At 39.5% G+C, this 131,036-nt stretch overlaps 2 protein-coding genes across 6 annotated transcripts in view; both read right to left on the bottom strand.

The window, feature by feature from the left end:
* LBR (lamin B receptor) overlaps positions 1-5,632 on the bottom strand; it is an 11,614-nt gene extending 5,982 nt beyond the window's left edge. The window contains exons 1-5 of the mRNA XM_014950717.1: positions 5,439-5,632; positions 3,770-3,940; positions 2,326-2,409; positions 1,469-1,592; positions 726-922 (exon numbers count right to left, since the gene is read on the bottom strand). Coding sequence (XP_014806203.1) covers positions 726-922; positions 1,469-1,592; positions 2,326-2,409; positions 3,770-3,940; positions 5,439-5,603 — 741 coding nt within the window. The 5' untranslated portion in view covers positions 5,604-5,632. The remainder of the gene's footprint in view (positions 1-725; positions 923-1,468; positions 1,593-2,325; positions 2,410-3,769; positions 3,941-5,438) is intronic.
* Positions 5,633-36,355: 30,723 nt separating this feature from the next.
* On the bottom strand, positions 36,356-110,476 carry ENAH (enabled homolog (Drosophila)). Of its 5 annotated transcripts, XM_014950770.1 has the most exons (16): positions 110,421-110,476; positions 85,494-85,659; positions 84,274-84,451; positions 71,584-71,595; positions 71,135-71,219; positions 57,058-57,377; positions 55,034-55,834; positions 53,065-53,372; positions 52,654-52,796; positions 52,202-52,256; positions 51,854-51,902; positions 49,664-49,730; positions 47,186-47,248; positions 42,920-42,998; positions 42,122-42,179; positions 36,356-41,384 (listed from the first exon to the last, which is right to left on the bottom strand). In XM_014950770.1, exons 1-16 carry the CDS (start codon positions 110,459-110,461, stop codon positions 41,347-41,349), a joined length of 2,463 nt encoding a protein of 820 aa, XP_014806256.1. In that variant the 5' UTR covers positions 110,462-110,476; the 3' UTR covers positions 36,356-41,346. The 5 variants fall into 5 exon arrangements, with proteins under 5 accessions (XP_014806256.1, XP_014806258.1, XP_014806259.1 ...); XM_014950772.1 differs by lacking the exon at positions 55,034-55,834; XM_014950773.1 differs by lacking the exons at positions 47,186-47,248; positions 55,034-55,834.
* Positions 110,477-131,036: the final 20,560 nt, after the last annotated feature.

Genomic DNA, 131,036 nt, shown 5'->3' with positions numbered 1-131,036 from the left:
GGGAGGGGGTGGGCGGGCACTGGCAGTGAAGGGAAATCAAGCACATCTCTGCCACAAAGACATTCAAAGTAACCAGCTGGACACATCCAAATCTGAAGATCAGGCACCATTCTCAAAAGCACACCTTGGATATCAGAAGGGTAACAGTTTCAAATAAAAACATTAAAGAAATATCTCTACCAAGCCAGCCCCAAGAAAAGAGAACCGCTCTGATTGTTGCAAACACATACAGCGTTAGAACACGACTGAAGGATCTACTTATTGTCCTTTCAGAATCCCTCGAGTCACAAAAAGAGGGAAACGGAGCTTTTGCCCGATAAACACATGGCTGGAATGGTTTATAGACTCCTGCAAGTGCAGATGACATTCCAAAACACTGGGTATCAGTAAGAAACTGAGTATCAAACAATTCGTTGATTTAAAAGTCAGATAGAATTAATTTCTAGAAGAATTTCAGGTATCAAGCAAATTTTGTCCACACTTTGATTTGAACTCTTATAGTCTTTTGCCTTTTCTACTGTAGGACTGTGAAACGCAGAGCCACTAAATCCTTAACAAACTGTGCTGTTTCAAGGTTACAGAAATTGCAGGAGCCATATTCCAGCTTAATATGGAAAACGAATTTATTTGCTTTCAAATTCACTGCTTTAAGAACATACCCTACCCTCCAGCCTAAGGCACAAATTAATTATCCGTAAAAAGCCAATTGCTACCGAACAGCTTACCTTTCCAATTGGCAGTAAGTAAAAGAGGGCTTGAAGGAAAAACCACAGAAGAAAAACACCAAACACTCTGGTCTCCCAAAGACTTTCAAGTGCTGGGAGAGGAGGAGGGAAGTTCATAAGACTGGGGTCCTCTTGTTTGCACATCAACAGCAGGTAGAATACAGTAGCAGGCAGGAAAAATATCAGTGTGAAGGTCCCTGTAAACAGACAACACGCCATATTAGAAGATAAACATAGAAAATAAACCACAACGAGTTTCAGTCCCCCTAATAAAGCTTGATATTATCTTTAGCAACAAAGAAGAGGTTGTCATTTTCTATTTCTGAAGCAAGACACCATCAACCCTCCCATCACGTAATGGGACACTCCTGCGTGGGGTCATATGACCCAACTAAAGGATCACACCCGCTGCGCCCCTTTAAAACTGTACACAGAATACTGTCAGGTTGAAACACTTGGGTTTTGAAAATATAAAAACTTTGCTAGTTACTTCTTCAATTTAATTTGGAAATATTTAAATATTTCAAGATCTTCACCACATTTCACAAGAGAACCAAGCGTAACAACAGCTCTTTGATCATCACCAACACCCCAACAGCCTACATGAAGCACTGTCATATCACTCTGGATTCTCCAACCATGGTCCAACCATCAGAAAAACAGTTCCTGACATCACAGCACGGTCAATAAATAAAAAACATAAAGTACTATTTTTAAACTATTATGGTAATTTGCACACGTACCGATTCTTCCACCAAACTCTAGCTCCTTTGTTTTTGATGATGGTTTTATTGTCTTAAAAATCTTCTCTTTTGTCTTTTTTTCTTCTCTTTCATGCTCTATTTCCAGGTCTGGTTCCAAATTTCGCTGTTAACGAATAAAAAGAATTTACTAAAAAAGTTTCCCGCTGATTCTACCTTATTTTACTCCAACGTTTTATATTTAAGAGGATATAATTCACTATAAAGCACCAATACACGATGTGTTCTATACAGTACTGAAGTTTACGCATTTGTATGGAGAGCCTGCTAAAACCAGTTTCCCTGTGATCACTGAAGGCCGTGACCAACCCATTCCCACCCTCCCAGACTCCTTTCTGCCACAACTCTGTGCATTAAGGACTAAAGAACTGATTTGAAACTGAAAACCAACAACAAAACCAAAACCCACACCCCCTAAAAAAATCCCTTCCTATGGCCAAAGACTGACACTGTGAAGGCATGGGAATGAGCACAAGGAACCAGCAAGGGCCTGATGGAAAAAAACCCCAAAACCAAACACAAAAAATGAATGTTACACAGCTCTAGAACTCTTCCCTTCTGACAATTTCACCTCCTTCTCCCCTGAACTTAGACGAATAATAAATTTATTTGACCACTAAGCTTTATGTTGCATTCTCTTTCTCCTTCATTACTGTATTGCCCTTTTCTAAGGATTTCTAAAAAAGCCAAGTTGAGCAACCTGGTCTAGTGGGAGGTGTCCCTGCCCAGAGCAGGGGGGTTGGAACTCAAAGATCTCTAAGGTCCCTTCCGACCCAAACCCTTCTGTGATTCTAAGGTAGAATTTGACATAAAACTAAGAGCAAATACAACGTTCATACCTCCACACTCAAGAGTGATGTGTCATTTCTTTCCGTACTTTCAGGTTCACCATTGTACCTCCTGGTGTTATTCTCACTCAGTTTCTAGTGAAAAGAAAAACCATGGGTTTAGCTTGCTGAAAATAACAGCTGCATTAAGTATATAATGAATCATTAAGAACACTAGATAGTCTTTTTGTCAACTGCAACTGCTCCAGTTTTCTCCAAAGGAAAACAAGTGGTTCAATATCCAAAGTATGGACAGTTTCAGCTCACAAAAAAGGGATAAAAACTTAATTAAGAAAAGGGAAAGGTTTTTAATAAACAGTGAAGTTAAGAGAGAATACAGCTTCCTAGTTATTTTTAACTCATAATTAGGAACTGCCAAGTACAAAACACGTATCAAGTTAGTATTCTATTAGGAAAGCAGAGGAAATTTCAGTGTCATGTATAGGACACTGCTTTGCAGGACTGAAAGTTTGGTTTTTCATTAAAAATCTTTCTAAGGAACAAATTATCTTACAAAATTTCTTTTACTGAGTCTAGCTTACACAACTCTGAGAAGACACAACTCATCTCTTTTATTTCAACTTAAGCTTTGTTGAAAAGGAGCAGGTCATTCCAGTCATACTACAAGCAATAGATCAATCCCACTCCTCAATTAGAAGCCAGGAGAAAAACACCAAAGATATTTTAACCTTTTTGTCCAAAGTAAAGTGCAGCCGCTGTTACAAACTACTTAAAACGAGTGTATGATCCACAGGCTGTGCACTGGGTCACTCAATATAACCTTCACAAAAAGGCCAAGAATAAACATGGCAAATTTCAGCTAAAAAGCAGGTATTTGATAAACTTACAAATCCTTACAGGATAGTTTTTGTAATGAAAACAGTTCTGCAATGTCATCAATCAGCAAGGCCATATATATATATATATATATATATTTGACACTTGAATTCTGCAGCAATTCTCCCACAGAAGCTTCATGTATTTTCTATTACTGTTTAGTGAACTGTATATGAAAACAGAACTCATTTTATTTCAGATTCTCATATGTACCTGCTACATACTGATTGATACATCTTAAAATTAGGCTAACTTCCTTCGCCCCCTTTCACAAGTGAGAGCGTATGAACGATTTCAGTGTTAAAATAGAATTTGTGTTTGAATTCTGAGAACTTCACAGTACTGCCACATTCAAATGGAACTTCACAACATAGGTTTACGTTTCAAGAATTTCCTCACAACTCATCAAACTGGAAGGACTATTTTCAAAGAGAAAAAGGCAGTTCTGAGATTTACTTTTGCAGATAATTATGTTTTTCAGGGAATGTGAACTCCAGCTGGCTTTTACAATAATAAACCCAGATGCATAAAAAAAGATCTTTTGCAAATAGCAAAAAATTTGTTTTAAAAAAATATTCAACAAGCCCGCATACAAAGAACAATGAGACAAAACTAATACCAGCTGAATGGTTTTCTCTTTGTCTTCTTTATGGTCTCTGCCTTGGGAAGAAGAGCGACGCCTGCCTTTTGCCGGCCGACCAGGAGATCTAGACTGAACTTTGCTGGTACGTCTTCTGGAGGGAGACCCTGAAGAGGACTGGCTCTTCCTGCGCTTGAATGATGACTGTGACTGAAAAAAAGGGGGGAAGAGAGCAAAATCTTATCTTAGGTGTCCCAAAGAACAATTTTAGAAACTCTTTTTTTTTGTGATGAGGACTCTGGTATCTAATTCTACAGAATTGTCTCTCATTTCCTTTACCGATGCTGTACGAAGGCTGTTAAGAGAGAGCAACTACTGTGTACTCATTTTGGCTGGTAACACCCAAATAATCCTGTTCTGAGTCCAGCTGCTGACAATTCCTGTCAGAGCTACAGAAATCAGGATCTGGATGTAAGCTATCAATGGGAGCGCCACACTCTTAAGCCTTTGCACAAGGAAATGAGATGACAGCCACCCCTTAAGCCTTAAGGGACAGCTATCTTTTTAATTACTTAGCTTTATTAATACATTTGGCGTATCAACATGCAATGATCTCTTTAAGGCAACAGAGCTCAGACCAACATTAAAAAACCCAAGTCAGCCGAATCATTAAAGTAGATGTGATAGCTAATTTCATAACGTTTTCCCCAAAAGCACCCAGGTTTATTTTTCTGTGACGCTACAACGCTTACTTTCCCCCATAAAATATCCACCACAACTTTTACAGGGCACAAACGCTTTATGACAAAGAAAGGTATCTGCTAACCTGCAAGCACAAAGTAAACCAGTTAGAAAGTCTTAAAGCAATGAAAATATTTGAGTAGCTCAAGGCAGAAACAATTTGTCCCAAAAGAAAAGGTCAGTTACAGGGCGTGTACACTGCCACTAAAAACTGAAACTCCAGTTCACATAAAGACACGCAATTTAGCTTCAACTTAAGCAGGTTTCAGAACAGGCCTTAAAAATCAACCACAGCAAACATTCAAATAGCTTTTTGTCTCATGCATTACCACATTTTAAGTGAAACATACACAAAGTTTTAAAGGCCTTTATTAGTAATTGACAAAACAGTAAAGATATGTAAAGAGGAAGGGATGTGCTCATATAAGTATGAGAAGACCCTTTTACAAAAGTCCACAATTGTCACAAATGAAGCAAAATACCTTATGAAACCTTTGGGGACCTAAAGCAGCACGAACTATTCACACATGTTTTTAAAGCATATGCTTAAAGGGTATGCACTATTTATATTTACATCCTTAACTATATGCTTGCATTTGTTTTCAAATTTTCTTATTTTGAAGTGGAAAAAAGTCAAATTAGTATCGCCCCCTGATAAATAGCTTTATAACCCACCTGAAAACATTTTTTCATGAACAATCATGCTATAGAGTTCCTGGAAAATCAGACATGCTTTTTCAACAGAAAGAAAACAATCACACTCCTTTAAAGACAGGGTCAGCATTCTGAACTTAAACTTGAGGTGTCATATATGAAAAAGCAATTGTTTAGCACCAATTCCTTGAAGAAACAGTTAATGAGAACTTGCAAAGCGACTACCCAATTGTAAGTTGTGTTTTTATGTACACCACAAAATCAGTATCATCTTCCATTAGAAATACTGATAATTATATAAAAGTGTACTAACCCTTATCTCACTTTCTTTCAACTCAAGTTCAGTCCCATCTTCGTACTTCAGGGTATAAACACGAGAAGCATCATTATAACCAGTCACTTGTAGCTCATAATACAGGACACCTCCTGGCCAACGGCCCATCACCACCTCGCCATCCGCAAACTTCCGGCTTGGCATTTTCCAAAAGGAATTCCTAGAAAATAAATAAATCAACACATATGTCAGCTAAACGTTAGGCTTCATTTTTTCCCTACTCTCTTTCCATATCGTTTGGGTTGGAACCGGGAAACTTTAAACACCTCTCCACCTTAAATAGGCAAAAAACTGCCTGGTAGGAAAAAAAAGCAATCATCTATTTTCCAAATTAACAGTAGACAGAAGAAAGAGGCTTAAAGTAGGGCAAAGAGTATAGTTGGATGTTATGAAAAAATGTTCAAACGTATTCAGCTATGATGTATGATCTCCAGCACCAGAGACCATCAAAACCAGGCAAAGCATGTATTTGACCAAGATTGCACAATGCAGGTGATCTTACCTAGAGGGAAAAAAGTAAATTAGATGGTATCCCGGTGTCTTCTAACCCTCTTTTCCTATGGTTCTACAAAAATTACGGAAGTGATGATTTCTAAATGTTAAAATAAAATGTCCCAAATCTCTTCAGTACACACAGCCGCATTACTTATGTTCTTCAATTTGTGACACCAAGCACTCAGAAGTTAGGAAACACCAGAATTTAGGCTCCTGTCTGGGTTGAGAATTTTTTCTTTTCTACCTATTTCGCACAAGGCATGCGATGCCTTTTGCAGGGGCCTGTAGGAAAACTAAGTACAGCACCAGAGCAATCACATCCTGAAAAACTGAATTCTATCCTGCTGTCTGCACCATAAGGTTTTTACTTCATATTAGCAAAACGGGGTTTAAGTGACCACTACCCTGGTTGCACCATTCCAGGGGAAAAAAACCCACAACTGCAACATACAGGAAGTTACGTTTTTAAATGTGAAGTCCTGTATAACTCTTTGGAAAGTGCCTTGTATGATGTCATTGCCACTTGAAAATAGGCACCCATAGCAGGAGATACTTTTGTGGCTCAGGCCTCAAGGTATAAAGTGAGGGTATCTGAAAAGTCTAAGGTGAAATACATACTAACTTATGTATTATCACCATTTGCATGATGAACATAAGAACTTAGAGTAGTGAGGGGAGAAAACGAACCAGCAATTTTTTTGTTTCAAGGCATTTTAACTTGTTCGCTATAAATAAGATGTGAAGCCACACAAAATGAGGTGAAAACAAATATTTATCTCCTTCATTACACATTAACTAACCTGCAGTGAAAAGTTAGATTCTTTGGCAAAAAAATACTGTTAATATGCAATCACAGACCTTCATAACACATTGGGGGATGGGGCTAAGTGAGACTTTTTGATCAACTTCCATCCTGACATTTCCTGAAACTGCTGCTGCTGTTGGATTTTACACCTGTGTAGCTCTTGAAGTCAAAGAAACTAAAAACTCAGCAAAATTCCCTCACGTGGATGTTACTGCTAATATTCATAATTGCTCCAGAACAGAAACATCCAGCCACCTCCTTTGCTGTGTAATATTTGAAGAAGTGAAAATATTAAAATTTTATCATTTGGTTTCATTGACACTTGCCACTTAGGAAAATGATCAGAAAAATGGTCCATGCTAGTAGAGGCATGCTCTTCCAGCTCCCCTGTCTCCTCCCTACTGGTTCTTGTCCCAGCCTCTTGTTACTTTCTTACTCCTTCTGAATTCCCACCCCTCCGACCCTGTTTTACCCCAGTCAGTTGAACCTCAAATTGATATACTTGCTCCTTATAACTCAGCGAAATACAATTTATATCTTTTCATTTGAAAGTCTTCTCCATTCTCTCCTTACCCCCCTTTTAATTCCTTGGGGGTTTGCATCCTTTTCTGCTCTAACTCACCAAACTAGTTCCAGTTCCTCATGGCCACCACTGGGCTCAAGATTTGATGATCTCAATCCTCATTTCTGTCTCTCTTTCCAGTTTCCTCACCCAAAAGACAGTTCTTTAGGAGACCCACACCTATTACTGCCCTTTCCCCAGTCTCTTGCACAGATCCAGCTTCTTCCTCCCCTTCCATAGTCTAAATTCTGGTCCTCCACCAAGTCCAGTTATGGCTTTCACCAGCTGCCATAACCTGATCTACGACTCGAACTCCTCTTTGCCAGTGCACCTCCTGCACTCCAGTCAACTGTTTCCCCCTCTTGACCTGGAACACCTCAGGCATCATCAGTAAACTCAGACAAGCTGCCAGATCCCATGACAAAGTTGTGAAAAAAAAAACCAACCCAGAATCTTTGGAGTCTACCTCCTTTTTGAAAAAAGGAAACAATTTTTCGCAAAGTTGTCACTAGCGACATGTAAACTGATTTTTTATGATTTGGAATAACCACTTCAAACCTGATGATTTAGATCTTTTTAGAGACCTTCCCCTCCTCCAACCTTGTTCTCAAAAGGAGCAGCTAGTTTTAAGAAGTTGGAAAACGTGGTTGAAGGATCTGAAGCTAAATCAATTTTATGTAATTCAGCCCAAGGCAGACATCAAAGATATGAAATTCAATAATAATAAACAATTTTAAGCAAGTAGAACTATTATCCAGTGATTCAAAAGTAATGCACAATTTTATTAATAGCAAGACCCACTTATTTCTTATCAATGGCAAGACCTACTTATTTTTCTATTTTTTCCTTAAATGTTAAAGATTAATAATGAGATCAAACATTAAACACTAAAAAAGTAAATGTTACTTCTTACTCTATAAAAAATTGTTCTACACTCCTGTGCCTCCTGTGAGGGAGGTTCATTATCCTCATTCCACGTATCCCACTTCAAAAAGCTACGCCTTTTAAAGGCAGCCTTCATCTGTTCAGATAACAAAAACCATTACTGGGATCAAAAAGAACGAAGATAGGAAATCTTTAAAAAAAAAATGCCACTTAGAAATGACATTTTTAATTTACTGCTCTTTCAAGCCCTACACACACCCCTGGTAGTTTTCATCTGGCATCAGCCTAATGGTCAGAGCAGTCCTATACAAATGTTTTAATTCACAGAGCTTCAAAATATATCACTGAGCAACCTCAAAAGACAAATTATTTCATACAATGAACCCTGTACTATACAGATACCTGGTTACAAGTATATTCACTTACTCCCAAGACAAAATTTCTGTTTTCTGTACCATTATGATTTTCCTTGAGGAACCCAGACTCTAAGGGAATGGCTCAAAAGGATTTTGTATCCTACAACAAGCCAAGACAATTAATGCAAAACTCCCTGGAGCTTTAAAGCTGGTGAAGAAGCAAAGTTGCTGCTGACTCAACCAAGAATGAAACAATTAAAGAGAAATATGGCAGAGAAACATACTGCCCCACAGATCCATTTCTTGTCCTTCTTAATGACCTTCTCACTAGGTATGTGGAAAGATAACTCACTCATATCAAGAAAATAAGAAAAAGAGTAATAGCTTGTAGTTGCTAGAAGATCATACCACATCATCAGGAGTTGGGTGCACAGTTTTAGGAAGAAATTAAAAAAAACCCCAAACATTAAACTAAGTTATCCCTCCTAGAAGAGCTGTGCAATGTTTATACATATCCAGTAGTCCTACTTATTATCCTCACACCTTGCTATTGGTAGCCAATGTTGTGTATGTCAGAGGAAGGAGCCAGTTGAATGCAAGAAAATAAGAAACGCAGGAAAATTAGAAGAAAAAAAAAACAAAACCAAACAACAACATTGACAGTCAGGGTAAGAAGCCACAGCTCCTTATAGGGAAAGTTGCTACCGAGTTCACCTAAGAGACGGCAGGCCTTTTTCAGGATCACCATCACTCATGCCACATTTCAGGCTCTCCACCTCCACAACGCCGAAAGCACCTGCCCCTGCTCAACCTTGGCTCGACCAGTCGAATTCCCTTCACCGCTAAAAACACGCACAGGGAAGCCTCAGAGTATAACAAAAAGCTATGGATCCTCGGGCAGGGAAACGTTTTTGGGTTTGGTTATTTTTTTTCCCCTTTAAAAAAGGCGCTTTCCGCAGCGGCGCGGAGCGGCGGGGCAGGGGCAGACCTCGGGCTCCCCCCGGCGGCGGGGCGCCCCGCACTCCCGGGCCCGGGCCTGGCGCGGGGTCTCCGCCGCAGGGGAAGGGAAGGGAGGGGCCGCGCAGGGCCAGGCCTCCCCTCTCCCACACCGGGGTGGCCGCGGCCTCTGCCCGCGCTGGGCCCGGCGGCGTCTCGAACAAAGCGGGGAAGCCCCCCCCCCGCCCCAGGCCTAAGCAAGCGGCCCGAGCAGCGAAAAAGGGAGCTGCTCGCCCACCTCACAGCGGCCTTGAGGGGGGCCGCGGCCCGACGCTCGCGCACGGGGGTGGTGAGGCGGCCATGAGCCGCAGCGCTCCCCCTCACCCTCAGAAGGCCGCGGAACGGAGTACCTCCCGGCCCGCGCCTGCCCCGGTGCCGCTATTCCCTTACCTGGTGGCCGCCCCCACCGGGCCGGGCAGGAGGCGCGTCCGCGGAGCGGCGGGAGCCGGGCCCGAGCGCGGCGCTCACCGCTGAGGGGAACAACCGCCCTGCGCGAGTGTTAGGGCTCCGCCGCCAGTCCGCCCCCTCGGCCCGCCCCTTCCCGCCCGCCAACCGTTCCTATTGGCCAAAGGGCGCCGTTTGAATCGTGGGTGGCCGCACGCCATTGGCTGCCGGGCGATGGCGCGGTCCTGCCGCCCGAGGCCCCGGTGAGGAGAGGAGCGGGGCGGCGCGGCTGATAACGGGTGCGAGTGCGGCCGCGAGGAGGAGGAGAGGCCGCGGTTGCCATGGCGGCCATAAAGGCCCCGCCGGCGGGCGGTAAACAAGAGACGGGGGGGGGGTTTTGTTTATGGAGGGGGGCCTGAGGCGGCGTTTGAGGCAGCGAGACGCCTCCCGCCCACGGCAGCCGCGCACCGGCCGCTGAACCAGCGTGAAAACACACACTCTCACAGAAAGAAAAAAAATAATAAAAGGAATAAATAATAATTTTAAAAAGCAGAGCTGTGTGGTTCAGGCTGTTCTTCTGAGGGAACGTTTCCAGATAGACCCTTGTTCCTGGCCGGTTTTGAAATCAGGAAGTCTAAAGCAATACTGAGTGGGGAGGAGAAAAACGGGTTGTGAAAAAGTTAACCAGTTGTCACAGGCGGTGAGTTTTAATGTAAAAATCAAGTTGTTTCAAGCGTTGGGCTCTTACAGAACCATCCACTCCTTTGCGTGCGAAATATGGATGAGTTTGTACAATCCTTATGGACCTCCCGAACCGGTGGACAACTCACATTCCAGCCTGATAAAGCTTCCCAAACCAAGGAAAACTACAGGACAAGACCACCCTTTCCAAATACGAAAGACACAGCAGAAATCTCAGATCGAAAAATAACAATAGCAAAACCCCAAACTGAAAAAAAAAAGAACAAAAAAAAAAAGAAACCACCCCAAAAAACCACAACCAAAAGTGGACGGATGTAAATCAGCCCTTTGGTAACCATGGGCTTAACTTGTCTGAAATTTACTGCTATTTATTGGCTCACAAATTTGTGAGTTGTTGTGTTTTGGGTTTTTTTTTTTCCCCAAGTTTCCAGTTACAATATTTGAATCAAGAGTATGAGGAGCTTTTCACCTAAACGAATGCAGGAAATAGGCCTTCATATGTGAATTATATTAAAAAAAATACATATTTGACTCTTTATTCTGCCTAGTTTGGCCTTCAACTTTTTAATTTTCCCAAGGAATTATTTTATTTTCTATTTCCCTGGTTTTTATACCAAACAGGTCAGGTTGTATTTTCTTAGGCATTCTTGATATTTTTCACTGCATGATGCAATAAGGTGCATCTAAATGAGATTAAAAGTTGCTCAGTCAAACCAGAGTCATATTTAAGCATAGATTTAAATAAATGCAGTCAGATAAATTCCTTTGTTAGTTTTTAAGGCAATCAGCTTTTCTCCGAAAGACATTTTATACCTTACTATATGAAAGAATGCAACTGAAGCTTCATTTCTGGCTTCAGATAATGAATGTTTTTGATTCTAGCTAAGATTTTTGCTTTATTAGTACTGCACAGTTTACAATTACAGTGTTAAGAACTGTTTTCGATAGATGTCTTAATTACAGCAACTAATGCTTGGAATGAGCCTGCTTCATTCTATTGGCAACAGAAGCTTATAATTAATATGCTTAAATATGAAGGTTTTCAGCTGTAATCTCATTTAGAGAATAGACATGTCTTCAAAGTAATGTTTTGGGTTTGGGATTGTTGTTCGAGCCTGGATTGGAAAATTATTGGGCCATTAAGAACTATTTACTGCAATTCTGCCAGTGAACCTATAGATAATTGGTCTACATTGGAGAGATTATTCTGGAAATATTTACAGGATCATTGCAGGTGAACTGTTAAATGGGACAAATGTGAAATCCAGTCAAACCATCACCATCAAAATGGTATTAACCTGTGCACTGCTGGAGGTTAGCTTTTCAGTATAAACAGCTCAGAAACAGGTAAGTTTGCCAGTCTGCACAAAAGCATCTCCAGCCCACAACGTAAAGCTGAGAGAAGATTTCTCCAGGCTTTCATTTTAATGAGAAATATTAAGCACTGCAATATCACACCTACCCGAGAGCACTACAAGATGTTGATCCTTCAAAATTCAACCCTCAGTTCTCCTTTTGATTTCAGCAGGAAGTGTAAGAGGTTGCTGGCGCTGGAGCTGGTCCCACCAAGGCAGCCTGACACCTTTCCTTCCTCCTATTCCTGTCCCTGGAATAATCTTCAGCTGGAGATAGAAAGAGGGGCAGGAGGTTGGGAAGAAGCCATTCAAAAAGCACTGGGCAGTGGGTGTTAACTGGACCAAGGCTCAGGAGAATGGTGGAAAACAATACTGACAACCACAAATGGGATTATTTTACTCTCCCCCAGCAATGGCCAGGAAAAAATTGCATCAAATGTAAGTTACAAATCCCAAGTCTCCTCAAGAGATGCAGTTAGCAGTAAAAAGAGCTTGAGTTTTAGGGAAACTATTAAAAAGTTGGCTATGTAGAAGTTTAATATGAATAGTATTACGTGTACGTCTGGAGGCCCTGAGTTTAGTATCCCAAGATATTAAGTTACCTTTAATTAAATAAAAGAATCATAGAATAGAATCATAGAATGGTTCAAGTTGGAAGGGACCTTAAAGATCATCCAGTTCCAGCCCCCCTGCCATGGGCAGGGACACCTCCCACCAGACCAGGTTGCTCAAAGCCCCATCCAGCCTGGCCTTGAACCCCTCCAGGGATGGGGCAGCCACAGCTTCTCTGGGCAACCTGTTCCAGTGTCTCACCACCCTCACAGGAAAGAATTTCTTCCTAATATCTAATCCAAATCCTGCCTCTTTCAATTTAAAACCAGAGTTTTAAAAAAATCAGCATATTATCTGGAGTTAATATCCCTAGACTTATGGCTCAGAATTGGTGACCATTCGATTCCCCTGAATTGGTAATAACCAGGTTATTGCTGGCTGTGATATTATGAATTACTGGTAATACTGTGTGCACTGAATTGGAGCTAGTACATCTGGAGAACTCAGAACCGTATACTTCCTAATACTATATGAGACCCCAGGTCTCACAATAGAGCCCTGAGATAAATCAAGTCTATGGAACTAAATTCAGGTAATATCCAACCTGTCTTCTTTAATTAGTGATCTTGTAAACAAGTCCTGAAACATGAAATTTTACTAAAAACCCTTAGACCTTTATTTTTAATTTTATGTAATAATGTTTGCATATACAATGTCTATCTTTCATTTTTTCGCCTCCTATTTTTCATTTTCCACGAAAATGTTTTTGGCTGCCAAGTAAAATAAATCCATCTCAGAAGTGTTCTCCTCCTAATAGAGTTTAAAGACCAAAAAAATTAATAAAATTTTCATTGACCAGGCAACTGAAGTTCTTACATTCATTTTTACACTGTTTCTGTCCACCTGCTTATCTCTTTTAATCTAGTAAGGTGTATGTTTTGGTTTTTAAAAATATAAATATTGAAAAAAGATTATTCTGCTTTCACAGAATTCTCTCTCACAGAATTTTAAATCCACTTTAAATTCCCCAAACCACTTACGCAGCATTAAGGGGAAAAGTATACACATTTTCAATATTTGGAACATACAAACTTAACACACTCTAGCCGTAAGAGCTGACCATGAACTCCCCTAAATTTGTTTAGCTCTGAAATACTTCCAACATTTCTCATCAAAGCTGATCTTTTTCAGTCCCACGGCTTGATCTAACAGCCTTAGCTCTCCGGGAGACTACCGTGTGTCCATACCACACCAACCCACCTCTGTGCTTAACAGACATATTACTGATATAATTTGGGGTTATTTTCCCATTCTTTTTTAGAGGTGCTGTAAAACAGTTTGCAGGCGTCGAGTCCTCCTATAAAGCTGCCAACTCGAGGAGGTTGAGAAACACTACGATAAATGGCTTTAGCAGAGGCTTCAGAGGTGGGTGGGGTAATCGGCTTCTGTTTCCTCCCCTGATTAGCCCCTCGCTTCTGTGGAAGAAAACACCCATAGGACTCATAGTAAGGTGGGGAGGGGGGGTTTACAGTCTGTTAAAAAAAAAAAACAAACCCAGAAGCAATCTCCCAGCTGGCATCTGTCGTCACAGCCCGCGCAGCCGAGCAGGTACCCGCTGTAGCCAAGCAGACGGTGATGGACACCTACGTTGTCTGCTTTAGCTCACAAAGCCTAACGAGGGAGAAAAGACAGGCTGAATTCTGCTCCTTGGCAGCAAACACCTCCTCTCTGCTTCTCGAACTGCCTTTGAAACACTAAGGACAATCCACTTTTTAGAAGGCTGAAGAACGCGAATGCGCTCAGGCACTCTGGGCATTTTTTTGATTACTGATCATAATTTTATTTGTATTTTTTCAGCGATGGAATGGTTCTTAAAAAAGGAGCAGGAGATTTGGGATTAACCTCGAATTTTACCAAACGAAATCAACAGAGGTTTTGTTTTAAAAAGGAGCAGGAGATTTGGGATTAACCTCTGAATTTTACCAAACAAAATCAATAGAGGTTTTGTTTGCACAGACCTCAGTAAGGCATAGATCTTGACCATAGAAGAAGTTTCTCATTATATATTAATTTATGATACATTGAATTGGAACTTAAAACCCCCCGTAAAGGAACGGGCTGCTCACAAACAGTATGGCTGTGGGCAAATTAAGTTGAGCACTCTCATTCTGGGAATTTTTGCCAAATGTTTATCTTTAGAAACAGCTTTAAAAAAATGTCCAAGGCTATCAACCGTGCTGGGCTCAGCAATAAGGAGAGGGGTACAGACACATGCAAACTGACTGCACTTCTCTAAACAGGAGAAGGAGAAAAAAAAACCCAAAAAACATTGAAACTTTGATCTCCACAATAGTGCAACAAGCTTCCTTTCTGTATTGTATGTGAATTTATAAATAAGACTCATTATTGACTAAGGGAAGTGGATGCAATTTTCTAAGCAATGGGTATTGAGATAAGAGTTTTGGCTACTGTATCTTCTGCTGGGCCGCTTACTTTCCTATTTTTTTCACAGCACAACTGCTAAATTACTCCAGCAGCGAGTCCTTGAAACAGTCAATTTTCTGAAGGTTTATGAAAAACACAGACTACAGTATTTCCAAGTGTATTTGTAAGACTTGTCAGCGGTGTGTGCATTAAAAGATTGTAAACGTTTAAGCAGAAAGTAGTTTTAATTCTAGAAAAAGGTAGAAAACTTAATTTAAAATACTAAGGCAAGCCACTCTTGCATCCCAGGCATCTCCTGAGTCACAAGCAGTTTCACAGGAGGTTTCTGGCTTTGGAACCAGTATCGTTTAGTCTTCAGAAAGAGGTGACTTCAGCTGACACTGCAGCCATCTGGGATCTCCACAGGGTGGGAGGGACAGAACACACCCTCCCCTCGTTCCCCTGTGACAACCTGCCCTGGATGGAGGGAGAAATCTGGCCTCCATCCCCATTTACAGCACGTTGCCAGTGTCACATCCCTAAACCATGAAGGCACATTGGTGCCTGGAAAAAAATCCCCACAAACCCTGGCAAGCACAAAAAAAGACAGAACCCAAAAGGCTTTGAAGTGTCAACCCAAACAATATTTAAGGAAATATTTAAGGAAAATAATTTGGGTAAATTTGGGCAAATATTTGTAGCAAATCTTTCTAACACTCTGATATGCAGAAAAAAAAGGTGATAAATTTCTTACCAGAGTACAAACACCAAACAAGTTATTTTATCTAACATGAAGCTCTTATTCAGTCTCTTGTGTGTGGTGCTCCTGCTTTCCTCACACCTCTCATCTTATTCTAGGGAAAAAAAAAATTAATTACTGAAACATGCAGGCCCAAACCAGAAGCAATAAATGAAGAAATCAGCTTGATGCATCTCGCAAAAGATGAGCTCACATACCTTCGCTTTAGGAGCTGGTATTGCTGCATGTCTCTTCTCAATTACATTGACTTCTCTGATTAAACCTGTTCAACTAGTCTTGTTTATTTTTTTTTAAAAATACTGTAATTTAAATGTTAATTAGATCTTTGAACTTCAACAGCTATATTTCTACTAACATGTTAAAATATGTACACGTACTTCATTTTTCCCCTGAGTTTTCTCAAGGTGAAGGCTTTAAACAGATGCTGGCAAGAAACAAAAAATGGAAGATTCATTCAGATGTGGCCACCAAAACCATAAATCCTGCGTGTGACTTCTGGACTGGGTTGGCATTACTTTCTTAGCATCTGCTGCTGAAACTGCCCACTAGAGCTGGACAAAAGAAAATAATTCTAAAATCCAAACTAGCATACGTGCATCAAGTTATGCATTTTAATAAATATTACTAATAAATAAATATTAGAACAGAGCTTCAGTGTATAGGTGTGATCCTTCCTAGGCATTTTCCATTGCTCAATTTTTAAAAGTCTTGTTACAAAACATAGCCACATAAAGTTGGTTTCGTTAGAAATAATTTTAATTTAATTTAATGGAACCCCGAAGGGTAGAATTTGCCTACACAAGCCTACGCCTTCCTCATTTCCATAAATCACTCTTTCTTTCCTTCCCTACATTTTAAAGTCTACTTATCTATACTCTGGCCATCACTTTATCCATGCCCAGTTTATAACACAACTAACTAATTGATCTCCACGTTCTCAGTTAATTAGGCAGTAGCTAATAGCTGGAACAGAAGACCTGAAAGAATATTAATGTGAAAAGTTTCAGTGAGCCAGTACCTGGAGACAGATAAGCAGCAAAGATGCTTGCACACTTCAGAGGCTTCTCTCTTTCTCTCCAGTTCTCCCATTCGCATGGCCCAAAACACAAGGTATGGGAAGCAGAGGTTAATGACAGACTTCTCATTTCAGGAGAAGGGATCATTAGGATGGTTTCTAGCCTAAACTTTACTAAAAATCAAATTCCTAATTCTGGAAGACTGCCAGAGTTTCTGTTACAACCAATTCCCACACACTGTTTATTTGTTCAGCGCTGCTTAACCACACACACGCACAAAAGGAAACTACACTTTGTTCTCGGGGAAAGCTGGCGTTGCCGCAGACGCCGGTGCCTCGGCTCCGAGTCCCACTAAGGCAATTTGGGAGCCTCACAAATATTTTTTTCCCAGCCTGTGCAGGGCTGCCCAGTCCCAGAGAGCTTTGGCAAGGGTTTTAAGGCCAGAACTAGCCCGCTGTGCACACGATGCATCTGGCATTTTTTGTGGGCAGTAGGTGGCAGGATTCTGGTTTAAGATTAGTTGTTAAATACAGCGTTAAAAACAAAAAAAAAAGAGTAAAGATGCAGGTATCTGCTGCTGAGCTGCATGAAACTGCTGCCCCCCTGCCAGGCAGGAGGGTCTCGCTGCCGGAGCAAACTGTTATTCCACTGACCAGAAATGCCCCTCGGTGATAACCTGACCTGAAAGCACCCTCCCGCGCACAAAAACAAAGATGCTTCCTGCTCCTACGTGCTTTGCATTTATGCCAACTGGCAACGTGACTCACTCTATTTACTTTTAAAACGTGCTTTCCCTTCCAAATCATAGAATGGTTTGGATCAGAAGGGACCTTAAAGATCATCCAATTCCAACCCCCCTGCCCTCGGCAGGGACACCTCCCACCAGACCAGGTTGCTCAACCCCATCCAGCCTGGCCTTGAACCCCTCCAGGGATGGGGCATCCATCCTCATCCCCAAATGAGTCCGACTGACCTGGCCTGGGTAGGTCTCTCCTGCCGTGGTGGTGCCCAAGCCCATATGCTGGAAGACCCATAGATCATAGCAGTGCATAAAACGGGGCTGCGCTGGGCTTGTTTTCCCTTTTCCTCACTTTGTTTCTCTAAGATGAAGCTGCAATTGTGTGGCTCAGAGGTTTTTCATGTAAAGCATCGGCATTACTCGTCCTACACACACACTGTCCTGATGAAAGCTGCAGGAGGTCCTCGCAGTGCAAAGGCAATTGGGGAACTGAGTCCAAAAACCACACTGCAACCTAAAAAAAGTCTCATTCTTACTTCTCTGTTCCTTTCCTGTCTTCTATATTTAAAAATACTACCCAAAGCACGTTTCCCCAAGTTATGACCTTTGCCAACATTGCGCCGGCCTTTGGTGAGGCTGTGGTGGCCCAGGGCAGCCTGCCCCAAAGCGATTTCCTGGACTAGCTGAGTTGGGGCTCCCTGAAGATGCAGCATCCACCCCATGTTCACCCACCACTTTGGCACTGAGGCACCACCGTGAGCTTTCCCTTGAGAGAAGGAGAGAAAAATAATGCCCAGATAGAGTCACAGAGCAGCTACCAATGGCCAAAAAGCCAGGGTTGGTCTCGTAGGCTGAAGGAGATAAGGTCTACTAACAAGGCTAAACAGAAATCAGGAGATCATCACTATGTCCTCAAACCTTTCTTCAAAGTTGGGTTTTTTAAGCATTTTCAAGTTTGAAGGAGGGATATTAGTATTTTTAATGTGCAAACAGAAGAGGATAAACCAACATCAGCTGACGTGAAAACCTATCTTTCAAACAGCCCTGGTGGCTCACATAGACTTGGGTGGCAAAAACTTCCCCTTTCAGGGCATCCAGAAACACAACGTTCAGGCCACTATTGTTATATACAGCTAGTGAACCAGCCTCGATTCAACGTCCCACCTTCCCCCTGCAGCCCACGCTTCAAAAATGTCTAATTCACAACTACACACTATCTGGGGAGGCTCCTCAGATTGCTCCAAAAAGAAATCCTCGAGGAAAGGCCTCTCTCTAAAGGCTTTCTTAGCTATGTATTTACATTTCCGTGAAGAAACTGCACAGGTCACCCAAACTGTAAACTTTGCCAACCGTGCTGCTGCTGCAGTCTGTGCTTGAGACTGAGTTTTGCTTTCAAGTTCAAGATGAGACGGTTTGCTCTTCCTGCACACAGCTGCCAACCGCTCCGTGAGCCTTCTCAGCGCGGCACGTTTCCTTCCCCAGGAGAGGGGAATTTCCGCTTTTCAAAGGGCCGAGACCCTCCCCACCCCCCAGTCTATCCCCCGGTTACTGCACACAATCCCTCAGAAAAACAAAAAAAAAAATGCGAAATGCTAACTTGCTTGGCCCCTTTGTATTTATTCAATTGCTCTGATTGTTAGCTGTAAGCCTCTGAACCTTCCTCTCCTCCCTGGAGCAGGCACAAGGAGCCCTGAACTACAAAAGGGAGCCCAGCTTCTGATTTGCTTCCCTCCTTGCTCCCCAGTTCTCAGTAGATCAGCACCAGCGATTCCCACTGACTCCCTCCTTGCTCCCCAGTTCTCAGTAGATCAGCACCAGTGATTTCCCTCTGCAAAATGAGAGCCCTGCTAGTCTTTAAAGACTTATGCCTCCTTATCCTGTTGCTTTTACCTTATTTTTATCAGCACAGTAGAGCTGGCACGTAGAATCATAGAATTATCTAGGTTGGAAGGGACCCTTCAAGAACTTCAAGTCCAACCATCAACCTCCCACTGACAAAACCCATCACTAAACCATGTCACTCTGTCACTGTGAGGACACTCACGCGTCGCAGTGTTCTGTTTCACCCTTGCAATCCTGCTCTCCCTGCGCAGGCAAACAGAGGTGGTGTCACAGGTCCCCAGGGGCCAGGGAGGAAGTGAGTCACACACTAGAGAGAAGTCGTCTTCAGCTCAGTAGTTTAACAGATGATGCTGAGCAAATCAGAGATTACGGGCTCACAAACGTGTAAGAAACTGTAAATTTAGAAGTACTGACAAAACCCATCACTAAACCATGTCACTCTGTCACTGTGAGGACACTCACGCGTCGCAGTGTTCTGTTTCACCCTTGCAATCCTGCTCTCCCTGCGCAGGCAAACAGAGGTGGTGTCACAGGTCCCCAGGGGCCAGGGAGGAAGTGAGTCACACACTAGAGAGAAGTCGTCTTCAGCTCAGTAGTTTAACAGATGATGCTGAGCAAATCAGAGATTACGGGCTCACAAACGTGTAAGAAACTGTAAATTTAGAAGTACAAATTTGTATAGGCTATATATTGCACATCATTCACAACGTATAATTAATATAGAATTAATAACTATATAATTGTTCACAATTTATATAATTAATTTATAATTATCATATGTGTGAAATATAAATACATTTATTTTACATATACGTGTAATATAAACACTAAAGAAATTTTATAAGAAGAAAGTTTACTTGCTAAAGCCAGCTATGAACTTCCTTTGCAATTCTGGAAAATACTTTTATCTTAAAATCTAGCTTACAGCTTCAGCACATTCAATATGTAAAAACTTTGCCTATAAGCAAGCATTTCCAGAAGCAACGTGTCTGGACCTCGTTTTCCTCCTCAGACAGGAAAACTATTGTAGGATGGGCACCTCAGCAGCTGTCCCAGAGAGGGCGATTCTGAGGTACAGCTTTCAGGAGGCCAGCTTGTCACCGTAATTTCTCCTGAACTGCTGCAGTTTACCTGATTTGAGAATGTGCTACAGTGCAAGGGTAAAACAGAATGCAAGGAGGAGAGGAGAAAAAAAAGGAGAGAGATAGAGAGAGGGAAAAAAAAAGGAGAGAGAGAGAGAAAAAAAAAAGGGGAGAGAGAGAGAAAAAAAAAAGGAGAGAGAGAGAGAAAAAAAAGGAGAGAAAAAAAAAAGGGGAGAGAAAAAAAAAACTGAAAAAAGAAAAGCATTTTTCATCTGTAAGTGGTTTTCTTTGTTTCATTACCTCTCCACACGTTTCTTCCCACCTCTCTTTATCCCATTGCAAAGTAGCTGAACTTGCCCAACATCTACACCGGCGGCAGAGGGGCAGAGCCAAGCGTTGATGATGTGCTCTGGGTGGGTGTAGCTTCATAGAGGGAGGAAAACCAACCCTCAGCCGTCTCTGCTCGCGCGGTTCTGTGCTCAGGGTGTCAGTGGGTGGAGAAATTGTACAGTGAATTATACATCTTTTGTACTAATTACAGCTAGTTTATTCACAGCTGTAGTACTCTTCCAATCTATGTATTTGCTCTCTGGTATATAAAGTACCGAGCAAAATAGTACTTTAAAAATATTAGGGGCATGATTTAACAAATGCACAGAACATTAAGAAAGAATCTTTTTTTGCAGGAACTAGAACAAGAGCTTCACCTACATTGATAGAAGCTCCAGTCCTGCCTGTCACACTGACAAGAAACACAGGAGCATTAACCATATCTGAGAGGATGCCAAGGCTGTGGGCTACCCCATGCCTCACTGGTGTTGCTCTAATTTCATGTTTCTTTGTTGTAGGTATTTCAGCTGCTGCAGTTTATGCACGATGATTACCCAGCTGGGTACCAACAGCCCCCTCACCTGTCTGCTTTATGTGCTTACACTGCAGTCCTGCCTGGGTGACTGGCTGCCTGTGGACATGAGCTACAGCAGGCTGGGGGCTTTTTTTAGGGGTGAACTGCCCCCCAGGTGTTCACAGCCTGAAAGAAAAAGGCATGCAGAAGTTATCCTGGTTCCTTCTCTTTCCTTCATTCAAACCTGAGGACTTTGCACTACCAGGTTGTTATGGGGCTTTTGCAAGACCAAACTGGTGGCTCTGAACTGGGGAATTGGGGGAGGATGTTGGGAAAACACCCGCCCAGCTGGATCCCATCACCCCAACCAGCTCTTCCTCTCCTGTGCCCCTTGGAAAACCTTTCAGGGAGGCAGAAGTAAAAAGAGCAACTCTTGTGCCACAGTTTATTTGTCCCAGTATCTTGACAACCCCAGGAATTGTTCTAACATTAAAAAAAAAAAAGGTTTTGATTCACTATCTTGATAAAGTATTTTTATCTAGTGCTTACACAATGTTTCCTCTACATTTTGTCTGTTGAAATTGTAGCAGCAAATTCAGTCTGCTACAGCCTCAGTGGCCATTGCAGCTCTCCATCCAACAACTTTCATTAGTAATGTTTGCAGAGAAACAAACTAGGACTGGATAAAAATACACTACCTGGTGACTGCAGAATTTACCTTGTAGCTGAAGTGGTAGTAGATGACCTCACGATGCCATCGCTTTTTGAGCCCTGCATCTACCCTCCTCTCAAGACATGTATTTCTTTTTTCTCTTCTTTGAAGAAGCCATCTGAAAGACATCTCAAGAGCAACTTGAGACAGACAGACAGACACACGGGGGGATGATACCTTGGTAAACCTATTTTTTTCCACATTCTACCTGAAAATTAGGATTTATTTGTCCTGCACATCCAACAAGCTGGTAACTACAGCTGTGGCTTGAGTTGAGAAGGCTGCCCTGTGCCAGTGTTACTATTATATTATTAGCTAAACGGTAGTTCTCAGTGTTAGAGCAGCCACACAATTTCCTCTTAAAATACGTATCTGGTGATGAGAGATGGGCTCCAAGTGTTTTTGTGTCCAACCCTGACGCTCTGCAATAGTCTGCATGTCGCAGGAAGCAGCAGGTTGACAGAGGGGTGTGCAAGTGAGCTCCCTTCCTCCTCCTGCAGCTCACTCTGCCCATTAAAAACCAGCTGAAACAGCATTTTGCACGCATACGCACACAGCCAACCTTGGGAGAAGGGTTTTACTCCAATTAGCCACTCTCTCTGATAGATTACCAAGCAGCTCTGCCAGAGTTCAAGGCACATTATGCCTTTTTTCTCAGCAAAAATCCTATCAGCACACCTCTGCAGTAACCTCGCATACAAAACCCAGGAGGATAATGCGCTCAGAGCGCGAGGGACCATTTACCAGCACTTCTTGTGCACGTCAGAGCACGCGCTGTGAATGTGTGGTTGCTGGTTCAAGATGCTGCAATTAAACCAGGAGAAAGAAAAGCAATCAGTGTAGGCTCCTGACCTCTTACACCTGGTGTGTGTTAAACACATCATCATTAGCATGCCAATTATGCATAAAAAATTACACCTGTGAAGCCTCCATCTCTGAAGCCCCCATCCCTGTTTTTTGCTGGGGGGGATGAGGGGGTGAAGGGCCAGAAAAAGTAAATGTACTTTCCATCACTTTGCATAGACTTTGCCTGTATCTCACAGCATTCAACTTTTTTTTCCCCCTGTTTGCAGATTTCTAAGAGGATTTTCAATGGTAGCCTCCAAGAGCAAAGACTGCATTTGCTGTGCCACGGCACTGGTGTGTTATCAATTATATTACACTTCCGCAACATAAGCTTAGTAAACTGAAATGCAAAAATATTTCTCTACTGTTTAACAAGAGTGACTTCAAGCATTGGTAATACCAGGGTCTCAATTTTTATCTGTCATTTTGGCATCAAGAGGTTTACTATTTGCACATAGGCAAATTCACACGTGAAGATGCTGAGTGGCACAGAAGAGAATTTTGTTCCTACTGGATTCATTGTCAACTTCCAGATGACACAGATAGCTGGGAAGAGTGCTTCAGCCAGTAAATTGAAGAAACTAATTGGATACGCTCTTTCATTGGGAAACAGCATCCAGTTTTGAGCTTCACACTTTGAACAAGCAACTGAATTTTCATTTGGGGAGAGTTTGTAAAACCACCAACCCTGGGGACCCTGAGGGAAGGGATGTCATCAGAAGCTGCAGGTGATGCACAAATCAAACGTGATGGTATAAAGACACAGGAACGTGCTTTTTCTGAAAGCCCAGGAGATTCCAGGGGCCCAAATGGAATAAGTTGTTGCGAACTCGACGCAAAAACCCCAGCCACCATTAATTCCCTCCCCGAGCCTGCTCTGACCTACATCAGTCTTACCAGCCATGCTCCAACTTTGGTCCAACTCTGCAGAACTCTGCACCCAGCCCTCGCCTCTCGCAGCTGCAGCAGCATCATTAGTGGGGTCTTGCAGCCCACAGAGAAATAATTATGCTCATTAGGAAGCAGCAACAGCGATGACAGGGTCAGGAGACAGTCCCGTAATCAAGTGAACATATAGATAAGAACAATAACAGCATAGGGTAACTCAGAGGACAATAACAAGTAGGTTATTGAAATATGCTCCGAGGAGTAGAAAGATCAGCTCAGACAGGAGGAAATCAAACTGGCATTTCTTTTGATTCAAGTTCAAGCTCGGCTATAATCTATACATTCAGGGTTAGGTCCAGTTCAGACTACCAATGGGCACCCCCCACATACGTACCACGCTACTTCATGTATGGAATTGAGCTAGGTCACGTCAGACCTCAGCTTCACTGGAAATATTTTAAAATGTGAAATTATAGAAATTGTTCAAATGGTTCAAAAAGTGAATTTTTCTGTACACCATTTTTGGGTTCCTAGGCAAAAGATGTAGGAATTGTCCTGACTGAATCTTAGACCCAAGGGGCAGGATGATAATTTAAATCTTGATTATTGAAATATATACTTTTTAAGAGTATATTTTAAAAGTATTGGTAGCCTTTGGAAAATGAAAAATGTTAACATACTGGAACTTACATATGAAAAACCAGGAGCATCCCTTTAGCATTACACCTGTGGCCTCATGAGCTGCACTTGGTAGCAAGTTGTGCGTGTTTTGATTTTGGGGTGAGATACAGCATTTTATGCTAAATCCCAGAGCCCCTTGGTTTTCATTGTATCCTATTTACAGCAGATACTTCTAGAAAAACATGCAGCAAACCAGGATTAGCTCTTGCAGTACCTGCCTTAAAGAAAAGGCAGAGAAAATATCAGTGACTTTCTGGGTGCAGGTATGCCTGTAGTCCTTTATAGCTATATCGCCATTTACTGCTGGCTTTTCTCCCCTCCCCTTTCCTCCCCTCAAATAAGCAGCAGGCACTTTGTAGGAATTCAGCTACATGACAACAATTCCAACAACCAGGGCAGGACCTTCCCAGAAACGGGGCTTTTTTCCCTCTCCCAAGCATTGTGCAATTTGAAAAACAAGATTTTAAAAAAGAAGCCTCTGGTTGGATAAAAATCAGATCATCCCCTGGAAGCTGTACATGAATGGTGGGACACTGGATGTGTAAGAAATGCACAGCTGAGCTGCATATGGGCACCGGCCATATATCCAGGACTTCCCAGAGTCAGATCCTCTCCTACGGCACCTGGATCAACAAGGAGGACTTTACTACTGAAAGGAGAAGAGATGGTGAACATGAAAACCGTGATTCAGCTTCAGTGAGAATTCCTGCAAAGCACCAGTTTACGTTTCCAGGCAGAGCCAGGCACAGCGCAAAGTCAAACCCTTTTCAGACAGAGATGAATTTGCTGGGGTTCGGGAGGCTTTGCTGAGCAGACGCCCACGCTCGGGACGTGAGGCCAAGGTTTGCAGCAGCGTTTCCAACTTCACTCAGCTCTTGCTCACCCTCAGAACAAGCTGGTGGAATCCAAAAGGTGGGGAGGAAATGGCCGGGGGTTTTGTTAGTTTTTTTTTTTAGTTTAGTTTTTTTTTTTGGTACTCTGGCAGCTGAAAGCCTTTGGTAGTGCACAGAACTTGCTGTCCCAGCAGCGTGGTTTCTGCACTTCAGATAGTTAACTGGGCACTACCACAGGCCCTGAATTTCTCCTGAAGTGCGCATTGTGCAGCAAGGATTTTGATCAAAAATGAAGTTTCAGTAAGCTGCCAGGAATCAAACACCCAGACGGTATGGCAAGAGTTATTTTAGAATGATATATTCAGATCATTTAGGTCAACATTAAGCTCCTTTATGCCTTTTGTTGTTCTGTTCCAAAACAGATCATGTTGTAATATTCCCAAAGCGTAATATACCGTGTCAGAGCATCAGCCCTATTGAGTTGCCTCGATAAAAGCCTCAGACACCACTGAGGATCAAATTCCACTCTATTAAAATAGTCTGAGTTGTGTTGGGTTTATGCAGTTACAGCCCTGAAACATAACACAGCCCTTCAGAAAACAGTCATTTATATGGCACCAAGACTGTGCAAAATAAGTTCTCAAAGCTCTTTGCTGTATAACTTCTCTATTGTCTCCTGCTGTAAAGAATAAGTTACATGTATGAGTGGCTCTCGCAACACCGCAAATGTTAAACAGTGTTTTTATGATGCCTTTGCTTTATACCCCAACGATATGTTTACTTGTCAAATAATTATGCAGTACAGCAGCAGGCCCATCTAGCTAATTTAGTCTTTCACTACTATAATTATCAAATATACATATATATTTTCTCTACCAATCTGAAACACTGAACACAAAGAGTATATGTGCAGGTCTAGTTTGCCAAGCTGAAATTTTCCCAGTGGGAAAAGGTGCATTTCAGGTTATTCACAGGTTGTTTTGTTTTTTTGCAATTGCTTAATTATACATAATAGGTTTAATGCCATTTTAGATAAAATCTGCAGCTTGAAACCAACCGTAAAATTTGAGTCTTCAAAAGACATCAGTACCAGACGGTGCTGCTTTGAATTATATGATAAAATGAGCTATGAGGGCTTTTAAGCTCCTAATACAACTGCTTCTCATTTACCACTGACATCGTATATAAGAGATGTGTTAACTGAATGCATCTTTTTACATTACCTCCAGAAGAGAGAATCCCTTCAGTGTTTAAAAATTAACCTCCGAGAGGCTGCACACGTATGGATGAGCGCCAGGGAAATGCTTACACACTCAGCTAGAGGTGTGCTTGGTATTCTCCAGGCACCTCCTTTTGTTTCAACTGATCCTTTCTGGGGACATATTGCTTATGTTGACACAGTCCCAGTGAAAAACACTGAAATAACCCAGCCTGACCAGGGAAACACATTCATGAGGTTTGGGCATTTTTCATCTGCACCAGACCTCCAAGCAAGGCAACTTCAGCTGGGCTGAGATGTTCTAGGACTGATATTGATTCAGGGGAAACAAATCCTGAAGGTAAATAAGTAAACAAAGATCAGTGAGTTCATTCCATGATATCTAAAGCAAAGAATTAAACTTGTGAAGTGGATCACGGGGAAATTCCAGCTGGAACAGACCCAAGGACTGCCTCGTCCAACCTCTGACTCAAAGCAGGGTCAGCTGTAAGGCCAAGCCTGCTCACTCAGAGCTTTAAATGTCCTTGATGTGGCCTTTTGAATAGGTCAATAAAACATTCTTTAGTGCCTGCACTGATACCCAGCTATCGCATCTATCATCACCGAAAACACTGCAGTTGTAAACCTTGCCAGCAGATGCCACTACAGTAAAGTTGTTATAAAATACATAGACGGTATGTATTTTAAGGTCAAAGATGAAGACCTTTTTTTCCTTGGTGCATCTGGGTACCTACTCAGCAGCCGGCCATTAGAATAAAACCCCCCAAATCCTGCACCATCACCATCCCTCCCAAGGGACTGAATTTTCTTGGATTTTAGCCCAGAAACAGAACCACAGCACAAAGGTATTGCTTCATGCAAGCAAAAAGGCTAGACATGGCAGATGCTGGCCACAGCATTTAACCCACCCTGGCAGATGCCAAGGTGGACAATAAGGAATCTCAAGAAACAGCCACACTTGGAGCACCCTGCCTGATCAGAGACCTGCTGGGGCTCAGGCACCCTGAAGCATCTCAGCTCCTTCCATAAGGAAGGGACTGAAAAAGGGCTTGAGTTTTGGTTTTGGGGTTTTTTTTGTTGTTTTGGTTTTGAAGGTTCACCATAAACTGTTGCTTCTTGATACAAGAAACCTGGCTGGGCACAAGCATCAAAAGCCAGCAATCAGCAGGCACCAGCAGCCCTGTCTAGGGAAGATCAGGCTCCACCTCAGGGGGAGCATTTTCTTGGTCGGGTCTCTGCTTGGCGCTCAGTCTCTCAACATCCATACACTTTCCAGAGAAGGAAAGAGCAGCACTATTGCTAGTAAACTGGCCAGACCATACACATCTGTCCTTGAAGAAAGGGTGGGAAAGTGGGGGAAGAACCTATTTGCTTTTCTTGGCCTACCTTAGGCTGGAGACAGTTGCTCAGCGATAGGAGAAGCCCAGCTGCAGAAACCTGCCAGTTAGACAGCCCAAGAAGCCTGATAAGGCTCAAAATGCCGTGCTGGCGCTTGACAGTGGTGGCCCTATGACTTATCCAAGCAGCAGCTTGGCAGGTCACACCACACCCTGACTTCCTGCAGCTGCCCGAGGAGCTTGACTTCATTTTTTTTAAACAAAACTTACGTTTACAAAGGTGCTGTGAAGGAGGTAGGAGGAAGACGTAGTGGGTCGTGTACTACATGAAAGGCTGAATGACGTGGAGGTGAGACCTTCAAATTGCAGAACAGTAATTAAGGTATCACCACTTCTGAAGAGAGTTGTGGTGGGCACTGGAAGGCAAGAAATCACATCTATAATGGATTACTTAGAAGGGGGACTGGGAACAAGGCAAACACTTAAACAAAAAACATGGCATCCATGCAGTTCCTGGACATCCTGTGAACTAAGGGAATCTCTTTCAGCTTCTGAAAGAGACGGAGAGGTGCACAGGAGAAAAGGACTCTCCTCCTAGGAGGAGAGACAGGAAAATCTCCCCGGGCTCTTGTGTTTCTCAGAAGGGAATTTCTCCACTCATGATGCCCTCCAGGAAGGGGATGTGTTACCTTCTAATTCAACAAGTCTCCCTTTCTTTGTAATCTCACTGATCTCAAGTTGGATGATAGAAAGCTGCTTACAATAGCAGCCAAACCACCAGCTGTGCAGCAGTCAGGGACCTGGAACAAATTCCTTGGGAGAAAAAGAGCCAAAAGGAAGAGCTCTTTGAACAACTATGGCCCCAATGGTCACGTGTTGTTAAGCCACAGCCTGAGAGATGGAACCTTCATCCTCCACAGATTCTGGTTTCTCTCTGTTGACGATTATCTAGGCTGAGCATCTTAGAGTTGAAGGTCTAACCTGGGTGTGAAAAAGGAGATGGTGCCAATCACTCCTGAAGCTGTAGGTTTCTTTTAGGGCTATCAGTTCTACCCATGTGAATTTAATTCCCTTGGGAATCCACTCCCAACCTTGTCCTGCTCCCAAGAGGCAGTGATTTCTTCCAGTCACACTTGGGAAAAGAGGGTGTCTCAGCACCGCTCCTGAGGTACTTTATCTCTCTGCGGATAAAGCAGACTTTTGGGGAGACCACAGACAGCATCTGTTCTGCAGTGAGGTGCTGAGGATGCAGTAGCTCCTCAACACACACCACCGTGCGTTAGCACCAGCGTTCAGACAAACAAATATTTCCAGGCTGCTGCCAGTGACAACTCTAACTTTTCTCCCTCCCCAGAGCCTTTTTGCCCTACCAGCCTCAAACTCCGCCATCCATGGGATGGTACCACTTGTAGGTCTCTGTTCTGAACACCTTTGCAGGTTTAGCAGCTCTCCACCAGGCAATTTTCTGCACACTTAGGTCAATTGTATGTTTAAGGCATAAGAACATCTTGCCTCATGTCAGGAAATAACATAACTGAAACCACAGAACCAAGATTTCCTTCTCTCTTTTCTTGCAATGTTAGCAGTGGGGTTTTGGGTCAGCTCTTAGAAATACAACGGTGTCAGAGCCAGATTTTCATTAGAAGGCAAAACACTTTTTTTTTTTTACTGGTTGATTATTTGAAGGATGATTATTTTTGCTTTTCATAAAACTCTACCTGAACAAAACACCAAGGGCTGAGACCAAGAGCCATTCAGTTACTGGAGTAAAACAAAAGAAATAGAAGAATCCTTCAATAAAATCACTTAGAAGAATGAATGCACTTGAGTAAAAACACCACTAATTTGCAGCAACTGGACATTTGACAGAACTGAAGCAGCAGATACAGACCTTTTCTCCTTCCCCCCCACCCCTGACTATTTGATGGTACTCTACCAACTGTGTTACCAAAATCATCTGGTACAGATAGAGCTTTAAACAGTCATTTGTGTTCAAACATAAAAGCACATATTTCTGGAGCCTATCAAATGCAAGTTTAAAGACAAAGATGCCTTAGAAAAGCATCTTTTTCCATACAGTTTCACTACTGCTTCAAGCGCAGTCGTTCTGCAAAAGGGATGATTTATAGGAGCATTATAAGGCATCATGCTTTCTGCATCACTCTTTCTATGACTTTTTCATTTTACAACCTCAGAGACAGCTCTTCCAATTCTCAGTCCTAAACTTTAACCCTGCCTCTGGAAGTCAGCTGTTTCTTTTCCGGGAACCCCAATGCTATCAATAGCAAACAACCTTTATTAGCAATAGCAATCCCACAGCTGGAAGCAGCCCAATCAACAATTTTGGGGGCAATACATAAGCCAGAATGTAGTTCAACACAATATCTTTGGCTTTGTGGGGTAACAGGCACTAAAAAAAGTCCTCCCTAAAGGCAGTAGAGGCATTTGAACCATTGTAGCCTGAGATCTTGGAAAAGCCTTTTTTCATTTTAAACAAAATCTTGCATGTTTAGGAATAGGGATCATATGTAGGAACCTCTTCCCTTAATTGCCCCATGATATTTTTTCTGAAGCCAGCAGAGTGTAAACCTCTCCCCCTCCCCTTCCATGACAATTAATACCTCTGTTCCCACAGACCTTATTTTTCCTCTTCATTGGCTCCAACTATTTTCCACATTTCCCATGACAGCACAATATTGGGCATTGTATCTGGGGTGGAACTGCCCTGTGGTTTACTCCAGCTGCTGCCTTTGCTGGGTGATTTCACACAACTGACTACTTGCTCATTAATATACAGTCCTGTGAGTGACACCCTAGTTTGAGCATCTTGGGGGGGTACTTCAAGTGCTTTTATTTTTAAATTACAGTCTTGATACTGGAGTAAATGCTTGCATGTTTGTACTGTGGTGTTCTGTTTGCCAGGTTTTTGTGGTTTTTTTGTTTTTGTTTTTTTTTTTACACTAGTTTAATGACAAAGAGCATTATGCCAAGCAGCCCAGTCCATATTGCCAGCCTTCTCCCCACTCACTGCAGCCAGACTATTTTCCTGTTCACTACAGCATCGCTATTTTGGGATATAACTGAAGAACATCCTGATACGTAGGGAAGCAACACAATACTAGTATATGACTGCTAATAAAGCCCCAGTGAACCATGGTGGGGTGCAGGTCATCTGGAACCCAAACTTAATTACTATTTACTATAATCAAAGTCATCTTAACAGATTTGCAAAGTAGCTGCATATCTAGGGGCTCAAAACCACTCTTTGGCTGATAAGGTGCACCAGAAAATCCTCACCTCTGCCCTGAACTGAGCAGGACATCTCATCTGCTGCAGCCCTGGAAGCTCAGCAGCTCCAAAATACTAAACTCTGAACCAGAGTACACTGAAAAAGGGAAAAAAAAAAAAAAAAGATTCTGAAGGTCACATATAGGATTGATAGAGTAGAAGTGTCTCTAAATTCTGAATCAAACATCCTTCCTTTTGTACAAACTGGGTTGAATCCCTTTATCCCCCCAAACATACAATTTAAATATACAGCACACCAAGGAACCATGCTATGGAAGAAGGGTAATTGAGACATCAGCAGAAAAGAATGCAACTCCATAATCAGTATTTAGGTATTTAATAGTACTAAGTACCATAAGTGAGAGAGAGAAGTTAAGAAATCAAACAATCAAAGGCAGAAAGCCAGAATACACAACTGATCCCTTAAAGAAGGCTCCCCCTGCTCCAGCGGTCTTGGGGTTCTTGTTTTGGTTAAATTGGAGGGACAAATTTTCCTGAAATAAGCTCTATGTGATAAATGTATGTGAGAAAGGATGTAAAAGTTCATAAAGGAAGGGAAGGATATTTCACATTTAGCATTCCATCAGACACCTGGAGACCTCATGTTCTGGTAGGAAGGTTAAGGTTTGCTTCACAAGGTGGTCATTTGTATAAACCCAAGCCTCATCACAAAGAGGATGAAGGTTATTCCCATCTTGGGGAGGCTGGGCTGATCCACTGCGAGGCCAGCAAGCAGAAACAAAGCAGGTTAAAAAAAAATAAATAGGGTAGAGCAACTGAAATGCCTTGTTCCTGCCTCAAAATCCAGCTCAGACTCTGCTATGTGTATGACAGGAGAGGACAGCCTTGCTCAACAGGCAAGTGCGAGGTTGCTGAGGATGAAGGTTTTGTGAAGCCTGGAGGAAGAACGTGAATACATATGCACGTGTCTACCTTTTAAGATGAATTGAAGCCTAAAAACACTCATCCCTTGCCTTTTCTGAAGCTATTTGAAGACTAAAAGCAGCCGAAGGAAGTTGTTCTCTAAATTTTGAAGGAACAGTTCAGTTAACAGTTCAGCAGTGCTTCAACTGCACAGTAGGATATCCCCTAGGCTGAAACTACAACATCTATGAAACAGATCTATTTTGATTTTCTCTATCGTGCCCCATGTTGAGCATCTAAATCCTTTTCTTGAAAGCAAATGATCACAGAGCAGAGACTTTTCTGGTTTCGGCCCTCTCTCAAGCACTACAGTTACCTTTCTAGAATACTAAAAAAAAAATAAATCAGTATTGTATTGATAGAAAAAAACCCTATACATCTTACTGATTATTTGGGATGAATGTATTTATTTCAAAAAGAAAACTGATATTGTGCTATATCAAAATAGCACCTCTTCTAACCATGGATATGAGGAGAAAAAGTTAAAAGTTACTCCATTTTCACCAAGAAACCTGTATTACAAATTGGGTTTTTTCTCCCTTCTCTCCAAACCAACATATTTTCAAGAAGAGAAACTGAAGTCAATGGGAACATGGAATTTCCATGCAGTTCATAAAATATAAAAGGACCGTTTTTAAGTCACTGCTTGCAATACAGATTCTCAACTCAGCTGTGATGCATCTTTGCTGCTCTGCACTCAAGTGTGCATCTGTAAGCATCAGCTTTGGCAACGACATTAAAAAAAATAAAAGGAACACAGAGATAACTCTGTTATTGAAGCATTTTCCTTTTTACTCCTTTTAAAGCAGACACCAAGCCATTTCTGAATTATTAGTGAGGAACTTCCCCTTAAAAAGCTGTTTTCCTTACCACCAGCAAATTGAGTACTTCTGGAACCCAGCAGCAGAGCTCAAAACATCCCATAGCACTTGTAGTGGCTGCATCGCCCTGTAACACCGGCTCCAAACCGCACCAGCTGACAATGCCATCCAGCCCCCTACTCACCGAGGTGGTACTTGTCAGTAATTCCTATTTATTTATTTGGTATCTGTATCTCAGTTATTTAGCAAATCAATTCTGGTTGAGAAATACCGCCAAATGCCTTTTATTCTTTACTCACAGCGTACTACAGGCACTATATTGCAGTTGTGTCAACATGTGAAGTTTCTAGACCACTCATAACATGCAACACCGTACATAAAAGGGATGCCATTCCAGAGCTAAGAGACTGGAAGTAAGCAATTAAAAACAGTGTGAGCCATTTTATTGCACCCCTGATGATATTAGAAGCAGGATTCCCAACCTCCAGTAAAAAAAGCCATTTCCTGTAATTCAAGTTACATTTTATTGCTTCTATCTTTTTCATAGACGCATAGAAATTGCTGGGCAGTATTTACTGGATTGTAACACAATTACATCTGATGACTGGAAACACTTCAGACTAAAAAGACCAAGCTGTAATACAACGCATATGGACTTCAGAGAAGCTGAGAAGACTCAGGGCTTGAAGATGTGCAACATTATCATTTATAAAAGCTGAACGCATATAGAGAAACAGACACAATTAGTACAATTAGGGCCCAGTTAAACAAAGCACTTAGCCTATTGCCTTTAGAATAAGACCAGTGACTTCATAGCAAGGAAGCTGTCCTTCAGCAGGTATATAAAATGTAATTAACAATTTGTTACACAATGAAAAAGCCAAGACTTCAGCCAAGGCTGAAGTTCTGGATCTGTCTGCAGGAGGTTCAGACCTCGGGCTGCAATGCTGGGAGGCTCTGTCCCTGGGCAGCAACGCTTCAGACCCCAACTCTCTCCCTTTTTATTAGGGAACTACATCAATGACATGACTTTGGTTATATATTTCGCCTTACGTTTCTATGCCATCAACGAAAAAATAAAAGCATACCAAGTGAAAAGTAACTGCATTTTCTTGCTGTTTATCTCACTAAGTGCTCATTCACCCCCCTCTTGATTACTAACATTGTCACCTCAGAGTTTCCCTCACACGCAATGCTTGAGAACACATGAAACCCAGATGCTCCAACCCACATTCATTATTCTGACCACGCCAAAAATGCCACCACCTTCAAAGCCTTTTACAACTATATTCTTTCATTTTCAAGGAAGGAATTTGCATTTTTGGCTGACAGAAACCCTCTCTTCTGTAGTCCTCTCACTACCCCATTACCATCCCACAGCTCATCTCTGGAGATCACTACCTTTGAGAGACTTTCAGATGCTCTTCCATTACACCACATCCAACAGCTCAAACGAGGATTTTTCTTTCCAATCAGCCTGTGCCACTAAGTAGAAATGGTACCCAAGCTCAGTCATTCAGCAGAACCCAAAACAAAATTATTTGATCCTGAATGGGAGCACAAAGAATCTCTCTGACTCTACTATAAACGATTATAGCAAGCAGCAGCTCACCAAGTATCAAGCTAGTGAAACAAGATGGAAACACGTTTGAAAAGTAGTAGAAACTAACAGATTGAGTGAAGAACTGAAAACTTGTGTTTTCAGTTGCAACCAATAAATTGCAGAACCTGCATATTTTCAGCTTGCAAGTTATCATTTTGTAAGTCTTCTTTGAAGAGTGCTTTTTGTCTCTCATAAATTATTTACTTAAATTACATAGAAGAGGAACACAGAGATTGCATACTACTGACAGCTTTTAATACCGTTTGAGACCTCTGTAGGAACGTGACCTTGTGAAGACTTGGTATGAGTTTGTCACCACAGTATCACAAATATTTGTTTGACTCCAGTGCATCCCAGAACAGTATTTAATATTTTGAAGGATTTTTTAAATATATATATAAAAAAGACTTAGAGAGAGAAAAAAAGAGAAAAGGCAACAAGTATTTGATTCCATTTTACTGCTGAAATAAGTCTTCCTGATCATCTCCTCTTTACACAGGCTCCATTAAGTCCCATAACAGTGCTAATTTCAGTTTTCTAAGTGACCAACTCCTACTTCAGAAGTCACTTTGGAGGAGGTTGAACACAAACTAGCTCCGTAACTGAGAGATCCATTCCATACAACTAGTAACACATAGTACGAGAGGAGGATATAAAAACATTCTCTTTGACAATTCAAACGCTCTGGCAAATATTCAAGTTAAAGAAAATAATGTTTAAGGCCACATCATAGGCAGAATACAAAGCTGTGGCCTTCACATCAGGCTATGAGGAGCACTGTGCTAACGCAGATTACTCCAGTTATTCTTGAAGATCTGCTAACAAAATCAGTCCCTCGTGAATGCCAATGTTTTTCTAGCACTGTGGGCACTCAGCAGGACCAGCTGGTACTCCTCAGGGCTACATTTCTCCAATTGCACACTATGAACAAAGGAAAGAACTTTTCACTTACCCTGTGAAGTCCCCTGACGGACCAACTCCATGGGCCCTCTACTCCCCTCAGGCCCGGACTCCCCTCAGGCCCCTCTCTGCTTCTTACACTGTAGCATCTTGTCAGCCTGTGGGACTGAGAGCTGTGGAGACCTTTTCTCACCAGCAAAACAAAGATTACCTGGCAGAGACAAGGCACATTTTTGGCCAACTTTGTCTCACGTACAGGCATCTTTCGCCGCCAGAGAGAAAGGCCTCGGCCTACAAGCCACATAAACCTCTCTCTCACCTGCTGCAGCCACGAGGCCTTGTGGCCATGAGAGATTTCCTTAGAGCCACATCCAGGAGGCATTTACGAACAGAGATAAAGCATATTTTTGGCCAATTTTGTTTCGCATACAAGCATCTTTCACCACCAGAGATAAAGGCCTACAAAGCCTTTCCCATCTGCTGTAGCCTCAAGGCCTCGTGGCAGTGACAGACTTCCCCAGATCCACGTGCAGGAGGCATTTACAGGCGCGTCTGTGCTGCCCCTTTTTAAGCCCCTACATTTCAGCTGCTGAGGCTGGTTCTGCAGCACCACAGGGCTTTTCAGGATCAAACTGGTTTCACAGTACAGCACTGGGGGGAAAAAAAAGTCAAGCAGCAGATAATTTAGCTTCCACACAGAGATAATTTTTCTCTTTTTTTTTGTTTTTAAATGCACTAGGCCTATGATGATAGGCGAGCAGCCTCAAGACTGCCCAGAAAGCCACCTCTGCTGACAAGCTCATAATTTGCAGATTCCAGCTGCATTCGAGACTGGGTTTGAAACCTCTTTGCAAGCTTTCAGGGCTCCCACAGCCCCACCCGTTTGTAGCTGCTTCCTTCCCTGCAGGTACCAGCCTACACTGGACGCTTCTGGAACCTCCTTACACTTTAATCTCTTTTTCCTCACTACTTTTTTATGTTTTTCTCTGTGTCAGCAGCTTACGGACCAACTCGGATCTGCAAACAAGGATACAGTTCAGGATAGTCACAGGGTGGTCAGCAGAGGTCACTTTATTGCTGAGTAAAAAGTTGTTCAGAGTATGTAGGGACTTCAGTGGCCCCAGCTGGCTGCTAATAAACAAATTACACTTGAGATTCAAGATGGTAAACATAGGATCACAATGTGAGATCACTTCCAACTCTACAACACTTGAGCAGTAGCAGAGGAGACCTGCGGTCATAAAGAGAAGTGAGAATGTCACACCAGCAACAGCTCTAAAATAGGTTGCTAAGGGAGGAGAAGGTGGTCCACATAATTTTGCCATAGTTATTCAGTTAAGCAATAATTAATTAATTAAGCCATAAGAGCTGCAACAACCAGAGCCAGCAATACAGCTCTACATCTTTGCCACTTAACAGTTTATCAAGGTAGGGCACTGAATAAAGAATACCCATTGAGTAAGAATCAGGACACCAAGCTATATAAATGCATTTTCTAACCTTGATCTTATGAAACTACAAAGAGTTCAACTGGGATCCATTTATGAAATTGAGGTAATTTTACCAAGCTGTTTGATTACTTCAAGCATCACTGTGATAACCAACTACCTGAAGAAACCCCTGCGCAATAAATGAAAGTGTTGATCCCCAGGTAACGTGCAGTCACCAGTGCTGTGACTTTAAGGTCTAGCTAAGCTTTCTCAACATCTAGAACTACATCTCCTCATCCATACCTTGGGCAATTATGCCAAGTTCTATTAGCACATTTTTAATTAAGATGGCAAACCTAAATAATAGATTTCCTGACCCAACATATCAATTTCAACAGTCTTAGGTGGCCATCTCCAAGGGATAAAAGTACTTAACTCCTGTCAGGCCTTCATATGGGGTGGCTTAAAGACATGCTCTCTTTTGAATGTGTAAATATGTATTGTGACAGTTGATTTAACCAACTTGTTTCTCTCTCTCCATTAAGACTCTCCTAGATACCATGTAACTGAGCATTAAATACTCAGCACTTGAACACCCAAAAACGTCCCCTAAGACAAAAGATTTAAATGAACTTTAGCTTGTTCTTCAAGTACTTTGCACTGGCCCCTGATCCACTGAAATCCCTGACTCCTTCCCTTTTCACTTGCTCTCCATGAAAGACCCCACAGTGACAGCCAACACAGGCAAGAAAATTTACAGTTGCACCAACAATTGTTAGTATTGAGAACAAAACCAGTTTGGGAAACTTCTTTCTTGTTCCTTGTCAGCCCAGTCTGGTTCACCTACCGAAAACAGAGGGAATCTCTTCATTTTGCAAGCTTTGTATGGTTAGTTGCAAGAGACACGCTGGCAAGTCATATTTAGAACTGGAACTGTGCCTACGGAAAACATATCCAGAAGAGCCTGTGTAAAGTGTTGATAATCACCACTTTGATCAACTGCGGACCATGTCCCTACTTTTGTAATACACAACTTTAAAAAACAGATGCCATGCATCTCTTGACACTGACAGATTTTGCAACACCGTTCAGAAATTTAAATCAGAAGTTTTACTACTTGTTGCCTAAACATTACCCCAATAATATCAGACCATTTTAGAATCTGTCCTTAGTGTACAGAAAGCTGTATTCTTTTATGGTAGTTTTTATTTCCAGCATTGAAAGTAAGTCATGGACATAAAAGCAGCCAAGAGAAAAAAAATCAGACTAACTGCAATTACTTTTCCCACCATCCTTCTCTCTCCCTCCTTCCCAAGTTCTCTGTGCATACAGAGACCAAAGTGTATGCTGTGTAAGAAGGTAAATCAAATCATACATTTAAAATAGATTTCAATTTATGTACAGCTGTTACCTTTCACGAACGTTACACAGTCCCTGCAATACATTCTTTGTAAGGTAAGTCTTCACTTTTCTCTACTGAGTCTTCTGATGGAGAAACAGAAGGGAGTGATGGAATCAAGGAGTAAGGAACGATCACAGTCATTAAAAATTTTGGGAATTTAAGTAGTAAACCTTGGAGAGTCTTCTAGGAAGTTCCAGAAATAATTGGTGGCAACATGTATATATTGCAATTTTATTTCATTCGCTCAAACAAAACGTTAGCATGTAAGAAATTTTAAATGACACAATATGATAAAAATAGCAGAGAATGAACTGAAAAACTAAAAAGAAGGTAAACCTAAATGCATGAAAAGTCAACATTCATTAGTGATCATCTTCAGTCTTTGATTGACACTGGATGGTTGGTAACTTTTTAAAACAATGAACTGGAAATCATTATGACTATTCTGAAGAGATTTCAGCACCAGCACTAAGATTTTTACATTCAGTTGGTTTGCAGTTGACTTGGTAGCCACTTGCCTATAGTACAGGTTTATCATAGGGTCAGATCACAGTGTAAAGGAAAGCAACGCCTTCCTGGCATTAGAAAGGATCCCTTAAACTGCCCTCAGCTTAAGACATCCATTGTACAAAAGCACAGAACCACCACAATGTGTTTTTTTTTTCTTAAAGAACTTCGTTACCAGTAAGCAAAATAATCTTAGCTTCTGCAGGTCATTTTCAATACTGAAATCTCTGGAAATGGTGCAACTGTCAGTAGGACTGGAAATGTCTACAGTAATCTTTAATTCAATCCAATTTTCTGGAAAGAACCAATTCGGCAGTTTTGGGATTACAGAAAGTATGTATGTAGAAGCAGCACAAAAGACGACATCTGTTCCTTTTTCTTTTTTTAACAGAAATCATGTTAATTGTAGACCAAGGCACAAAACGTTTAGTGCATAAGCCAGTTCCTTGCACAATCTAGTAGTTCAGCCTTTAATTTTGGACCACTTATACCCATTCACGCTATTCCACTATGCTACTCCTGAACTCTCCTAGAAACAAATCAAATATGATTTCTGACAAGGGTAAACTTCCTTAATGCTCAAAAAGTCCATGTAAAACAAAAAGTTACATCAACAAAGATGAAAATGCCTCCTCTTGTTTTGAGAAAAACAGTACTTGACAAGCTTACTACAGATTTTACTTTTTAATGCATGCAGAAAAATGTTTTTGTTTTTCTTTTTTCTTTATAAAAAATGATTAATAAATGGAGCTAGGCAATATTTCCACTGTAGTCTCCCCTTAGAATTTGAGCCTATAGAAACAGGAAATGTTTGGAGAAAAATTTCTTACTGAAGCCTCTCCAAAGCTGTAAGTGCTCTTTTGCTTTGGTGCTCAGCACTTCAGACAGTATTTTATTGAAAGATATTTGTCCTACAAATGGAGCTGCATGTACTTTTACACTGAAACATTAATCTGTCCAAAAGCTCTAAGTAATTTTTTCTTTTGGACCAGCCCAGATCCCAAGCCAAACACAGCACTGTTATGGCTCAGAAAAATTGACAGTGCAAAAGAAAAGGGAAGATTTTGATCCATATTCCTTGTCCAAAGCGCTACAGATCCAATTCACAGGATTTCTATTCCATTGAACTGTACCATATAAAAAAAAATTAAAAAAATAAAAATTTACAAGCAAAAAATCCGAAACCCCTGGGAAACAGAAAGGGATTGCCTCCCCTAAAAAGGATTCTCAAATTGTTGACTGAAACCAATGGCATACCATTGCTGTTTGTCAGGGTTTGGGTTGTGTGGAGCTGTGGGGTTTTTTTGTTGGTTTTGAATTTTTTGGAAGGAGGGTGGCAGATAAATTAGGACAAGAAGGGGATGTTTACTGTGACCTGACCTTCCAGGTAACTAACCGCTGTCCCGTTTTCACTAAACGATCAGAAAAGGAGTCTCAGAAAAGAGTGATGTGGAGGGTCACGGCAAAAAGGAAAAGGACAACGCACTTACACAGGTGCATCCTCAGTAACTCAGATGCCTACACGTTTGTTCTCTCACCGAGAAATGAGTTAGGTTCACATGGGAGTTTCAGAACCATTATGGAAGTATTACTGAATTTCAAATAGAAAACTGAAAAAGATACAAAAGCATTAAGTACCTGGTTCCATTAACATGGTTACTGATAAAAGTCACATTTTCCTCATTATTACACATGCATGTAAGATGAAGAAAAAGTGTAGAAAGTAATAAAAATGTGTCACCTTCCCCCTCCCTCATCCCGCATCTTTCTGGGCATAAATTAAGCCTTACAAATGAAAAGGCTACTCTGTGACATGCAATTTTTCTTTTAATTAAAAAGCTGGCTGTGTTGTGTTACATTACAAAAATGTCCACATGCATAAATCTAAAAAAAGCCCCCAAATCTACTGTAAATCTACAACATACTAATGATTTACATTTGACTGCTGATTCGCATTATGTAGAAGTCTTAGATTTGGTAAAGCATCGTAACAATGTAGGAAGGCATCTACATCTTTAAACTCCGGACTGTATTTGCTTTTCTTTATTTTCCTATAAAATTGCATGAAGGCTAACTAGAGAGGCTTCCTATCATAAAATTCCAAAATCTTGATATGTCAGCACTGTCTAGGTCATTCACTTACAAATATTGCCCTTTAAAAGCGCGCATTTCTAATTGCTCCATGTTTTGTGAACTGAACTTCTACACATCTGATCTTTTAAATTATTCATGGAAATATCAGATATGATAGGAAGACAAACCTGAGATACATTTGAAGTACAACAGTATAACTTGCTAACTCCTTCATTAATAAAGAAAACCTCTCTGAAAAGCCTTCCCAAGCTTTTCCCTGTTTATTTTTTTTTTTGTCTGAACAACAAATTCTGAAACATGTGCAATTTTATTTTGACATGAGTAGACTTCAAAGCACTGTGATCTTGTCTGATAGGTGTAGGAATTTCTGCATAATCATTACAGTAACTTTAAGAGTCTTTTCCACCCTGCTGTAAAGGTCAGAAAAAAGCTGCAAACTAGGAGGGGAATAGCATATCACCAGAGTGATGCGTCTGAAGCTTTTCAGAATAGGTTGTTTCTCCCTCCTTCCAAGTGTCTGTCTCCGTTTTCTTCTAACAGCTCACAAAACGTAGTCAGTTTTATACCAAGTTAAAGAGTCACATCGGCTTAGTACTAGTCTTTCTATGCAGTATTCGACTTGCTGAGCTCCTGCCTGATAGCTAGAGAGAGAGAGAGAGAGAGAAAAATTAACAAATTAAACATTCGAAGTCAAGGCAGAAAGCCAGAATGCACAACTGACCCCTTGAAGAAGGCTCCCCTGCTCCAACACACTTAGAACCTCAGTACTTTCCACAAAGCAAAAAAACCCAAACCAAACCAAAAAACCAACGCACACCATGGCAGTAAAACAGAGTTATAGTCATTTCTTGATTGCTGGACCTTTAAGATTATTCTCTCTCAATAATATCTCTTAATGACAGAAGACTCCATAGGAAAATATCTTCTGTTAAAATATAAATTAAAGTTGTGATAACTCTTTTCTTTGATTCTTACGTTACAAACCAGAGAAGAAAACACTGAAAGCACAATCCTAGTCTGAACATTACCAAATTTTGAACTATGTGCCTCAGCAGCTCTAGAGTATTTAAAAAGAACTCATCTACCACTACATGATAGATACACATCAAGGATAACTGCAAATCACTCAAATACAGCATCCCTCCAACCACTTCTAAAAGACACTACTATTTCGTCTATTAAATCAAAAAAGTACAGGAGGGAAAACATACAGGCCCATCAATGAGAACAGGTCTGGCACAAAGGACATTATGCCACCAGACTAACACAAAGATACTTTTATCAATATAACATTCTCTGGCTAGAAACATAATACATTTATTGCTGTGCAACTGTACATACTTACTCTAAGACTGAACAACAGCAGATTGATACCTACCATCAATGAGTTCTTCCTTTAATTTCGTTAATTCCTTTCTCATTTCATCTAAAATATCCTACGGTGGCAGAGCATAAATAATAGGTTAGTTTTGCAACATGAACAGATTAAGTTTTGTCATCTGTAATCTTCTGCAAAGAGAAATCCGAAATTCTTCCAACCTTCAAGCCTTCTGAAATGCATAACACAGCCTTTATCTTCCAAGTTAATCCCCCAAAACCTAAAGCATCCCCAAAACATTCCAACTGCAGGTACAATAAAGAAAAATACCTGCTGCAGAAGTCCTACAAATTGATTTCTATAGAACTCATGAGAGGAGAAGGGACATACCGAAGTTAGGAATGCAAAAAAAAGTACCGAACTAAAAACTACAAGGAACAATTGAGCTACAACCCACTCTAGAAACTACCGAGCTGGGCCCTCTGCTCTAGAGCCACCCACTGAGCTGGACCCCCTGCTCTAGAGCCACCCGCCGGTCTGACCCCTCGGCTCTAGAGCCAACCACTGAGGTTGCTTGTTTAAGTAGACAGAAGAAGGGAAGGAAAGGTTTTCCAGGCAAACAGTTTCCCAGTTCCATCCATAGTATCAACAGCATCTTGTGTGCGCCTTCTAAGGCAAAAGCATCCTACAGTTTCAACTCCCAAGGATACTGAAAACACCTCTGGGAAAAAATAATGACTAATAATTACAAAATCATTATTTAAGTTTGGAACTAATTAATAAAACAGTTATAAACTGGTATTGCAGAGCTGCAAGTCCTTATACCCAAGTTTTCTATTCAGAGCATTAGATACGTACCTGCTTCAATCTGTCATAATCTAGACCTTCTGACTGGACTCCGTTGGCACTGGGTTGCCCCGTTGGTGTGGATTTTGGTCTGCAGTACAAAAACACATCCATGAATTACTGGTCACTTGTTATTACAGGACACACAGGACTTCCCCATCAAAATCGCTAATATTCATCTATCGAAAACATAGTAAAGAATCAGAATGACAAAAAAAAAAAAATGTTGGGAGAGGGAAGGTGGGAAAATCAGGCAGACCCAAAATACCACACAGAATAGGAAGCAACAACCAAGAACATTTTCCACACGCTGGAAATATAAATTATGATAATAGTTATTAGTTCAAAACAAGGACTTTTCAAATCAGACAGATTTCACTGTCAGTTGTTTTTTTTCCCCATGATGGGAAAGAAAAGCTGAATGCCTTCAGATGTAAAATGCTTTCCTTTCTCCCTTTTCAGCCTCCCTTACTCATTTCAAAAGAGGCCCTTCTCCAAGAAACACTACCACCAACTAATGACAACGTGTTGATGCTCTAACTCTATGAATGCTGTGGAATCACCCTGGCAGATTTCCAGTATTTGACAGGACATGGCTGAGAAACCTTATCTAACTCCATTCCAACCTAAATTATTCCATGAATTGCTAAAGCCACTGAAAGCAAACACTGTAAGAGCAGCAAGATTTATAAGATAGTATTTGAGAGGAAGTTCTGGTGTTTTGGACTACGTCATATTAAATGTTTGCTTACGTCATACGTAATACCCTGAGACATCAAAAACTTGAGGTCTCCAAAGGATGGATGGATGGAAGGAAGGTAGGTGTGGGGGGATGGATGGAAGGATGGAAGGATGGAAGGAAGGTAGGTGTGGGAAAAAGAGGGAGGAATGTTCTGCTGTTCTGAATGACTTTTTACATCTTGGCTGACATTCTCTTTCCATTACTCTATAAAACGTTAAGCCAAAAAGATGCTGTTGAACTGTCAGCAATTTAATCGTGTCAAGAGGTTTCCCCGACGTTTGGAATTATCACCGTATGCTAACATTAATGAAGGGCAGGATATAAGTAGATTAAACTGAGTCCTATCTCATTGTCCTTATATGTGGCATCACTGAACAAAAAAGCCCGGCCTAAACTCAGTGTCTCACTTCAAAATTATTATGTAGGACGAATTCATTAAACACTGTCTTATATGTGGCATCACTGAACAAAAAAGCCTGGCCTAAACTCAGTATCTCACTTCAAAATTATGTAGGATGAATTCATTAAACACTGCATTTTCTGGATTCATTACCTGAAGGTGCAGCCTTATTTATTACGATGGAAGGTGGCCAGGACCAAAAAAAGGCAAACCAGAAGGAAAGGCACGGTTCTGGGCTTTATCTTCTCTCAAATACACAGTATAAATCTTGTTTTCAGAACAAAGCCGAATGCGTGAGGTACACAAGCAGTACGACCACTATTTTAATTTTTAAAATTGTTTATGTATTTTTAATTTAGCTGAAACAAAAAAAGTTGTATTGTCACTCAGAAGAAAAAGAATAGTGAACATATAAATATATTTCTTTCTTTGTTTTTACAGAACTGTTACCTTTGGCTTTCATGCATCTTTCCTTACACGACAGGAGTTCATCCATGAAGAAATTGTCTGATTACACTGTCTTTGTTCAGTACAAGCAGAACGACCCTCATACTGGATTGTCTTGATGATTTTTATAACCAACAGGGCTATTTTCTTATTTGCTAGCAGAAGGAAAACACTCAATACCAACAGAAAAGGGGACACACACTAAAATGTCACTGTGATACTACACAAACTTTTGTGGTCTCCACCAGATACTTTTTACCTCTTGCAGGTTCCCAGTGTGAAAAATGTTAAGAAACAATATGGGACAGAAGAGTTGTATATTTTGTCTCCTCCTAACCCACAACAGGGCATTCCTGTACCACTGGAGAGCCTAGCACATTCAAAAAAATTAATTAAAACCTTCATACAGGTTCATAGCTATTGAGTATTTCTGGTGAGAGGACATTTTGAATTGGTACACCCGAGCCCATTCATCTTTTCAAAAGGCAGTAACTCCTGGGCAGGTGGTAGAAACCTCTCAGCAACTTTTTTAATGCTTCATGATAATTTCTGTGCAGTGCCAAGTTGGTTATGTCAAGCCTAGTGGCACTCATTTAGGGAAAAAGCTGCCAGCAATTAACCATGCAAAACAGAGTCAGCAGAAGGGAATGTGTAAGTGACCCTTTGCTGCCGGACTTTGCATCAAAGGTCAAGTCCCTGTGCTGTTACATCAGCTTGGTCCTGCCCTTAGGATCCCAACAGTCAATGGCTACAGCTATTCAGAGAATCTAAACCTAAGTTCCAAGAGAGAAATTGCTACCATTATTATTGCTTGAAACACACCAAAATGAAATACACGATCCACTGAGTAAGACAGAAGATAAAATATTCAATAACTTGATAGTGGAAGAAGCTGGAAAATAGAATTCACCTTGTAACCACCAAAAGGTCTACAGTGTGTGCTAATGCTATGAAGATAAACCACAAATTGGGATCTTTTACAGAACTCTTTAGATACTGATGGTGCTTAGTACCTTACGAAAGAATTCCTTGCTAAAAAACATCTGTCAAGATGAGATCTTTGGCAATTGCTACTTCATCACATACATGATATTTGTGATATTAAAAGTGTTACTGGCAATTTACACCTGAAACTGTGAACACTGACTTGCTCCAAGTAGGATAGCATGAATTTTTCATTTTCTCCATGTATAGTTCCTGATCATTTCAGTTCACTATCGCTCCGTTCCCAAACACTATGGCAATAGAGCAGATACTCAACGTTGCTGAAAAAAATCAGTGTCTTCCCAAATTCAATTCCTGAGAAGTCACAACAGAGACCTACTACATGCCTTAATGGAAGAACTCAAAGAAAAATATACTTCCATATTTTAATAAAATGACTTATGGCTTATAATATTTTAATGAGAGGACCTTAAAGAAAAGCTCTTAACAGCTAGACTGCTTCTTTTTTCTTTTACTTCAGATCTCTAGAATAAAAAGACAGCTTTACATATGCTGTATACTCCTGCTGTCTGCAAAGTGCTCAACAGGAAAGCCTGTTTATTAACTCTAACACTCCATCTTAAGACTGTATTCCATTTTTGCTTTCTGAAATGCAAGACGTTCTTCATTCAGTTAAATACGAAACCATAATTTGTAAACTAGATAATTTCTGTTCTCAGGCAATTCTAGCTTTCTTCCCTGCAAAATTATCCTCTTTTTCCTTCCATGGCTTGCTCAGAAGAACAATTAATGGTGAATGCAGTTGCCATTAAATAATAGATTAACTACTGAAATGTAGCAAATGAAACATCCCAACTGTTCAAACCTAAGGTGGCTAAAGAGCACTCCCATGTGGTTTTTCATAGCATTGCCTAAAAGGAGAGAGAGGCAACCTCAACAGACCCTAAAACACCTTAAATCAAGCATGCAAGGTAAAGATTTTATTCATGCCAACATGCAGAATACACCACCCAAGATAAGTAGCTAAAAGGGGAACTTTTCATACAAAAGATTAGGTATTCACCACAATGACTGCCTTCATGGAAAAACATAGCTGGCATTTGACTCCATAATTCTGAGGGACTGTAACATGTTTACCTGTGGAAAGGTCTTAAAACGTGAATGCTTTTGATGTCAGTATTTTAAGACTATAGCTACAGAGAGCAAAACTGAGATCTACAGCTTAAAATACACATGATGCTAATTCTAATTTGTTAATACGTTCCCAACAGAAATTTTCATTTATGTTTAACAAGTCTTTTTTTTTTTCCCCTTTCTGATGTTTAAACCCAGCAAAACCTCTTATCTTTACTTAATTTGTGAAAAGCAGATGTGAAAGCTCACCTGGAAAAATAATTGCTATTCCTGTGTACCTAAACTTACATTTTTGTAAACCTGGTTCTCAAAACAATGCAAATGGTTCACAAAATCTTGGCATATCCAACAGGAATTTGTACCTTTGCAGGTGGTATCTGCCAAAAAGCCCAGTATTTAATATGAATTCATAGCTGGTTCTTAAGCCATCTCAATTTGCCTTTGGCACCACCTGCTTTTAACCAGTCAAAAAATGGGCTCAACTGAAGAAACAAAGTGTGAAGAGGAACCTGGTTATGCCTGTGGTGATTACCAATCCCTGTAGAAAAAGTCCAACCCTGAACTGGTCAGAATGGTTATTACAAAGTCTCAAATCCCAACAGGATGATACCTGTTTAATGAATCATAGAACCTGTTTTCAGAAGCAAGCAGATTTTTCCACGGAGATTCCCGTCTATGAAGGGGAGAAACACTACCTTAACAAGCTATAATAGGTCTTAATTATGTTAAGTTTTAGTACCTTAGACACCATGGAGTTTAACTAGTTATATCCCATGAGTTCTATTTGAATGTTTCAGGTAATACTACAATCACGCAGCTTAAGTCTTTTCAAAGTCTGCTACAAAAAAAAGGCTTGACTTTAAACAGGACACTAGTTATTTTAAAATGCTTAGAACATTTATTCTGAATAACAACTCCTTTGTCTACCTGGTTTGGAAGCTCTGAAGAGAAAGTTTTGCTTACTTGCCAGTTTCTTAGGCATGCTTTGTTTAATCCCCATAAATGACTCATACCCCATCGCAGGGGTCAGAAGCAGGTTCTCGAGCCTTCCCGGGTGAAAGATATCCCCTTTTGGCAAACACAGTATTAGTGCTTCAAAGAGCAGCCCCCTTTGACTCACTCAAAGAAAGTTACTTAAACAAGCTGCTTGCTGAGAGGCTTGGCAACTGTAGAGAATTAGGGAAAACGCAAGGATATTCAAGAGAGACTTCTACTAATACCTTTTCTGTCTCAGTCCATTAAACATTCCTCATCCTGGCAAGGTGAAGTGTCAACATTGACTAGAAAACTGTATTAGCAGACTTAAAATATATGCTCTGGCACCTTCCAGCAGGTTATGACCACTGGAAAATAATACTGTCATCCAATAAACATGTTCTTATTTTGTGAGTACTTCTAGAGTGTACACCCAGTAAGGGGTGAATTCTGTCAACATTTCGCATTGGATGACTGAAAAAACAGCATGATAGAGATTTTCTTAATACATCTCAAGAGAAGTCACAAAACATCTGTACTGCTCTAGATCGGAAAACCTTTTTAAACAGCCCTCAGTGACACCCAAATTTCCCCAGTTGGAAAAGGATCAATGTGATCGGCTCCATAAAACACTTTACAAGAAGCTACAGCTGTAGAGACAGGCAGAATGAAGACTTAAGGACATGCCAGACTCTCCAAAGGAGTCTGATAAGGAAAGTTGCTCATTTATTAATCCCTTCACTTCCCTTTCTTCCATTGCTTATACATAGGGCATTTATAGCCAAAGGGCCAGGTCAGCAACTATCTTCAAATAAAAACACTCTTTAGGATTCCTTACACAAGCTATTTCTGTGACATCTATTGATATCTCGATCTGCTTGAAAACAAGAGACCTTGGTTAAAACAGGTGATAAGGGAGAAGCAGGTAGGGGGAAGTCAAGGCTACAGGTAAAGCAGTATTTTGTTACACCGATAGTATAGCAGACAGGATATCACCACCAATGTCACCTACTTTTTGACAAAACACAAACCAACCAGCCAGCATCGTGACTGCAGATATTTTAAACTCCTGGACCTGGTTATTTCTGAGACAGGCAAGAACAGACAGATACAGGCTGAGACTGATTAGTGCTGCAGTTTAGAACTGAAGAACTCAATGGCAACCTCGATCACAAGTAATGCCACTTGGAGAATAACTGGTTTTAATTCTCTGATCATCAATTCTTGCATAGCTGCTTCCAACAGGCCAGAATTTTAATGAGAATTCAAGTAATTTTAAACACCTCTTTCTCAAGTTTAACATGTTCTTTTGTTTTCTCTCAAGAAATTCAGGTAATCTGACAAAGTTATCAGAGGTCAGAACCCTTTAACCTCTGTACACAGAATATACAGGAATTCTAAAATGAACCAAAAGCCTTCTAATGAATGTAAACGGCAATTGAATATATCTAAAAATAAATTGCTAAAGCAGCCATTTCATTCTTGTGTGTTTCTGAAACGCCTACCAAAGTTCCAGCTGACAAGTTACCCAAGATACGTTAATGCACTGAAAGAGGTATAATATTTCTACAGTTCTTTCTGATGGTCTTCCTTGGATTGGTGTGACACAGGGACTCAAAATTATCACAGAATCAAATCTCACCAAGATGGCTTAAGTATCGAGATAACCATTCTATGACCAGCACAGAAAAAGAAAGGAGAAAACCTATTCACTAGATTTACTACTGAACATATGAATCACAGCACTGAATTTGGTTTTCCCTTGCAGGAAATTTCAGACTTTAAAATTTAAAGAAATAGAAGGAGTTAAGGTATACGTTTGCCCACAGCAATGTTTAATAATTGGAGTTATACACCAGCAATTGTTAAGGAATCCTTCTGGATTTTACTTTCGACTTTACTGTCAAAATTTTCACCTGCTGGCATCCTCCAAAAGCAACTCTTCTTTCTTAATTAGAACTGCCAAAAGCAGTTCCACAGCAGTAATTTTAAGCCCCTACATTTTGCTTTTAGTATTATTAAGATAATTTTTGCTGTTTCAGTCCAGTATTTTTAGTGGCATGAGCAACAATAGCAAAAGCAAGGAAAAGATGGCTGGAACAAAAGGAAATACCTGGAGATAACAGGTGACTTGCTTCCATTCACTGTATTTGTTCTTTCCCAAGGCTTTCTTGTTAGTTCTGAAAAACATAATGAGAAGATGAAAACCTGTCTTTTTCTATTTGTTGTGCAATTCACATGAGGAAACTTTAATTGCCTGACAACTTTAGTCAGTCTTTTCTGGTTTGTTTGGGTTGTTTTCGCTTGTTCTTGTTTGTTTGTTTTTACTACTAAGCTACCTCCTGTTGTATTCATCGTATTTTTAGTCCTACTACCATTTATGTTGTCATAGCACCTTAAAGTCTCACTTTTATTCTAGACATTGTAAATGCCATTTGATTCTTAATCCAACTGGGAGAAGGTCTGCCTACACTTTATGGTTTTATTGCTTCAGCTGCGGAAATATGAAATTCTGGAATTGTAAGCAAATAGTCAGCTTCATATACTATGGGAATATGTTTTTAAGCTAAAGGAGTTTTCCTGAGCTGTTAATGAATTAGATAAAATTACTTCAGTGTCAATTTCAAGGAAGCCATAGCAGGGACAATACAACCTCACCCAACTAGAATACCTTCCAGCAACACAGTATTTATTTTCTACCAAAGTCTTATCTCCATAAAGATACTTCTAAAGTTGCAATGTATCATTTTCCCCTTTCAAAATAATACAGAGTCAAAACGGAAGGTTTTGGATCCAGAAGAGATTTTAGTTTGTTTACTTACCACCCGTGATACCAGATAAAGTTGTACTGTGCATCTCTTTTTCCATGTGGGCAGCTTATACACTATGGGCAAGCACTCTATGATACACTGCAGAAGAGGATGTTTGGGTCTAGTCTATTCTAATTTGTAAAGATTTAAAAGCCCAACCTAACTTGATTACACACTCATGCTTCACTTTCCATTCTGGAGCCTGCTTTCAGTTCTGCTTAGAATCCTCTCCAAGGAACTCTGACTCGCCACCCTGAGTTTATTACTGTGATCTAAAGTGACATGTGAGAGCCAGCTTTATTGTGCAGGTTTGTTTGTCAACAGCAGATGCACAGAAATCACAGCTGAAATAAGGCAAACAGTTCACTTAAGGACTCTTTCTTTTACGTTCTTGCATGGTGAATGAGTTTATTTTTTTTGCCCTTAAGTGGTCTTACCTAAATCTTGCATTCTAGTTTCTTTAGACTATGGGCTGTATCTCAATACTAACATTTTTTCAGTTATTTCCATTGGGACACACTTAGCTCCCAGCTCTCTTTTTTACCCAACAGCCAGTGGCCACCTGGATTTTGCTCACTCTACAGCAGTGGTTTTCAATATTAAGGTCTGCAGACTGTCACGTGGCTGAATCATCTAGTGAAAAAGTATGGAAGTAAACACTTGGGCAAGCAATCAACAAAGAAAGCTAAAACATACTGGAGACTGGTATATTCGTTACCCAGTCATCTGCCTTCTGCTTCCAGTATCTTTTGGGGATGATAAACTTCAGGTTATATGGCATATCCTCCTGCTTTTGTATGTGCATAGTGGGGAGGTGGCCAGGGAAGGTAAGTGTGCAAGAAGGTACTACTGAAGTACAGGAAAATAAAGTCTTGAGCGCCACTTGAGCCCTGGTAACACAAGCATTTAGAGTATGAACACACATATGTGCTGACAGTACATCTCGGCCGGCTACAAGGCTGATGACACACAAGCTTTCCTTACTGACTGCAGCAGAAGTGTTGGGTACACAGTTCCTAACCCTGCCACCAGCATATCCCAGCAGAGGGATCACAGTTGAATTTCTAACTCCATACACTTATATTGATTTAGAAAGGATATTTGTTGTGAGAGAAACCTTAGTAAAGTACCTGGAAGCAGCAACTGCTTCTATCTGACTCTGATACTGCTGTACATTGGCCTTGAAGGAAGCAAACTACTGTCCCAGCTCATGTCCTGCAAGGACTGAAGGACAGCTGCTTTCCCCTTCACCACCAACTGCTTGTGCCTCAGCCCCATAGGTTTGACACAGGAGACCCCTATACCAAGCACACTGTTCCAGTGGATGCTCTTTTTACCTGCCATCTTCTGAATCAGGACCCACTCTACAGCAAAATGCCAAGCTATAAACATGGAAGGAGAGGAAGGCTCCCAAATTCAGCACAGCTGGCTGAGACTCATCATTAGGTTTTAGCATTACAGAGTCACAGAGTTCACAAACCTGTGCTACTTACCTGGTGTGCTTGTTGAAGAAACCTTAGAAGTTGAAGACTCCGATTCTTCCTATTAAAAGGGAGGAGAGAGGAGGAGGAGAGAAGGAAAATAAACACCTTTGGCTCTTGTGAATCTAACAGATTATTCTCAACTGTTCAAATATTTATTCCACTTTTTATATAGATTTAAATGGTTCTGCGCAATTGTATGTTTAAAATGTGCAAGCACTGTGCACTTCACAAAATAGTGGTGTTGTGTGTGTATGTATATATATGGTAAAGTATAAACAATCTCTCAGATACACCATTAGATTCTTTGTTATAATCTAGTATTGAATAATGTGAAGTAGATAAAATTTCTCAACTCACAGTTTTGTCTTCTTTCTGCTCTGGTTCTGTTGATCCCTTTTCAGCAATTCTTCTCCTATAAGCAGAGACAAAGTTACCAAGATCATCATGGCTTTAAGAAGGAAGAATGTTGTTTCGCGTAAAGATACACACAGCTTGATAGCTTGATAATTGAAAAGTAGTGTTTAAAAAAAGTACTTTCAAGGACAAAGCCCTCCTGCCAAAGCAATTGTGCAATTCTTTCTCCTCTTGAAGTCTGTATCCCCTCCCCTGCTGCTGCACAAAGAGTTACACAGAAGTACTCGATTACACTCAAGTGAAAACGACTATTCACTAAATGTTATCAACTTCACAAAGCAACCACATGAGCAAGCCCATGCTTATTTATTTGATCCTTCGCCAGCTGCAAGCAGGCACCCAAAATCCTCCCTCTGTGCTGACCCAGCAGCTGGAGTACATGAACAGATCCTTACCTCCTGGCCAGCAGGGCACTCATTTCTTCCATCAACCCACTGCCTCCCAAGGGAAGGGGTCCATTTCCACGGGTACTCTCTGTTTTAGATGAAGCAGAGCCGCCGCCGCCGCCTCCTCCACTTGAACTGGAGGAGTCTTCACCCTTCGTAACACACAAAATAACAGGAGATGTGCAAATAAAACGATAGCCGACGATGAAAGAAAGAAAAGTTCACAGACAAGAAAAAAGTAACTGTATAGAGAACATGATGAGCTGGTAGTACATCTTGTAACGCTTTTTTAATAATGAATTAAGCCTACCCCAAAAGTCTTTACACCGCTACGCATCTTGAAGAAAAATTACAGCCAGTTCAGGAAGACAGGATTTAGAGATGGGAATCGGAAAAAAAAGAAACAAAAGCTGTATTTACCCGTGAGACTTTCCTAAGTTTGGCTCCAGCAAGTGCGGCTGCTAGTCCAGTTAAAGGGCGGTTTTCTTCCGACACGAATCCCGCTGAAAATCCAGAGGAAGGGAGGGGGGGAGCAGGAGGTGGAGGGGGAACGGGAGGAACTTGGCTGGGAAGCGGAGGAGGAGGTGGTGGCGGCGGCGGAGGCCCTGACGGTGGAAGCGGAGGTGGTGGTGGTGGGCCAGGAGGAGGTGGGGCTGCTACTGAAGACTGAGCTGGGCCAGGGGGCAGGGGGGGGGGGGGAGGAGGTGCAGGTGGTCCTTGGACAACACCTAGTATCAAAGAGAAAACAAAGAGACCGCATTAAGGATTTTGAAAAGAAAGATCTTAATGTCCACTGAAATACTGGTTCTTTTGTTCAGAGTATGAGACATTAAGGGTCCTTTTTACAGGGAAGAAAACACTGCGAGTTTCAGCAGGAAAGAAACATTCTTATTAAACGCACTAAAAATATTACGTAGTATGATATGAGAGATCAGACAGTTTCAGATTGAAAACCTCTCCAGTCAGGTTCTGTGCTGCAAGCAATAACCTTGCACTGGGAAACAAGCGAAGCTTTTATAAAGAGTTGAGTGAGGCACAAGCACCAGACCCTATAGGAACTATACTGTTTGTCCCAACGGTGCTAAATATTCTCATTGCACTTCTCATTGCACTAACAAGCACTTAACACACCATCTGAACATCCAAACCCTTCAACTGTTTGAGTTCCAACACTAATTTCTACACTGTATAAGGATCTTTCCTCTAAAAAACATTCCAGGAATCAGCTTTAATAATTTAATACAAGCAGTAATTAGTGAGTTAGAAGACTGATGCATTTTAAGCTGATAGGAACAAGCTCTTCTATTTTTTTATCTATGATTGCTCTAATGCTTTAATTTTACTCTAAGATGCATTTTGTATTGTACATCAAAGAAAGAATATTCTGATGATTACCGTGTTGGTATTATTATAGGAACTGTGACTAGGAAAACAGCCCCACACATCCTGCCCCCGTCTCGCCCAAATTGCCATAAACCACTAAAAATGCCACGTGATCGACCACCTTCAGCAACCTCTGCAGGCAGGAATTTCCCACATGGCTCCTCCGGATGTCCTACTCTGCTAACCACTGTGTAAATTTAAAAGCCTTTTTAACTCCTCTTGGTACCACTCACCACCTGAGCACACACTTCTACCCTACACTACAAGGCCATCCCCCAGGAGCTCCTCTGCCCACACCTTTAGCTGAGCTTCCACAGACTCACATACAAAGACCCTAAAGCTATTAAATCAAAGCAGGATGCAGATTAACGAGGACATTTACCTCCATGGAAAGCACATTTCCATCAAATTGGTAGAGTGTTCACTAAGACTGTCACCTGCTTAACCAAAATTTTCTTCTAAAGTTTTTTTAGCTACAGTAGTAGAATACCACAGAAAGACCTGTCTATATAGATAGATATACGTGAGCATACAGCCATGCATCAAAATACAACCACTGTCCAGAAAGTAATGCTACAGGTGTTACATACTACTTCCTAAGTTTGAAACTACACAGGCTACCAAAGTGATCCAGATTATTCCTTGCTTAAAGATATTCACATGTCCAAAGCCACACATATGTTGGCTGCCATCAGGAAACTACAGGTTCTGCCTGCTAACACCACGTTCCAGATAAGATTTACCCAGCAAGTATTTGACAAGCCAGAGCTCAAGAAACCAGAATTTTACTTCTGGCGGGCCACAGAACGCTGGCTCTTCTCCACGGAGCTGTGAAGTCTCCCATACCCCAGAGTTCTCCACATGGTATTTGCTGTGGTATTAAGATCACTGCAACTTTTGGAAGCATCGCATTAATTCTTCAGGGCAGTTATGGGCTCGGATACCAATTGGTAAATGGAACTGCATTCCTGATTAGCGCATTAGTAGCAATAACAGAAAGCCTTACCCTGCTGGGTCGTAGGTTCAACGGGCTGAGAGGCTGCCTGCAAGACTGGCTCAGAAGCAGAGGAGTCTCCCAGCACAGAGTTTAGAGAGTTCTCAACAGAGGCAGGGGGAGCTGCAGAGGGAGAAGGGAGAACACTAGGCTTGGACGAGGGAGTCGAGGCATTGGGGGAGTTGGGAGAAGGAGAAGCTTGAGGTCCAGAGAGTGAGAGAGGCGGAAAGGAAGGCAGTGGGGGGGGAGGAGGTGGCGGAGGCGGAGTTGGACCTGAGGTAGAAGGTGAAGGAACCGGATAAGCCAGGTTTTCAGGAAGCCCGTTAGGAGCCGTGGGAGATGTGGACATTTGGGTGGCCGGATTAGAAGCCGACACTGGGAGGACAGGTCTCGGACCGGTGGCTTTGCCTGGCGGGCTGCTTATCATGACTGGAGGAGATGGAGGAAGGGGGGCAAAACTGGGGGCGGACCAGGCAACAGGCTTTGCGTTCGGAGGCAAAGTGGCTGGGGCGTTGACGGGAGAAGGGGGCCGAGAACTTTTGTTCAGCGGGCGAGGAACCGTGGCGTAATGGGGGAGAACGGGGTGGAAAGCCGAGCCTAAGGATGTAGCAAAACGTGATGCAGAGTGCCTTAGAGGCGGTGTAGGGGGGGTGGAAGTCGGTGGTGCAGAAGTCACTACAGCGTACTCCGGGGTGGCCTCCGCCAGTGGTGCCGAGACTGCTTTTGCATATGATGGAGGAGGTGCTGAAGGAGGCTGGCAACTGGAGTAGTCAGGAAGTGGAGTGCTATACGGGGAGTTGTCGAAAGATGGAGCTGGACAGAAGATGGAAAGCAGCAGCAAAGGCAGGATAAAAAAAGGGAGAAAGAGAAAAAGGGAGCTAATGAAGCAACAAAACCAGCATTCAAACAAAATGTATAAATGTAGACTACAGTTAGTACCAGAGGATTAGGCACAAGTGAAAAATACTGTTAGGAAAGTTTTACATATTACCAACAGCTGCTTTTAAATTTTACCAACTATTTTTGTGCCAACATTCGGATTTACAAGTACATTCTAGAGTAAGTTCTCTCAAATCCCATCTGGGAGATGGATTAGATACAGGGTTGATTAATCAGTCTTTTATCAGCTTTTATCTTCTCGTTTGGTTGCAAACTGCAAGCAAGTGTAGTGATCTTAACATTTGCTACAACTCCACTAACAGAACTCGTACCATAGGCAGCAAGTAGGTATCGTCTTTCTCTTCCCCAGAAAAAGCTCGATCACAAACTGGAAAGTACTGGGAATAAAACTACCAATAAAATCCTCTGCTCTAAAGCTACTGTCTCTGACATAGTATTCCTCGACTTCTACCATGAGCTGATCTATGTAAATTGAGCTTTTTACTAAAGAACAACCAAGTGCTTGCCTAATATTCCATGGTATTACCAAAATGAGAAAGCTTTCAGTCATTGCTGGATATCCGCAGGCAGTGCATTACCTTATCTACAAATACCTATAATACATTTCACTGAAATGTTACTACAATGATAAATTAAGCAAGACTTCATACTGAAAGGCATTTCTCACACTATTACTTTGCCTTATGTAGGTACATACCTTCTACATTAACGCGCTCAACCTGGTATGTTTGGTTTTGGGGGGTTTTTTCCCCAAATTATGTAGTGAGAGTGTATCTTGTTTAATAGAGCAAACAATGATAAGGAATTTAGAAATTTTAACTCTTCATACTATAACCAATGTTGAAGGTGCCCAATATGATTCAAGTTCTTCCAGTAATGTGAAGAGCACGGCAATGGAGTGAGCAAACAGTAACAAAAAAAATATTTCAGAGTTAATGGAAAATTATGACAGGAGAGTCAAAAATCTTGGACTTCTTGCCATAAGAAGGAAGGCATTTGAGCAAATACAAGCCTGAAGTACTGACTGTTGTTGCACAAGTGTACTCACTGCCCTTTGTTGCTTCTCTCCCACTCCATCACCCAAACACATAAAGAGCAGTCTGGTACTCGAATACACTCAGTTTTGAAATTCTTACCGGCATTTGAAATTCTTCTCTCTCTTTCCCATTCCAATTGTTCCCTTTCCAACTGTTCTTGCCGTTCTCTTTCTTGCCTTTCCCGTTCGAGTCGTTCCAGTCTCTCTCGATCCTGCCTCTCTTTCTCTTGTCTCTCCCTTTCTAGGCGTTCTTGCCGTTCCCTTTCTTGCCGTTCTCTCTCCAGTTGCTCCTGCTCTAGGCGCTCTCTTTCAAGTCTTTCCCTTTCTAGCCTCTCTCTCTCCAGCCTCTCCCGTTCCATTCGTTCACGATCCAGCCTCTCCCGTTCCAGCTCCTTCTGCCTCTGCTGCTCTTGCAACTGTCTACAATCGTGAGAAAAGGAAAAAGGCTAAGCTGCAAAGCGAAAAACCAAAAATATCAAGCAACTGTTACAGGACAAGAAGAGATAAACTCATCAACACTCTTGGCACCAGCGAGAACAAAAGCACAGCGTTTGTAACTACATAAAATTCTTAACTCTACATGTTATTTTTCTGAGCTGGATAATAATAGTTGCATTATGCTTACAGTAAAAAGAATCATGCATCAAATTTCCCCGTAACTAATTTAACATTACAAGAACAGAAAGCTGCCGCTGATGATTTACTAACTGATGCAATCTTCCCAGTTCGGGATATGAAGTTACATTTGTTCTTTGCACAGTATTTTATACTCGAAGCAGCAAATAAAAGTACAGTGAAATAGCAGTAACACAAATACTCATCCAAAAAACCTCACCCCCAAACAAATTACATTTTTCAGATAAACTAGTCAGCCAGTATTTATCCAAATTTTACAGAAGCATCAGAATGTGTATGTGTCCCCCTTCCCCTGCATACTACTACACACACATACAGCTTAACCAGCATCAAGACAAGAACACAGGTAAGAAGGAATCATACAAAATTCACTGCCAAACCCACCAGGTTGGCTGAAATAAATGACTGCCCTGCAAAAATACAATGGGAAAGAAAAGCTGTACACACCCCTTTTGCTTCTTTCCCCAATCTTTTTAATATGTTCTTTTGTTTTTAAAAATATATTGAAAGAAGATAAATGTTTCTAGTCAGCTGAAATACAGCTTTTTGATTTTCAAAGTTTTTTCATCTCTTGGAGGAACTTGCTACTGAAAGAAAAATCCGGCATATTCTCCTCAAAGCTGCGGCCACTATGTTCCTGTCAATATGTATCACCAAAAATCTTGTTAGTTATCATCCTCTATTTCAATTTGTCTTTTCAAGAAATCAACATATTTAAAAATAAGAACTTGTATATAAAACACACAGCCATTTTTTCTGCTATGCTTCAGGCGCAAACTGAAGATAGCTTCTGAATTCAAAGTACAGGCAGCTTTTAACTATAAAGCAAAAAGGAGACCTAAATTTTGACACCTTAAGCTACTAGATATGTGTTTTCTATAGACTGCTGCTGGGCAATCTTATTTGGAAAAGCCATTAGTAATTCTACACTTAATGCTTAGAGCCATGTAAAACTGAAGCCTGAAAATGAAGGGAACTTCAGCTATTTCATTCCTATTCCTGCTCAGAAAATACTGGCAGAACTGTAAACCCCAGCTCATATACTGTTACTATCGAAGTCCATCTTCTTTCAAAACAATGTTTTTCCTTTAAAAAATAAACATAAAACCCCATTAAATACTGAAATATTGCTAAAACGAATTCAATTCCAGTTATGTACACCAAAAGGACTTTTTCCTACTGAACTTGTCACCTAACATTGTTGGAAGCTGCAAAATAGTTCTGCTCCTGTATCAGTTCTTCCGTCAGCTCCTGATCTCCCATATAATAAAGTTGTAATAGCAGTCACTAAGAAATTAGGGCTGCAGCTCAGCATATTAAATGCTTGATTTTTAGCCTCTGAAGTCCACCAAAAAGTCTGGTAACTGCCTGACACATATTTGGAATGAGTAGGGGATTTCTACAAAATATCAACAGAATACAACATAAACCACAAATATAAGCTCCAAAAGGAATATTAAAAATATTTTTGGCATTACATTTTGGCTTGCTCTGTGTTTTACAAAACTACTTTTATTATGTGCTCTTTCTCCCCCAGATAAAATCTATTATTAGAGGAAAGCAGGGTTTTCATCATGGCCAACTTCAGCTTGGTCCTCTTAGGCTCATTTTTGTACAGGAGAGGTGGATGCACAGATATTTGTAGCTAAAAGGCTATTGCAAGCAGGAGCCAATGTTTACAGTTTCCAAAGCAGCTTTTATTTTGTTCGGTTTTTTTCAGTCATTTGCCAGAAACTAGTGTATTCTACCTAGAAATGTACACAGTGTTAATCCTAAAACTAAAACGTAGATAAGGCATTTGAGGTTATAAACATTTCATGTTATATTTAGTTTATGAAACTAGAAGGTATCAATTCACTGAGTTTAATAACATATCAAACTGCTGCCAGATATTTCAATTTTCTTTTTCTTAAGTTCTTCATTTCTTTACAGAAATAGAACCTCGATATAGGTCACTCCTCACACAAGAGCAGCGTCACCAAGGCAGTTCTGCAATAAGCCATACCAACAGCTGTGCCATTTCCTATTTTCATAAGCAACCTGGAAAAGAAACACCGAGGTGCTCTTGACTAAGCTTCTTAATATTAAGTTATTTAGGATAGCAAGGAGGATGACTGATTGTGAGGAACTACTAATGGATCTTCTAACTCAAAGTAACTGTGTGATAAAACTGGCAAAATAAAACCCAACTGAGATATAACTGAAGTGATGCAGTGGAGAGAGGGGAAACCTGCTAAATTCACATGTAAAATGCTGGACTGCAATTTGGCCACTGACTCAGGAGCCAGATATTAGGGATATGACAGACAATTCTATGACAACATTCATTCACTGACACTTTCTGTTCCAAAACAGATGCTACACATTAGGAAAGGATTACAGAGCAGCATAGAAAATACCATCATCATGCTTCACAAACCCTGTGTGTCTGTTCCCATCTCAAAATGGAGAATACAACAGAACTGAAAAGGTTCAAAGAGCCCCAAAACACTATGATCAAATGTGCCAAGGAGCTTCCACTCAAAAAAAAAAAAAACCTAAAGGAGCTGGAACTCTGCATTCTGGAAAAAACAACTGGAGGTCTACAAAATCCTGAGTGATGAGGACATCTTAATACAACAGCTGGGAGGAAAGAGTCGATGCAACTAATAATAGCAAAGCTTAAAAAAAAAAATTAAAATAGGTATTTCAGTCAGCAATCAATACTCTCAAACTGTACTGGCTGTCTATGAAGATATTAACAGCAGTGAGATAACCACTTTCACCTACACAGGACCTAAATGAAAAAGTTCTCATTATTAAATAAACATATTGAGTGATTCAGTATTTAACATTTTATTTTTGTAAAAGAATTTTCACTTTCCATTTCTTCAGGAAATAAAGGATGAAAACCAGATTTTTTTTAAACATACAAATAAAAAACTATGAATGAGTTGAGCATGTTCCTTACAATACAAATGCTCTACCAAAAGAGGGCAGCAAAATGCCTTGCAAACATTTCCTCTCTTATATAAAATCTCCATCCTGTAAGACGTATGAGATTTAAAAATCATTCTCAAGGATGGTGTATTACATTTTAAGTTGTTCCCATTACATAATCGCTGAAGCACCCCTTCATCAACAATGACAAGCAAGCAAAAAAAACCCAAGCCAAAACAAGAAAAAAAACCCACAACCCCAACACCACAACCCACTTTTTTTTTCAGTACTTTTAAGGATTTTACTAAAACTTTCAGATGGAAAACTACAAATGGCTCAGGTCAAAAGATGAGTATGCCAATAATGCAATCAAGTTGTTTCAACACAACTTAATGAGCAAGGATAAATTTGAAAATAAGAAAGAATTACAGCTTGACACATGTAACAGTTATAGCTTAAAAAGATTAAGAACTCATTCTGCCAATTAAAAAAAAACAAACCAGAGGATAGATTTGTTTGCATGAAAACCCTCTCATTTTGTTTAGTTCGCATTAGAAAACGTAATTTTAGTTTAAAATTTTGTCAGAGATCAAAATTATATTATGAAAAAGGATTAGTAGATTAGAAAGAGTCATTAAACATCAGTGAGAGCATTTCTGAAGTGTCCAGACTTTGGTAGTTCCTAAGCACGGGAACATTCAAGAACACTGTGAAAGCAACACATTAAAATTGTTTGTATTGTCTGGTTTTTGTTCATGTTATTTTTGAATTAACTTGAATATTGCGACAGCTTTTGAAGTTATTTCCCCTCTTTTTCTTGCGCTTGTACTTCTGTCCAATTAAGGAGGTAGGAGGAGGCATAGTCAGAGGATGAAGAAAGAATCACATTTACAATACTAACTTGTGACTTTGAACTCAGCATTAATCCCTCAGTTCTTCCGGCAGCCAAGAATCAGGAGTGTGACTACATTCTTGAAATAACACAAGGAGAAAAATGCAACAAGCAGAGTCAAGTACACACTGTTGCATCCCTGCTGAAACAAAACCCCACATTTCACAATGGTGAAGACGTTCATAATTTCTCTGACATGACAACTGCCAAACAGAGTTGCTATTAGTTTACCCAGGTACACACAAAGCCTTCCTAGCATGTTCCAAATCAGATCATAGAAGGGAATAATAATTAAGAAGTCGTGCTACCATCTCAGCTCTTAATGTTGTATGAAACGAGCCGATACCTCATGTAAACTAAGATCACTTTCTATCATGCCCTTCATTAGAAAATAACATCACTACATTCAACAGATGATCACATCAACTAGGAAGCTCTCTCAAAATAATATTATTTAATACCTTTAGATTTGCATTTTTACAGAAAAAAAAAAAGAAAAAAGAAAGCTTGTTTTAGCCTCTGCTCCTGGAGGTGAACGACCGACAGAGATTCTCTGGTCCCTTTTGCTAAGGGCTTTAACACACTCAGTTCAAAGAATCGAAGCCTCAATCAATTATCTTAAAATATGACTATTACAACATGGGCTGAAGGGAAGAAAAAGATCTCAAACAGATTAAGAAATTTCACATTTACCAGTAAAACAGTACTCTGTCAGAGCAGACTTGACAGCCAGAGAGAACCTGTCTTTTTCTGGAACAATTTTCACATTTAAGCCCATATCTTGGGTCATCTGCAGAAGAGTTATTGCAAGTGTCTCAGTTTGTGGAAAGACCATCCTTCCACCAGAGAAAGTATGTGCCTCAGCATGAAACAACTCTCACTGCGTCAAAAAACAGAGCTGTTGTCACAAGGTCAGCAAGAGAAAAAAAAACCTGCATATAACAAATCCATTGCTAAAATGGTTTGTGAAAGCAAATAGCTGTCTGCTCTGGCAGGTCACCTTGCTTCCTCAGGTGCAAGTTTTTCTGTACCTTCACATAAATCTTCAGGATTTGAACACTGGCTTGGCTTTGCTCTTGGATACAAGATCAAGCCATTAAATTTTTCCCTAAAAAGATGATAGGAAACCGCACCAAGAAGGCCATATATCAACCTGAGTAACAGAATTCAGCCACAAACCGAAAAGGGTTCTTGTCACAAAGCCAGATACACTAAAAACAGAGGTATTTCCATGAACAGTACAGACAGAAGCATCTTTGTATTGCATCCAAATCCAACAGCCTCTGAGCTGATAAACATTCCAAGATGAACAGAAACTGGTTTGAAGCATTTGATCTTAAAACTCACTGTAGAAAACAAAGATCCAAGACAAAGCCTGCAGAAAACTAAATATCTTGAGGAACAGGCCTGACTGAAGTAATTGCCACGTTGAGCGAAGAGGTCAGCTGCAGGCAGATAAATACATAGTATTTGACAGCTGTTAGTCATCATTTATGAACACACCACTTTCATATTCCATTCCTTACTGGCTGAGTAACTTGGTGTCAAAGCAGGGCATCAAATCGCTCAGAAAGATCAATAGGAATTCTATTCCCCTTTTGTCTGCTTAAAGACACAACAAGAAGAAGGAGGATGGGGAAAAAAGAAAAATGTCTAATAAGATCAATGTATTGAAAAAGGACGTCATTTGAGCCACTTAAAAAAATAATGTTGAATTAAAAAAAATTCATAACCAGATTTTCTTGAGGGGAGATTTTCAGGTCTGTGTCCCACATCAGTTTGTTTTTGGTTTTGTTTTTTCTTTTTTTGAAGAACAGTTTCTTGCTTCTGCTGTTACCTATTCTGAAAGAAACGTACATGGCGTGGTGGAAGACAGACACGAGGATGACACCCAAAAAGCAGCACAAAGGTTGACCATTGCTAACTTGAAATATTGCAGTAGTATATTCTGCACTTTATCTGTTCTGAAAGCTACCGTTACGACATTCTGTGTAAGAAACCAAATGTGATTATACAAAAGTATTCAACCATGTATGCATCTTTCATTCTGTGCTTCACTAGTGCTTTTTTTAAAATGTAAATTTTATAACCCAACATAAGCAAGAAATCTAGGAATAACGCTACTATGTGAAAAGTTCTGCAGGTAAGTGTATAATATCAACCATGATTAACGATCAAAATTTGGATTCATCAACCCAAACCAATGGAGTTGTTCAGCGTTGGTGATCTGGCTATTAAACTTAATTTACCAATTAAATAAATATTCTAATACATTGAACCATTAAAATACATTTACAAATTTTTAAAGTTGCATTGCAATGACTAGCTCTACGAGAAAAAGTCCGTAGAGCCTCCGTATGCCCAGACTTTCAGGGCTGCTCCAAGCTCTTGCGCTGGCTCCTCATTCCTGCCTCAACCTATGGAGCAATAAACAAGACAGCAACGTTTGTGGAGTTTTATTCTAAAAATGCTGAAAGCCCCAGTGTGTGGGCATAGATACCATTATCTAACACAACAGTCACTACCTACTGGAATACATCTCACATGACGGCTCGCCTCCTCCCACCACTGAGTCACTGCAACAAAAGGCGCCAGCACCAGATGCGGGGTGACCTCAGCTCCATCTGAAGCTTGCTGTTGTCTACAGAAGATAGAGTCAACCTACTTTATCACTATTACAACCGTTCATAGGAAAAAAATAAAACAGAAAAAAATAGAAGAGCGAGTGGTTTAACACGTTGATTATTCTGAACTTAGCTGATAGTTTAAGTTTTAATAGCTTAATCCTCTGATGATCTTCTGTGCAAGTTCAGAAAGGGAAAAGCTATGTCTGTTACGGCCCTCCAAATTTGCAGGGACTTGCCTGAATAATAAAAACCGCGTATCAACTTAAGCTTGTTCTTCCATCTTTAATATCAAATACTTACTCATCATTCCAAAATCCAGTATTTGCCACAGAGCTCACTCTCATGTATGGTCACATAAACCTACTGAATATGCATCTCAAGATCCACCCATTAATGTTTTTGTACCATGGAATGAACACACACCACCCCCCAAATTTCATAACTCATTTGCAATGAGAAAATATAATCTAAACCTTGTTAATACAGATTGCAAATTTCCATCAAACACAGGCAGCCTCCACTGAGACCAGGAGTCTTCATGAATAAAAGGTGCACTTGATGTTCCAATATTGTAACCTCAGCAGAAGCGATCAGTATTTAACTTCTTGGCATCTTCCTAAGCTCTCTCAGTTGCATGAACTTCACTTTGCATCAGCTGAACTGAATACTTGCTACATGCTCTTACTAAAACTCTGAGTTAGCTTTATTTAGTTATTTTTTAAAAACCATTGTTCACGTGCTAGACAGTCCAGGCAGCTTCTACCTGAGCATACTGCACACTGTTCAATCACTTCCCTAGTCCTACTCACCACACTGTTCCTGATACAGGCCAAGATGATGTTGGCCTTCTTGGCCACCTGGACACCCTGCTAGCTCATAGTCAGCTGACTGTCAACCAACATCTCCAGGTCCTTTTCTGCTGGGCAGCTCCAGACAATCCTCCCAAGGCCTGTAGTGTTCATGGGGTTGGTGTGACTCAAGTGCACTTGGCCTTGTTGAACCTCATCCCATTGGCCTTGGCCCATCGATCCAGCCTGTCCAGATCCCTCTGTAGGGCTTTCCTACCTTCAAGCAGGTCGACACTTCCACCTAACTTGGTGTTAGGTGCACTCAATCCCCTCATCCAGATATTAAACAGAACCAGCCCCGATACAAGCTCTGGGGACACCACTTGTGACTGGCCTCCAGCTCGATTTAACTCCATTCACCACCACTCTCTGGGCCTGGCCTCCAGCCAGTTTTTTACCCAGCAAAGCATAGGCCCATCAAAGCCATGAGCAGCCAGTTTCTCCAGGAGAATGCTGTGAGAAATGGTGTCAAAGGCCTTACTAATGTCCAGGTAAACAACATCCACAGCCTTTCCCTCATCTACAGAGTGGGTCACCTTATCACAGAAGGTACCCCCTCAGTATCTGTCAAATGCTTTACTGAAGCCCAGGAACACCACATAAACAGCCTTTCTGCTTTTCCAAAAGAAAATATTATCTGGGCACAATTTACTGTGCTGTGTTTTATCTGGTTAATTATTATTTTCTTCAAAAGTAGTTCTAAAGCTTTTCACATTAGCAAGGCCAAACTAACAGGCTTTCATTTCCTTGATCAAAAGGGATTTAAGGTCTAACAACAAGCTTTTATGTTCTAAGTTCAAACTACGTTAGTTGGAAATAAGAAAATAAGAGAAATCTAGGCTTTATCAGTCAAGCAAAAACTGGTAACCAACCACCACAATGAAGACATGAAGAGGCATCTATAAACCTAAAGGTTATTTAGATACAGGATTTCTAGTAGATAAAGGGATCGAGTAATGCTCTTTGATCAAACCTCATCAAGTCTTGTTTTCCTCACCTTGATCTTTTCAACTCACTAAGTTCAAGCGTTCTGTTAGCTTATGTATCTGGCAGAAGCCCGGCTGCAGGAAATCATCTGTGCACATCAAATTTTAGGAAAAAAAAAAAATAGTAGAAAAATCTGCTTCCATTGGCAACTCCCTCAGTGGTATTCTAGTGAATATAGTCGGGACAGAACTAATTTCATAAAAGGGAACCACAATAACCAAAATCTGGAAAAATGTAGAACAGTTTCTAATCCAAATTACATGTTTTGCATTAAACAGAAAAACACCACAGAACTGAAAGTTTTGCAGAAAGGGTAAGATTTCAAAGAGACATTTTTTAAAAGTGTTAACTAAGATACTTGTCAGAACCACCCTTCAAGCAACATCCATATTCAATTGCAGCAATTAAGGCAGCAATTTTGCCAATGTAGTCAAAAGACTGCTTAATGGAAGAGTGCTCTTCTCAGCCTGCTAAATATGTCAATGTTACCCAACATCTACAGCTATTCAGTACCCTCACCAGACAGCACCCATTACCTCCCCATAAAGCCAGTTATTAAGTCTCTGAAAGCTAGACTTGACAGAATGAAGGAAAACTTTACTGTGAAGAAACTGAAGAGGAAGAGAGAGGCGCTAAAAAAAACAAAAACAAAAAACAACCAAAAAACCAAAAAAACCCCCACCGAACAAAAAAACAAACAACAAACACAAACCCAAAAAACTTTGAGGGCAAGAAAAAAAAAAATTAAGTCCTTAAAGTGAGATAAACAGATGGGTCTTTCTGCTGGTCTCCTTTTGTTTCCTGTCCCTATTCTACTGACCACTCTTATACCCCAAACCAAAAAGGCAACTACTATATTATATTCCTATGCATATCTCTGATTAGAACTGTTTGCTTAGTTATCTAATCAATTCATATGCCTTTAAAGAGATCCTACTTCCTCAAAAATAAGCTGGGAAAACAAGAAACTACATCTGGCTACTAATTAGGGAAAGGTCATGGGCTGTGGGAAATCAGTAGAAACCAGGCTACCAGGGACACAAAGCAACGGCCAAACTTTCCTTCCTTTAAATCATTATAGCTACACTTACACTTTGCTACTGAATTGTGGGAAACAGTTTGGGTTGTTGGGTTTTTTTCAGTATTTCCACACATGTCTTCAAAACAGCGCAGGAATTGTACAGTAATGATTACTAATTTATTGGGGTGTGTGGGGGGGATTCTTTTACTGCAGTTAAAAATTAACATTAGCGAAATTCAGAAAAAATACTTTCACTATGTAAAATTAAAAGCATTCCTTTAAGTCTATCGGTAAATAAGAAACTGCCACCCTTGTCAGCCTCTGCCCTTGTGCTAAGAACCCTCCCAAAAGATGTTATGACAACCACACTGTATCAATACTACTTTCTAGCAGTCACACACCCAGTTTTCTTTAACGGTATCATCCCAATCCATGAAATAAACTAAAACTGTAAGCAAAAGAAGTATTTAACAATGACAAACCGCCGGGATAATATGTTTATGCAAACTTCCAACATTTTTAAGTACTTACGACAGAAGTCGGTCAAGTTTTGGTCCATTACGCCCTTGAAGGACAACGGGCGGCTTGTACACCTTCATTATTCTACAATCGATATGCTTTCTCTGTTTCTGGTGTTCTTGGTCTCTTTATTTATGAAGCAGCGATGATTTTGAAGTTATTTATAAACATTAACTCATTAAATTCCCAAGTGTCATATTAGATACCAACTCAGTGACTCATATTCCTGACAATATATTTATCGTGGCTAGAAGAGAAGGTAAATTTACATGCACGAGTAGCACACAGAGGCATGCCATGAACTAATCTTATATTTTAAAATGGTATTTGACATTAAGTAACTCTGAAGTTATTAACAATTACGTGTGTCAACTGAAGTTGGGTCATTATCCAGCAATCAGTAGAATTTATAAACACTGCCTACCACTTTGACAAAATGAAAAATAACCCATGTAACAAAAAAATCCCCTTCATTTCTGAGGGTTGAAAATGGAAGGTGGAGCGTTTTAAAGCTTGTTATTACTGTACTTAAATGAGTGCAAGTTATGGAAAATTACAGTTATTTTAAAGTACTCCCCACGTCGACAGGGAAAGCATATACTATGTGTTAAGGCTTCTTAAAAGAAAGTAACAAAGTTATCAATTCACTAGACAAAATAATTTCATTGACCACCTTGTGTGAAATCTTGGCCTCAAAAACCTCAGAGTTTTAGATCACACATTGGGTCCTAATGGCTTTACAGATTGTCATTGCTGCACAGCAAACACCACAAACATTCAAGCAACAGCCTCTGCAGCAAAATAAACAACGTAGTATTACTACTTTAGTACTTTTACTCAAAACACAGGGCAACTAAACCCTTTCTAAAATAGAGAAAAATCTTTGAACCAAAATAATACATTTCTGTTGACAATGATCTGATTTAATTCTTCAGTTCCCAATTTCCCCAAGATTCTTGAACACCAGTTACAAAAGCGAAGGAAAACATCAGATCAGTCAAAGAGCTCTCTTTTATATGCCATTCTTCACTGGTCACTCCTCTGACAAAACATTTCTGAGGAAACATTTCTGTTTGTGTCTAGGAAAACCCTGAAGCTACAAGCCACAAAATGTAACTTTGAAATTAGCTCCGCTTTGGACAGAGGGTTGGCCCAGCTGACCTCCATGGGGTCCCTTTTTCTACTTTAATTTTTATGCAAGCAGATCTTTTTTTCTCAGGCTTAAAATAATTTTTAAAAATATTTTCCTAAATATCTTTTAAGATGGGAGTCGGTCAAACATTACTGAATCAGGTGCACTTAAGGGGAGGGATATGAGACCAGCACTTAAAGACAACAATTCTCAAGCCACATCTTAATCAAAACCCCTACCCCACAGACATGCATTTCACAAGCAATAGATATAAAGCCTGTCTTTCTACTGATCCATCACAAACCCCGTGTTTGTGATGTTAATAAATGGTACACAGTAACATTTATTTCCTCCTCTTGCATTCCCTGGAGTCTTACTGGTCCTTGCAGAATTCAATTCTGCCCACACTGACTGTAAATGTCACCTGTATATAAGCTAAAAGTAATATATACCTAAACCTTTTCTTCCCAACTATTTACTACTCTCTACATTATGGTGGTAAGACTATTGTTATTACAGTCTAGAAGCTGAAAGACAACTACTGCAGAAGAAAAGTTTTAGCTTAAACTGAACTGAATTATAATCATACAGTTACAGCAGTAAAGAGACTGGAGGACCATTTGTGAAATATTTTAACAAAATTACATGTTCTTCTTAGGCTTAATGGCACAGCAGCAATAGTCCTTCCACAGACAATCTGGCTAGCCACGCGAGTAAACACTCATTCCACTTCTCTATCCTTTTTCAGGGGAAAAACAAATCAAAACCAGGACCAGACTTGAGAGAGGACATTATATTAGATGAAAACAAGTAGAGCACACTGATCACATGAGAAAGTGAAGCCCTAAGAATGCCATCTGATAATATGTCCTTTACACACAAAAGAAATCAAGAGAGACTTGGAGAGCTCTTAATATGAGGCAGCACTTTTTTTCTGAGGAGACCTCTATCTACAATGCTTCTCTGAAATGTATTTCAGCATTATGAATTTCAATTATTGCAGCCTCCTAAAGGAATAGACAGGAAATAAAAATATTAAAAGCTATTATTTTGTGGAACAGAATAAATATAAAAGAAAAAAGCTTTTTAAAAGTCTGTCTGAAGAAGTGACATAAAAGACCTTTATCATGACAGCAGACTCACAGGTAAACACATCAGACAGATTTGCAATGAGCTTCTTGCTGTTTGTTTTTAAACAAGACTTTCAGATAAAGTAATCCCTGTGCAAATTTAAGAACATACTGCAGATGAAGTAGTATGACCAATTTTGATGTCGAAACTTTGTTCAACACACATAGCTAGTTTATCAAATTGAATTATTCCCAAATTAGCAATCTGGTTCTGCTCAAATTTGCATAAACAAACTAAAGGCAAAATATCAAAACAGAAAAACCTTCAGCGCCAATTAGATCTAACATGTTAAAATATTTTTCCAGTTACCACTGGAAGTTATTAAGTGCATTTACACCATCAATCTGGACCACTTCCTATTTATTCAAGGATCCCATTCCCTGTATCTGTACTGCATGTGACCTAAACGACTCTCAGCATCCCTTCTGGAAGGGAACAGCTAATCTCCTGGGAGTATTTTGATGGTAAAATAATCCAGGTCCGCACCACAGGCAGTGTGCTTGGGACAGCCCAAGGTCTTACTGTTTTCATTTAACTTAGTCTGATAAAACTATCTCTAGAAGACTTAGAGTGTCTGGGACTTGGACATATAAAATGGCAATCTACAGCACTAACCAGTATTGCCAAAAAAAGCAGGAATATGGCAAGTAAAAGGTTTGTTCCCAGAATTTGAGCACATGATTGATACATAGTGATATTTAAAAGGAACTGAAAAAACCCCACATATGTTAAGAATGCTACAGGTCTGAAAAATATCCTACTGAGCATGGGACAGGGTACAGTGGCTTCTCATTGAAGGGAACAGCTCAGCTTGGAGGACTGCTGACTGGGCAGGGAACAGGGATTACTCCCCGAGGGCAGCACAGATATAACCAGTATTGCTACAGCTGAAAGTTAAGACTACTAGACGTTCCATAAATTTATATATGCTAAAGGCAGAAAATGAAGGTTTCTTTGGTGAAGAACTAGTGTAGTGTAAAGGTGAACAAGCTTTCCAATACAATATTTTGATCTAGTGCAACCGAGTGCATCCACATTCAGGAAGAAAAATTGTCACTCTCCATGACAGCTTAATTCTCTACTTCTAAAAGTTAAAACTTCCTTCCTTGCTTGCTGTTTTCTTCTTTATATGCATGTGTCAAAAACTGAAGACACCGCAGGCACTGGAAAATTAATTAGTCTGGTTGAAAACAACAGCAATGAAATCTTCCAAGGCTTCTTATCAGACCTTCAACAAATCCATGACAGGCCAGCAGCAATCCAGCATTTGAACGGGTGGAGACGACAAGCAAGGGATCTACCCATAAAGTTTTTACACCCAAAAGCTGCACTACTGAACACTCCGAGCATAAAATACTGCCCTAATGCAAGAGAGTAACTGTAAGTCCTTGATTCTGATTTGTCATCGTTGGTGAGGAGCCACAACATTCCTTAATTGAACAGCTGTTCTCTTATAATACCATACCTTCTCTGGATTTCCAGCTCTTCTTGTGATGGACCATTTTGTACTTGAGAGGGAAGCTGTGAATTCTGTCGAGGCAATGTAGGACCTAAAAGCAAAGACAGACCATAAATTAATGATTTGAACTTCTACTTTGCAAAAAAAGCACAAAGCCAAGGAAAGAGGCCAGCCATCACATGACATAAGAACTTTTTACTTCTGCTTTTTAAGCCAAACAAGCCCAACAACATAATACAGCAAATAAAAGCTGCAACAAATGCTACTGCACATATTTGCAGAATGGATTTATTTCACATGGATGAAAAAGTTTCACAGAAATGCAAAATAAATTTTGTATATGATGGGACTTAACAAAAGCTCTGAAAAGCACTCCAAGTCTGAGATTTTTCTTAAAACATTGAACAAGTACTCTTGGGAGGAACAGAAGAGGCTCAAAAAAGTAAAACACTCACCTAAATAGAACACTGGGGAAAAAAAAAAAAAAAAAGAACAGGAGAAAAAAACATCAGAAGCTTATCACCATATCAAGAGAAGGAAGATAAAGTATGTTTCTACAGGTCACACCAAAATTTACTTGCATTTTAGCTCATCAACCTGGAACAAAGACCTTCCTTTGTCAGTAGGCAAGAATTGTGTCCGAGGGAAGAGAGGTGTATAATGAATTGTGAGTTCTGTTAACCACGAGAAATGCAAAAGAGAAGAAGGGCATGCAAATTCACCTTTGACTTTTACCGATGGGCAATTCTCAATCACAAATCTTTTAAATAATTGTATATGCCAGATCTATCTTCAAAAAACAAAGAGGCTTTTCCACTTTCCTCACAAATGTATTTACAGTGCAAAATTATTTTAAAAGAATCAGAATGAAGGATGAAGTGTGGAATGGAATACAGTAGAATATGAATGCATCATTTCTGTAAAAATGGTAAGTCGAGAAATTATTTAGACTGTAGCTACACTTAAGATTATGGTTTATAAGCAAGCAGAATTAAAGACAATTAAAATGTATCCAGTTCTGAAAAGGTCCCAAAGCAAACCAGCAATTTCTTGCTGATATTCCACTAAAGTAGTCAGAGTGATGGAGTCGTAATGAGATCTTCCCTATCTCAAATATCAAAATGTAAAAGTTGTTCACCATCTGAACTTGTGAAAGTCATCCAAAAACATGAAGAGTCCATGCTTGACATATTGAGACATCAAAGTGAGGTAATCTGCCTCCCACTTCACAGCAAGTGCCATCTTTAAAGGCTATTCAAAAAAAGGTTCATTTACTCAAAACAGCAGAGTGGTCACACTGTGGTCACAAAGACAGCAAAACCTGAGAACTGTAAAATGTATAATAGTAACAGTTAAAGAGTAATGTAAGAACTTACTTCTAGAAGATAAAAGCAGGGAATGTACTATAGTGTTTGTCTTATTTTTTTCAGCAAGCAGTAGGCCCTCATACCTAAATACATGATGTTGCCACGGATGTACTATTTTTGACTGGAGTATTGCCAAAAGATACCCACAGACACAAATATATATTATTTTTAATGCAAAGGATTGTATTTCTTACATATTTTTGCCATTAGGAAACGTAACCTGAGTATACCAAAGGTTTTCAAGAAAAAAAAAGTTCAGCTACCAAGTCACTTGGCCTGTTCTCTGGCAAATTCCTCCCTGCAAGCACAGACTCCTTTTAATAACCACCATGTTAACAGACACTGGCAAGTTAAAGGTACACAGCAGGTGAAGAAGTATGTTATATCCTATAAAATTAAGTTATTACAGGAAGCCAAGACCACCACTTCATTGCTAATGGTCTGGATAGTGAGGCAGACAGTATAATAAATAAAAAAGCAGGAGCTAGCTAATAAAAAGCTCTCTCAGAGGCTTTTGAACACTTCAAGGTACTTCAGAAACATCAAACCCCAAGAGAAATATTCACAGATACTGCCTGGAAAAAGAGTCTGATCCTTCTACAGCATCACTTTATCTTCAGAAACCGGTATGAGCCAAGTAAGAGATGAGGCTGAATGGTCTGTTCATTCTGAGTTTTTACGGAAAGCCGAACATCTTTCTTTCCTAAAGAAAGCACAGATGGTGCACTGCGTGGCGCGCTCTGACAGACAGAGGATATAATTTCATACTAATTTGTTCAGCAGTCGTTCCAGTTTAAATGCTTTCTGTTTTCCAGCTTATTCTCACCTTCCTCTGTGACAGTTCAGGCAAATGCATAGTGAGAGATGGACTGGAAATCCAAAGCGTTAAAAATCCCAGGGGGAAAGCTCTGCAACAAGTGTTTTCACTTGTTGGGCCAGTTCTGGTTCTTCACGCAGTCACTAGTCTGGCATCACTCAGAGAACTGCTGGGGTCTGCTTGACCCAAATTAAGCATCCCAAACATCACCTTTTTAAACCACAACCAGATTTGTAGCTTTATCAAACTCCTTCATTTTCACCTCCAATTACCTTCTTACCTCCATATCTCCATTCAAGAGCTGAATTAACTCCAATGGCACAACCCTATGAAAAGTATAATTAGCAAACTGGAGATGGAAACACATGGTTTCTCTTCCCTCAGTTCTTTTTGTTTCATAAATTCCTTCAATCTTTACAATAACATTGTCTGCTTTGGAGTTTCACACCAAACTCTCCTTTTCTTTTAATGTCCCCTCCCTCGTGCCAGCAGCATTGACACTGAAGATACCATATTCCTATGAGGTAATATCTCTAAAACAGTATCTGCTGTTCAGGATAGAAACAATACAAGTTATACAACAAGCTACAAGATGTATTTTCATTTCACTGGACAGGTCCTGGTACCGTAAGGACGTGTGAAGTGTTTTTTGGGGAACCACTGGCAGCCGGGTCACGTGAAATCTGTCTCAGGACCCCACATGCCCCAGGGTCTCAAAAAGCCAAAACACACACAAAAAATCCACTCCTGCAATTACTGTACTGTTCAGCATTAAAAGACAAAATCTAATTTTAAAAAAACGACAACCTAGTACCTATAGAAAAAGCTGATCAACCACCACACATAAGAATTGTAGTTTGAGGTGAAGATCTCAGTTTTCCCCCCAGAGAAACAACTTGGTAATTAAGATTTCCCCCTCTTTCATATCTCAGTACGTTAGTGCCAAAACTAAGGAACATTCCAGTTATACAGAATGATATTCAAATCAGAGTATGACTGACTGAATCAAAGTATGACTGAAAAATGGACTGAAAGCAGACAACAAATTAATTTATATAGGCATATGCTAAAAAGGAAAGTGTACTGATTAATTATAGTCTTTAGAAAAGATTTTAAGGACAGTTTGAGTATACCTGTGGGGCAAAGAACACACCACAGGCAAGAGTTCAAAACCACTGCAAAAAGATGCATTTTTGTTATAGACTATAAGAATTTTTTTTTTAAAAAAAAAAGAACCTGCTTTACTAAGTGCTTGCAACAAAGTAGGCTTTTTCCAAGATCTACGCTAGGAAGTAATAAGAAAAATTATTATGGTAGAGTAATCTCTTTCACTTGTCTCATCCAGAGCCTGTCCTGCCCTGCGATGTTACAGAACAAAGTCTGGGGAGACTCAATAACTCGCCTTTAGCAGAAGCAAAGCAGCCCTACTCCTCTAGACCTTGACTTACAGTATGGATGTATAAGCAAGACTGTGATGGTCAAAAAGCAAGGCATTAGCAAGTGACAAAACTGTTCTCTAGTACTTCTGTTCTGGTGAACCATCTTCCAGCTAAGACTTCCATTTCCTTCAACTATCTAATTCCTCATACACAGCTACTGTTTTTTAAGTACTATTTACTCATCACTGTATTTTATTAGTGTGGTAACTATTTTGCATTTTCTATACTGAAAATAAATGTTTTATATTCCACTACACAAGCACTTTTACCCAATAAAGGTAGTAAAACGGGAAAAGAAGAAAAAATATTCATTAAAATCTATTTGTATTTAAGTAGAGATAAGTCTCCATTGATAGGAAGTGCCAGCAGAGCCTTGGAAAGCGGGTGCTGATAACAGGGTGCCAGGTTTGTCCCAGCACCAGCTTCCTGGGTGATCTCAAGCCAGAGCTTGCAGTTTGCCATCCTTTAACACAGGAGGAGACAGAGCTTCAACATCAGAGAACTACAGACACTTAACAAGTATCACAATCTTAAAAAAGTATCGAAAGTCAAATGTATCAATACCATCTACTGCAGGAAATTTATTATTTTTTTTTCCACAGTTCTGTCAGAATTTGCTTAAACAGCAGTGTTATAGATGCTGTCACTTTTTGCATATAGTACTAAAGAAATGAGCCTAACAAAGCTGTATTTCCACAATGATGCTCATGATTCTATGACAACACCCTGTTTCCGAGAGACAGGAGATTTAATATAGCCACAACTTCTACTGGTAATATTTATAAGACAACAAGAGAAAGATAAACTAACACTACCCAATGTTTATTAAACAAAACTTTATCCAAAAAACTAATACACACTTCCCATGTAGTTAAGACCAACTACCAAATTTTAATGACGTTCTTTGGGCTGCCCACCCAAACTTTAATGCTCTCACCCCATAACACTGCTGATCCCGAAGAACCACACAAATCAGAAACACCACACAGGCAACACTCAAAAGTGATTGTAACTCCAAAAACTTAGCAACTCTCCCTTCACTTCCAAATACCACAACTAAAAGTAATGATGTTTTTAGTGATCTTATGTGCAATTAAAATGGAGCAATAGTATTTTGTCCAATAAACAGTTGAAACTTCCTCTAGGTTAATATTTTGGCATATAAATCAGAATCAATTAATCAGGATTAGCTATTATAGAATCTAGTTACTACAAAAAAAAATTTCTTTAATCAATGCCACATTGTAAAGGAAAATAAAGAGCTCACTAGCAAAACCAGAGATATTATCTGACTTCTTACAAGAAAGGTAATACCTCATCATGTTGCTCCCATTCTGACAGCCTGCTCCAGAAGCTTGCCAAGAGCACAGGTACAGCATAATTACTTCATTGCAGTAGAATAATTTTTCTCTCAAAACAAGTTTAGCATGATATGAAGCACAACAATATGAGCAGAAGCATTTGAGATCTCCCCTCACCCCACACATAAATTTCTCATTTTGATCTCCTATAGTCTCTATGCATATTTCAATTAGTTAAGCCCAGTTTTTGTTTCAGTTCTCATTTCCCAAAGATACTAAATTATTCAGTTTGATATGAATAAGTGCATTCCCCTATCAGCAAGGATTTAATGAACTATCTTTGCTCTAAGAGAAAGGACCCCAGAACAGTGGAAAAAGCATGCATCTTTTCCCTAAAAAAGGTTTGATTATTTAATAACTGGAAAACTGAATTTCTAGGTTTACTAATAATTTCAAATAAATTTAACCTCAAAGTGTTTTCCTAAGATTAGATGAACAAAATAAGACGACCCTGGAAATAAAAAGCCCCTGTGTTTCTTTTTCCTCCTCCCCATTTTCCTATGAACTAAAGTATCATCTAAGACACTACAGGAACAGCTGCACCGAAGCCATTCCTATCCTTGCTTTTACATACAGAATATCCCAAAAATCTTTTCAAGAACCAATATATAACTGTTAAAGACTAGCACAAAACCCACCATAAATCTTACATACACATAATTCTATTAGAAAGAATTAGAATAGGCTTATTTACGGTTGTATGACATCCTTCAGTTCTTCTTTTGCTGCTTTCATCTACTGCAACGAACAACTCAAAAGTATCTCCTCAAATGCAAATTACACATATATAAATCTCATACTTCGTTTCTTATTCTTTTAGCAAGGCTTTCCTGGGACTGAAGACAGATGCCACACAAAACAACGCCAATTCCAGCTGAACTAGAAGGTAATTTTTGCAGCAAAACCGAGCATGATACCCCTTTGTTCCTCCCATCTCCCAACACACACCTCCCTTACTTGCCCTTATTCCTTCAAAGGAATAATCCCTTTTCTCACACATCAGAGAATTTTCTCAGCCATCTCATTTCCCTTCACTGAGCCTCTTCTCTCATTCCAGAGTCACTTTGATTGCAACACTGAGCTCTAGTTAATGCAGTATGAATTGAATTCAATGCAAAATCTTCACGGAAAGCAGTCATCTTTACTTGAGACAACTAAGACCAATTCCTGAATATGTGAACACAACGCACACAGCCTTAAAGCCAGAAATCCTCTTCAAATGACCTGTTAAATTGCTAACACATACTTGTCATTTGATGAAGGTGTAACTTTTGACCACCTCAGATAATTATTTAATGAAATGAGTCTTTCAAAATTTTCTCAACTGAGAGGCAGAAATGAATCTCAGAACATTTTTAATACATCTCCTAAAGAGTGTAGGGAAGGAACTTGAAGCATTCGTAGTCTACCTTAAAATTCCAAGAGAAAGTGCAATCCTGTGCTGTCGTCTTTCTCTTCTGGATTTGCAGGGAGCCCACAATCTGCTCAACTAGCCAGCAGGAAAACAGGATCTAGCTGACTAGCTACTAACTAATACAATCATTCAAGCCAGAACAGGATGAAAATGTTTGGAGAATAAGAGAAATAAGAGAAATTAGGACAATCACGTGATCAATACTGCAAACCACAGAGAGGAAAAAAAAGACACATAGTTGTCTGTATTTTAGACAATTGCACTGCCAAGGCAGCCATGAGTTCAGAGTCCCCTGAAACAAATCTGTACCGCTTTTTTAGAAGAAAATTGCCAGTTTTGGTAAAGCCTTTACTCCAACTTCAAACACTTTCATTCTACACTCTCTAGAATGACAAAAAGCCCATCAGTGATACAGACACCCTGTCTCTTTGCCTCTGCTGCTGTAGATCCACTAGAGGGAGATCCTAAATTAAACAATCTCAAATTATGCCAGCAATACAACAGGTGAGGAGCCAACTGCAAGCCAAGAGCAATGACATTTTTCAAATATATGCAAAAGAAGGAGACTACAATCTTTTCCTCTTTAAAGAATGAGAAAGAGCCATAAGTAACAGCTGACTTGCAAACCAAAAGGATGTCCATAAAATAATCTTTAATATTCCTCAGAAGTCGTTTAGATTTCTGAGAACCCTTGCACAAAGTTTAAAATTCATTTGCAGCTTTATGAATTTCTGAGCAGTGTGCTCAGTTACCATTAAAACTGCTTTCCTTTTATGAACAAGATACAACTTAAAATAACCAAGCTAATAAAGATAATTGCCAAAATGGGAAAAAACAGCAGAAAATAAGGATACTGCAAGAATCAAACTTTATTTGTAAGTAGTTCTACAGTAAATGGGAAGTTATCTATATAGGACTTCTTTATTGTGTTGGAGATTCTATGAGCTGTTTTAGATATACTAGGAAATACAGCAATCTACATCAATTATTAAGAGACAAGTTGTCCTCATCAGGTACAAATTTTTAAAGCAGTGTCATACAACTACCAATTAGGACTGCATATGCTAGAAATTTTTAAAAGTCTAGCAGATAAATTGGAAGAAACAGAACTATCAATATATAATATATAATGGGGCAACCACAGCTTCTCTGGGTAACAGATGCTAGGAAAAAAGAAATTAAAACCAAAGATTCAATTCTAGCTGCACTTTTAGGAAATCTTACCAACTGTAGAGAAAAAAAAAATGCTTTAAACTTTGAGCAAGGGGCAACTAGGAAAAAAGAAATTAAAACCAAAGATTCAATTCTAGCTGCACTTTTAGGAAATCATACCAACTATAGAGAAGCTTTAAACTTTGAGCAAAGAATCCAATTAGTTTGTTTCTAAACTGCAAGCTACTTAGTATCCTATTGCCATTATTGAAGCAGGTGTGTTCAGAAAGATACTGGATCTTTTTTTCTTCTTACACTGATACAGGTCAAAAAAAAAAAATGAAGTAATATGTATATAATACACTGTCAAACCTCCCAGCTGATAAAACTTGTTGACAGTAATCTCACACAGATACACTAAGAACATTGTCTGGAAATGGTAACAGGCTTACAAAGCCATTCTATAGGCATAATTATGATTTTTTTTTACAAGCAGCAGTGCAAAACTACTTATCTTCAGACATCTGCTGAAGCGATGCCGATGACGTTAAGCTTTTTTTTTTTTCATTTTGTCTCGATGGAAGGTAAAGCACGTGTATGTCTGTTAAAAAGGTGACAGCTAACCTCAAACAGCCACAGTCCTTCTTGGCCAACAGAAGGGACAGAAGAACAGTTATCTCCTGCGATGATGGTGTCCATCATTAGGCAGCTAATTAACACATTTTGACTTGTACCTACTACCACCAAGTGAAATCACAGGAAAAAGAAACAAAGCAACTATCTCACAATTCAGAAAACTTAGAGGTTACAACCAGCCACTATCAAACATAATTATGTAGTTTAATTCGTGTCCTTCTCAGGCCTACACCTCAAAGTTGTTAAGAACAAATTAAGTAGACTAGAGCACTGTAGCCAGCAACCAGGACATATTATTACAGTCATACTCAACTCTGATTTCATGATCAACACAAGAATCCATCCGAAAACAAAACAACCTCCCAGTCATCGGGGATTAACTGATATTAAAATGAACAAAGCAGCCCTCAGCCTGAAGGGCCGCTTCGGAAATCAACGAAGAGACTAACGGCAGAATAATTTGGAAGAATTCACCATTTGGGATAAGCAAAGGACTGAATTCTAAGTATAATGATTTCTAGGCTAATTGCAAAGCTCAGCTCCCTTCCTCAACCCCCATCATTTCAGAAATTACTGAGGTGATGCAACAGAAAGATTTTATTTTCATTTAGTTGTTTGCTTCATTTAGTTGTTGATTTATTGCCATTTAGTTGTTTGCTCCTGTGGAATTACATTGAATCTAGGCTATTGTTTGAACGACATTTTGTATCATTAAAGTAACATTCAAGGAAGCCCCTAAAAACAACTTTAGTTTTGTCCAAGTCAAAATAACAAGTCTTTATAAACAGAAGTGGCTTCTCAGTTCAATAACATTTCTACTACTGAAGAATATAACAACATAGTTATTTGCCCACATATACTTTGCATAAAACATCAAGAGAACTAGTCATTAGACAAATTACAATAATTTGTGAAATGAAAAACCAGACACACTGACCTATTAAAAAATGAGCACTGTCATGCCCGTCATTTCAGCCTCTCTATTAGCTCAGTTTTAGTGTAGGAGAAGGAGTTATATTAAATGATGAAAAATGTATATGTGTACACACTTGTTTGAGACGTGTTGTCCCAAACCCTTCAAGTACAGGTAACAGGAAACAACATAAAACCCATTTTGATTACCATAAAACAGGCTTTTTCAGACATTCATCTTCAGACATCTGCTGAAGCGATGCCGATAATGTTAAGCTTTTTTTTTTTCATTTCGTCTCGATGAAAGGTAAAGCACGTGTATGTCTGTTAAATAGGTGACAGCTAACCTCAAACAGCCACAGTCCTTCTTGGCCAACAGAAGTGACAGAAGAACAGTTATCTCCTCCTGTGATTTGGTGTCCATCATTAGGCAGCTAATTAACGCATTTTGACTTGTACCTACTACTACCAAGTGAAATCACAGGAAAAAGAAACAAAGCAACTATCTCACAATTCAGAAAACTTAGAGGTTACAACCAGCCACTATCAAACATAATTATGTAGTTTAATTCGTGTCCTTCTCAGGCCTACACCTCAAAGTTGTTAAGAACAAATTAAGTAGACTAGAGCACTGTAGCCAGCAACCAGGACATGTTATTACAGTCATACTCAACTCTGATTTCATGATCAACACAAGAATCCATCTGAAAACAAAACAACCTCCCAGTCATCGGGGATTAACTGATATTAAAATGAACAAAGCAGCCCTCAGCCTGAAGGGCCGCTTCGGAAATCAACGAAGAGACTAACGGCAGAACAATTTGGAAGAATTCACCATTTGGGATAAGCAAAGGACTGAATTCTAAGTATAATGATTTCTAGGCTAATTGCAAAGCTCAGCTCCCTTCCTCAACCCCCATCATTTCAGAAATTACTGAGGTGATGCAACAGAAAGATTTTATTTTCATTTAGTTGTTTGCTTCATTTAGTTGTTGATTTATTGCCATTTAGTCGTTTGCTCCTGTGGAATTACATTGATTCTAGGCTATTGTTTGAATGACATTTTGTATCATTAAAGTAACATTCAAGGAAGCCCCTAAAAACAACTTTAGTTTTGTCCAAGTCAAAATAACAAGTCTTTATAAACAGAAGTGGCTTCTCAGTTCAATAACATTTCTACTACTGAAGAATATAACAACATAGTTATTTGCCCACATATACTTTGCATAAAACATCAAGAGAACTAGTCATTAGACAAATTACAATAATTTGTGAAATGAAAAACCAGACACACTGACCTATTAAAAAATGAGCACTGTCATGCCCGTCATTTCAGCCTCTCTATTAGCTCAGTTTTAGTGTAGGAGAAGGAGTTATATTAAATGATGAAAAATGTATATGTGTACACACTTGTTTGAGACGTGTTGTCCCAAACCCTTCAAGTACAGGTAACAGGAAACATAAAACCCATTTTGATTACCATAAAACAGTACATCAAATGAGTAGAAACCAACACTTCATATGATCCCAAACGTTGGCTGGGAGATCGATGATAAACAGTCAGAAGGCATGAAATATTTACAATCAAGTAACACTTCGGGAAAGGGGAGCTGAGGGATTTAGAAGAGAAAATACCCAACTGGGAGGTACGAGAATGGGATACACAACTGCATCATTTTAGCTGGCAAAAAGGAACCTTATACCTCTAACTACCCTCTATATTTTGGCCTCATATGCTGTGTAACAGCGTAAGCACTGCAGAATTTATCATCCTTCTTGGTCTAGATTGCTTGCAAAAGCTAAGTCTTGAAACAACTATTAGAATGAAAAGCAGCTTAATAAAGTCTTTTTGCTGTAGTTGAGACAGCACTAGTAAGGTTATCTACAGCCTCTCCTCTACACAAGAGAAAGTAAACCTGGCACAGAAGCGCTCTCTCTTGTTACACGGGTAATCTTTAAAGTTTAATGAGGACAAAAGAACTCTATTTGGTTACAAGAACACAAAAGTCTCTTGAACTCTTTCAAAACAGAAACTCCCTCTGTGTGTGTCCCAGAGTTACACTGATCAATTTGCTGTAGAGCCCGTCTAGAATATATTACAGGCACAAAGTTTTCCATCAATGCTTTAAACCCTCTATGTCATCCTGCTCTTCAAACAAATGAGACGATAAATATGTTGTCTAAATTATGTGTTCATCTGAATGGTACCCTAGGATTCCAAGTTCTCCAAGCTAAAAAATTCTGTACGTTAAGAAATGCTAAAGAGGATGACCCAAATTCCAAAGTTCAGAGGGAAAAAACCTAACATTTTCACAATAAACTAGTACTCAACAAGAATGAATAATACCAATATAACATGTGCTTGATTTGGCTGAGGTAGAGCTCATTTTCTTCTTAGCAGCTTGTATGGGGCTATGTTTTGGATTTGTGCTGGAAACAGTGTCAGTAACACGGGGATGTTTCAGTTATTGCTGAGCAGGGCTTACAGAGTCAAGGCCTTTTCTGCTCCTCACGTGGCCCTACCAGTGATGGGCTGGGGGCATGAGAACCTGGGAGGGGACACGGCTGGTACAAGTGAAAACAACTGACCAAAAGGCTGTTCCATACCATGGGATGTCACATTCAGCATATAAAGCTGGGAGGAGGAGGAGGAGGAGGAATGGGAGGATGTTGGGAGTGATGGTCTTTGTCTTCCCAAATAACCATTACTCGTGATTGAGCCCTATTTTCCTGGCAATGGCCGAACACCCACCTGCCCATGGGAAGCAGGGAATGAATTCCTTGTTTCGCTTTGCTTATGTGTGTGGCTTTTGCTCTACCTATAAACCATCTTTATCTTAAACCACAAGCTTTGTTTTTTCGGGTTTTTTTCACTTTTACTCTTCCAGTGTGGGGGAGCGAGTGGCTGCATGGTTCTAGCTGCTGGCTGGGGTTAAACCACAACAGCACACTAAGAACACCGGATGTCTTATATATGTAGAAATCCTGAAAAGTAGCCTGATTAAGAGCTACACATTTGTTGGTTGGGTGTTTTGGTTGTGTTTCCTTAAAGTCAACAAGTTTTTGTATGTAACAGAGAACAAAAAACCAGGTTTTTCTCGTTAGGAATTGCATTTACACAGACAGCAGTCAAGTTGAGAATGACTATCAAGGAGCAGCAATTAGGCAGAGAAAACACCCAAATAATTAAAATGGCTAGAGGCTGAATCACGATTAGAAAAAAAGACTTATTGACTTTTAAGCATAAACATTTGATTCTTTTCCATCTCTGTATTTGAACGATCTTCAGCTGGGAGGAGGAGGAGGAGGAGGAATGGGAGGATGTTGGGAGTGATGGTCTTTGTCTTCCCAAATAACCATTACTCGTGATTGAGCCCTCTTTTCCTGGCAATGGCCGAACACCCACCTGCCCATGGGAAGCAGGGAATTAATTCCTTGTTTCGCTTTGCTTATGTGTGTGGCTTTTGCTCTACCTATAAACCATCTTTATCTTAAACCACAAGCTTTGTTTTTTCGGGTTTTTTTCACTTTTACTCTTCCAGTGTGGGGTCTTTATCTTAAACCACAAGCTTTGTTTTTTTGTGTTTTTTTCACTTTTACTCTTCCACTGTGGGGGAGCAAGCGAGTGGCTGCGTGGTTCTAGCTGGTGGCTGGGGTTAAACCACAACAGCACACTAAGAACACCGGATGTCTTATATATGTAGAAATCCTGAAAAGTAGCCTGATTAAGAGCTACACATTTGTTGGTTGGGTGTTTTGGTTGTGTTTCCTTAAAGTCAACAAGTTTTTGTATGTAACAGAGAACAAAAAACCAGGTTTTTCTCGTTAGGAATTGCATTTACACAGACAGCAGTCAAGTTGAGAATGACTATCAAGGAGCAGCAATTAGGCAGAGAAAACACCCAAATAATTAAAATGGCTAGAGGCTGAATCACGATTAGAAAAAAAGACTTATTGACTTTTAAGCATAAACATTTGATTCTTTTCCATCTCTGTATTTGAACGATCTTCAAAAAAAAAAAAAAAAGAAAAGTTAAAGATTCTTACCAGCTTCCTGTGAATTTAATACTTCTAAGGCATGCATCATGGCACTTGCGAAGACGTTGGCATCTTCTTTGCTGCCAAAATTTAGACCATACACCTGCCTAGCATCACGCCACTGGTGGAAGGTCTGTGTAGCCTGATTGTACTTCAGCCCTTTCGGAATGGCACAATTTATTACCACCTATAATCATAAAAAAAAAAAAAAATTGCTTATGTTTAAAATTGTTATTTCATCACAAGTTTCAGCTTCATGTAGATTTTATTCCCTAACCATGTGGGTTAATTCCAGTCCCACAATCCACAAAATGACAATGTTGAAGCACAAAGCCATTTTGGTTTTAATCCCAATGCCATACGAAATCAGTGATGAGAATATGAGGGGACTGATGAGATATTCTGCACCAACTTTTGTAGCCTATGTGTTTTTATTTCAAAAGATGCAGAGATGTTTCATAACAGCAATTTAGTAGCATCAACAGTTCTGACCTTTACCAGCAGACTACTTGGTGTGAATATGCATTTGGATGTCAGAAGCCCAAGTTTTCCATTAACTTGTTAGAATTATGTTTCTTAACCAAGTTATCACTTTCTGTGGCTGCTGTGCCCCTTTGCTTGATGTGGCTTCAGTAGCAGTTATGCAGACTTCTACTACACATCACAAGGTATCACTTTGCAATATTATTAGAGCTTACACTAAAAGTGATCAATTCTAACTAGTAGGACAACCATTTATTACAAGCCATTTGCTAAGAGGAAGCCACTTGGACAAACAGATCCTCTCACCTTTTTCCACTGAATAAAGGGAGGGAAGAAAAAAGAAAAAGATTTGTTCTCAGATGAATGCACAAAGATCATTTATTCTTGGAAAAAGCGTTTACTGACAAATCACACAGGACATTATCAGTCTATGCTTTGGGTGTGACAAATGACCAAGAACAGACCAAAAGAATTTTATGAAATGCTGGGAGAGAGGGAAATAGATACAGAAGTTTTTCCTCAAACAAAAAGACTAGATCTTTAACCCCCTTAAGAGAACACAAGGAATATCACCTTGGACATCTATGAAGTTCTTTGTTTATGGGGGAAAAGCTACTCCCATTCAAAATAAAAGTAAATTTATAATTTACAGTTCCCCTAACTTTATTGAAGACCCATGTCTTAATACTAAAAACAATAATGAAAATATCTTGATTCCTATTCCAAATTTCCAGATATTTGCTTACCTGATGATCCTGAATCTTCCTGCCCACTACTCTGAATGTGTTGTTGCCTGTGTGATGATATATATGAACTCTGCTGAATCCAGTCGATCCACCAGCCGGTACCCATTTTTTATTGGCATCGTCGTAGACCATTACAGCAGCTCGTGCTTGGCAGATACTCTGTTCACTGTAACAATACAAGTTTTTAGAGTTGAATATAAAATTACTTATGAAAAATTATCATTTTAAAGGTTTAAAACACTCCTTGCAACCTGCTGAAACATCCACCTTTCCAAATGCAAAACCACCAGCACTTTGACTTCTGCTTCAAGGTGTTCATTCTGAAAAGCTGTGGTCAAGACAAACAGGCCTCACCACTAATGAAAGATCAAGAAAAAATTTACTTTTTGGCTTGGTTTTGGTGTTTTTTGTTTTGGTTTTTTTTTTTTCCTTTTTTGGGGGGCTTCTGGGGGTGGTTTTTTTGCACTTTTTCCCACTGCACGTTTCCCCCAGCCCTGCCCTTTCTCCTCACCACCAACCGTGAAGCTGAATTAAACGTTATAACCATATATAAAGTTTTCCACAAAGACTGGAGAACAAAGATTCTGGAGTTGCAGTCGCATAATACAGTTTACATTTTCCAACAAGAGATAAGGACTGGAAGGCATTTGCTCCTTTTAGCATATTTAGAAGAACACACACACGCGATATAGTTCAGCACAAAAAATTCACCTGCCCATAAACGAAATGCTTTTTGGCTTTGACATATTTTACAACAGTTGACACCTAGATGTAACATTTTCTCACTGAGAAAAGGTTCTATTGATTACTGAAAACCACAATTTCATCTGCAGCTAATCCTGATTATGGCAGTCACCTGGAAGCTAAGGCACAGCCTAAAGTTAAAAGGGAGCATGTCACTAATGTCATCGTATTAGAAAGGCAAGAAAGCAGAACATACCATAAACACACTATTTATTAGGAGAAGAGAGGGCGACACTATGCAAGTTGTCTTTACGGGAAATGTCCAGATGCAGACAGGAAATAAAAATAGAAAGGAATGATTTCTTATCAGTAAGTGAAATTCTCTGAACATACCACTCCAGCACATCCAACATTATAGGAAGCACATGATGCCTGGCGTGCAAGGAATGCAGTCTGCCATGTGGAAAACTGAGACGGCCGAAGAGACACGCATTCTTCAAAAGTTACCAAAGGAAAGTAATGAAATATTTCTTCATGTTTTATGAAGGAGGGAGAAGATGACTCCCCCACAGGCTTTCTTGGGGTTTTTTGTGGGTTGGTTTTGGGAGGTTTGGGGGTTTTTTGTTGGAGTTTCTCTAAAAGATCGTGCTGTATTTCCCAATATCTTATTTCCGTCCCCCAGCACAAGAAAAGTCAGTATCCAGCTGTTTTGTTAACTTTCAATACTGACGTTTTTGAGAAACCAGAGCATCAATTTCTGTCACGCTTTCCATAGCACTCGAACAATTAGAAAAGCGCTCAACAATTGGGATGCTTTTCAAGACTAGGGGGGAAGAGAGAAAACTGAGATCGTGTCTCATATGCATGCAAGAGATTCGAGATCAGACGAGGAAATATATTCTTAATTTTTGAAACGCACGTGTTCAACAACTAGACTGTTATGGGCTAACAACCTCGAATCAGACCACCCTTTCCATAGCCAGAAATTAGTTCAATATAGGGAGAGTAAAATTATAATATACACCTATACAATGCTTCATTTCTAAGCGTAGTTCATTTTATAGTTTAGAATTTAGACCGAAAGGACCACATCTGATCCGAGACGAAAAAATAGCTGCCAAGAAAACAAAATTAGTTACAAATTTCAGGTGTTTCACAACCCCATTAAAAGGTAAGTAAGAGAGGAGGACAATGAGAGAACCTACTGCATTTCTTTACTTTTAGACTATTTTGGCACAGAACTATCTTAAAGTTCAAACCTAGAAACATTCTGTACTGCTCACAAGGTACAGAACAAACAGAAGTGTTTTTTTTTCTAAAATGAGTAACAGTATTACAGGAAACTTCTGTAAAATTTCTGAACCTGACACGAATTGCTGCTACCTTTGAATCTGGCTCACTCTGGGGCCTGGTAAACCATCACTGACAGGACCTAGATACTCATTTGGAAGCAGAGCCACGTGGTTTGCAGGGTTCTGGCCAAAAAATAACTTCATCTCAATCATGTGTCAGAGAGATTAAAAAAAAAAAAATCATTTCGATTCTATTAAAAATTGAAACTATGAGTATAAGCTAATATGTTCCAACTACAATGAAGGTAGAATCAAAGAGTGATTGAGTAATGGTACAGCGATCAGAAGACTTAATTAACAGGACAGACCATCAAGTTGAGACATTCTTATTCAGAGTGTTCTTACTCTTTTTGCCCAGCCACAGTCCTTCCACAAGGCTAAGTTTTTATAAAAGCTCTGGTTTGACATGATTTTATTTAACAAGAATAAACACCTACTCATTTTAGAACTACTCGGTATTCAAATGGCACAATTCATAAGCACAAGTAAGATGACCTTGAGCAGAATTTCTAGCTTTTCTCTAACAACCGTTAAAACTATTTTTAGTTCCACTTCTCATGCTATGCCTTATAACTGGAAATATTATACAAGTCTAGATCTCAAATATTTCATGCTTCATTTAAAATAAAAGAATTTTCTTAATAGCAGGGGATTATTCTTAACCATATAAAGATACAAGATGATTCATATACTTTAAAAAATGACAAATACAAACAATTTCCAGTTGACCTATTCAATCATTATACAATAAGCTTTCTGCCTTCATTTTACACAAATCCTGTAACTAAAATTTTTATGTTCCAAGACTATAATTTTCATATCCAGGTACCAATTTGAAGGCCTTACTCCCCTCCTGCCACTAGTTCCCACCACCCATCACTCTGTTTATCACACTGCAGCAGTAAGATGGAAAAATGAAACTATCACTACCAGAAACAAATTAAACCACCACAGTGTGCTAGCCTTTTTCCAGGCTTCAATAATTGCACATTACTGGATGTAGAGGAGATTAATTCTATTTCTTTCTTTCTCTTAGTAAAAAGTTTGTTCTGCACTCTCAAGTGATGGCTTTTTGTTTTGAAGAAAAGCATGGAGGCAGGAGCTTTAGTAAAGAAGAATCTTTAGGTCTGCTCTTCAGTGACCATTTGATAGTTTAATATTTGAATATAACATATTACAGCAATTAGACACCCTAAATCTCAAAAAACATTTCCCTTTTCAAAAATAAGATGCATACTGGAACCCCACTAACCTGAAAGGGCTACACCAAATCAGAAATCCCTGCTGTTAGCTCATGACTGTCTTTGACAGATCTAATGAAAAACAAGGTTTAGTTTTCTTTCCATGATCTACCTTTTCCTAGCAAAAATGCCGAGTTTAACATACAGACTGTTACTCGAACCTGAGCCAGTGCTCTTTGTGTTCCTCTACTATATATGAGCTTAAACTTCAGTTCAAAGCAGCAAGAGCCAAGTGAATCAGAACAAGGTCATTTATCACATTTATTGCTCTTCAAGCTTATTACACTTCCCTGCTGTACTTCTAACAGGAGACAGGTCTTCAATGATCTCAGTATTTATACATGAGCTCTTCACAGTCCAGAGGGTTTTCTGCAATACACATGTCCCTCAGATGGCAGGAACTGTCTGTAAGACACTAGAAGATGACTTACTTCATTCACTGCACCACGATCACTTTGGTCTGACCACAAATGCCTTTTAATGGACACTTCAGCACTAGTGGGAAATAAACAAATTGTCTACAGTCACATGGCAAGAGAAAAGGAAAAGGTTCTTCATCTCCTTGCCATGTCATTAGGCCCGCAAAAGCATCCTACAGGGTTTACTTGCCCATCTACAAATTTTCCTTTTTCTGGTGTGCTGTACTGGTGTAATAGCTCCAGAAAGTATTATACTTGGATTAGCCTGCACCTTCCCAACACAAGAGCTCAGTAGGGAATGCAGAAGAATGAGTGAAGGGATCTATCTCCAGCTTCAAATGCTCCTGCCAAAACACACAGCAGCTCAAAGAACTGATTGCCAGCTTATTAGGGGAGTGGGCTGGGGAAATAAAGTGACAATCTAAATATTAACTAAGAAAAACTAAGAAATTGCCTGTTCCCAAGTAAACTTCCCAAACCAAGTATATGAAATTATATGTAGAAAAAGGAAAACACAGAAAAGGGAAGACTTGTGCAAAACAGTGCTTACCAAACGTCAGGAAACAAAGAGTACAAGCTCTCTTCCCAAAACAAAGCTTGACAAATAGCTGGATAAATATACGTTAGGAGGAGTCCTCCTCTAGACAAAGATGTAAGGCTGTGATTGTTAAAGCCAGCCATTATTCTAGCTAAGTCCACCTACAGCAATACCATATAAAGCCAAAGACAGGGTGGTTGTTTTTTATTTGGGGTGGAAGAGTCAGGGGGGAGGTCTGGCACTCAAAAGCCTCACACAAAAAAAAACCCCACAGTAGTAATGAATCATACGGATAAGATTATTCTTATGGGAGAATACACTTTCCTCCTCCAGTGATGAGATCATATGGAAAGCTCAAAAACCATAGAAAACTGAACCCTAACAGACATCGCTCTCTGGCCCAGATGGAAAGTGTTCATTCTTCCACATCCCAAATTCTTAAGCCCAATACAAAGTGACACAGTGCACAGTCTGCTGACCTAAGCCTTTTTTCGATCCCCCCTTCTCTTCCCCAAAAAGTGGATGCTTGGTTTTTCTCTCTCAAGAGCTAAAAAGATAAACAGATCTAAACGATCACGCTCCTATGGAACACAGCACAATTGCACCCACAGAAAACATCATTTAAACACACTAACAAGAGTAAGGAAAAGCTGGGATTGCTCTGGTTCTCAAATTGAGTATTTTTGGCAGTGATCTAACAATGAAGTTCTTTGAAAATCATATCCCACAACCACTTCTTCTGGTGATTCAGGGTTTTTTTGCTATGTTCTCAATTTACAGAAACATAACAACATGTTCTTAAGTGTGCAGTCTTTGTGGGACAGAAGGAATGGAAAGAGACGCTGATTCATCAAACGCCTGTTTAGGATTTTCAAACCATGTGGCACAAAGCTAGAAAGAAACTCCAAATGTTTCCAACACTAACATCTTAAAATACACATTTTTAAAAAAAGCAGCTAAATGCTGGTCCAGATATCAAGTTTTCTATCTTGGCAGTGGTGTTTTGTAAGATGTTTTTCCCTGCTTGCTCCTGAACACTGACTGGCACATCCCAGTGAAAACATGTGTTTCTCCACTTCACTATTAAATAAACACAAACAAACAACAACAAAAACCCCCACAACATACTGTGCACTGTACCCTTACTGTCCCACTACTTTCTATTAACTAAAACAGACACTTTGCTCCTTTGGCTTAACTCAATGCTTAAGCTACTTGTTGGTATCTTAAAGTTAACACAAAAATGTTTTCAATGCCCTCAAATATGCTGTGCTGAGAACCAGACTGAACTCAGCTACACAGATTAATATTTATTTCTGAGAGTAGGGGAAGGGGTTTGGATTTGTTGGGGGGCAGGGGGGAAGGGTTGTGAGTGGATAGAAGGGAAGAACTTTGGGTCATTTAAGTTTTTACCTCATAACCTACTGCTTTAATTTTATTCATTTTTTGAACTTTGGCCTTTTGCCGAAAGCAAATCTCAGGGGAAGCTGGGCATAACAATCACCATCTCTCTGCCAACTAGATCAGTACTGGTGCCACCAAGACAACACCCCGAAAAAATACAATCCATTTGGGCTCAGCAAGGGTTAACATATTTCTTACAATAAATTAATAGTTAACATAGTTCTTACAACAAATTAATTTTCCCTATAACTCATCCTCAGTTGAAAGGTAAGATCTCAGCTTTTTCTGCGTTACTAAATCCTCCCTGAACAGGCTCCTGCAGGAGAACACTCTGTGCTGGGTACAGCAGAAGGAACATTGCCGTGCATCCAACTTGCCTCCAACATCAAAGGATGTGGCTTGCCCACTCCAACACTCCAGCTAGTCTGCAATTTAGCTGCTATTCGGATTTTAGAATAAGACTAAATCAAGACTGGCTGATTTATCTTACCAGTTTTCATGCACATTCCTCTACTGACACTACAACTCCCCCAACCCGTGGATAAAGGGTGTTGAGTTCTCCCAACAGGTCCAACTGGAAGAAGAGCTGATGTTGAAACGGGAGGTGAATGTGGGAGGAGTAGTCCCAGATTGCTTCACTAACAGCTCTCCTGCTAACGAGTTATTGCTTGCCTGTGCCTAGAAAACTTTTGATTGATAACCGAGAGATTCATTCAGCTCTCCCACTTTTTCTTCCTGTGAATTACTCAGAACACAGATTTGCTGCCACATCAGAAAGCAGAGGGAAATCCTGCATGGGAAAGTCCCCACTAGAAAGAAAACTACTGCTGCTGAGGAGCAGGGGAAACTGAATCTAAACACTGAGATTAACAGCAGGCAAAAGAAAGGTGCTTTGCTTTTGACACAGAATTCTGCTACACTCCATCCCAGAGATTTAGTTGGTACACAGTTTATCGAAGCTCAACTTTGCTCAATAAGCACCTTCCACTGAAAGAAAATTGCTTTTCATCTCAGGTATAAAATGCATTTAACATTAATCAAAGAGCAGTCTGCTCTTGGAACAAGTGCAATTTAAAGAATAAATTTCTCTTGTTGCTATAAATCTGTCCCTTCACAATTTTGCAGCTGTAGCTTGTTCCATAGCAGCAGGTGAATATCAAACAGGTGAAGGAAATCATTGCAGGACACTCAGGCAGAAAAGAGAGATATTATTTAGAGCAACAGCTTGATGCAAAATTAGAGTCTACTTTTCACATAGAATTATCAATTTATAACCCCAGGAGGGTTTGGGTTTTTTTCAGCATTGTTTCACATACTCTCACATTAAATATGGCATCTCATGCAATGGACAAAGACATTTTGAGTTGGCAATTCAGTATTGTCTGCAGGTTTGTCATGTGCTGACTCATGTAAAAATTCACCTTTTTATTAGGAAATGTTATTTCAATTTGAAAACACATGCTGGAGTCAGACTGAAATACTATTCTAGATTGTGAGCATTATAGAAATGCTGTATAAAATACTGAAATTTCTGTATAAATTGTTTTTTAAATGGACAAACAACACTTAGAAAAAGCACACAATCTAAAACAATCTGGAACAGGCACCTAAGAAACTGGAAGAGAGAAGATGATCTAGCCACAGACAGGGGGAAGAGTGGCAAAAGCAACCAAAGTTACATGACCATGTTACATGATGAAAAGTACAGTCAAGTTCTGAACCATCTTAACATATCAACTGGTGTTGTACTGGTGGTCCATTATAAATGTGATAGGTGGACTTCAGAGTAATTTGATGTCAGTAAGTGCTAATCATTAACCTATTCAAACTCTACAGGAGTCAGGGATATCTAAGAGAGAATATGACAACAGTCAAACCAAGAAATAGCCACACTAGAGAGATGAACCTTAATATAAAACAAAGGATTGATGGGAACTAATAGTAGCAGACTAAACCCCATGGATTTTGAATAGCATAAAACTAGATATACTAAGGATACATAACCATATATATAATATTCAGTGATATAATGTGCTATAATATTAATATAGTACATTTTCTTATACACAACTAATTATATTTAGTTACAATCTCAATCCCAAACTTAAATTCATAAACAGTTTCTGAAGTCAACCTTCCAATTCCCATCTCAAGCTGAAGAGTCCATTAAGATACCAGCACGTATACATTTTGAAAATGACTCTTCTATCCACTACGGACGGATTAAGTAAAATCTAAAAACAGAAAAAGGTTTCTAAAGCGACTAAGTCAGCTATACCAATGAAATGTTTCAGGTAAGGAATTATTTAACAAGTACAAGAAGTCGCTTCTCAAATCTCAAACTAACAAGATTGTACAGTTACTCAAAACCAGGTGTCAGTTTTCAAACAGGAACACAAATTAAAATGATTTAATACACAAAGAAAGAGGTGCTTTTTAAAGAAAGACTTCAGCAAACAAAAGGAACGGCCATTTGTTGTCTTGTTTTTGTAAAAATGAAGAACAAAATTCTTAACTTTTATCATCCATACTACAAATGGCGTTTTTTCTATCAAACCAGAGATGCTTAAAACTATTACCTAAAAATACATGATTCAACTCAGGGTTTTGTCTCCATCATGTGAGTTCCCAGAGGCTACTTGCTAGCCTTGATTTTTTTTTCCTTTACTTGTTTGTATTACCATACTTTCCTGATGTTTCTCTATTTTTGTGTCTTTAAGATGAAGTTTTTCATGGTTTGCACTTCAGGTTCAAGGTTTCCCTTATAACCAATTTGGACTGGAAAAAATGCAGCACTAGAATGTTACACGTGTCCAAAAACCATTCTCAGCCTTGGTACAGACAAAACTTTGGATGCTTAAAACAAAATGCGATGTTTTAGATCTCAAATCAAAGAATTTACTTTGAAGAATCAGACATTAGAAAGCTTGTTGAAACTTTACTGTCAAAAAAACCCACCAGTTTTACTTAAAATTGCTACTTATGAAGATGGACAAGTAAGAGTTTGGATATACTGGAATTTTATAGTACAAGATTTGGTCCTTGCCTAGTGTGCAAATCTAGTGATAACTTCATGGAAATACTTTATTCAAACCCTTCTTAATTTAGTTTTAAGATTTTCAATGAAGCAACCTGCAAGTGACAACAGCTGTATTTTCCCATTTTCTTCTGGAACTTTCTAGAGCTTCCATCCTATGAAGAATCACAAAGATATTTTTTTTCCTCAAAAAATGTTTCCAACAGATGTTTTGAAAAAAAGTAAATATCAGATCTAAGCAGTAGCTGGCTATTTCATTGCATGCATCTGCACTGGGGGCAGGGAGAGGGGATATCTTCCCAGCCATTCTTTTCATACTGGTAAAATAAAGTATTACGTTTAGACTCCGTACAACCATGAAATTAGATAATTCAGTTTATGCTTCCTTCATGCACTTATCCATATTCTTGTTTTCTTTTATCCTCTTATACAGGTTGTTCTCTTAAACATGGCATTTTTGGTAATTTATCCAGATATCTTTCCTGAAAATGCTGCATTGTTGTAATCAAATCCATTTTTCCACTGATTCTTCCAACATATTTCTCAAGGGCATTTACCGCTTTGCTTATACTAAAAGGTTATGCAGAATCTACGCAGTAATTTAAATAGATTACATTTCCTCAATGCAGATTTGATACAGGGGCATTGCAAACCAAAGGTTCAGCCACAGTAAGGCTAATACAGCCCGGATAGCGATTTTACTCAGCAGTAAAACAGAAGTAAAAAACTCCTACCATGATTTTTCATCCATGTCCAGACAGATTCTTATCAAAAAAGTCAGTTTCTCAGTTTGTCTGCTTTTTGACAAAGCTAATGGAAAACAACTTCTACAGCACAATTTGGGAATGAACCAATTTTTAAGTACGAGGGTACGCTGTAACTGAACAAAGCTAACAGCCATAAAATCAATACTTTTACTGAACAGGCACAATCATTACAGATTTAAAAGTTGAAATATTTTAACTTAAAGCTCTTAAAGACCAGGGCCAAAAGCTAGCCAGACACATTACTTACTTGCTAAAAATGGTCTATTTTTGGTGGATTGTTGCTTTCCTTGCTACAATTCCATGAATCTCAGCCTGGTCATACCGTGGAATGCCATTTTAAGTGGGCATGAAAAACAACATCAACAGCAGCTAGACAAGACAAGTTGATGATTTCCTGTGAAAAACCACTTAACATACATTTCCTATCTTCTCTACATATATTATCGAAAAGTGACCTTATTATGTTATTTCTTAAGCTTTCGACACATGGTACAAATCACAGCTTTTGGAGTTCAGATTCCCTGGGAAATCTGAGTTCCCAAACGCGCTCTGCAACAGAATCCATCATTGCGTTACCGTCGCTGCGGATCACGTAACTCATTTTACTTTCAGATAAAGAATGCTCAGCTCCTCCTGGAACAGCAAGATAGGAGCATTTTTACATTACCTATTTAATATAATGGCTGCCTCTGATGTGGAGAGATGTGTAAAGGGAACGTGGCTGATCTTTGATTGAGACATTATAGCCCCAGTGTTAATATACGAATATACAATTCACAGTTCATTACAAGAAAGATTCTTGTATGAAGTGTCTTTCTAAAACTTAATTTCACCTAAAAAATATGAAAGTAAAAAACATACTTTGTTAATTGAGCGCTTGTTTTCAAACACAGAGTTGACATTAACATCAATTAATCAAGGAAAATGTGGGTCCACTGCAGAAATAAGACGGGTTATCCAGCAGGAAAGAACACAGAAAAGGTTACATGTATTTGCCTTGGTCTCTGCTTGCAAGTTTTTGTTCTCAGGCTTCCCAGGTCTGCATGAATACTGGAATACTACTTGTGGTAAAGGAAAACTAAGTTAAGGGGCCCCAGTTTGATAAATTGGGCACAGCAAGTCTATTGAATTGAATACTAGGCACCCATCAAGGGTGGAGGTCGCTCAGTGGTGACATCGTGAGACCACCCTGATGTCTTTACAAGGCCATCAAGACAAGTTCCTGACAGCTGGAAAAAGGCAAAAGTCACAACCCTCTTCCAGCAGCGCAAGAACCAAGGTTTGGGGAGTGAGAATCTCGAAGGGTTGTAGTTTGATGTAACTAGTAAGCTATTGCTGGGAAATTTCTCAGGGGTCAATACCAGCTCCGATGTTTAATGTCCTTGTTAATGACCAGGAAAATGGGATGGAATGAAACTTCAGCAAGTCTGTGGATGGCTTTCCCTAAATTGGGATAGATTGATATGCTGCACAGTAGAGCTCAGTCTCAACAGGTTGGAGAAACTGGTTGACAGAAACTTCAAGAAATTTGAGGACAAGAGCAAAAACTGCCACACTGCAGGTGATTATTTCCCTCTATTCAGACCGTATCTGGCATCCTTTGCCAAGTTTTGGGCTCCTCAGAAGATGGGAGACTTTGACAAATCAGAGCAAATCAAACAGGAAACCATTAAGGGGGCTAAAGAAAAAGATGCAAGAGGAGAGGCTGAGACAGCCGTGTTTGTTCAATCTTAAGGCAAGGCAGGAACATAATTGCCATCCGCAACTACTCAATAAATCACTACGGAGAATGCAGACTCAGAACCTTTTTAAAAGTGCACAACAGAGGATGAGAGGAAATGCTTAAAAGCTGCATTAAAAGAGCTCTCAATCAGGTAAGAAAAAGTGACACCAAGAGAGCAGTTAAACACTGGGACAGGCTGCCCAGAGGAGCTGGGGCACCTCCATCCCTGGAAACTTCAAAAATGCAGCTGGACAAGGTCTTGAGTAACCATACCTAACTTAGATGATGGCTCCTTCCGAGCAGGGGACAGGAGCAGAAGACGTCCGAGAACTCCCACTTTGACCATTCACCCAATGGCTATAGAAGAAATAAAATCCCTTTGAGAAGGTCCCACTGAATTGCAGACATATAAGTACCTTATTTATGACAATTACTCCTTAGCACCTCATTTTATTGCAATGTTCTTCCCAAAAATATCATCATGCATTTCACACTTGATGTTTCAACCAGGATCTCCTTCTGTAGCCTCTAAATAAAGATCTTAAACACTAATAGTTCTAATGCTTAATGTCTAAAAGCAAGAGGTTTAAATAAACTACGTAGTAGTTTATTTTATTACTGACCTGTACTATAAAATAAATGAATATTTAAAATAGCATTTTACTACCCTATTTTAGACTGCTGTGATTAACAAAGTATCTCACTGAATTTGATTGTGAAAGGGAAACAAAACACTACAGTTCTTCACTATAGATGAAACAAGCGAGAGTAAAACAAAAACCACTGAACTCAAGGATTTGGTAAGTAAAGAGCCAAGAGAAAACAGACCCCTCAGTATCTTCCTTTCTAGATCAAACCAAGCGAGTTTTCAGTCTTCACCACTTTGTAGCTCTTCCTAAACTTCTCATAATTCTTTCTACTACTAAGAAAACCAAAATACCCCATGAAACTATCAGAGGTACAGGGAAGTGAGGCAGAGAAAGCTGAGCACATTGCTTCAATGGAGACATTGCTCAGAGTAAAGTGGAAGGATCACTCCAAATTTAATTTTCCAAGCAATGATGCTAGCTGACACTTATTAAACATTACAGATGTGCTTGTGACTATGAAAAAGATTCTTCCTTAAGATTATTAGCATTTTCTAAAGCCATCATAAAATTACAAGAAAAAAAGACTGGGGTAGTTTCAAGTTACTGAAACAAAAAGTTTACTAACATTTTTATAGGCAACTGCAAAATGAGAAAAGTATCCATTGTGTTAGTCATCCTAATATTCTGAGAAGATACAGTGTACCTAGCACAAAGCTATTTTCTAGTCTTCAGAAAAAGCAGCAACAACAAAGCAACACCTCAATTTTCTCAAGTCAATCTTGAAATACTTTCTGTTCCCTAAAATAAATGTCCTGCTAAAAGCTTGGTCTTATGCCATATTTATTCTACTCCATCTTATTCTTCTGTAGAAAGCAAGACACGTATTCTAAAGTATATGCAAGAGGCAACACTTTTCTCTACTTGAAAGACTTAAGACAAATAAGTTTCCTAACTTGGCACTTTACCAATAAAGTAACAGTAAACTGTTCCAATATTCATGCCAGTTCCTTGTATCACACACACATGCACTCTTTCAATACATACACTTCCCTTATTTAGATTTTATATCAATTATACACAAAAGTCACCTTTAAAAAAACACAGGAAATATTAGAAATAAGAATGAATGATAACACTACATTAACAAGTTGCAGAGATCTCTTAAATGGAAAAATTAGGCTAAATTCTTGTTAAACAGATTCTTGAGTGTTCAGTAATTATTTCTGAGACAACAAAAAGTTAAAAACATTGTAGTAAAATTACCTATGGTTGGTCAACAAGACAAAATGCCACAGCCTTTTGTGCAATAAGCCTCGCTTCTTCATACTCTCCTCCCGACAAAGCACACAAGATTGATTCATGAATTTCTGAGTAGCAAGTACTACAAAATACTTCAAATATAAACACACATCTTGACAATCTCATCCTTATTTTTGAGGGTAAGTCAAAGTCATAGGCCTTATTCAGGCAACTCTAAACGTGTGAATTCTTGCAACCCAAGCCCAGTCATGGTGTAGAAAGCAAACACTGATCCGTAAAAATTACTCTACCTACAACTACTTCCTCATTGAGGAAAATTGAATGAGCATTCTCACGTTAGGTATTCAATATAGACATCTATGATAATCTGTAAAACAAAGGAATATTACGTTTCCACTTACATGCCTATCTACAGCTTCATTTGGAGCATGGCTTTCCACGCACAAATTCCGCCACAATTCAAGGAGAGGTTATTCTCATCAAGTTGACCCAATCTGGAAGCATTCTGCTTCCACTTCAATTATGGTTTATTTGCATTTGCTTTTGAACACAAAGTTACACCTATACTAAAGTATGAATTCGACTTTCATGCCAAACTACTGCATTTACTCGCTGAACAGCAGATTTTTCTTTCACTCATCTCTTCTTTGATCCAAATTACTTTCTGGCAAGTGTATCTCAGTCTTATTTTGAATAACTCTGATTTCTTCCCCACAACATTTAATCTCTAAACATCACTTTTTAAACGAGTGATATTTTTTTTTCCCCACTCTTCTTATACCCTACTTACTAGCAATATCCTTCTTGAAGTGGTTACTCACACAGCTGTTTCAGAAGCCCTTCTTCCAAGCTTGACTTCAAGACCATCAAGATTTTAGCCTCTAACTTGAAGGAAGTCCTGAATCCACCCTGCACACACCCTAATTCGTCACCACTTCCAGCAATTTTTACTAATGTGCTTCCCTCAAGGTACTAAGGCTTGTCTTTTCAAAAATCTAGTCCCTCAGGTATAAACCCACTTTCACACACTCTTCTATTAAACATAGCTTAAATTAGCCTATAATAATTCAGACCCGTGATCATTATTCCTCTTAAGTATCCTTCATACAGTGCTGGTTAACAACAAACAGTAAAAAAAAAAAATATATTTGCATTTCCCAAAGTCTGAAGTTTGGCTTAATTAGTTAATGATTTTGATGACAAGGTAGTAAACGTGATTTGATCTAAAAATTCTACACCACTGTGTTACGGTAGTGATGCTTGATTTTAAATGGAAATCCTTTTTCAGTAGCTGGGGGAGAGCTTCAGCTACTGTAATTCTAACAGAAGGGACAGGTTATTTTTACAACTCTGAGGCTTAAAGCAAAAGGTTTGAAGGTTCTACTCTTCCTCTCCAAACAGCCAAAGAACAGCACAAGCAGAAACGCAAAAAATCAACACTAGAATTCATTGCAAAAGTACTTTTGAGTCTGGGTGACCCACTTTTAACAACTTTGAACACCAACAGACGATTGCGGTAACTAATTCAATCTAGTTAATAATTAACATTAACATTTGTGCATTCATTACATCTAATGTTCTGTCCTAGAAAAAAGGATGATCCGGATGCACCACAAGCCATTGAGCAGAAGCTGTTTGATTTTCTCACGCTGTCAGCTGTTTCATGCAACTCTTGCAAAAAAAATGTAGCAGGTAGAGGGAAGCGGCAGTGACAGCCCTTGAACAGAAGCAAATCAGTGCAGATGTGTGCTCCAAACACCTGTTTTTAAGGGGTTTTAATTCACACAGAGCAATTAGTATAAAGGGACATCTGAATTGTCATCTCAACGAGTAAAAAAAACCAACCTGTTTTTCAACTTATTTTGCCTCTCTTAAATAGGTCTAATATCAAAACTCTACAAAGATGGTTACACCAAGAGAAAAAAAAACAGAAACCAAAGAACAGTCTTACTCCAGAGCAGAAGACAAACACATATCAGAAATTACTAAAATATGATGCGAGTTCACAAAAGTTATAAAATTGATCAACACCTTTACAGTGACATTAGACACTGCTTTTCCAAAGAGCAGTTCTTCTAGTATTCCAAACCTCTTGGCAATGCAATTACTGTCTAAGGTTGCAAAACTTTATATCCCCATTTCCGGATGTTTTGTTTATGAGCTGCTTAAATATTGTCATTGAGATCTACCTTCACACCACAAAACCAGTTACCAAGTTAAAGAGTGAGACCCTGCGTTTGCCTGGGTTTTCTGGCCTCAATTCCCAGGCAATTCAGCTGCCTCCTCAGTTGTCACGTTTTGAGACAAAATCTGAAGTTTAAAACTGGAAAGTCAACTCCCTTTGACAATAACTTTAATCTTAAATACGCCAATCTGTTAAACACCAAGATCTATAGTGACAGGGACATATACATATTCACCTTAAGAACATCTCCTGGTGACAGCAGCAAAAGGGGATCGTATTTCCCAACAGTCCTTTCATTTTAAAACTTTCCCAGACATGACAATTCATACCTTTCTTAAGTGTATCTGCATGAACAAGCACAAATAACTAATCAACAAGTCCAAACCTCTGCACGTGAATTTCTGTTTGTATTTGCGCACATGTTTTGACTCCAGAGTGGGCTAAATCTGCAGACAACATTACTCTTTTATATTTTCATATGTTACATTGTATACATAGTGCATTATATTAAAAAATTCCATTGTGGAAAAAAAAAAAAAAGAAGCCTTTTATACACAATGGTATTATCAACACTACTCGGGAAGTCCCTTAAAGTTCTGACAAAAATATTTTTTCCTTTTAGGGCTGGGAGAAAAATAGTTACTGGCTTCCTTTACTAGAAAAACAGGAAAATAAAGTTTTCAAAACAGCAATAAGATCAAAAAACCCTGATCTAATAAGAGTGCTTTTGTTACATTGCTATCAAAACTGAAAGAGACATTTAGATACTTGCTTCTAATATCAGTTATTGGATGTCAGTTATTCTATCTCTTCCTTAAGGAGTGTAACTCACTGTACCTTGTCTGACATTGAAAGCCCAGTATTTAAACCAAAAGCAGTGCAGAGGTTATTACTACTTTGTTCTTCATTTTTCTGCTAATCTTTTCTTACCTAAGTTTCTTCAGTGAATCATTACATAAGCAAATGCTTCTCATTAAATTGAAAGTAAAAACGCAGTCCAGAAAGCAACACAAAACCAAACCAAACAGAACAGCAGCTCTGGCCAATTAAGACTTTTTTTATTATAAGTATTAAAAATACAGCAGAGGAATAAAAAGCTAGAGACCTATACTAATAGCTTCTCTCCAATTGAAAAAAAATAAAAATTCTAAGCTCCAACCGGAAAAAGAATATTTAAAAGCATAATTGTGTATTCATTGATTATTTGTGTTAATAAAGTATTTAGTGGAGTAACTATAACGTGAAGGTGAGTTGAAGAACAATTTTGCTCACACTAGAAAATTAAGACTTCTTATCAGCACATCCATTGTTTAGGTTTGTGCTAACTGCAAGTGCCAGAACGCTTTATCTGAACAAGGATTTTCACTAGTTCAGCTAATCCAGCAGTAATTATTGGAAAATGCTATTTTAAAGTAGAAAAGCAGCACAATCCAGCTGGCATCCCACGGGCCTCTCTCATTGTACAAGATGGCTCTTATGGAGCTAGAAATTTAATGTGGCTTTCATTACTCTAGATCAACAGCCCAACCATTCTATTATCTTTCCTCTCCAGCTCTATCTTCATTTTAGAAACCACCTTTTCCAGTCAATCTTGCATTATTTTAATCGGCATTTTTTAATTTATTATGTTACTCTCTGCACTAGTCATTTAAGTGCTTAAGCTCTATACCACGGGGCAAAGTTCTGCTATTTACAGCGTTTCCTTCCAGGCTGGGTTTTTCCAGTGTCACGACACCCTTCCAACAAGTACATTCAGAAGTTTAATCTTTAAACCACACAGGGAGTGTCCTGCATCTTGCCTCTTAACAGAAACTCTGGGAATCCTACTCTCTAACCAGAGCCTTCAGGTTCTGCTTGCAAACAAAAGTTTTGAGGCAGCTTGGGGGAAGTTTAATATTTTTTTTATTTTGTGGGGTTTTTTTTTGTTTGTTTTGGGTTGGTTTTTGGATTTTTGTTTGCTTTTTCACTCAAACTATAGTCATGTACCAATATGCAGTAGAGCACAGATCATTTGATAACACCAGCTGCACACTTATCAAGACTTGTTTATCTTCAGTTATTACCTGCCCCACAAAAGCACTTTTTTAGGTAAGCAATGCACAAGACAAGGCACTTAACACAACAGAGCATTTTCAGACTAGCTGAGCATTCATATTCTAGAATATATTATGTGATCAGCTGCAAAGTTAAGGTAAGCAAACAAAAATGGGCAGACTGCATTACCAACCATAAATACGCATTTTGTGGGGAGACACAGAGGAAAAAAAGGAGTTTTATTATCAGTTTTATGCCAGATGTGGGCATATGCTGCAACCACAGCTCAGTGAGCTAGTGCCCGATATAGTATAATCCATTTTCCATTTATGCATATTCAGTTGTCCAAATTCACATCCTAAGAAGCATGTGATGAAATATAACAGTAAAATTTGGTTAATGTAACATGAAACAAAGTCAATAAAACTTAGTTTACACATCTGTACACATAAATGAAAAGGTAATGTTCCAGAAAACACTCACAGTTTATTATAGACTTTAGAAAATTATATACTTTAAACTTTTTTCCATAATGACCTGTTTTCTCCCCTACATCAGCATATTAGTTGTGGAAGGTTTATTTCTAAAGTTTATCATTATCTTTTAACAGCAAAAAGGTAAACTGCTTGTTCTCCCTCCTCCTGTGTTCAAAGAACAGCATTCACTGAATCTACAAAGCACCCAAGGGCTGTGAGTCATTTGTTTTGGAGGGGAAAAAAAAAAAAAAAAAGAGCTCCCAAAGGCTATCAAGCAAGACTGTTGAGATAAAGCCTTTCAAGACTTGCATCAGGGTTTCCCAGACGCTACGTGTACCAATAAGTGCAGACTAATCACATTTTGTCAGACTGCACACTGCTCCCGAATCCATCCTCCCGCACGCCAGGGAGGAGAACGTGAGCATCAACTATGAGAAGCACACGCTACTCCAGGCAGCAATTCCACTTCTGCCTCCTTGCACAACTGCCATTTTATAAAATTAAAATTAAGACAAAGGGACTCATGCAAAGAAAAAAAAAAAAAAAAAAAAGCAGGGAGGGGGGACTCAAGGTTCTGATTGCCAGCGGTGAGCGAACAAAGCAGAAAGCTACAGAAAGGCTGTTTCAGAGCACAGGAGAAAAGAAGCCCCAGCAAACTGGCCGGTTATCCCCGTCAGCACAATCCACTGAATAATCCACAGCTCTGGTTTGGTTTAGAAACCAGTTACTTCAGCTTTTATTCCAGCAATCAAAGGCTGCCAGTGACCCAGGCAGGTTAATCAAATCCAGGCCTTGTTAAAAACAGTAGTTGGAATGTCAGTAGCTGTTTTCCTTACGGCACTCAGTCAGGCCAAGGGCATCATCTGAGCTCAAAGCAGGACACAAAGTTTATTTAAATCTAAATGTGGCAACACAGCTCCCTTCAGTAGCGGGGACATCAGGCAGTGCCCTTTAACAGCTACTGTCTGTTAAATTAAATAGGCACACACACTGATGTTCACAGGAGCAAGAATTCTCAAAAAAACAAACCAAACCAAAAACAAAAATCAACACCAAAAGCCCAAAATGTTGATAGTCACTTAAAAGAAAATATCCAAATGAAAAAAATACAATAACAAGTACCAGCATTGCAGTCTTACCTCTTCCTAACAACAGCCAGAAAAGAAAAGGAGTCAACATATTTTAAGTGAGCATTCAAAGCAACTGGAAAAGTCCAGGCATGGACCAAATACTTTATTCCCAATTCCTCACAAAACACAACATAGAGTGGGACCTGCTACGAGCACCAGCATTTCCATCACCTCAACAGCCAACAGAATAGTTAGAAAAGCCTTCACAGGGGTGAAGCAGCACCTGAACGACCCAGAACTGCTACTGTGTCAGTACCTTCAGTTTATGGAGCAGACTCATGAAAATACAAATGAAGTCTTTTACATAGCAGCATAAGCCAATAGGTAATACCTTTACACAAAGCTAAAAAAAAAGAAAAAAAGAACTGTATGAAACAGATGCATAATACAGAGCTTCTTCACATTCATTAAGTAAGCAGCATTCATGCTGGAAGATCTAGAGATGTTTGCCAAAACAATTCAAATAGCATCATCACTGCCAAGAGCCAGAACTTCCTAGCAATAAGCAAAATCTACCCCTCAAACTATGAAAAACATGGTCATAAAAACCGAGATTCACAGTTCTGTGTGGAAGATTTAGCACTTTACAACCTTTCTGTGACAAATCTATTGAGTAGCTGTTCATGAACTAGCATACAAAAAAAATTGATGTGGGAACTGTTTGCAATAATCTGGCTCAGGTAAGGCAGCACGTACAAGACAATATGTAAAGTACTACCTTGCTATCAGGAAGGACAAGAGATCACGTAGAAGAGATAGGCAGTTCCTTTCATCATTACCCAACTTACTCTGGAAAAAAAAAACCAACCAAAACCAACAACAAAAAAAGCCAACACTGCACAGAAGTACATGGTTTTGGCATCTAAAACATTACCGTATGAATAATTGGTAAAATGGAGGTAGATATAAAATCTAAAGGGTAACAAAAAATTAAGTTCAATTGGCTTTCTAAAAACACAAGCACAATGTAGTACACTTTGGACTACAGGAGACATACAAACTGGGAAAACGCTTGAGAAGGCAGAAGCACATCAAAAAAAAAGACATGGAGGTTACAAAAAATAAAAGAGCAAACCACACAGTGCAGATGAAAAAAATCTGGGAGTGTACAAACAACACCTTCCATAAACAAGAATGAGCAACAGGAAAATTCCCCAAGCAGTAATAGCACTGAAATACTAGACGAGACTGTTTAGAGATATTGTGAAACCTCATGGAAGATTCTGAAAAAACTTAAGACACGTCAAGATAATGGATTGAGAGCAGCCCTGAGGAGAAGGACGTGGGCTACAAAGATGATCAAGGGGATGGAACACCTCTTTTATGAGGAAAGGTTGAGATACCTGGGGCTGTTTAGCCTGGAGAAAACTGAGAGGGGACCTCATCAATGCTAAGCAGTATCTACTGGTTGAGTGTCAAGAGGATGGGGTCAGGCTCTTCTCAGTGGTGCCCAGTGACAGGACAAGGGGCAACAGGCACAAACTGGAACACAGGAAGTTCCATCTCAACATGTGGAAAAACTTCTTTACTTTGAGGGTGGCAGAGACGTGGAAGAGGCTGCCCAGAGAGGGTGTGGAGTCTCCTTCTCTGGAGTTATTTAAAACCCACCTGGACATGGCCCTGTCCAACCTGCTCTGAGTGACCCTGCTCTGGCAGGTGGTTGGACCAGATGACCTCTGAAGGTCCCTTCCAACCCCCACGATTCTGTGATTCTTTGAATCAATCAGCCAAATTAATCTGGCTCAGGTGTTCCCAGGCCATGGCTCCGGTCCCATGTCTGAGAAACACCTGAGGAGCATGCATAACTTTATTAGGTTCTGAAGCTACAGCTCAACTAATTTGCAATTACAGCACCAGCTGGTGACCCAAAACACTGTGCCATGTCATTTAAGCCTCTGCATCACAGCCCTCAATACCTGTGGCAGTAAAAAATCTGGATGCCCAGAATATCCCTACTTCCTTCAACATTCGAGAGACAAAGTGAAATGTAAGAAATGAACCAAACACGGATCTAAACACTAACACTTGTGTCAGTAGCTTAGGAAATGGAAAAGTCTTCTCAAAAAGCACACCCTGAATTCAGTATAGCTCATCAACAGAAGTGAGACACAGCTTTATATCCTTCAAAGTGTTGTTCCTGGGTCTTATCATCCTTCTCCAATTGATTTGTATTTGGCTTATCTGCCCATGGTAAACAGTCCCTCAAATGCAGCCGTGTCTAGAAATGTTCCTGGTAAATTATAAGTTGGCACCTGATTAATTCTGAGTCCCAGGATAACAAATTCACAGAATGAGCTCTGTATGGTTAAAGCAGAATGTTTTGCCTCCTTAGATACACCTCCCACAAGATACACCAAAAACTTTCAGGGCTGCTGCTGAACAACCAACCTCTGCTCCCAAAAAGAGAGCAGTACTTGCATAATAATGGTCCTAATTAAGCATTTCCCATATGCCAATGGACAGAATAAATTGTATGCTTTCAAGGTCAAAAAGCAGCATTAGTCCTAAAGATTTCAGACAAGTTTTAGAGACAAAGTTTCTCATTCCAAGTTTCAAAAATTACATACAAAGAAGTGAACTCCTCTTGGAAGAAACAACACAGAAATCCTTCCTTTACCTTCACAGGAGGCGTTCGAGGTGCTCCATGTGGCACTACAACATATCCTTATGGATGGCCCTCACAAATGATGGGAAATGGCAAAAAGGACAAGAGTGAGGACAAATAATCATCATCAAGTGTTATCTGCCTCTATAATTTCTAGAACCCATTAGCTTTTAGCAATAATTTTCCTTAAAATGAAATAACCGATCCCTAAATAGCCCAAACTCTTAGTTGCAGTTCCCAATTATTTTTAATATAGTAAAATTGACCATTATGGTTTTAGTACTATTCTACTTTAGTTTCAGTTGTTTCAGACTCTAAAGGTGCCTGGTGAACCTCATCCCATCGTGGTTACTCAAACTGCTTGTTCCAGCTGATAAGAAAATTCAAGTTTTTCCCCCTCAAACAGTCTGGTTCTTTATCTGCTGCTTGTAAAAGTTCTGGAGTACAGATGGCTCCAAAGTTCCTGAGCACATAGGGCTTCTCCTCACGTGTAATACACCGTCACCCTTGCTACCAGAATGCTCAAAATACTCTGTTGTACTTGAATTGTTGTAGAAACCCAAGGATGCCAGCCAGCCCAAACCTCTGCAGATGCCTGGCAATTGTAACTATGGGGATTCAGTATCTGTCTGCCACCTTTGCAGAGGTTCTGCTGTCTCTGCAGCAGAGCATACAGGCACCAGCCTCTCAGATGGCCCAGTCCATAATTCACTGTAATTTTTCAGTTATCAATAACTCCAGATGATAACTCCCAGCTGCTACTACTGCCACAGCAATAAGTAGCAGCAAACACTCAAGCCATCAATCTTACCCATGTCCCTGAGAAACCAGGCACCACTTCACATCTGAATTCCCACAGTATTCGGATTAATTCTAACACCTTGGGACAACTCTGATAATTAAATTCAAACAACTGACTGCTGAAGGTTGAATAACTATTAACTCGCTCTTCTGAAAAAAGGTTTGTGGCATTTGGTGTTGGTTCTGAAATTGCTCAAAGGTCCAGCAGCCATAAATGACCTTTCATGCCTGGTGCATAAATATATATAAAGGAGGAAAAGGAAATGCAGAACCTTCTCTCCTGCTTTTTGTAATAGATCGGTCTGAGTTTGTCTGCAAGACAACAGGAAAAAAAATGTGTAGGAAAGTTTGAGTAGATGTTCTTTCTCCCAGAATCTGGTTGTTGCTATCCACACTCCCCCTTTTGTATATAAAGCCACATTTTCAGAAATAATGGCTAATGGAAGCTTAGACAGACTTGAAACTTGCACATATCAGCAATATTCGACTCTGTGAATACATTGTCTGAGCTTGCATGACCATAGCTGTAATGGAAAACTAAATCTTTAAGAAATAAAGAAAAGCATCTATCCACAAACTTTTAGAAGTACTTCAAATACTTTTTGAAATCACAACATCACTTGTTATTCTAAAGCAGTCTCTAGTCTTTAAAACTATACAGCTTTGGCAGGAAAAAGAACTGCCTTACAAAGCCCCACATTCTTGATTCTGAGGCTGTTTAAAATAATTTTCCATGAAGTATTCTATTTTAAAGAGTTTCTGATGTTTCTGAAGCTTCTTTATGATTAGAAGCCAAAGCACTGACTTCTATCATTGTACCACATTTCATATCTCTTTAAATGGTGTCTACTTATATAGGGAATTATTGCAGAATCCACCTAAAGTTTTCCTCGACACCAATACAGAATCACAACAACCAAGAAATGCTGTTCTCCACGAGATTTATGGGGCGACACCAACCAGAATCATGTCCATTCTTCATCAACATGCAATTTGGGGTACTCCAGTGATAAAAGCAAAACCAAATGATTCAATTATAATAGCAAGTTGCTATAAACAGATTTTCATTACCAATCTGTTGTCACTACAATTTCAGTAGGAATTCTGATTTATTGCATGATTTTTTGTTATAGTACATTTCTATGAAAACAATCAGAACATTTAAAGCTCCTTCATTCATTTATTAAAAAACCAAACCAAAAAACCCAACCAAGCCTTGAACACTTTTTCAGTCAAGAAGTTTGATTTCCAGGATGAAAAAGCACATGAAAAGAAGTTACATGCAGAAAACCTAAGTACACTTTAATTTTTGCAGCTGGCTGGCTGCAAAAATACTGCAGAGAAACAAAATAGTTGAATGCAAGGTTTGGCATCTTAATTAGATCAAAGAGATAATTCATTGTTCACAACAGTTTTTAAAGTAATGAAAAGACAGACCTTTTATGTATTAAAAAATGTTTTGCACCTTAAAATAGAGTTCTACACAAGTTATTCATAAAGGCATCTCATTGTGGTCAGCATATATTCTCATGAGCCACCTCTTCTTAATTTTAACATACAAGACAAGCAAGGCCTTTTCTGCACCATTCGCTGTTCCAAACCATCCAAAAGAACCTAGTTTGCCCTAAATTTAAATTATATAACTGCTCTTCTTTCAACGGGAGCTTTACAAGTGTAAATAAAGACAGCTTTTGGTCCTGACATGGAAACGTAATTGAATTTTGAATGAACTAGGACACAACTACGTTTTCTTACATACGGCTACGTTCATTCTTTACAGCCAGCAAACGTGAGACAAAAAAATAAGAATTGTGCTGTAAGTAAATGCACCTTCTGAGTAAGTACATACTAGATGTGAACTTTATAAATAGCATTTCAGATTCTCCGGAACAAAGCAGGAAGAGTTACTCAGAATTTTCTTGCCTGTACTTCAGCATTAGAACGTTAACTTCTTCAATACCCAAAGCCCACCAAATTACCACCTTCCATCACTGCAGTATTAGTCCTGGTCATGATAATGGAGGATATAAGAGAGAAACCAAGACCAAAACCTTAGAGTCAGATTAAAACTTAGAACATCCAGAAATTTGTATGTTAAAATTCCCAGAGTAACCCTAACATTCGTGATATACAAACTATGCCAACCCACAAGTACAAGCAACAAGAATGTAACAGCCAGCATAGAACTTAAAAAGGGAGTAATTTCAAGCATTTCACTAGATTTTAACTGTGATACTATAGATGGTGGGGTTTTTCCAGGCAATAAATACTTACACTGAAAATCTCAAGTGTCAAGTAAAACCCTTTTATCAAAGTCACACTATATAAAGTGCTGCCACCATAACTATCTTCTGAGGTCACCGTGTTTTCTCCAGTTTGGTTTTACAACTCTCATAACAAGGAGATAGAGGAAAGGAATGTGGAAGAGTCAAGCGATACTACTACACCATAAAAATCAACTGACTTTTCTCCTGACCTACAAGGGACCTGTGAATTTAAAGCTGAAAAAGACTTAGTACTAACACTTCTGGATCGCAGGTCTAAGCTTGTAAATTATGTATTTTTCTGTATTGTAGGATTTCTACTTCAGTTTTCTGTGATTTGCTCTATAGACAGATAATTAGGTATAGTTTTAAAAATATATATAAAAAAAAAAGAAAACCAAGCAAAACTACACTGACCTGTGGTATGAATAAAGAAGGAGGAACAGCAGCAGGATCATGGCCTGAAGCAACAGCTAAGGAAGCCCCGCTCTTGTACACTGTAAATGGTACACAGGAGCTGTACAAGTTTCCAGCTCTTCCCTCCAGCCATAAAAATTATGCCACATGTACTGCCTCTCTGCTACATACACAAAGAATACTTTTATAGAAACAAGTTTCATAAAAAGATTACAAACTGCTAGAGCAATCACTAAAGTAACCTGTCAAAAAGTTGTCAAAATGTTTAGAAAGATCTTTCCTTGCTAGCGCAGACCTTTATTTGCTAAAAGGAATAAAATGGAAGGTGCTATTTGGATAGTCAAAACTTCTTCATCTGCATATCCACTTAATCCACACCGAGGGAAATTAACAGTGCCCTTTTGGCCTTACAGCAGCCCAAGCAAGGCGATTGCTCCTCCTTTCCATTTTACCTGCAAAGAAAAATATTCACTATACCCTACGACACACCATCAGACAGGCTGCTTAACAGCAGCAGAACCCACAGTGAGGGGGGAAAAAGTGAAGCCAGGGGCCAAATCTGAGCTTTTGATTTGACTTAACGTCAATCCCTACCACCCTAAAGGTTAAAGTTATGTACAAGGAGAGTGGATTTCTTTGTTGCTACGGGAAGTTACGGAGACAGATAACATCGCCAAGCTAAAAAGGGATTAGAAGAATTCGTGGATAATAGGTTCTTAAAATAAATAAATAAATGAATGGAATCGACGGGCATGTTCCAAAATGTTTCACATCAAGACAATGGATCCCAGGGTCCAGGAAAAGGAATCACTAAGTGCCTGCAGGGAGTTTCTTCCAAGCAGCTTCTCCTACTGCTGCTCTCCAGGACAGAGTTTGGGACCACGTTGACCATTGGTCTGCCCCAACTTTTCTCGTTTTTAACAGTACTGCAATATTGAACTCTTTAGTTCAAACAAAACCTTAGTTCCTTCCACAGGCAGGGAATCCCAGAACTCTGAAATTTGCCTTGTTTTTATTATACATCCCGTTCTCTTTGTTTTGTTATCAAGGGGATTATATCTAAGATAGGAAGCAAAGTCTTTTAGATTAAGAGTCATTTTCTATTGTTTTTAAGTCAGAAGGAAGTCCCAGTTCAAACAAACAGCCACACTGCCCAAATATCAACACTGGGGAAACCTTTGCAAGCTTTCTTTTTTTAATCTGACATTCATTGTAGCTCTAACAGCTTTCAAACCTACTTGCATGATTTCATAGGTAATCTATTGTTACACTACTTTTGATATATTCTTATCTAATATTTCACAGCAAATCAATCAACCAAAATCAAGTCCCTAAAAGCCCTGTTCTCTAGTTATCAGGCAACATCAGAAAAGCATTACTACTTGCCCCTCTAATAGCACGTTATCAGACGTAAGAAATTTAAAAAGACAACACGTTGAAGCACAACATGGGCCAAGACTGAATTTGAGACAACGAGCAGATCTATGGAGTTTCACAATGAAACCGTGAAGCGTTCAGCATCCAAATTTTAAGCTGAAGGAGGAGAAAAGAAAAAAAAAAGAGAGAGATGACGATCTCTTCTGCAACAGCACAGAAGCACCCATACGTGGGTGAGTGACCCTGCTGTATTTATGGGCTAGATGTGAACAATCTTGCCCTCACTACTATCACACACACACAAGCACATACACAGTGTTTCATCTCCACAGTAAGGAATTAACCAGGGAGAGCACTTCTACTTCCAAAAGACTCTGAATCAAACAGGAAAGCTGAACACAGTGAACTTTACAGGCTTCTAGAGATATACTGCCTGCAGTCGTCTTAAGAATTTAAAAGCAAAACCAACCACGTAAGTTATGGTCTCCCACATCTCAGCTCCCCCACAGCTACTAAAAGGGTGGGAATTCTGCCAAGACTATCACCTTTAACTACTCAAGACGGATACAGCAGCACAGCAGGTCTGGCTTGGACAACCTCAGCAGAGAAAAACAACTCCTGCTCTTGCTCCAGCTGGAGAGCGAACAATAGATGCAGCGCATTCCACCCATCAACTGGAGCTGCAAATCACCCCAGCATTTTTTGCCGTGGTCACATGGAATACGCAGTGTCAGTGAAGTTCTCCCCAAACAGGGGAAATACCCTTTTGGGAAAGTCTAAAAGTTGTAACCCGCAACCACTTTTTAACACGGCTTTTTAAATTATAATCTCTGAAGATTAGTGTAAACAAACAGATTCTAAAGCAGTTTGAACTGGACCAAGCCTTGCCTAAACTGTAGATCAAGACATTCTAAAGGTAGGGAAAAAAAGCTCCCATTTTAGACAAGAAACTGTTTTGCAAACAAGACACATCAAAAAATTTTTATACAAACTAAATTTAGGATTGATAGTTCAGATGTAGTTTGTCCAGTTAATCTCAATCCCAGACAAAAATATTAAAGATCTTTATACGAATAAACCAGCATTTTAAAAAATAGTTTCAATTGGCATTACAAAAAATAGTGTTTAGTGATAATGATATTCAATTAACTTCAAAACTTAAGACATGAGAATCATAGAATTGCCTGGGTTGGAATGGACCTTTCAGATCATCTTGTCCAACCATCAACCTAAAAAACAGACATATAGTTTTAGCCAAAATATATGATTCTACTTATAATTCCACAAAGCTCACACTAAAACTACAACTTTAGCAAATGCTGGACATCACTCATCAGCATTTATTGAAGCTTAGACAAAACACAGATCAGATAAGCTTCATAAAAAACATGAAGAAGTCCTCTTTACCCTATTAAATGTTCTGGCAGCAGCTCCATGACCCCTGGGATGGAAACCCAAGGTGTAAAGATTGCCCAGTGGATGTTCTCCTGATCATCCCATCTACAGGTATCCACAACCCTTTGGTTAATCAACTGGAAAGTGCGCTTGGCAGGTTGAGCCAACAGAGAGACATCGGCTGCCAAGTGAACGGAGAAAGCACTTGTTTTGTTGAGAACTCCCCTGACAGAGGTTTAAAACACGAGTATCTATTTCGGATTTTCATTTGTGCCTTTGCTGGCCCCGCTAGTCAAGTTGTACAAGTGGGAGTGAGAAGCAGCACTCATGTTTTGAAAGGAACGTGATGGTAAAGCTGAGAAAAATGGTCACTTACCTTCGCACCTCTGGATTTTAATGCAGTACAGTAAGTTAAATTCTTTCTGCGCATGCGCTCGCTAGAGCTGGATAAAAAGACTGGACACTCTCCCCACTCCCCTTCCCTTTTTGATCTGTTCTTCCACATTACCTATGAAGTGTTTTAAGCCTCACATCCGATCGGGTGACAAGCACTTAAACCTGAAGATACTCAGCAGCGTACAGTATATTAAAGGAACTCCATGAAAAGACCATAACTACAAATAGTAGCTTGTTGCAATACAAAAGGAAAGCAAAATGAAAAGGTTTCCATGTTTTGGAGCTATTCTGCAGACAGAAGTAGCCATACTGACAATTTTTAAAGAAAATTCAGCTAGTTTCTAGAAGTCAGTAATCCTCGATTACCAGTAGAAGAGCTTATCCCCTAAGTGTACCAACTAGCTACACAGAAAATTAGTATTTGATAAGAGTGTGTAGCAGTATTTCCAGCACTTTCAGGCTGCTACAAAACACAAATGACCCATGTACAAAGAAGGCAAACTGCACCTATCTCTTCAGGTAGTATTTTCACTAGGTGCAGAACCCAGAACTTCTGCTAATTACATCTCAGTGAAATTAACTCTCATGGTACAAAACAAAACAGCTTCAATTAGAGGATTTGTTTTCAAGTAAAACATTTTTGTCTCAAAACAGTTAGCTTATACTGCAGGAGAAGAACATGCCGACTGTAAGTCACAAAATATTCTCTAACGCACTAGACTGCCTTGAAGGTTTTTGAACTATGCAGATTGCTGTTATGAAAATATACTTCATTCTGATGAAAACCTGGAGTTTCTCCTGGAAGTCAGAGCAAGTTCAAGCATTTTTAGATTCAGTTCAGAACTCAGCTATGATCCATTGCGGCAAACAACACCTTAGGTCAAAATGAAAGAATTTTAATTGGGTGTGTGTGTGTACCACACAGGTACCATGGGCAAGGGAACGAGATCTGTAGCCTTCTGCAGTTGTGTAACTATAGCAAAACAAGAGTTTACGGTAAAAAGAGCAAATTCCTGCAAAACCAACCTCCTCCCCCTCTTTTAGGTTATTATCTTTAGGTTGTAGCCCAGCATCTTACCCCATAAACTGTTATACCACACTTAGATCCCAAGAGGGTAATCCTTCTCAATGCAGTGCCTCAAATATTACCAAGGAATCTCATAACCTTCTCACTCTTCATGCTTTAGTCTTTTCTCTGCAATACTATCAGCGATACTAACAACAGATTGTTCCATGCTGCTTTTTACAAAGCTCATGTTTTCAACTCTGTACAAATTTGCAAGCTTCAACCACGACAGACGACTTTTTTTTTTAATATATATATGTACTTTGTGTCTGTATTTACTACAGATTTTTTTCCCCATGAGAAAACCCTGAATGTCATAGCTACAAGTCTCAGTTTTCAGAAGATTGCAGTTGTTGGGCTTAGGCTGGAGAAATTCCATTCCAAGCTATGTTTTCAGCTGTATGTTCAGAACTTTAGACCATGGAAGGACATTGATCAGATCCGCAGAAGCCTGTGGCCCCCGTGGTTACCCCTCATAGCAGATGCGAGGTTCTGAATGGGGAAGGAAGCAAGCTGTCAGGTTTATAAAGATCCTATGTTTAACTTGAATCCTAAGAAAAACAGCAGCACAAACTATCAGGAAAAGCTTGCTAACAGATAACACATCTTCAGTGTTACTTAAGAACTAATAACATCAAGTAATTTGCGTTTTCTCTAGATCTTCTGAGTCCTACACTAATTACCATAGAGAAGTAGCAGATGCCGTAATATGGCTTGGTTCTTAACAGAATTTACAGGGCAACTTCATAAGAAAGATACACACAAAAATTACTACAAGGAGAGCAGAAAGGAGTTTTGAAAGCCATATTCAGATAACAGCTATCGATGCTACACTCAGAGAAAATATACCTGCCTGTGCTGCAGCAGAACCACAAAGAGATGGAAGGGTACACTCACTGTCGCCTGGGAGGACAGAAGCTGAGAAGAAGATGCAAGCACAAAGGAGGACTGGAATACTGGAAAAGTGACTGGAGAAAAAAAAGTTCAAATCTACATTTAGATACATTCCAGTGAACAGATCAGTACACGACAGGCTGGACAACAATCAGTCTTGGCTTCCAAATGATATAGACCAAGAAGAGAATAACAACTGGCAGGTGGTCTAAAAAGGGCCCACAATGAAAGATTAGTAAGATTGGTGATTTTAATCGAGAAAAGATTTAGGAGAAACATAAACCCTCACATACACCAGAGGTAGCTTCAAAGAGGGGAATAAACTGTTCTCTACTGTCCAGAGTTACTGAGTATGGAAGCCTTAATACACAGAAAGAAAGATTTAAATCACGTAGCGAGACAAAAACTCCAGAGTTAATTCAGAACGGGAGTAAGTTTCCCAGTAGAGGTGATACCATCTCTGATTAAAGATACATTTAACTGAGGTGCCTGAACTGCAGTCTACAGACCAGAGTCTGCAAGAAAATAATCCATCTGTCTGCCCAGACTGCACCTGGGCATTGTTTTTTTCCCCAGAGCTTCCCAACAGATAGCCAAAGAGTTTGAAATCCTGTTCCTTGCTGCTCCGAGGGTACTGCAACACCTCCCTCCTTCATAACCAAGCCTGCATCTGCCAGGTGGCCAAAACGTGTAAAAGCGAGCCATTCCATCATTCACGATAGAGCAGTTGCACCTCTGAATATGTAAAAGCAGCCATCTAAGTGGACTGTGCCATTACAAGAGACAGGTGAACATCACCTGTCTTTGAGTTATATGGTAAAGGAGATACCAACACAGACCAATTCAAAGCATCTTCAGTAAAAGCCACATGGTCTAACCCACACAAAACATTGGAACAAAGAGGTAAGCGTCAAGGTTCTTCCCAGTCCCATCATAAAAACTGACAGACAAATATTGATGGATCTTAATTTGGTTGAAGTTGGTGACTCTGATTAAGCACAGTATGAGTGGAACATAGATTCCTGGAGTTAGTCTTCCTCTCTGGGAAGCGCACACTGTTGTAATCACAGTTCCAGCTTCCTTCACATTCATGCTCTACACCAGCAAGACAAGAGCCACCAAGAGTTACGCTGATTTTAGGTAGCACAGGCAGTTGAGAATCTAGCTGTTCCGAATCTATGTGTATTTCAAATATCAGGGCACATTTTTTAAAGAATCTGAGAAATCACGCTGCAATATGGTTAAAAAAAATTGCCTTCAGAGTTAAAAAAATGTACAAGAGTTAAGAATAAGTTCTGTTCGCTTATATATGAGAGGAAGGAGTGGCTTACAGTTGTAAAACCATTAGAAAGTCTTAGTTATATATTACTCCTCTCACCCCTCTCACCTTTTTTCTTGGAACTACCTCTAACATAGGACAGATGGACCGAGGAGTAAACGAACAGTTAGTAGGCTTCTTCATTAATCAATGTGTAGTGACTTCTTTTGCACATTGATCAAAAATTGTTCTAATATAAAATTCAGAAGTTATTCCCAGTTTTAGCACAGTGTCACAAAATACAACATCTGAGAGCTTCAAACTTGAACACGTTTATTTTTAAGAAATCAGCAAAGTTAGAAATTCAAGGAGAAACAGATGAGAAGTTGTTACCTCCATTGGGGAGCTGAAGCACAGTACTTGGTACCAAGTCTTCTGATGGATCATTTAATCCAAGATGATCTAGGGCCCTTTGTCTTCAGTGGCCATATAATGTTCTCTGTGCTTTGAAGGATTAAGGTATGTGCTGAATAATTTAATGTTTCGACAGATGAGGCCCACAGTCTTAAGTTAGTCAATATGAAAACAAGTCAGGACATTGCTAGTGAATATCCCTGACAACTCTGAAGAGCTCAACCAGCACCTAAGGACAGAAACCCTTTGAAAAATAAAAAGCAGTCAGTTCTTCCGGAAAATACTGAGCTGAGACCATGAAATCCTCTCCTCTCCAAGCAGTTTCCCTCCCTACCTCATTCATGGCAGACTCTCCAGTCTCTGCAACAGAGAAAGACAACCTAAAGCAAACAAACAAACAAACAAAACCAAAACCAGCCTTCAAACCACAGTCCAATTCTGCAAACCAGAATCCAGCCCCTATTGTAGGGGAGGAAAAATAGCATATAATCATTCACATGCTTCCACATCTTTTTTACACAGTTCTGCATATAGTTTATGCATAAAGGTATTAATTAATGACCACGAGCTGGTAGGCTCATGTGACTGCACACACAAACATAGAGAACGTATCCGTTTCTCTTTAATGGCCAAACAGAACTTTGGACTGCTTGTATCAAATCTACAGGATTTAATTTCAATTTGGGGGGAAGATGATGGATATGAAAAGCTGGCTGTTTTGTAACAGCCCTATTTATAGCAGCATAGCACCTGAGCTTCAAAAAAATAAAAAATAAAATTAGAAGCAGTATGCCCTGCCCATACACTGATTGCTTTCATCTGGCAACCATTAGCATGGAAATGGGATTATTGCTTAACCTACTGCATCCTTCTGCTCATTTTTCATTACCACTCCATTATACTGTGAAACACAACAGTACAAACCCCTCAAAGAAAAAAAAAAAAAGGAAGAAAAGATTGGAGGGAACAAAAGGAAAAAAAATATTGTAAATAGTGTTTGTTCCCAGCTGTTAATTTTTGCTCTCAGTCATTTGGTTCTCCATCCCAAAGTTATACTTGGAAAATTTCTGTGGAGATTTTCTTTAGCCCAGGATGCTGTCAGCAAAATCAAAGCTGTTACCAGACTTGGAGGAAAAAGGACTACGTGATACAGCTGGATTATGGTCAATTAGATCAAAGTGGAGGGCTACTTTAGACACCTGAAGACAAAAATACATTGATTAGTAAAGCATTTAACTTTTAAATGCTCTTTTTCCTACAACCATTGCTTTTAGAACATCCACTTTCTACTTTGAGTTCCTTTAAGATTTACCTGAGTAGCCTAAAAACACACTGCTTGGAACTTACATCTCAAATTTCCCAATTTCCTGTGCATGGTCTAGAACCTCTCCATCCTAAATATTAAAATAAGTTCATTTCATTAAGTTACAGATAAAACTGTTAGCTTCACAACTAAATTTTGTTCTGCCCCCCCCCTCCTCAAGAAGAGGAGGCAGTTTCATAAATTCCTACTGTTGCCTGTGCTAAAAGATACCATTAAAACCACTCATCACAGCACTAAAAGCCACAGGCATTATTCTCATTCTCGCCAAAAAAGTTCTGCCACAGAAGCAAAGATTCACCTCCCCAAAACAGAAAGGAAAAAGCCCCCAAGCCTCCCCGTCTGCGTCTTTAAATCATTTCTCTGCAACAGAGCTCAGGTTTGATCTCACCAAATACATAAGAATTTTTTCAGGTTGCATCAGGTTCTCTTTGTGTACACGGAGAAACGGGTTTTATTGGGTCTGCTTGGGCACAGACATGAATAACCCAGCTCTGAATTCAGCAGCAGAAAGAAAATGGTATTATTAAAGGCTGCTTCCTCCTTTTAGGATGCTTTATACATTAGAGGCATCTCCTTGGCAAAACAAGCAAGAGAACAGCATTGAGAGATGTTTCGAATCTTTCCTAACTTCATTTATATTAAGCAGCCACACGTATAAGTAAATTTACAACATTGAAAAAACCCCTGCTCCTTGCAAATCTGCTACAAACTGACAATTTAAAGATATGTTTAGACAATGGCATATTTCAATTCCAAAATCAGAGAAAGCAACAGTGTTTGACCTGCTAATTTTAGTATCTAACAATTTCAGCCTAGATTTTATAAGGTGGCTTTCAAAACCCACAACAAAATTCAGAGGACTGCTTAAAATAAGACGGATTGTTATATAGCATAAATGTTACAGCACGTAAGACACAATGCAGGCATTTTATTCTTAAAAACACAATATTAAAAATCCGCAGCTTTCAAGTTTCTGTATTTCAGTCATCTACATGGCATGACAGCCTTTGGAACAAAGATCAAATTAACATCCCTCTAGCTTTCAAGTATTATTTTTGCCTTCTTTTCCACTACGGAAGTCTAACTAGATTATAAAATAATGCCTTACCAGATGTTGTCATTTGTCCATTACTTAATTACTGGTTCCAGAGCCACAGAATGTAATTTTCCCAAACATGCCCATAACATTTATTCCAGAATCCATCTAGGGCACATGTAAATAGTTTGGATGCTGACATTGGTCGGTTTTAGCACTGTGGGGGAGCGGGGAGGAAGGGAGGGGAGATGTCAATATATTGAAATGTCAAAGTTAATTCTAATCATTAAAAATTAACCGGATCTTTTGCTTTAAAGATTCATGGAGTGCCATCTGCATTCGCTTGCTCTGCATCACATTTAAAGGTTTTCAGAATTTCATCGCCTAAGATGTTTTTAATTTTTTTTTTATTATTTTTTTCTCCATACAAGAAATTTCTCCTTCTTCAAGTCTTTACATGTCGCTTGGCAATAGCATCCCAGCTCGGGGAAGAGAGGACGACCACCACCCCCCCTTGTTTGCCTGCTGGGAAGCCTGGTGGCGTTACACAGGTGTCCCCTCCATCCCAACACAAAGAAAGGCTCTGCGACTCCGCTGACGTCACCGCAGCTACGGCGGGCACCAGAATAGAAACTCAAATATATCCTTCAGCTACAGTCCCACAGGAAGTCAGAACCGTACCCTCCTGTTAGAGCATAAAACGAACGTGCAGAGATATGTGCCGGGAATACAAATTTAATATATCCTGTACTAAGTGACATTCTGTTTGTTGCATAGCAACAGGAATCTACTGCAGAAAAACAATATGGAACTTTTTTTTTTTTACTTGCCAAGCTACAATTAACCCCAGTGTTCCTGAGAAACACAACATCCACCGCATAAAGATCGCCCTCGTCTGCAAAGATGCTACATCCAACACTTCCTCTGCTTTACATTAAAATGATTCTGTGCATTTAAATGCTTGTAAGGTACGGTGCTGCTGAGAGAAAATCCATTGCTACAGTGCATGCGGCCAGAACGTTTAAATTCTATACTAATGTCCGAGGAAAAGTTCTTAGATGCGTAACATTTCCATTCTTAAGTGTGGAATGCTTTCATCATTTTAGATCAGATTTTTGTCATACTATGTAAAAAAACCAAAGGTCTCAAATTCTAGGAGAAAATACTGTGGCTATATTTCTAAATTGTTTTGCTTTGTTTTGATTGTTCTGTGTTTATTTGTTTGAGGGGCTGGTTTTGTTTATGTAAAAAAAAAAAAGAAGCATCAACCCAAACTACTTCAAATTTAAGATTCGTTATGGATTTTGAAGTAAAACTATGTGTCAACATCTAAACTGTGCTCCCCTTTATGGGAAAGAAAGTTTTTTGTCAGACAGGATGAATTGCATAAAATCTCTCAAAGAACAGGAAAATTATGATCACTCAACTAGTTGGGAAATTGATACACCATAAAATATATGAAAATATGCAACACCAAATTGGGGAGATTCCTCTCTCATTTTTTTGTTTCTTTGCTGTTTTGGTTTTGGGGTTGGTTTTTTTTTTTTTTAACATGCTCCCCATTCCCAAGCAAGACCACGGTAAGCTCCCTGAGGGTTATAACTGAAATATCCAACAACTGGGGGCTCTGGGGTGAGTTCCCTCCCTACACCCTCCCCAACTGCAGACACACTTGGAGACAGGGACCTCAGTTCAATTCAGAGGGGAAGAATGCAAGATTTCCAATACATGGATCTTGAATACAGAGACTGCCACTATATAAATCACCAAATCTGAAAGCATTCCTAAGAGTTACACTGACAACTCGGTCTTCATCCTGACATCACTTACAGAATACGCACAATTTATTTAGAAGAACAAGTTAAAAGTTATGAAGGCCTTACTAAATAAGGCCTAGATAATGTAAAACATACAATTAATGATCAAACTTACAAACACTTCTCAATTCAAAACAGGTAAGTCACTTCTCTCCCTCTTTAGTCACAACTGGTGAGCCACAGAACAGACCAAAGAGAAACCAGAGACCTGTTTGTGGGTGGCGACTGTGCATCAAATATTGAGAATCCCAAACAAATGAACACCTTCACACACAGGGGTTAACAGTTTGGATCAGGAACAGTGTTTTCTTTTGATTGCTGGGGCAGTAGGAGAGGAGAGGTTTCTTGTTTTGCATCCCTCTGACCTAAAGAAAGGGATCCACATGAATCAAAGGCAGGACATTCACGGTATTCAGAACTGGCTTAACTGTACGCTCTTCCATCCTGCGATGACTAACCAGGGGCTTCAACAGGGCAAAAATAAAATCCTACTATTAAGTATTATTAAGCATTAGTCATGTCTAAAGCTGCAACCCTTGAAATGCATCAACTTTTATCTACATCTTACAGATTTACCATACACAAGTCACACTAGTGACCAAGACCGTCTCTCTCCACAAAAACACCACAGATGGGTTCCTCAAACAAAGGCATTCCAAACATTTTCCCAGTGATTCCCAGCATTCAGGTACTTCAAAGGAAAATGCACCATCATGCTTTACACAGGAACAGTAACATTTGAGAAATATTTTCACTGTTTCACTTTTTGACATTTTTCTCTGCGATGCAATCTTCACTTCCTTTGCAGAGACATCATGTTTGCGGAGTAATGCAGAAATAAATACCAATATAAATAGTATCCTACAGCTGCTTACCTGTTTTCAAGCACCCACTACCTTATTCTTTGAAATAAGAATTATACCAAATATTGCTACTAGGTCAGACATCAAAACTAGGAGCTGCCTATAAAAAATAAACCACACAACAACATTTACCTGTATCTGCAACGCGCCTGCAGTGATCCACACAGTACAAAATCTCCACATGGTGTCTCCCAAGAAGTGAGTAGTAACCTTCTCAGGAGCTCAGCACTGGAATGGCCGAAAGCTTGCCCATGTCTTGTTCCCCACCACTGCAGCGGTTGATCTAATAAAAAGTTTTGCCCCTCCTTATAAAACCCTTCTCCTGTTTATCTCCTGAGAGCAACACAGCAAGAGCATTCACAACCTGCGAGTCAGCCTCCATCTTCCTCTTACTGCCATCCGTTCCTGGATTTAGCTACAGTTGGAAACAGTGGCAATTACAGGGAAACAGAACTGTTCTATCAGTAAGAAATGTACAGCAAATCAAAAATACACAGCAATACCCACTGATTTTAAAGTCACCTTTGTAGTATGACAAACCAAGGAGCCCAAGATGCACTATTCTTCCAAACTTTATAAAAAGCCTACTCTTAAGATATTGCCAAAATACAAAATGAAGTCCCTGAACACAGCAATCCAGATCTCTTCACCTCACAACTTAGCTGCAAGGTCAGATGTAAAGTTCAGCAGTAATAATTTTGAGAATAATTAATATATGATGTCATTAACCGAGGTGATCACCAAACTCAAAGCTACTTGACTCATCACACCATACTGTGGAAACCAGAACAATGGTACTACCGTGATCCTGGAGATTATGGCATAAGATCTTTAGGCTGCAAAATTTGTTTCATTCACTTCTTTTATGTATTTGATGGTTTGTCTTCTCTCTCAATCTCATGCCAAAATTTTCATCTGAAACCCGCTGCTACATTTCTATTTGATAGATAAAATCCCATCTATACCACTGAAATGCTATGAAACCTCATGCTCTCCAGAGCACGTAATGCTGAAGAAGCAACTGAAGTACTGGATTCAACTTCTACTGAAGTTTATTAGCAACAACTTACTACTCACGTGCTCCAGCCATTCATCTGCTCTTCCTTCTACTCTTGATTAGGCACGGATTCCCTGCCAGCTTTCCAAAATTAACCTGTCTCCGCAGAACACTGAGCTGAAGGATAGAGCTTTCAGAGACTACTATGAAAGCAGGAATATTCTGAACTAGAAAAAAGAACCTGTAAACCTAATTTAAAAAAAATTAAAAATAAATCAGTATTTTTGCTAGAGTAATACATAGTTACAACCAAACTATGCCTGCTCTTAGACTTACACATCCAACTGCTGAGCTTCAGCACTGATCATTTTCGTACCAGTGCTGTCATTCACTACTTTTGATTTATTATCTCTGCCATAATTCGGTTCATTTGGATTAGATTTCCCAGTTTTGTCAGTCTGGCCACACCATCTATTTGATGCCATAGATAACAAAGTTTATTCTGAAGCTGTGAAGTCCATGTAACTTAACCCACAGTAGCCAACTGCAGTTCTCTAAAAATGGGCTTTGTAAATGCATTCAAGAACACAGTGCAAGCTTTCTAGTAAAGCTTCGCTCTGTTCAACTTTAAGCACAAATTCAACAAGTTTAAAAAAAATATATGTATCTTCCATTAACTTAGACTGAGTACTTCTATGTACTTTTATAGAAAAATCAACATTGTTTAATGGACTAAGGTTCGCCAAAAGGATCATATACTTTCCTCAAACATCAACAAGAGCTCAAGACAGGAGAATACAGAGGAAATAAAAGATGTACACATCACTATGCACTGTTTATAAAAGACTCCAGGCTTTTAAAAGAAAGGAAAGAAGGGGAAGGACTTCTATAGAACAGGAAAATATACAGAGAAAACAAGTTTTCAAAACAAGTAGCAGTGTATATTGTTCATTGTAACACATTATTTACATGAACACCTACAGTAGCTAGAAAAGTAAAATGCTTGCTAGCCTAGAGTTAGAAGTTTGGTACCTGAAAAACACTTCTATTTAACAAAAGATGCTTCAAGAGCTACCGATTTTAAGCAGCAACATTACCAGGTTCAAGGCCCAGATTTACTTAGAGCATATGCTTCAGTCAGATTTGCAAAGCCAACCCAAAATCTGAATGGAACCTAAAAATACCAACCGCCTCTTTCCACCAATGCCAGTAAAAATACCACTAATACAGCACTATTGAAAGTTTTGTTGGAAATACATGAACTACAATGGAATCCTAATCATCTTCCCATACAGTATGTCCATTTTCAATCCCATACAATAAGAAAAAATGCAACTTCCATGCAAGTCTCCACAAAACATACAATTCTAGCAGATATGATCACATATGAAGACATACACTGGTCTATACAACTGAAATATAAAAGCATTTACCAGTAGCCAGACAGGACCACAACAAAATGTTCGCTAACTACATGCCCTTCAAAGTGTTTCAATTAAAAATCTGGAATCACTGTACAGTAACCTGCAATAAAGTCACAGCAGTTAGTGGCCTTAAAAAAAATTTTAGGTATCATATTTTAGAAAGTTGCTTTAAGGAAAATGGCACGTACATAGAAATTGATTTCCTCCAGAAAGAAAATTTAAATATTTCTCTAAGTTGCTATAAAACTGCAACTGAGTCATAATAGAGGCTTTAACTATACCAACCATTACTCTTGTTCTTTTACTATTCTGCTAAATTCCAAGTTTTAAAACTTCTTAAAACTAGGTTGCTAGTATGCTCAGAACAACCACCTCACCTCACTTTCTTCATGGAATTGGCCATAAGTATAGATCACTTTGTAACCTGATTCAGGAATCTGAAAAGAAGTTTCAAATTTGTGAAGAATAACAAAAGAATGTGAGAACATTTGAAACAGAATCCCTCCAATCTTGTTTGTGCTGCAGACTAGGAGTTCTGAGAGTTATTTCTGGCAACATACCAGTCCAGCAAAGTAGCATTTTTGTACCACCCTCTGGAGCCCAATCAGTTTCCACTTCTCTGCCCCGTTCTTCGTTGGGCGTCAGTACGTTTTTTACCACAGTTTAAAAACAAAAAAAAAGAAAAAGAAAAGAAAAAGAAAAGGAAAGAACCCACAACACCAACCTACACACTTCTTTTAATGAGCCCTGCTTAAAGATTATTCACGGAGAGCAGGAGAATCTTACTTCAACTATTCGCATTAACTTGTGCATTGATTTCCAACACGTGTGCTTGTTACCAGCAGTGTAACTGGAAATACTAATCCAAAGTAGATTGGCATTCATCTCACATCACATTAAACAATCCCGTCGTCTCCACTGGGCTCCCACTAGGCATTTGGGCAGTAAACGCAGAAAAATGTCAGATCCCCTCCCAGGGAGCAGTTCCACAAACTGCCCCTAAGCGTCTGCAAAGCTCTAACATCAGGATCGACACGTGCGTAACACTGTCAAAAGGTGGTAAACATGATTTTTCACATATTTTTGGAACTTTTAAAATGACAGTCATCAAACAGCTACAGTGAAGGAGACTTTGTAATAAGTCATAGTAGGGGAGAGGCTTATTAATTATTAAAAGAGTTAATTTTGAGTATGAAAAAGAAAACTCAACATTTTTCCCTAAAACCTGTTTTGTACAGAGCATTTTAAAAAGAGGCAAAACTACTTCCAACTCAGTTACTCAGATATATGTTTTTATTTCTTACGTCAGAAAATTTTAAAGCTAAAAAAAGGTACTGCAGCCATTTCTGAAAGGGAAAGAAGATTCTGTGTGTTATTAAACAAAAAAGGCTATATACAAACCTTGTTCTTTTCCAGGTTTGAGAGAACACATGGGAAGTTTGGGCAGGGGAGGGACAGTGGGGACACAACATTGACTTTTTATCCAGCAGGTTTAAATATTGACAGATACAGAAGTAGCTTTGCTCCCATATTAATCCCAAAAAAGGTGTCAATAGCTCAAGAACACAAGGTAGTTTCACACAATCCACTAGGACTGGCAGGGAAAGGCAGGGGTGGGATTGGAGAACGAGGGAGGCACCACCAAAAATTACTTAAATATCTTGAAGCTGTTCAACAAAGCTTGTGTGACTTCTATCTCCACTACGTTTATTTTTAGCTACTACTAAAAGTCAAATTTTTTGAATCAATCATAAAAAGCACGTATTTTCTGCTTTCTCTCAACACTACAGCACTCTTAAAACCCAAACATGTCTGGATGTTTGGAGAGCTGGCACATGTATTTCTATACCGCTGAGTGGAAGCAGGCACGAACTGTCAAAAGCAATTCTATACAAAAAGTCAAAAGTAAAGAAGGGAGTAATATCTGTTTCGCAAAATACATTCGCTCTCTAGTAACGAAAGCAAATGGCTCTACCCACTGGTTCAATAACCTACTCCTATAATAGTGCTGCACGAAATGCCCTGGCATGGCAAGAAGCAGTCCTCATTACAAAGAATTTCCAATCACATGCCTAAGGCAGAGCCGGGACACGTCACTTAAAGCATCCGCCGAAACAGGTGCGGGAAGAATAATTCCTCTCCTTTTTATGGAAGTGTAGAAAAAAGGCTTTCACGCTACAGTGCTCTGAAGGAGGACGCCAACTCGCTCGGTCTTGTTTTCTGACCTCCAACAACAAACAAGATGAAATCCTGAATCTGAGTCAAGAAAAAAGCTTCTACATACCCTTCCAAAGAGCATTCCTGAATTATACACACTCCCAGACTGTTTCTAATTTTTAGAGGCTGACAACATAATCGCTAAGATGGTCATAAATAGCTTATTCTAAAAAATTCGTATTCTGACTCCCGCACTCCCCGTTCACACAGTAATCTTTTACAGACTTATACTTTTACTATCAAAATAATTCACTAAAGTATCCGGAGACCTCGAGGGCAAAACAGTTGTCAGATTCCATACCAGGTGGGCAAAAACGTCTCATCCAAAAATTACTTCCAACTGTCACCAATAAAGTGCTAGCTAAAGACCGCACTTTTATCAGACAGATGACTCAGTCCATCTGTTAGTTTACTTAAGAACAAGGAAAGTAACCTGAATTCTTGTATCCACCTGAAAAAAAAAAAACCCTGCCTACACCACCAGTTTTACTCCTGAGATATGAGCAATTTCAGGAACCGTATTGGTTGCAATTATGCGTATCCAGTCTAATTTAACTGCCTGCTTGCACTTCCAACATTTTGTCAAATACTTCTCAACTAAATTAAGCTTTCTGCTTCAAATATGCTATTTGTGCAAGCATTAAAACTCAAGTAAAGGCACAACTCCAAAGTGTCACCCTAATATGGACGTAAACAATTACTTAATGCCACCACTGAAATTAATGGCTTTGCTAACCTGGTATTTCACTACTTTAAATGATGGTGGTTATTGCAGAAGACTGAACTATACTGCTGTCACTAATAATACAATATACCCACTTTGCTAGAAGCTCTTGGAAATGTGTGGGTCCCTTCAAGAATTCCTAGTCCTAACGAAGGTGCGTGTTTTGTTACTTCTGCTGTGGGCTCTCACTCCTGTATTAAAGACATTAAAGAAGCCAGTGAGTATGGTATTGGATTTAAACATTTAAAATATGCACAAAATGCACTGACTTAAATGATAACATGAATTACATTCTAAAGCAACATACTTGAGCAGAAAAGCTCTTGAATGTAAGTAGAAAGCGTAATGTGGTTTAGAGACCACAAATTTAGCTATCTTTTTATCTTGAAAACACGTGAGTATATGACATGATTTTCTAAAAAGCCAAAATCTGTAATAATTTAGCTGCTTGCCCCATCTAACTACAGAATGAACACTCAACACACACGATATGCACAGTAACCCATCATAAACAGAAATTAATATACAGGGCTCTTGAAATCCTAGATTTTAAAATTCAAAAAAAATACTGTTTCTTTCCCAGTTCCTGCAACTCGGGTAATGAAACCAGACTAAGCAGCCTGCTTTCTGACTAGCACACTAATGAAAAACAATTCTTTCCCACACAAAGAAATGGATGTAGCAATCCCAAGAGAAGGCCTTAGAGTTTGATTAAAAAAAAAAAAAAAGTATCTTGGAAAGCTCATTTATTTTTATTGGAGTTAGCATAGAAAATGAGCTAGATAGCAAGAAAAAAAAAAATATTAAGAGAAGTCAGTTTACCTTCCCTGTAGAATCCCTGCTCTAGAAGTAGAGTTGTGTTTATCAGCTTCCATAATACGGATTTCAACATATGCTTCAATAAAAGCCTGTTCACACACGTTCTTCTTGTACAAAGTTAAAGCTGTTACTAGACCTGGGGCACCAAATTGTGCTGTTACCCAGATCTATTAACTACCTTTTCCCCCTACCACGTTACAGATGACTAGTAAACAGAACCCTCACAGAATATGCCTATTCCTGGATACCTATTATGAGATAAGTGCACTCGGGAAACTCTATTAAGAGCAGCACTTAGTCAGCTAAAAACAATACAATAAGAGCAACAGGTGTTCACGGGAATCAACTATTTACCTAAAGCCAGGGAGAGAGACACACACAAGCCCTATTCAAGCTGCCTCCTGAACCAAGTAACTTCATCCTTCGGCTAGATATTTAATATTCAAAGTTTATCAGCAATCTAAAACTCCTAACAGGTGCTACTCAAATAGCATATAATTTTAATTTGAGTACAAAACAGGCTTCTGCCAGAATTAATTCTTGTGTACCACTGATGTTTGCATGATTATTTTATAATATGAAGAAGCTCTTTACGTTGATACTTCATTTTACTTGATATTGAGGGAAACCGGTTTGCTCTTCAGTAACTGCCCTGTTCACCACCCAGGCAAGACGTCAGATCTTAACACGAAATCATCAGAATTATTTCAGGCCCACGACAGCTGAAGAATAAACAGGCTCTCACACACGTACATGCAAAAGGACAGAACAGAAACTGCGGGCTCATTGGGGTTTTTTTGTTTTGGTTTGGTTTTTCCCCACAGCTCATCTCTGAATGACTTCTAGTATTTACTTCTTTTCATATTTTTGGTGCACCGACTGCATACCTACCTGCAGAACAGCAACAGCAGAATGCAGTTTATGCATTCCAGGAGACCACCAATATCACGTCAAAAGTACGTTTTTCGCATTAACTGCTAAGATTTAACACAACCTGCAAACAGAGGAGCTATATATGAAGTGGTGGTCACTTGTCCCATCCACCTTGCCACTCCTCCCCCATTGCAACTTGCCCTGACCAGCAAATACACATTAGAAGACATTGCCCGAACAAAATGCGGTGTGAAGGTATTGTTTAAACATGTTTCAGAAATATACTGTCAATCCTAGTCTAAACAAGTCCAAAGAGAGAGCGTGCAGTGAAAGCTTGCCATTGTGCTGGAGTTGGACCAATTAAACAAAACTGAGTCAATTTAATAGCACTTCTATAGAGAGAAAATACTTCTTTAACCACATCATTTTCTTAGCCTGTGTAGTTTAATTGGTACATTTGGCTGCTTTTTTTCAAAAGGCTTGGGACCGAGCGTTCTCGGAAGGGGGATTTCTTTGAAAATACCCAATGGCCACTGGGAGCGACCATCCAACTCACAACTTCATTTGGCTCTTACCAGCTTAACGCCCCGCGCGCGCCGGAGCGGGCGGAAAGTTTCAGATCTGTAATATATTCATTTACCCGTATTCACCAACTGCTTCGAGTCAACATCTAAATAAGCAACCTCAGGGTAGGTTCAACCTAGACGCTTTCCTGTTACGCTGGTTAAGAGAAGTATTTGTGCTCCCTGCGAGCTGGCAGAAGTCCTAGGGCACATCCAGTTACATCAGGGAGAGAGCAGGCTTGCTGGTATAGCTCACTTCACCCAGCATCACCCGCATAATTAAAGTACCTTTTGCCAGTACGAAACCCAAATTTACACGGGGCTTCTCAAAATACTCATGTCAACTTTGGCTAGATTAACAGCACTCATTGCGTTAAAGGCTGTCAAGATAATAACAAAGAAAGAAAAAAAAAAAAAAAAAAAAAAAAAACACTCAGTTTAAAGGATCTGGATATGAACTGTAAGTTTAGTTAAGTTGGAACTTTTTTTTGCAGGGCATCTGACTTCTACACGAGCAACATGAATAAGCGAAAATAAATTATCACAAGACAAAACAAAGCTTAAAATAACACAGGACATAAATACCTACAGTTAACAAAGAAAACTAGAGGGAAATAGAGAACACAATTCTAAACAAAACAGCAGGGAGATTGTTCCCATGCTTCCCGCTGCAATGCTGCCCTTTCCATTGAAGGTGTACACACACACACACACACAGAGGGAGGGGGGTGTGTGTCAAAAAAAAACGTAATTAGTGCTTTACTGTAATTTACAGCGAATTCTAATGGCTCATCAGTTTTACGCAGCAGAGAATTTGCTGCAAATCTTGCCGATACTCCAAAGGACCTCACGACTTACGGTCATCTTTAAGACAAAGAAGGTTCAATTCCAACTGCAAGCCAAGCAATATCTTTGCAGGGGGGTGAAGGAGGGGGAGGAGGGAAAAAGCCCAACTCGGTTCCCCGCTCGTTTGAACCGGGGGACGGGCCTACAAGGGAGCACAACGTCCCCGAGGAGCCAGACCGGCGCTGGGGCCACCGAGCCGCATTTCTCACCGGGTCCTGCACCAATCCAGAAAGAAGATTATGGAAACAGAGCAGGCACTAGAAAGAGCTGGGAGGAGGAGGAGGAGGAAAGGGGGGGGGGGGAGGGGCCAGGG

Source organism: Calidris pugnax, unplaced genomic scaffold (assembly GCF_001431845.1).
Source record: "Calidris pugnax isolate Ruff unplaced genomic scaffold, ASM143184v1 scaffold24, whole genome shotgun sequence".
In the NCBI taxonomy this organism is placed as follows: Eukaryota; Metazoa; Chordata; class Aves; order Charadriiformes; family Scolopacidae; genus Calidris; species Calidris pugnax.
Note: the sequence above shows the minus strand (reverse complement) of the source record. Positions and strands in the feature narration are given on the sequence as shown.

Bases quoted from the DNA above. Each gene is read 5' to 3' on its own strand.
- ENAH (XM_014950770.1), bottom strand. From the start codon at position 110,461: ATGATCCTGCTGCTGTTCCTCCTTCTTTATTCATACCACAG. The intron at 85,660-110,420 runs GTCAGTGTAGTT...GTATTGTTACAG, and splicing joins CTTCTTTATTCATACCACAG to TGAACAGAGTATCTGCCAAG. The intron at 55,835-57,057 runs GTAAGAATTTCA...TCTTCTGTCCAG, and splicing joins GAGAAGAATTTCAAATGCCG to CTCCATCTTTCGACAACTCC.